Here is a 115476-nt window from a genome sequence, read left to right as displayed (position 1 = left end):
GCTCGTTAACATTAATTTTTCATTAGTCAGTCACTTGAATGATTATTTGTATGGTTTTTAAATTGCATTTTTGTTATTGTACGCTGCCCTGATACATTATGATATGATGGCACAGAAATACTTTTATAAATAACATTTAAAAATAAATAAGCCACATAATACCCATAATATAATTCTAAATATAGAGTTACAAGAAATCAAAACTGTTATCTAAATACCATTTGTAATAATAAGCAATACATATGTAAGGAGGAGCTGCAGGTCAGGCACTCAGAGCTTTGCATTCTGCTCCAGAGAGAGAGAGAGAGAATGCGCTGTGCCACTTGCTATCAGCTGCAAGATAAGGCCATAAAAATACCTCTGGGTGACAGGCAGGTGACACAGGAAGGGGAGATTAGTTGCTACTGAGTTAGAGGCACCTTGAAGCAGTTTTTTTTAAAAACACGAACAAACAGATTTTCCAGCTGCAGAAATTCCCTATCAGGCACCCCACACTAAAAAAAGAAAAGTCAAACAAATGCAGAGTGTGCTTTGCTCCTTGCAGACACTCTGTACCCATGGCAGTTTCTCCATAGGTCACCCAGTGAGCTTCATGGCTATGTGGGGATTTAAACCCTGGTCTCCCAGGTTGTAGTCCAACACTCTAACCACACCAGCGTAAATTACTCTGGCTTCCCACTGTTAGGATTGCTCCCTTAGCTCAGTAACTAACAAGGGCAAAAGACGAATAGGTATTTACAAGGATGCAATGCAACATTGCCTGTCTGAAGATGAAGGTGCAGAGGGTGTTTTTATACGGATAGGCAGGTTGTTTTAAGTATGGAAACCAAGTGCATTCTACTCATATGTGATTTGTGTACTTGCTGTCCCTGACATTGCTTGTCATTTAAGCGGTTAATAAGCACATACGCCTAATGTGTCTAATTTTACCCCCTCATTTTTTAAACTGTCCGTTATCAGCCTTCCAGCTGAACAATATTTTCTCCCACTCCACCGTTTGTATCCAACTGCTCACTAAAAAACAAAAGACGCCTGTCCCATAAGGGGAGGCATAAATACGTTCAAGGATAGCAAACAGAGGGAGAGGCCAAGAAGATTTGGCAAGTGCTTCCCCAAAATGGAAATGGACTGCCTTCAAGTCAATCCTGACTTATGGCTGCCCTATGAAGAGGGTTTTCATGGTAAATGGTATTCAGAGGGGGCTTACCATTGCCTTCCTCTGAGGCTGAGAGGCAGTGACTGGCCCAAGGGTGGCTGTGTGGGGATTCGAACCCTGGTCTCCCAGGTCGTAGTCCAACACTCTGACCATTATGCCACATTGGCTCCTCAAAGGAGCCATAAAAAGCAAGATAGGAGAGCCAGTGTGGTGTAGTGGTTAAGGTGTTGGACTATGACCTGGGAGACCAGGGTTCGAATCCCCACACAGCCATGAAGCTCCCTGGGTGACCTTGGGCCAGTCATTGCCTTCCAGCCTCAGGGGAAGGTAAACCACCTCTGCATACCACTTACCATGAAAACCCTATTCATAGGGTCGCCATAAGTCGGGATCGATTGGAGGCAGTACATTTACATTTTTTAGATGAAAGGGAGGGCTGAGCAGTGAAAGAAGTGACCTTAGCAAGAAAGCTAGTTTTAGCAGGAACACGGCACACAGAACAGCTGTGTACACACCATAACCTTAAAGCATATGACTTCCCCCTTCAAAGGATCCTGGGAACTGTGGATCATAACATAACTTATCACCTGGTTATCTCTGGTGCGACTCTAAAACATAACACCGGTCTAACAGCAGCAGCCTTCGGATAAAAAAAGGGGGGAGGGGGAAATCAGCATCAGCACAGCTAAAGTGCAGAAACAGGGTACAATGTGTACGTACCTCTCCCTGCTGTACCAAACTAGCTCTTAATCCCACTCACCACCCCGACATAGACAGAGAGAGAAAAAATGACAGACCTCAACAGCTCTCTTCCTTTCCTCTCCAAGTTTCTCACCCTGGAATGTCCCCACTTCCCCGCCTCTCACTCAAGGTCCTTCCACTCTCTTTCTGCCACATTCTCGCTGGGGTGTTGCAGTCTTTGCCCCCTTACGGCCCCCAGAAGGGGAGACACTCAAGGGATCCTCCCCCTTTGGTGTCTCCTCCTTGGGATGATCCTCCTGGACATCAACCCATCGCTGCGCAATACATCCAGCTTCTCTCTTCATATCCCGAAACACACCTTCAGGAAAGGAGAAGTCCAGGTGAACTGCCTGTACGTAACAGCAGCTGCTGAACACTGTCCCGTGCATCGACTTGCTGGTAATTAATGTAAAAAGAGCCATACAGAGTCGCTGCAGCTAGGAAGGGCAAGAAGCGAGACCATCTCACCTTTCTTTCTCTATAACCTGGCTGCTGGAACCTCTCTGGCTGCCAAACAGCTTCTGGGTCACTGCCCGCAGTGTGCCTGGCTTCATCTGTCCCCCATCCTGAAACACACCCTCAGGATGGATGGGGTCCAGCTAGCCGGCCTCTACTCAGTCACATTTTGTTGTTGTTATATGCCTTCAAGTTGATTACGACGTATGGCGACCCTATGAATCTTTTCTGGGTTTTCATGGTAAGAGGTATTCAGAGGTGGTTTCCCATTTCCTGCCTCTAAGCCTATGGCACCCAGTATTCCCAGGCGGTTGCCCATCCAAGTACTGACCAGGTCTGTCCCTGCTTAGCTTCCAAGATCAGATGAGATCGGGCATGTTCAGGGTAGTATGGCTGTAGGCCTTATGATTACAGCAGGTTCCAAATGCCTTTTGGAAAGCTCACAAGCAAAACATTCCCCTGTCAGTGGTGGCTGGCTCCATGTCAGTGGGGCAGTGGAATCTGCTCTTAGTCTGAACTAAAGCTGTCTTTGAAAGAGCTGTCCTTGAAAGTTTGGACTAAAACCCAGAGGGAATTCTAGTTGGCCACTGTGTGCTAGTTAGACAAGATGGGCTACTGGCCTGATTACAGTAGGCATTTCTTAAATTCTTATGATTACTTTTGTTGTTATATGCCTTCAAGTCGATTACGACTTATGGCGACCCTATGAATCTTTTTTTAAATATATACACTCATACTAACAATTAAAAATTATTTCATATATACATTCAACTTCAAACCCAGAACAGACACAGGCCGTCCCATCAAACCTAGCGGGAGAAAATTGCTAAGGGTCTTGGCAGACTGCTTAATGATTGTTCTGCCTGTTGTAGCAAAGGTAACGTGTTGTGCCACATGCTATACGATTTTTGGATAACAATTTGAGTTCCAAGAATCCGAATTGTAAGACAATAAAATACAGTCAGTCTCCGTCCCCTCCTCCTCTTTCAAGTCCCCTCCTCCCACCTGACACTTCCGGTCCATCAGTGTGGACATCTGGTTCTTCAGACACATTGTGGATCACCTGAATTGCGGATCTCCTGGGAAATCCCACAAGGATTAGGGGAAGGGCCCTCCTGATTCAATCCTGAGTGGCATCTCCAGGTAGGTCTGGGAAAAGACCCCTGCCTGAAAGCCTGGAGAGTTGCTCCCAGTCAGTGTGGACAGTACTGGGCTAGATGGACCAGTGGCCTGACTCAGTATAATATCAGGCCAGAACAATGGTCCATAAAGCTCAGTATACCCTCTATGGTCACATCTGCAGCATGGGTGGCATTCGATGCAGTTTCTACTCAGAGGAGACCTGTTGAAGTTAATGGACATGACTAACTTAGGTTCATTAATGTCAATGGGTCTACTTTGAGCAGGATACTCAGTATTAGTTGAATACCACCCGAAACATTTAAAGCACTCTTATATAAACAAGAAAGCTGGGAACTGTGGTCTGCAAAGGGTGCTGGTAGGAGACCCCTCACAGAGCTACGATTCCCAGCATGTGGGGGTTTTCTCCACCCTTCTTGCAAAGGGGTGAAACATTGAAAAAATGCCTTTGAAGCTCTTGGCTGGAGATCCCTATCCTGCCTTATTGGGGGGATCCTGGTGTTCTCCGGAAGGGTGGTGGAGACAGGATCATCCTGTTTGCCCAAGTTTGCATTGTAGGTGGGCTTTGTCTTTGAAAAGAGAAATATCTGTTTCCTGGGGTGATGGGATTATCTGCTGAGGAGTTTGACCTTTTGTTGTGCTAATTCTTACCCCTTCTGGTTCTGTTGCAACATCCCTGAGCAGAGGGCCGGAGCCAGGATTCGTGCCCATGTGCAGTGGGGGGTGGGGGTGATTCCCAGCATGCCTGGCTGGTCTCCCCAGGTTCCCAGTCCAGGGTCTGGGTACCAAGAGTGGGCTGCCATGTGTGATTATGATTTATTATGTTATTTCAGGTTATATTAATGTTTAAGATTTTTTTTAAAAATGTTTTGTATTGTCTGAAATGTGTAATTTGGTTTTTGTGATGTTTATTTTTGATGTTAATGTTTAAGATGGTTTCTTTTAAATGTTTTGTGTCGTAAACGTGTAATTTGGTTTGATTTTTTTTTCAACACTGTAAACTGCTTAGAGGCTTCTTTTCGAGTAGGAAGCAGTATACAAATTAAATAATAAAAAATTCCTTTGAAGCTCTTGGCTGGAGTGGAGATCACTATCATATCTTGTTGGGGGGATCCTCTTATTGGGGATTGGGTTTTCTCCTGAAGGGTGGCGGAGACAGGATCATCCTGTTTGCATTGTAGGTGGGCTCTCTCTTCGAAAAGAGAGAAAAATCTGTTTCCGGGGGGGGGGGGGGGCTCTAGCTACCGCAGGTAAAATCCTTGTAAGGATCCTCGCAAATCGCCTCCTACCTATCTCAGAAGACATCATCCCTGAATCCGAAAATCGTTTCCGCCCTTCCAGGGGCACAGTGGACATGATCTTCACTGCATGACAGCTTCAAGAAAAATGCAGGGAGCAAAACTGACCTCTGTATATGGCGTTTATTGATCTGACTAAGGCCTTTGATACTGTAAATTGAACTGTTATCTGGACCATCCTTCTGCAAATTGGATGCCCTGATAAATTTGTGAATATTTTGCAACTCCTCCATGATAACATGACGGCAACAATTTTGGATAACAATGGCTCTCAAAGTGATCCATTCAAAGTGGGATCAGGTGTCAAACAGGGATGCGTCATTGCTCCAACCTTATTTGCTATTTTCATCGCCATGATTCTACACTTTCTTGAGGGGAAACTTCCCACTGGCGTGGAAAGCTTTTTAATCTCAGTAGACCCTCCGTGGCACAGAGTGGTAAGCGGCGGTAATGCAGCCGAAAGCTCTGCTCACAGCCGGAGTTCGATTCCAACAGAAGGAGGAAGTCAAATCTCTGGTAAAAGGGGTCAAGGTCCACTCAGCCTCCCATCCATCCGTGGTCGGTAAAATAAGTACCTGGCATACGCTGGGGGGTAAAGAAAGGCCGGGGAAGGAACTGGCAATCCCACCCCATATATATGGTCTGCCTAGTGAACGTCGCAAGACATCACCCTAAGAGTCAGAAACGACTCGCACTGTAAGTGCAGGGACACCTTTACCTTTAGGCTGAAAACAAAAAGTAAGGTCATTACAACCTCTGTCGTAGAACTTCAATATGCCGATGATAATGTAGTCTCATTCAGAGGAAGATCTTCAAACTATCCTAAATGTCTTTGCGGAAGCATATGGAAAGATTGGCCTCTCACTTAATATCAAAAAAACCAAAGTGCTTCATCAGCCAGTGTGAACCAATCCCTCTCAATCCAGCTTAATGATGTGATGCTGGAGGATGTCGATCACTTTTCTTATCTTGGCAGCCATCTCTCTGTAAAAGCTGACATCAACGCTGAAATTCAGCATCGTCTGAGCTCTGCGAGTGCCGCATTCTCCCAAATGAAGCTTATAGTGTTCGAGGATCGGGACATTCGCAGGGAGACCAAAATGCTTATTTACAAAGCCACTGTACTACATGGACCATCTATAAACACCACTCCCAACTTCTTGAAAGCTTCCACCAACGCTGCCTCCGGAAAATTCTGCAAATTACTTGGAAAGATAGACGGACTAATGTTAGCGTATTGGAAGAAGCAAAGACCACCAGTGTTGAAACAATGATCCTCCAGCATCAACTTCACTGGACCGGCCATGTTGTTCGAATGCCTGATCACCGTCTTCCAAACGCCCAACTTAAGGATGGAAAACGGAATATCAGTGGACAGCAGAAGAGGTTTAAAGATGTTCTTAAAGCTAATCTAAAAAAACGTAACATGAGCATTGAGAACTGGGAAGCCTTGGCCCAGGAGTGTCCCAATTGGAAGCCAGCCATTATCAAAAGTGCTATGGACTTTGAAGAAGCACGAATACAGGGCAAAAGGAACAAACGAGCTAAGCAGAAGGCACGTCAAACAAATCCTCATCGCGACCATCTTCCATCTGGAAACCGATGTCCTCACTGTGGGAGGCCGTGTGGATCCAGAATTGGCCTCCACAGTCACTTACGGACCCACTGTTAAAGACCTTACCCTGGAAGACAATCTTACTCGGCCACGAGTGATCGTCAATGAATGATGACCAAGAGTGGGCTGCCATGTTTGATTATGATTTATTATGTTATTTTGGGTTATACTAAATGTTTAATATTTTTTTAAAAAATGTTTTGCATTGTCTTAAATGTGTATGTTTATTGTTAATGTTAATGTTTAAGATGGTTTCTTTTAAATGTTTTGTATTGTTTTAAATTTGTAATTTGATTTGATTTTTTTCCCAACACCGTAAACTGCGTAGAGGCTTCTTTTCAAGTAGGAAGCAGTATACAAATTAAATAACAAATAAATAAATAAATGTGACAAGCCCATACAGACAAGCCAGAGCCAATGATAGGCGGAGCCAACTCATTCCAGTTTACTCCCCATCCAACTCCCTGCTGAGTTCTACAAGGGCAACACTGAAGCTACACATGACATTTTCTGCATTCAGTGCACACTGAGATCTTGCTTTTTTCCCCCTACTGAATCTACGCATGGTCTGGAACATAGTAGCGTTGGAAGTCAGACCGCTGCCCCATCTAGGTCAGTACTGTCTACACTGACTGGCAGTGGCTGTCCAGGGAGTCTCTCCCAGCCCTGCCTGGAGATGCCAAGGGTTGAACCTGGGACCTTCTGCATGCAAAGCAGATGCTCTGCCACTGAGCTAGGGCCCTTCCCCATACCTGGACCTGCTGTGCATTTTATGCCTCTGAAAAGACGTTTTTCACAAACAAGGACAAGCATGAACCATTCAGTATTGAGAAAAACTACATTTTTGTGTTACCAATGGGTAAGTGTGTACGCAGCCGGAGGAGGAGGAGGAGGAGGAAGCTGACAGAGATATTGTGATAAGTATAAAGTGTGTTGCTTTTGCAGGGTGCTCAAATTGTGTAGATGTGTGACTTTGTGTAAATGATGGTTGTTGTTTGGGAGGGGTGAAACGTAGTTAGTGAAGCAAGGAAAACAAGCTAAAATAGACAGATGTCAGGAAACAGGTGCGACAGAGACAGTTGTGGTTAGGTTCCACTCTGTCTGCCAACAACGAAGAAGAACATACCAAAGGGGGAGGGAGATATACCATATATGGGTAATAATAAATATGAGTATGGGGGAGCTAAAATATGAGTAGTGGGAGATGTAAACAGAGGCGGGACTTCCTGTAACATGAATAGGCGGCACGGATAGGCTGTAAACCCTGAAGTACTCGACCAATGAGGAAACAGGGGAGGGAACGAAGCGTTGGGCTATGGGATAAAAGAACTGTACCAATGTCACTTGGGTGTGCCTACCTTGTGGACACCCAGTCTTGCAAGAACGTATAATAAACTTATATTACTGCTTCACTAATGATCTTGTGGTGGGTCTCTTAAGAACCGTTGTTTCTCACAAATGGGGGCTCGTCCGGGATCAAGTCTTTGAAGTGACTGCTAGTCCCAATTGCACTGTGGGAAGACGCGTCCCGTTGTCTTTTCAACGGTCCTAAGTGGTAAGGGGGACGATCCGGTTCTTCAACTGACAAAAGGTCCCAGGACCCAATTTAATAGATGAGATATTGTGAACCAGAGGAAGGTCCTGAGAGTTAAAGGTCTCTTGGGACGGTAGGCACGCGTGAAATTGACCAGGCAACTCCGTGCATGGATCAAGGTAAGAAAACACTGGAGATTGGTGTGAGTATTGTCTTGATGGTCAGATAACCAAGGTAGGAAGGGTTAGAGTCCCTTCTGAAGTCCTAGAGGGGTTAGAGTCCCTTTGGAAGTCCCAGGGGTTAGAGTCCCTTGGTACCTTGGTAACCAAGGTAGGAAGGGTTAGAGTCCCTTCGGAAGTCCCAGGGGTTAGAGTCCCTTGGTACCTTGGTAAGTATGGAGGGTTAGAGTCCCTTCTGAAGTCCCAGGGGTTAGAGTCCCTTGGGAGATACGTTGTTGGGGTTCGAGTCCCCTGAGAATAACGTACTACCTTGGTAAGTAAGAGGGGTTAGAGTCCCTTCTGAACCCAAGGTAAGAAGGGTTAGAGTCCCTTCTGGACTGTCTGGGGTTAGAGTCCCTTGGCAGATACGTGTCTGTGGCAGAGGCACTGTATTAGAAAGGGTGGAAGTCCCTTGAGGGGTTAGAGTCCCTTGGCAGATACGTGTCTGTGGCAGAGACAATGTATTATCTTGGTGGGAGTTTTGTGTGGGGATTTGTCAGACCTGAATGAGAGTGATTGAGACGTGTTTTCAACACGAAGTGAGTGTGGAGTCCGGATTCACAGTTCCGTATATTCCGTGAGGAATACGGCTGGAGAAGGACGAAGCGAAAAGAAATGAGTGAAAGGAAGGTCTGGTTTAAAAAGAATAACTGGAAAATAGAACAAAAATGGGAAATAAAAATACCAAAAAGAATAAGATTCAAGATAAGGAGATTATAAATATACCTCCTGAAAGTCCCTTGGGAATAATGTTAAGAAATTGGAAAAGATTTATCTTATACAAGAAACAAAAATAAGAAAAAGATGATTAAATATTGTTGTTTTGTGTGGCCAAGTCAACCCTTACAATCCCCGGCCATATTCTGGCCAAAGTTTGGGACTTTTGAGGCTTGACTTTGTCAACGGTTAAATTTATTTGTTAATGACAAGGAGCCATTTTCACAGGAAAAATCAGATTATGCAACATGTTGGAAGGGAGTAATAGGCGGGAACCTATCCCCCTTAAGAATCACAAGAAGTAAGAGTCAAGTCATGCCACAGACTAATAGATCAGAAGATAAAAAGCAAAAAGAAACAGAAGATGAAGAGGAAAATCAACCCTGGGATCCTTTAAAATGCCTCCCTCCTGTCTATCATAGCAGAACAATTGGATCAATTTGGGGGGGGTTACCCTATCATACTCCTTTGTTGTCTAATGAGTAAGGAGGATTTTTCCTCTAACAGAGGACCTGGGCCCCGTCTCATAAGTACCTTTGGGCTTTGGGGACGTTCACCCAAGATTAAAAATAATTGGGATAGGCAGTATTTGGTTGCATAAGTAACTACTCCCAGGAAAGAAGTGAACAAGGGCATGGAAGGAGAAAGGGGGAGTCATGACTATAGTAGTTACATATAAGAAGGAAAATGAGATATATATGTAAATGTAAAAATGAATTTGCCTGATTTAGTTAGGGGGTGGTGTCATGAGTGTTGTTAAATCAACCATGATTTTAAGGCAAATTGTTAGTTGAAAATCACTGATTGAGGAATTCTGTATATAGAATTGGCGCATGCGTATACTTTAATCATTTGATAGGATCATATTAATATTAGTTTATAATAAGTAGGGAGTGATATTTAAGAAGCTAAAAGGTATTCCTGCTGTTTTATACTAGTTGGTTTGGATTATTGCTGCTGCCACTCCTTTGGTGGAGACTTACCTTATTTCAACACTAAAATCAGAAGGGCGTTGAGATGGGGAGAATGTCACTTTGTTGTCAGCTTTTTATAGTTAATATGGGGAGACTCGTAGTTTGATAAGTTGTTCCACCATAGGCTGAAAGGAGCAAGTTTTTGCCAGAAACTGCCCACAAAGGAACAGTTTCTGTGTTAACACAGACGGATTCCTATTTATGGAACGGGAGGAAGTGGTTTCTCTAGTGCCTGTTTCTTTGTGACAACGCCATAAGATAAGGGACAATATAATCATAAAACCAGTGTGGGTCTTAAGTTTGATAATAATAAGTATTGAGTATTGGGGTCTTCTACAGAGGGAAAGTCATTGTGTCTGGCCCGATGGTTGTGGCAGGTGGCCAACTGCCGTGACCAGTGGACCTAGACTGATGTTACCCATTCAAATGGATTCTTATGCTTATATTGTTTTGCCAGGAAAAGGGGAGGTATATGTGAGGACATATAAATTTCATGGCAAAACAGTGTCTGGTTATTTATGTGAGAATTTCACTCTAAGGGAATTCTCCGCTTTGCTTAGGGATAAGGTAAAATGGAGTACTTGGATATTGGTTTCTGTCCACATATAGACTGCGCAATAAGAATATGTATATTTAAAGGGTATTTTAGGATAATATCAGAATCATTGTATTAAAATTATTTGTATTTTTATGTTAAGAATAGTACACATTCATTGCCTCAATATATGATAAACAACAGGTATTGGGCAAAAGAACATTTCAGTTTTGTTTTGGGTCATGACAAGGAGGGTGTACGTTCACTTCATGGCCCAGTGTTTCAGGGTTGATTGCAGTTTGACCCTTTTTTTGCGTGTTCGTATACTATGACTATTATACATTTTGTAACTGTTATAATATATGTAGTGGTTGGGAATTGTGGACTACCATATTTGGGGGTGTGGGAAACGCACCTTTGAGACCAAAGATCAGTTTCTGAAAAATTATATACTGGCACTATCTTCTTCTATATTCTCTCTAAGGGAAAAGGGGCCTCTGGCCCAAACCCCACCGTTGGAGTTTGCTGTTCATAAGACAAAGCCAGGAGACTGGATGTTCATAAAAAGTTGGAAAGAATCTAAGCTGCAGCCTGACTGGGGCGGTCCTACCTCGTGTTATTATAAAGGAAGGATTCCCTCCCGACATGTGGACAAGCACGGTGCAGAAAGACAAGCACTATGACTGCTTCTTCAGAAGAGAACCACAGACTTGAATTAGAGGACCAGAATTGGACAGATAAGGAAAGATTTGATAATAATAAATAATACTCTCTTTGGGATGGGAATCTCATTATCTGGAACAAATTGCGTGGAGTGTTGTTTCAGGATGGTGACGCTCCCATCACCAACCCCAAAAACTGAAAACACAGACTCAAAAATGCCCCAGGTAAAACAATTTAGTCCACCCTAGATTGACCCTCATAGGGTAAAAGTCATAGAAGTTCAGGATTTGACACAAACATTTGAAGTAGAAACAGGATATGGAGAAGTAAATGCTTGGGTAGAATGGATTAAATATACAGTGAAAAACTTAAACAAAAGCAATTGTTATGCTTGTGCGGCCGGAAGGCCAATAGCACAGATAACCTCCCTTCCCAATGGATGGGAAAGTCACCCCACCGAAATGAGTTGCTTAGTGGCTCTATACCAAAGCGAGGACGCTTGGAAGAATGAGACATGCCGGACACTCTCTCTCTTCTGTCCAGCCTTAAAACCCAAGGACATAAGAACTCCACCAACATTTTCCCAGGTCAGTAAGAATCACTCTTCTTGTCTCTCAAGACAGGATGATGGGTTGACTCGACCAGTGGGAATACTCGGTACTTGTGTCCAGATGTAACAGGAGATGTCTCAGGCAATTATTCTCGCTTAACTGTAGCCCGAGCAGACTTGTGGTGGTACTGTGGAGGAAGAACTACCCTCCCGAGAAATTGGAGGGGAGTATGTGCTATTGTACCATCATGTGCTATTGGCCATACCATTCACCCTTGCATTCGAACAGAAAAAGACTTTAAATAGGAGAACTAAAAGGGATATAATAGACTCCTCATTTGATGACAGAATTTATATAGATTCTGACGGAGTTCCACGAGGAGTATTTAACAAATTTAAAGCTAGGGATCAGATTGCAGCAGGTTTTGAATCAGCTCTATTCTGGTGGGCAACCATAAATAAAAATGTGGATTGGATTAGTTATATATTACAACCAACAGCGGTTCATTAATTATACTAGAGATGCTGTAAAAGGAATTGCATAACAATTAGATGCAACAAGTAGAATGGCCTGGGAAAACAGGATGATATTGGATATGATCTTAACCAAAAAGGGAGGAATATGTGTAATGCTTGGGGAAGTTGTTGTACATTTATCCCAAATAACACCGCCCCAGATGGAACCATCACCAAGGCATTACAGGGTCTTACTACTTTAGTAGAGGAACTAGCCGAAAACTCAGGAATAGATGACTCACTCACCGGGTGGTTGGATTCTTGGTTTGGAAAATGGAAAGGGATGGTAATCTCAATACTCACTTCTCTAATAGTAGTAGCAGGAGTATTAACTACAGTATGATGTTGTATCATATCATGTGTATGGGGTTTAGCACAAAGCTTAATAGAAACAACTGTATTCAAACAAGTGCCTTTAAAACCACCTCCTTATAATGAAAATATGTTGCTCTTAGGAGAACACGAAGAAGACCATCTATCTTTCCAGGAAATCACACAGAAATATGAGAACTGCATGAAAAAGCAACAGAACAGTATAAAATAAAAAGAGGAGGGATTGTGATAAGTATAAAGTGTGTTGCTTTTGCAGGGTGCTCAAATTGTGTAGATGTGTGACTTTGTGTAAATGATGGTTGTTGTTTGGGAGGGGTGAAACGTAGTTAGTGAAGCAAGGAAAACAAGCTAAAATAGACAGATGTCAGGAAACAGGTGCGACAGAGACAGTTGTGGTTAGGTTCCACTCTGTCTGCCAACAACGAAGAAGAACATACCAAAGGGGGAGGGAGATATACCATATATGGGTAATAATAAATATGAGTATGGGGGAGCTAAAATATGAGTAGTGGGAGATGTAAACAGAGGCGGGACTTCCTGTAACATGAATAGGCGGCACGGATAGGCTGTAAACCCTGAAGTACTCGACCAGTGAGGAAACAGGGAAGGGAATGCAGCGTCGGGCTATAGGATAAAAGAACTGTACCAATGTCACTGGACACCCGGTCTTGCAAGAACGTATAATAAAGTTATATTACTGCTTCACTAATGATCTCGTGGTGGGTCTCTTAAGAACCGTTGTTTCTCACAATATCCACACCATACATTTAAAGCTCTTGGAGGTCACTGATTCATAGGGTTGCCATAAGTTGTAATCGACTTGAAGGCACATAACAACAACACGTTGAAAGCACGTGGCTTCCAAGAATCCTGGGAACTGTAATCTGCCCTTCACAGAGCTATAATTCTCAGCACCCTAACAAACTACGGCTCCCAGGATTCTTTGCGTGGCAGTGCTTTAAATGTATGGTGTGGACGGGACCAAAGCCAGTACTTAAGAACTCATGAAAAACATTGCCAGGCTCTTAATGTAAAAGCTGGAGTTTATTAATTATTTTTCAATTTCACAGAATTTACATAGTGCCTGATTGACAAGAAATATTACAATTACCGATAAAAACACTTAAAACAAGTAATTAAAACCAAGTAAAATGGCAGTGAGCTAAAAAGAGATTAAAATACATTTTAAAATGGCATTAAATAACCAGGCAAATACAGTGAAGGCATCACGATATTTGGGAGTCTTGTATCTGATCCAGAGCTTGGAAAAGTTCCTTTTTTGAACTACAACTCCCATCAGCCCAAACCAGTGGCCAAAAGTAACTTCCAAGCTCTGATCTGATCCTTTTCCTAGAGATTCTGCACACGGCATGTACCCCGCAGCCCTCTGCCTTTGCTTGCCTCCTGTTCCTATAGAAAAATCATTTTTTTTCCTTTTTGAGAGGAGCCAAAACTCCCATCAGCAAGAGCTCTTCGGCCTGGCTCGCTAAGGGTTAAATAAATGAGCTCCACTTCCTAGAGAGGAAGAGGGAGATGAATGGGGAGCCTTAAACGAAGATGAACCGGTCCTTCAGGGCTGCGTCTCCTCCAGCTGCGGATGAATGGGGCAGGGGGGAGCCGAGAGGGGGAGATGCTCCTCAGGGCAATTCCCCTCCCTCTCCCAGAGGCTGGCTATTTAGAGGCGTACGTCCATGTAAACCCCCCCCACCGAATGACTGCAACATTTTGTTGCAGCTTGTGTGTGTACGGGGCTTTACATATTTGCCGTCCAGTTGCTGGTTTTGGTCAGAGCACACTGTTGCTCTCATTGTTTGAATTTCTACCCCACCCTTCTTCCCAGAAGGAGATCAGGCCGGCAAACAGGCGATGAAACACTAAAAGCATCTTTAAAACATCTTTAGAACAACAAAACATCTTTAAAAAAAAACTTAGAACCCAAACATCTCCAAAAAAAGTCCCAACACGGATGCAGACTGGGATAAGGCTGCTTATTTCAAAGCGGATGCGCAAAAGTGTTGGTGCTGTTGGAGCAGAGCTTTGCGCATACCATGGACTGCGAAAAAGACAAATAATTGTGTGTTGGAACAAATTAAACCAGAACTGTCACTAGAAGCTAAAATGATGAAACTGAGGTTATCATACTTTGGAAACATAATGAGAAGACATGATTCACTAGAAAAGACAATAATGCTGGGAAAAACAGAAGGGAGTAGAAAAAGAGGAAGGCCAAACAAGAGATGAACTGATTCCATAAAGGAAGCCACAAACCTGAACTTACAAGATCTGAACAGGACAGATGCTGTTGGAGGTCGCTGATTCATAGGGTCGCCATAAGTCGTAATCGACTTGAAGGCACATAACAACAAACGCAAAAGGACCCCATTGGCCTGCCTGCTTTACTGGAGGTTCTCTCTCTCCCCCAATATGAACTCCTCTGTGTGACCACCACCCCTTCTTGCCCCGCACATGGAAGCTTTCTGTCAGCTGCAGTTGGGAGCCCGGAAGTTTCGGCGGATAACTATTAAGTGCCCTCCGCCGTCGTCCGTTTTTTACCCCCTTCACCAAGGAACCTCCTTGCCTGTTGCTGTTGCGTGAGTTCCGCGTGGGCTTGGGTGGGGGGAGAGGGAGGCGGGGGGAGAGGGAGGCGGGGGGAGAGGGAGGCCCAAAACTCCAAGAAAAAAAAAAGGAAGAAGGGAGTGGACCCCCTCCTCGTACATCGAGCCCCCCATAACTTTCCCGACTGTGGAAATCTGCTTTCCACGACTACGCAGGTGACTTTTTCTCCCCCTCCTCCTCTGTGCAAAACTTTGGGGTCCCCACAGCGGCCTAGAGCGCCCCAAGATAAGTTGGAGAGGTTGCGAGATGGGTTGAAACCAGTTCTGATTTGGGCCAAAGTTTCCTCTTCCCCGAGGAGGGAATTCCGCTGGGGTAGTTAGTTCTGTCCACCTCTTGCCAAACCTCTTACAAGCCTCTTGCCAAGTTTGCGGGCTTTTGGTGATCGAACCTCTTGTGCAGGTTTCCTGGGAAAGCTCAGCAGCAGCCCTGTAAGAAACCTTATACATAGAATAAAATACAAGTCCTATACAGACGCTGAAAGATTCGCACTGGCTAACAGTCTGCATCTGGGTTGGAATTATAAGGATTTTTTTTTAAATGATGGTTCTGAGACGCTTTAAAGATGTTTTTAGTGTTTTATTGCTTGTTTGCCACCCTGGGCTCCTTCTGGGAGAAAGGATGGGACAGAAATTAATTGAATGAATGAATGAATAAAAAATATTACTGAGCTAAGTGCATGGTATTACACTTAGGGTACACTTATGACCAGGAGAGAGACCTCGGGGTTGTAGTGGACAGCACGATGAAAATGTCAACCCAGTGTGCGGCAGCTGTGAAAAAGGCAAATTCCATGCTAGCGATAATTAGGAAAGGTATTGAAAATAAAACAGCCGATATTATAATGCCGTTGTATAAATCTATGGTGCGGCCGCATTTGGAATACTGTGTACAGTTCTGGTCGCCTCATCTCAAAAAGGATATTCTAGAGTTGGAAAAGGTTCAGAAGAGGGCAACCAGAATGATCAAGGGGATGGAGCGACTCCCTTACAAGGAAAGGTTGCAGCATTTGGGGCTTTTTAGTTTAGAGAAAAGGCGGGTCAGAGGAGACATGATAGAAGTGTATAAAATTATGCATGGCATTGAGAAAGTGGATAGAGAAAAGTTCTTCTCCCTCTCCCATAATACTAGAACTCGTGGACATTCAAAGAAGCTGAATGTTGGAAGATTCAGGACAGACAAAAGGAAGTACTTTTTTACTCAGCGCATAGTTAAACTATGGAATTTGCTCCCACAAGATGCAGTAATGGCCACCAGCTTGGACGGCTTTAAAAGAAGATTAGACAAATTCATGGAGGACAGGGCTATCAATGGCTACTAGCCGTGATGGCTGTTCTCTGTCACCCTAGTCAGAGGCAGCATGCTTCTGAAAACCAGTTGCCGGAAGCCTCAGGAGGGGAGAGTGTTCTTGCACTCGGGTCCTGCTTGCGGGCTTCCCCCAGGCACCTGGTTGGGCACTGTGAGAACAGGATGCTGGACTAGATGGGCCACTGGCCTGATCCAGCAGGCTCTTCTTATGTTCTTAACCCTAACCGGCCTAGGATGGACTGGGTTACCTGAAAAACCACCTTGTCTCGTATATACTGGCCAGATCACTATGACCCAACTGGACAAACCCTCGGGACTGTCCCATAGTTATATTTTTGCAGTTTCTATGCAACCATAGTAGCACCAGTAATTTGAAGCACTGTCCCCACTGAAATCAGAGGGGCACCTCCAATTCTGATATCTCGTGGCCTGCTGAAAATGATGAAACAGAGGTTATCATACTTTGGACACATCATGAGAAGACATGATTCACTAGAAAATACCATAATGCTGTGGAAAACAGAAGGGAGTAGAAAAAGAGGAAGGCCAAACAAGTGACGGATTGATTCCATAAAGGAAGCCAAAGACCTGAACTTACAAGATCTGAACAGGGTGGTTCATGGCAGATGCTAATGGAGGTTGCTGATTTATTGGGTCGCCATAAGTCAAAATTGACTTGAAGGTACATAACAACAACAAAGCATTCTTAGAGAATCCATTTGATTCAGTGCTGATCATTTCTTCTGCATTTTACAAACTTATAATTTTATGAGGTTTTAGGCTTCAATCCCGTACACTTACCTGAGAGTACGTCCCACTGAACTCCACAGGACTTACTACCGAGTAAACATATATCGGAGTGTGCTGTTAATGATTGTGTTGAGTATTTCCATGATAGTTTTTTTAACTGTTTGGCAGTTTATGAATAATAATGTTTTTTATTACTAATATCATCCTTATTTTTACACTCACTTTTAATGTTTGTTTTTTGTAAATAACTTTGAGTTAAATATTACTACTAACAATAATAATAACAGAGCCCACTTTGTTGGATGCATGAAATATATTCTCCATTAGTAGATATACAGAGAAGATGCGGGTGGGAGAATCATCAAGAGGGGCTCAAAGGCTGTAAAACGTAGGAAGGAGAGTCTCACATTTGGCAGAAACTTCATAGATTGTGGAGAGAAGGTGGAGGTATTTTGGGGGGGCTGAGAGAGTGGTGTGCCTAATTAATGAAGGAAGAGGGGTAGTGGTGGAGATCTTGGAACCTACCCTTATATCAGAGCCAGTGTGGTATAATAGTTAGAGTGTTGGACTAAGGCCTGGGAAGCAAGAGTGTAAATCCCCACTCATTCCTATTTATCATTACATTTCTATCTCAACCTTTACTCCTAGGAGCTCAAAGTGGTGTACAGGGGTCTTCTCCCTCCCCATTTTATCCTCACAACAATCCTGTGAGGTAGGTTAGTCTGGGAGACAGTGACTGGCCTGAGGTCTCCCAGTGAGCTTCCATGGGGATTTGAACCTTGATCTCCCGGGTCACCATCCAACACTCTGACCATTACACCACAGCTCACTTCCTGACCTTAAGGCAGTCTCAGTCCCTCAGCATAACCTACCTCGCTGAGTCGTTGCAGGATGAAATGGGGAGAGGGAAGACCCATGTACATCACCTTGAGCCTTTGGAGGGACGGTGGAGTATAAATTAAATAATTAAATGCCAGGCCCAACTATTTGCCAGAGCTTGGAAAAGTTATTTTTCCGAACTACAACTCCCATCAGCCCATCCCAGTGGCCATGCTGGCTGGGGCTGATGGGAGTTGTAGTTTTAAAAAAGTAACTCTTCCAAGCTCTGCTATTTGCCCTTCTAGCCCCAGAATGGTCTCCTCTACAGCACTCCAGAGTCTCAGGCAAAGAAAGGGTCTCTTCTGGCCTGCCTCATCCTTTTTAACAGAAAATGCTGGGAACCAGACCTGTGACCTTCTCCATGTACAACACCTGCTACGTGGCCCCTCCTAGAAGTGCGAGACCACAAGAGGGTTTCGGCCTGTGGCCCTCACTGGCAATTAAGGTCTTACCCCTGTTGAATTCTGCCCGAGAGCCAATATGGAGGCAGCTGTTTGTCTTTTACATGTGACGCCTGCAGCAAAACGTCGTTTTTGTTTATTTTATTTATGAGGAAGTTCAGGAATGTGAATGTTGCCTTCCACTATCTCTTTGTTATGCCCACAACAGGCCAGCAAAGTGTGATGGACTGAGGGTGTGTGATTGGGTTCAGTGAGCTCTATGGGTGAGTGGGGATTTTAACCTGGGGGTTTCCCCTTTACCGTATGGTCTTTCGACATGGACGAAAGTGTAAAATATGTGGAAAGGATAAAGATCTTCTGACCATATGTCTCACCCCCACTCAGGTTGTGGAAGACTATCAGTGACAACTTCCAGAGAGTCTGTGATGAGAGAGGATATGACTGAAATGGAGCCAGCACAGGTATTTATTATTTATTGATTACATTTATACCCCGCCTTTCTTTCACCATGGAACTCAAGGAGGCATACATGTTCCAGGCAGTCTCCCATCCAGGCACTGACCAACCCCAAACCTGCTTAGCTTCAGCAAGGTTGTGACCTCATGTGCCTTCAGACCGTAGCCTGGGACAGGGGTAATCTTGGAGAGGGGTAATCTTGGAGAGGTGCAAAGGAATCATCTTTCGGTGCCTTTGTTATTGGCTGGGGGGGGCGGGGAAACCTTGCCTTTTTTGACGTCCAAGCTGCCTTTCAAGAAGGCTTATGAGCATTGGATCCTGTATGAAATTCTCAGAATTACTGCTTTCACATTGCGGGTGAAGCAAGTGAATTTTTCACCCACGCCCTTGGGATTCTTTGCGAGGAGAGGAACTTTTCTTTTTTCATTTCAGGCTCCGGTGTCCTTTGAGGAGGTGGCTGTGCATTTCACGAAAGGGGAGTGGGATCTCCTGGATCCGGGCCAAAGGGCTCTGTACAAGGAAGTCATGCTGGAGAATTATGGGAATGTGGCCTCCCTGGGTAAGGATCTCTCATTTGCTTTGTTCGTAGAGGTGGAAGAGAGCAGAATTTTTTACTCTTTGTCGTTGCCCTCATTTATTTATTTCAGTTTCTACCCTGCTCGTCATCAGTTGGTGATCTGAGCGTAGGGTTATGAAGAAGGTAAAAAACACAACTAAAAACAAGGATAAAAACATACGAAAACATCAGGCCAACACACAATTGATTTGCAGTCCATTCAGGAAGGCAGTGGCTGGCCCCTTTTTGCTAGGACACAATTGCTATCAGCTGTAGCTCCATCGTAGAACACCTGCTTTGCATGCAGAAGGTCTCTGGAGATGCAGGGGATTGAATCCCCTGCATCTCCAGGTATGGAGACCTACTGCTGCCAGTCAGTGTGGACAGTCCTGAGTTAGATGGACCAACTGCTTGACTCTGTATAAGGCAGCTCCCAATGTTTGAGGCCCAGCACAGTTTGTGCAACCAACAGACCAGTCCCAGAGAAGAAGCCATGGGAATTCTCCTCCTTGCAGAGAGCATAGAGAGTTAGTATCCAAGGTGGTAACAGCTGCTTGGGTGATGTATGCAAAATAATGGTGGCAATTGGGTATCCCTGCTATTAAAGAATAGTGTGAGGAGTCTGGAATTTTATTATTAATTATTATTAATTGTTGTTATTATGTGCCTTCAAGTCGTTTATGACTTATGGCGACCCTATGAATCAGTGACCTCCACGAGCATCTGTCATGAACCACCCTATTCAGATCTTGTAAGTTCAGGTCTGTGGCCTCCTTTATCGAATCCATCCATCTCTTGTTTGGCCTTCCTCTTTTTCTACTCCCTTCTGTTTTTCCCAGCATTATTATATTTTCTAGTGAATCATATCTTCCCATTATGTGTCCAAAGTATGATGGCCTCAGTTTCATCCTTTTAGCTTCTAGTGACAGTTCTGGTTTAATTTGTTCTAACACCCAATTATTTGTCTTTTTTGCAGTCCATGGTATGCACAAAGCTCTCCTCCAACTCCACATTTCAAATGAGTTGATTTTTCTCTTGTCCACCTTTTTCACTGTCCAACTTTCACGTTATTAATTATTAATTAATTATTAGTCACTTTTTCCACAAAGGTGAGCTCAAAACAACTAATACTTGCTTTTAATGTTTGTTTTCGAAAGAACAAGGATAAAACTTTCTGAAATGCACCAATAATGTATATAAAAGAGCAGATCTGCCTCATCCCCACCCCACTAAAAGAGAGGCAGAAAATTCACTTACAAAGGCTTGGATGAGTAAGGATGTTTTTGCCTGGCGCCTAAAAACAAACAATGATTGCACCAAGCATCCTTCCCTGGGAAGCGTATTCCATAAATGGGGAGCCACCACCGAGGAGGCCCGTTCTCATGTTGCCAACCTCTGCATCTTCCTCAGAGGGGGCACGCAGAGAAGGGCCTCAGATGATGAACGCTGGGTCCAGGTTGGCTTGTGTAACTTTGTTATAATGCCAAAAAGAACTTGTCTGAGAAATAAAAAAAGGACAACACAGACAAGACTTTTTTATGATGAAGCGTAAAGGATTCATGGTAACAGGAGTTATTTAATGTAACAGGATCAGAAAAGATAGATATTAAACATAATATAAATTATAGGTTCACAGAATATTGAATATAAATACCAGAAATTGCATGTGTGTATGCATATATATAATTATTATTATTGATAATATATTTGTTAGTCGCTTTCCTCACAAAAGTGACCCAAAGCTACTTACATTAAAACTAACTGGAGCAAAAACAATGTATAAAAGCTTAAAAGCACATCTTCACAGATTAAAAGGAGGGTCTTACAGATCCAGCTCCTCTGAAAGAGGCCACAAATAGCCTGAAACCCTTCCAATTAAGAACCAAAAGCCTGGGTGAAGAGAAAGTCTTTGCCTGGTGCTTAGAAATAAATGGACGACAACTGGGGCAGGGGATGGGGCTACTGAAAAGGCCTGTTAATATTTGCCAGCCTCCAGATTTAGAGATAAAAACATGTTAGACATCAAAGTTATGTTAGAAGGAAATATTTCTGAAATTAGCAGCAACAGGCCTGTTTTGCTTTCTCCCAAGAAGAAGAAGGAGAACCACCTCTGATGCCCAAACCTGAACTCATCTGCTGGCTAGAAGAGCTAAATATTCTGCCGTCCAGGGAAGAGAAGAAACCTGCAGGTAATTGCTACGATAGGAGGAAGGACTCTTTCCTGCCTGAGAATGAGAGTCTTGTCTGCAGTGGCGGCTGCAGTGGCCTGGTGGGGCGGAAAGCAGGGAGACCCACCAGTAAGTGAAGCAAGAGTCAATGATAGGCAGAGCCACTGCCTGACAGGCTATAAGTCAGAAGGCAGGCAGGCAGGCGGGCCGGGGTTGGTGGGGCAATGCCCTATTTGCCCTAGTGGACCAGCATCCAAGGGCTATCTAGTAGACAGTATCCTTGTGGATTTCTGTCAGGGATTCTCCTGGTTCCTCAGCCTCACTTCACATAAAACAGGCTACCTGGACACTTTCACTGCCACCAGTTTACATGGAATACTTCTTTAAACCCTCCTAGTAGCCTACATGGAAGGCTTTAGGTATGAGATGATACCACTACAGAGAGACGGTATTATTATTATTATTATTTATTTATTATTTATTAAATTTTTATACCGCCCCATAGCCGAAGCTCTCTGAGCGGTTCACAACATCAAAATATCAACATACAATTTAAAACCACACATTAATCAATTTAAAACATAACTCATTAAATTTCCAAATAAACCTATACTAAACTAAAATACGGAAATACTAAAAATACTAAAATGCTAAATGCTACAATACTGAAATGCTAAAATGCTAGAATGCCTGGGAGAAGAGGTAGGTCTTAACCTGGCGCCGAAAAGACAACAATGTACCTCATCAGGGAGATTGTTCCATAATTTGGGGGCCACCACTGAGAAGTATAAATCTTGAACTTTGTTGTAAGCTTATTAAAGGGATATTATTTACAAAAGGAGATAGGGTTGCTTATTTTGGGGTCTTTAAAGGTGCTTGCTGACAGGTTCTAAAGTCTTCAGAGACACCATTGCTGCCACTAGCCTTTGAGTGGCTCTCTCCACAGACTAGTCTCCAACCCAACCAATGACTTCCACAACCCAGTCCAGCAACTGGGGCCAAGCTGCCTCTGTGCCCCCAAAGCTCCTCTGGTTGCGCTCCTCGCTGTGGGACAGTTTAGCCAATGTTATGCCCCCTCCCTTTGCGTCACTTCCCTCTGGCAAGATCTTTCTTCAGGGCAGCCCCTCAGACTCAACTCAGTCACCGGCCCCCTTCTAATCTTCGCCAGACCACTCTTCATGACACCCTGGGTAAGGATATATAGGCCTCAGTCCTTCCCTCAGCTGTTTTTGCCAACCATCTCCTCACTCTAACCCTCACCAACTCCACTGCCCTCTCTAACTGCTACGTGTCAGTTGACTCCCCACAGCCTGGAACCTCCAGCCGGTCAGAAATAGTGTATCTTTTCCAGGCCCCATCTACTAGAGTCTTCATGAGATCGTGTCTCTCTCCCCTCAGAACCTATCACCAGGCCACCACTGCCAAGCAGGCTTACGACAGTGTACCAAAACAAGGCCTCATGGCATTCACAGAAGTCATATCATATTTTTAAAAATCTTTGGGCGAAACCCCTGGCCCAGAGGCTCCTCTGTAAACCTTCAGCTCTTGGAATCAGAGGATGAGTTGCAAGTTGGGAACAGGTTAAACTATTTATTTATTAATTTAATTTATATCCTGCCCTTCCTCCCAGAAGGAGCCCAGAGCAGCATCAGGAAGTAGAGAGCAGGAGTAAATGGCCAGCTCTGACCATGGTGGGATGTAAGCAGTAGGGCAAAGCTAGAGATCCTGTGGTCCTCCAGATATTGTGGGACTTCACCCCCATCAGCCTGGCAAAATGAGCAGGGATGATGGGAGTTGGGAATCTATTTTATTTATTTATTTCAATCTATCTCACACCTGTCATTTTCCATAAAGATGAACTCAAAATGACTTACACTTGTTTTCATTGTTTTTTTTGGTAAGAATAAGGATAAAACTTCCTGAAATACACCACTAATATATGTTAAAAAGCAGATCCAACTCAACCCCACCCCTCTAAAAGAGAGGCAGAAAATTAAGGTCCAAAGGCTTTGGCGGGTAAGAATGCTTTTGCCTGGTGCCTATGTGACAGGGGTGGCATGAAGTGTACCTCAGGGAAAGCATTCCGTAAATGGGGAGCTACTACTACGAAGGCTCATTCTCATGTTGCCACCCTCTGCATCTCCCTCAGAGGGGGCACATGGAGAAGGCCTCAGATGATGAGAGCAGGGTCCAGGTTGGCTCATGTAACTTTGTTACAATGGCAGAAAGAACTCATTATCTTTTTTTTTTTTTTCAATAATTTTTATTCAGATTTTCATAAAACATACAAGACGAAATCATAAAACATTCAAAGACAAAAAACAAAATCAAAAATAGTTAAACAAAAAGAAAAAAAGAAAAAAAACAAAAAACAAAAATAAAAAATAAAGAGTAAAATATTGACTTCCCATTTGTCAAAGATCAAATCAGTTATAAGTCTATAATATATAACAATCCTGTCTCTTAAGTCATATTATAAAATCACTTTCCTCCAGTAGTTATCTTACTTAATCATCAAATCTCATAAACATTACTTTATTCTTTCCACAAAAAGTCAAAGAGAGGTTTCAATTCTTTAAGAAATATATCTATCAATTTTTTTTTCCAGATAAGCATATCGATTAATCCATCTCATTACTAATTATGATAATCTTATTGTCATAACCATAGTCAAAATAAACATTTCAATTAATCCATCACATCAGAATCTGTTAGGTTCAGTAATTTCAGTAGCCATTGTTCTATTATCCCTATTAGTTCCATTTTCCATCTTCCATCTTCAGTAGTCTTGTTAAGTCCAGTAATTTCAGTATCCAATCTTCCATTATCAGTATTCCATAATAATCTTGCTGTCAAAGCCATAGTCATATAGTAAGAGTCTGATGGGAATTACCTCTATCCCAAATATTTCCATCTTCCATCTTCGATAGTCCTGTTAAATCCAGTAATTTCAGTGTCCAATCTTCCGATAGTCCTGTTAAATCCAGTAATTTCAGTGTCCAATCTTCCATTATCAGTATTCCATAATAATCTTGCTGTCATAACCATAGTCATACAATAAGAGTCTGATGGGAATTACCTCTATCCCAGATATTATCTTGCCAACCATTCTGAATAGGTTGCTGAAATACTGCTGTAAGATCATATCTCTGTTCTTTTTTTCAAAATGCACTGGCTCATCTCTTGAAAGTTTTTCCATTGTCACATGGCTGCAGTTAATTCCATCCATCACATCATTCCAGTCCAGAAGATTATCCATGCCATTGATAACTTTCTCTCTAGAATCTTCCTTAGTTTCTTCAGAGATAACATTAAATTCCAAACAATAGATTTTATTTCTAAAATCCATAAGCTTCAAATCTTTTTCCTGTTCCACGTTTGTTCCAGTCTCCAGGGTCTCCTCTCTCACAGGGACCCCTATTTCTTTAAGCTCCTGTGACATTTTGCTCAATTCAATTATTCCAGTCTCCAGGGTCTCCTCTCTCACAGGGACCCCTATTTCTTTAAGCTCCTGTGACATTTTGCTCAATTCAATTATTCCAGTCTCCAGGGTCTCCTCTCTCACAGGGACCCCTATTTCTTTAAGCTCCTGTGTCATTTTACTCAATTCAATTTTCGGCTCCTTACAACCCTGTCGCAGGTCTTTTTCCTGTTCCACGTTTGTTCCAGTCTCCAGAGTCTCCTCTCTCACAGGGACCCCTATCATTTTGCTCATTTCAATTTTCAGCTCCTTACAACCCTGTCGCAGGGTTCGTTTCGTTATCTCAATTTCATCCATTATTTTCTGAAACATAGATACTTCCAGGTTCTCAGCCACTTTCTTAATTGCCATTTTAAAAGAAAAATATAAAAGAACCACTTCTTATTTCAGCAACAATTGGGTTAATACTCCAAACTTGGTGACATCACAGCGTAAACAGAACAGACAGCCTTATCTCTCCATGCTTAAGTAAACAAAATGCAGTTCCCAGGATCGAAACAATTAATGGCGTTGTGAGAAAACAGATTCGTCAAAATAAAATGAACTAGGAAAAAAGTAATCTCAGACAATATAATATTCTTCAGAATAAAAATCAGGAATAGAAATCCCTCTTCCGTGTATATCTTTAGGGTGCAAATTCAGGACAGCTTTTTGCAACAAAAACAGAGATAAGCTATTAATTAGTGAATAGCAGAGAGAAGTTATGGCTCCCCGGTGAGATGTCAAAAACTGATCAATCTGGCAAATCTCTTTTAAACAGCAACAATTTAAGTCAAGTAAAAGAAAAATATAGAAAGAAGGGTGCTTGCCTGTTAGTGCGTTCTCTCTTTGAAGAAAAGATGAACGTTCGCTTTATCAGATAGAGCTTGATTGTTGAAAATCCGTCCCACCTTCGTCGGCTGGACCTCGTCCCACAAATTAATGAGATCTGGTCGTCCCAACAAAAATAGGCTTTGAGGTTAATCTCTTCGTTTCTCCCTACCCGGGAGAAGTTTAATCAGTCAAAAAAAAAAAAAAATCTGACTGATATATCTGAATAAGCTTCTTTTGAGGCAGGAGCCCGTCTCAAAAGCAGGCACAGGCTAAGACACCCTTCCCGGAAGTCAGAAAGAACTCATTATCTGAGAAGTAAGAAAGGGACAACACAGAGGCAAGACATCTTTACGGTGAAACGTAACAAGATCTGCTGTTGCAGGAATTATTAAATGTAACAGGATCAGAACAAATGCATATTAAAGGTAATATAATTGAAATACTGGAGATGTTTTTATTGATCATCTGTGCGATTGTGTGTATTTTGTTCAGTGTATTTGTTAGTTGCTTTCCTCACAAATATGATCCAATGTGGCTTACATTAAAAGCAGTTGAAACAAACACAACCAATAAAAGCCTAAAGACACAACTATACAGATTAAAAGATGGGTCTTACAGTTCCCTCTCAACTAAAAGAGGACACAAATACTTGAAGCCCTTCAAATTAAGGGTCAAAAGACTGAGTAAAAAGGAATCTTTTCCTGGTGCCTAAAAACAGGTGGCGCCAAGTGTGCCTCCCTGGCGACAGCATTCCACAAATGGGGGGGGGCTTCAGGGGGCACCTGAAAAGGCCCGTTCTCATGTTGCTACCCTCCAGAGACAGAGAGAGAGACACGTTGGAGGTTACACTCACTTACAACTAAGCCAAGCACCAATGGGATCCTGACTGGCATATCGGTCTGAACTGGGCAATGGATGTTGTGGGCACTCAGGTGCAAGACCTAACAGACTTCTTCCTTTTCCAGGAGCAGGGTGCTGGAGACAAAAACTGGGTGATTGTAGAAAGAAATGTTTTTGTTATTAGAAATTAATTGCTCTGCTTTTGCTTTCTCCCAAGAAGACGCAAAAGCATCAGACGACGATGAAGAAGAAAACGAAGGAGGAGATGAAGCAGTAGCATCAGACGAAGGAGGAGGAGAAAATGAAGAAGCATCATCAGACGGAGAAGATGAAGCTTCTACAGATGAAGAAGATGAAGAAGAAGCGTCATCAGATGAAGGAGGAGGAGAAGATGATGATGAAGAAGAAGAAGAATCAGACGAAGGAGGAGGAGGAGATGACGAAGAAGGAGAAGATGACGACGAAGAAGATGACGATGACGAAGAAGGAGAAGATGACGAAGAAGAAGATGACGATGACGAAGAAGGAGAAGATGACGAAGAAGAAGATGACGATGACGAAGGAGAAGATGACGATGAAGAAGAAGATGACAATGACGAAGGAGAAGATGATGAAGAAGAAGAATCAGCAGACGAGGGAGGAGGAGACAATGAAGGAGGAGAAGACGAAGGAGAAGCAGACAAAAAAGAAGCAACAGCAGATAAAGCAGAAGCAGCAGAAGAACCACCTCTGGTGCCCAAACCTGAACTAATCTGCTGGCCAGAAGAATTAAATATTCTGCCCTCCAGGGAAGAGAGTACACCTTCAGGTATTTGCTATGATAGGAGGAGGACATTTTCTTGTCTGAGAATTAGAAATCTGTAGTGGTGGTTGGTTCCCATTGGCCTGGTGGGGCAGAATGCAGAGAGCCCCACCAGTAGGTGAAGTAAGAGCCAATGATAGGCAGAGCCACTCCATGGCAGGTTGTAAGTAAGAAGGCAGGCAGGTGGGGGCAGACTGGGGTTGGTGAAGCCGTGTCCCATTTGCCCTAGTGATCTATCCTTCAATGGTTATCAGGTAGTCAGTGTCCTCATGGATTTCCAAAAGTCTTTTGACAAAACCGCTGTCCCAGAGGCTCCTCTGTAAGCCTAGAACTCTTGGGATAAGAGAATGAATCCTCTTGCGAATTGGTAACTGGTTAACTATCAGGACGTAGAGAGCAGGAGTAAATGGCCAGCTCTCCCAATGGTGGGAAGTAAACAGTAGAAGAAGGGCGGAGTTCCAGTGGTCCTCCAGATGTAGCGGGACTTGAGCCCCAGTCAGCCTGGCCAAATCATCAGGGATGGTGCAAGTTGGGAGTGTAGCAACGTGGGCAGTTTTTCACCCCTGCAGTAAGGTTCCACAAGGACAGATGCTTTTGAACAGGTTGTTACTATGGTGTCCTTTGTTTTTTATAGACTTCTCCTACAACCCTCAGCTCTGGCCTCTCTCTCCTTCCAGAGCTGTGGCTTGTTTTTGCAGAATCTGACTGAATTGTTGGGCTTCTTGTTCCAGTGGGTGACAGAGCCACTAACTGCCAACAGTTCCAGCTAACCAATATTCAATCTTGAGTGGCTAGTTTAAAACACACCCTATCAGTTGAGCTTATTTAATGTATGGCAAGGTCTGCCTTTCCATTGAATATCTGGATGGAGTCTGGAGACGGAACTCCTTCCCTTCTCCACAGCAATTGTTCTGGCTTGTTCCTTCATTAGAGGTTCCATTTTTCACTTGAGTGCTCTTTTCTTTTTTATTTCAGGAAGTGAGGAGCCAGACATTAAAACTGAAGTAAGAGTTCTTAACTGTCCCTTGGACCCCCCACAAATCTGCTCTAGAGGGCTGGTGAAAGCTGCAGAACAGAGGGGACATTCCATTGCGCAGGCAGAAATCCTTGTGGCAACAGGACAACTTCAATGGATACAGCCTAAATTGTTGGCAGAAAGAGCCAAGCATCCTGAGGTGGGGGAGAGTGTAAGTTACAAATATCTAATCTGTGCTGAATCCTTCATTTGTAAATTAGGTGTTCGGAACCCACACACAGCTGCAGTAAGTCCACAATGTGTGGAAAGAGCTCAGTCAGAGCTCACTGTTTATCTCCCATCAAAGAATGCCAAGTGGGAAGAAGGCAGTTAAATGCTTCCAGTGTGGAAAGTGCTTTAGTGAGTGCACTGCCTTCAGTTCTCATCAAAGGGTGTATGTAGCTGAAAATGGACTGCCTTCAAGTCGATCCTGACTTATGGCGACCCTACAAATAGGGTTTTCATGGTAAGCGGTATTCAGAGGGGGTTTACCATTGCCTTCCTCTGAGGCTGAGAGGCAGTGACTGACCCAAGGTCACCCAGTGAGCTCCATGGCTGTGTGAAGATTCGAATCCTGGTCTCCCAGGTCATAGTCCAGCACTTTAACTGCATAACTACTCAGGCTGTAACAAGTGAATCATCTGTTACATGTTAGAGTATGCACACAAGTTTGAAGCCAAATAAATGCTTGGGGTGTGGAGTTTCAGCCAGAACAAAATCTTTTCTTATACACCAACACTCTCACAGGGGAAGAAACCATATAACTACTCAAGGTGAGAGTCCAAAGAGAGGGAAAACCATTGAAATGCTTGTAGTGCAAGAAGATCTTACATTATAATGCAAACCTTACTGCACATCAAATAATTCATTTGTCGAGACGGAGAGGGTATTTTTGATCCTTGAAGCTCTATTCACACCAGAGAAGAAATGGGAAACATGTCTGAAGTATAGAAGTGTTTTCAATGGGAACAGAGTTCACAGCAAAGAATGGTCATGAGGTATGAGCCATATATATGAATTCGCAGAAATGAAGCAGCTTCATTAGTCAAGAAAAGCAAAATCAACAAAAATTCCTTAACTGCTGACAAGTTTATTCTGGCTTTGCTTTACAAAAAGCCTCTGGGGTCATCATGCTGCTGGCTGCGTTATTGGTTTCTCTTACACTTGGGCCCTTTAGTACTGTTTATCTGAAATCAGCTGAAGGTAGAATTAAAATGGTGATTCTACATGGCATCTGATGTCGCTGTATATTACACAGCAATGCCAGCCTCCATGGCTCAGATTCATATATGTTTACTCTGGAGTAAGTCTGGTTCCTCAAATATCCCCTGCAACTTTAATTAGAAACTTCCACCTTGAAGCGGTCATGCTATTTCACAATAAAAGAAATTTGGAATTAGTGGAAAGTTGTAATTAAAGCCTCCCCAGGAGTAGAATTGACTAATTACACGGTAATTACAGAGAAATCCTGAGCTGCTCTGAACTGGGAGTAATTAGCAGGAGAGTAAGCTATTTCTTCCAGAATAGGGTGATGCTCCTTAAAGGAACAGGTACCCTCAAAAGCTTTAATGATGCTCCACATGCTGCATTTCAAGGGCACATGGAATCCCCACTAATCAGGTCTGGGGACACAGAAGTCATTAGAATGTAATGGGTTGGCAGCAACAGCAGCAGCCAGATTCTCCGTGTAAAAAAGTGACGAAAATATGGAAATGGCAGACTAGACAGCTAGTCTGGAAGCAGCCATGATTAATGTTCACATTTGTAGCCCACCATTCTTCCAAGGTGTTCAAGGTGGCATCCATAAATGAGGGTTGCCCCACTTTAGGCTGACAACAGCCCTGTGAGGTAGATTGGCTAAAGCCTAGCAATTTAGCCACTGTACTATACTGCATCTCACCCATAAACAAGTTGTCTCTTGCATTGCTTTTTTCTGGCTCCTGGTGTTGTCCTGCTCACTCAACCTGTGTACCACGTTAGCATTGGTTTGTCAGGGTTAGATCAGTCCATCCATTAAACTTACATTCATGGGGAAGGGCCGTAGCTCAGTGGGAGAGCATCTGCCTTGCATGCAGAAGGTGCCAGGTTCAGTCCTTGGCATCCCCAGGTATGACTGGCAGAGACTCCCTGTCCGAAAACCTGGAGAGCCGCTGCCAGTCCGTGTAGACAATATAGAGCAAGATGGACCAATGGTCTGACTCGTACAAGGTAGTCTCCTATGTTCCTCTTCCTGTTTGCAGAGTCGAGTCAGTGTGTCAAAGCACAATCCGAGGACGATGTCTAGCCTTTTCCGTTCCTTATTTATTTTGCAGATTGGCAGCGTAGGATCTCTCTGCGATGGCGTGAAGATGAATTCTGTGGAAGCCCTGCTGCGCACTCCTTTTTCAACACTGAGCTCGGCTGATCAGTGCCGTATTAAAGAGCTTGGGCCTGACCGTCCCGATCTACGCATTGTGCAAGCGAAGTTGGAGAATGGAAGGGAGATGATACAGAAGTTTAGCAGAGTCTGGTACGACAGAAAGATCTGGCTCTGCGGGAGCACTTCAAAAGCTGCGTTTTTCTGCTTCCCCTGTTTGCTGTTTGGGGGTGACGTGACCTGGACACAGACAGGAGTGCGGGACTTGGAGCATCTCTCTGAAAGACTAAAGGCGCATGAGGGATGTGAAAGACATGTGGCAAATTGCCTGAAACTGGCAATGTTGGGCAGAGTCAACGTCACTGTAAACAAGGACAGCGGCTGCCGTACTCGCATCAGAAAGCACAACCAGGAAGTGAAGAGCAACAGGTACATACTGTCAAAAATAATTGATTGTCTGCGGCTCTGTGGTGCATTTCAAGTGGCACTTTGTGGTGACAGCGACACTGAGTGTTCAGCGAATCCAGGAGTGCTCCGAGGTCTGTTGGAACTAGTCGCTTCAGTTGATCCTGCCATGAAGCTCCACATGCAGAGTGCCACAGTGCTTGGAGGCTTTTCAAAGTTTATTCAGGGCGACCTGCTTGACTGCATGCTCATGGTAACCAGGGATTGCATTAAGCAGGAGTTGAAAAGCACACAGTTTGTGGCCATTGAGGTTGATATGTCAACAGAGTGTCAAATTGCACTGATTTGCCGCTACATCAGTCAGGAAGGTGTGAAAGTGAGACGCTTCTGCGGATTCATGCAGTTGACAGATTCTCAGGCCGACACGATCGCCGCGGCTTTGTCTCAGCTTCTGGATGAAGTTTTCCCTGCCGAGACCGACAAGCAGAAACTCATTGCTCAGAGTTACGACGGAGCCAGCATGGTGCATGGAGAGGAGGGTGGAGTCCACAAGAAGATCCAGGATGTGTATCCAAATGCCAAATATGTTCATAGTTATGCCCAGCAACTGCATTCAGTAATGCAGCAGGCAGCATCCCAAATCAAGGAGGTGAAGGTGTTCTTTGCCAACCTTTCCTTATTCCCGGCATTCTTTGCATGCTCAGCAAAAAGGACTGACGTCTTGGAGGCAGTGGTGAAAAGGCGACTCCCGAAATCACCTCGGACACACTGGAATGATAGTGTCTGGACAGTGAAGACGGTGTTTGAGAAGAGACGGGAGCTCACTGAATGCTTTAAGAAAATACGATCCTGGGACTTTGACCACCGTGCTGTCTGCAAGGCCAGGGGATTTATTGTGCTGCTGGAAGAAGACAGGGAATTCCTCTACTTTGTCTCTCTCTTCCATAGAATAATGCCTCATGTGGATATTCTTTGCAGTGAAATCCAGAGAAGTCCCTTGGACTCTGAAGCCGTTTGGGGAGCTATCACTGATTTTGCAAGAGGCATCAAGGAAATCAGAGATTCTATTAATGGTTTATTTTCTGAGTTACCAGAGCAATCTCAGCTGCCTAGCAGCAAAAGCAAGGAAACCCTGAATCGGCTTGCAGAAGAGGTTTGTGAAATCCTAGTTTCACATGCCATGGAAAGATTTGAATTCACTGAACACCTGGTAAGCGCAACGTTGTTACCAGTGAGCTCGTTTAAAGCGCGTACGTTGCAGTTCCCAGATGAAGCTCTTCGGGAAGCTGTCGAGGCCTATCCGATTCTGCGGAAGGACAAGCTGAAGGCAGAGCTTTCAGTCTTGTACAGGAGGCAAATGCCCCTTCGCACCCAAGATGATCTGACGCTACTGCACACGCTTCTGGACAGGGATATGGAGGAATCTTTTTCAGAAACGGTGAAGTTGCTGAGAATTACAACCACTACTCTGACGACTCCCGGAGAAACATCGTCCTCCACTTTAAGGAGAGTAGAAACTTTCCGGAGAAACAGTGTGCCCAAAGACTGGCTCAGCGCATTAGGAATGCTCTTCATCGAACAGCAGCTGGTTAAAAACATCCCAGATTTTAATCAGAGGACAATTGAACTCTTTTCAAACCGGAAAGAGCATCAGGCTAACTTCGCCTACATGCAGTAGGTGAGAAGGAAAAAGGACAAAGACCAGGAAGGGAGAAGGTGGAGAAGCCATTGGTCAAAATCCCAGAAGATCTGAGGAGATTGACGCTCATGTGATGGAGAGGGTGTGCAGCTTTGAGATTTGGATATGTGCCCAAGATGCCACTCTCTCCCTGACCCTTTCTAACAATGGTACAAAGCCAGGAATATAGGGAGGCCTGGAAGGGAGACCACACCTTTTCCCCAGCAAAGTATTACATTCAATGAAATATTAAGGGATTCCCCTACAGTGCTGTAGTGTTTTTGCTGTCACTGCAACGGCAGAGGATGGGGACATAGCCAGAACTGGCTGGCTTGAGCTCCACCTTCTGTTGAGAGCCCTGCTCTTAACCCCACCAGCCCAAATGGGCATCAGGCACCACTGCTTGAATATTATTACTTATTTTTTTGATTGATCAACATTATTATTTACCGTATTTGATCCTTATACAAAATGTCTCAAAAGTGTCTATCTTGTGAATACTCATGTCCCAATAAACATGTTCATCTTTTAAGGTTAGCCTCAAAGCGGAAGAATCCCGTGGAAAGCTGATGTGATGCACTCTTAGGCGCCAAGATACAAAAATGCCTTGGGACTTTGATGACACGGTTGGAGTCAAAGGGCAGTATCCAACAAAGTAGTTGTTCTAGTCAGTGCAAGGACTTCTGGCTGCACAAGAGAATTTCCCCTCCCTTTCCTCTCCCCGCAAATCCCCTAAATCTGTTCCAGGGCTCCCCCAATCCACTTGAGCAGGTTTGGGGAGGGTGCAGGGAGAGGAGAGGGAGGGGAAGTTCCATTGTGCAAATGGAAATCCTTGCGCTAGCTGAAGTGTTTCACTGGATACTGCCCATGCATTTTGTCCGCTCCTTGTAGTATCTACTCCACAATAGCCCCTTTGGTTGCGCAGATATAGCTTTATCCACACAGTGGGCGATATCCAACATTAGCCATACTCAGAGAAGACCCAGTGAAATCAATAGACATGAATATATTTTAAGTCCATTTATTTCAGTGGGTTTTCTCTGAGTATGACTTAACTGGATATTCCCCACTATGATTAACTGGCATCAGATGAATAAAAAGGAAACAATAAATGGCCACACTTCAGTTCATCTTTGGCTGATAAAATTAGGTCTTAAAATAAATCAGAGAAGCCATATCCAAGATCAGCTGTGTTAATATTTTACTGTGGCAAAAGGTTCAATTTACTGCAAACAGGCACAAAGGAAGGTGTCTTTGGAGCATGGATGGACCATCCAGATGTTGGACTCCATCTCCCATCTCCTATGATGGGAGTCATAGTCCAGCAACACCTGGAGGGCCACAGTTTCCCCATCTCTGCTAGCTCAGTGTTGTCTGTTGTCACATCTGCACCATGGGCGGCCTTCAAATCTGCTTCTCAGAGGAGACTCATTGACGTTAATGGACATGACTAGCTTAAGTATATTAATTTCAAAGGGTCTACTGTGAGTGGGACTTAGTTGAATACCAACCTATACATTTAAAGCAATATCATCCCACTTCAAACAGTCATGTCTTCTCCCAAGGAAACCTGGGAACTGTGGTCTGCAAAGGGTGCTGGGAGGTGTTACGAGACCCCTCACAGAGCTACGATTCCCAGCAGGTGGGGTTTTTTCCACCCTTGTTGTGGGGTAAAACATTGAAAAAATTCCTTTGAAGCTCTTAGCTGGGGGTCACTATCATACCTTGTTGGGGATTGGGTTTTCTCCTGAAGGGTGGTAGAGACAGGATCATCCTGTTTGCATTGTAGGTGGGCTCTCTCTTTGAAGAGAGAGAAAAATCTGTTTCCGGGGGGGGGGGAAATGAGGGCCCATGTATAATGGAGGGTGGGGGTGATTCCCAGCATGGTCTCTCCAAGTTCCCAGTCCAGGGTCTGGGTACCAAGAGTGGGATGCCATGTTTGATTATGATTTATTATGTTATTTTAGGTTATATTAAATGTTTAAGATTTTTTAAAAAAATGTTTTGCATTGTCTTAAATGTGTATGTTTATTGTTAATGTTTAAGATGGTTTCTTTTAAATGCTTTGTATTGTTTTAAATTTGTAATTTAGTTTGATTTTTTTCAACACTGTAAACCGCTTAGAGGCTTTTCAAGTATGAAGCAGTATACAAATTAAATAATAAATAAATAAATGTGACAAACCCACACAGATGGTGGAGCCAGAACCAGTGACAGGTGGAGCCAACTCATTCCAGTTTACTCCCCATCCTCCTCCCTGCTGAGTTCTACACGGGCAACACTGAAGTTACATATGACGTTATATTATTTATTTATTTAATTATATTTAATTATACAAGCTCTCAGGGCGGTGTACAAAAGATAAAAACAGGTTAAAACACAAATAAACATGAAAACAATACAGTATAAAAAGATATAAACAAGATGGGACAAAAACAAATTAAAATAAAATTTAAAATTTTAAAATGCCTGGGCAAAGAGGTAGGTCTTTACCTGGCGCCAAAAAGATGACAAAGAAGGCACCAGGCGTATCTCGTCAGGGAGGGCGTTCCATAACTCGGGGGCCACCACCGAGAAGGCCCTAGCTCTAGTTATTACTCTCCGGGCCTCCATATGCTTTGGAACCCGGAGAAGGGCCTTCGACATCAGGCGCAGTGAACGGGCTGGTACATAGCGGGAGAGGCGTTCCACCAGGTATTGTGGTCCAATGCCATTAAGGGCTTTATAGGTAAGAACCAACACTTTGAATCTGGCCCGGAAACATATTGGTAGCCAGTGCAGCTGGGCCAGGACAGGAGTTATATGATCGTATTTTTTAGTCCCAGTAAGAACTCTGGCCGCAGCATTCTGCACTAGCTGAAGTTTCCGAACCGTCTTCAGAGGTAACCCTACGTAGAGTGCATTACAGTAGTCCAATCTAGAGGTTACCAGAGCATGGATAACTGTGGCAAGGTTCTCCGTGTCCAGATAGGGTTGTAGTTGGGCTACCAGCCGAAGCTGGTAGAATGCATTCCGTGCCACCGAGGCTATCTGAGCCTCCAGTGACAGGAGCGGATCTAATAAGACCCCCAAACTACGGACCTGCTCCTTTAGGGGGAGTGTAACCCCATCTAGGGCAGGTCGAACGTCAACCATCTGGGCAGAGAGCTCCCCCACCAACAGCATCTCAGTCTTGTCAGGATTGAGTCTCAGTTTATTAGCTCTCATCCAGTCCATTATCGCGGCCAGGCAGTGGTTTAGTACATCAACAGCCTCACCTGAAGAAGATGAAAAGGAGAAGTAGAGCTGCGTATCATCAGCATATTGCTGGAAACGCACTCCAAATCTCCTTATGACCTCACCCAGCAGCTTCATATAGATATTGAAAAGCATGGGGGACAGAACCGAACCCTGTGGGACCCCATATTGGAGTACCCAGGGATTCGAGTAATGCTCCCCAAGCACCAACTTCTGGAGACGATTCTCGAGGCAGGAGCACAGCCACTGCCAAGCAGTGCCTCCAACTCCTAAATCTGCAAGTCGCCCCAGAAGGATACCATGGTCGATAGTATCAAAAGCCGCAGAGAGGTCCAGGAGAACCAACAGAGTTACACTCCCTCTGTCTCCCGACATAGGTCATCATACAGGGCGACCAAGGCTGTTTCTGTACCAAACCCCTGCCGAAAGCCCGATTGAAATGGATCCAGATAATCAGTTTCATCCAGGAGAGCCTGGAGCTGGCGAGCGACCACACGCTCTAAAACCTTGCCCAGGAATGGGACATTTGCTACCGGTCTATAGTTATCTAGGTTTTCAGGGTCCAAGGAGGGTTTTTTTAGGAGCGGTTTCACCACCGCCTGTTTCAGACAGAGTGGCACCACTCCCTCTCGTAAAGAGGCATTGATCACCTCCTTCCATTCTTGCTAGCTTTTATTAGCCACGAGGGGCAAGGATCCGGAGCAGACGTGGTCGCCCGCACCTGTCCAAGCACCTTGTCCACATCCTCGAGCTGTACCAACTGAAATTCATCCAATAAAACAGGACAGGACTGTGCTCTGGACACCTCATTAGGATCAACTGCTACAATATTGGAGTCAAGGTCCCGGCGGATGTTCATGATCTTATCTTGGAAGTGTCTCGCAAACTCATTACAGCGAGCTGTTGATGATATTACTGCGTTCTGAGGACCAGAATGTAAAAGTCCCCGAACAACTTTATAAAGCTCCTTTATTCTGCATGCAATCCACACTGTTTTTTCCTACTTAATCCACACACAAGCAGGACCTATTGCATAGTGCCAGTGTGGTGTAGCGGTCAGAGTGTTGTATTGGGACCTGTGAGACCATGGTTCAAATCCCAGCTTGGCCGTGAAGCTCACTGGATGACGTTGGGCCAGTTATTATCTCTCATCGCAACCTACCTTACAGGGTTGTTGAGGATAAAATTTGGAGGAGGAGAGCCATGTTTTGATGCCACCTTGAGCTCCTTGGAGGAAAGGTGGGATATAAATGTAGAGATAAAGAAATAAACAAATACGTTAGGCCACTGAAAAGTGCTTTTTCACAAACAAGGACAAGCATGACCAATTCAGTTACATAAGAAGAGCCTGCTGGATCAGGCCAGTGGCCCATCTAGTCCAGCATCGTGTTCTTTTCTTTTTTTTTTACAATAATTTTTATTCAAATTTTCACAAAACAAAAAAAATAAAAAAATAACAATAAAAATAAAAATAAAAAATTTGACTTCCGATTTGTCACAGATCAGCTATAAGTATATAATATACATCAAACCTGTCCATTAATACATACAAAATCACTGTTCTCCATAGTCTATCTTAATTAATCGTCAAATCCCATTATCATTTCATTTTGATCTTTCAACAAAAAGTCTAAGAGAGGCTTCCATTCCTTAAGAAATGTATCTGTCGATTTTTCTCTAAGTAAACATGTCAATTTATCCATCTCTACTAAGTCCATTAATTTCAATAGCCATTCTTCCGTTGTTGGTGTTGATTCCATTTTCCACTTTTGTGCATATAATAATCTTGCTGCCGTAATCATATATAATATTATTCTTCCATATTTCTTTTCTATTTGTTTATCCATAAAACCCAATAAAAAAAATTCTGGTTTTGACTGAATATTTATCTTTAGGATTTTTTGCATCATCCTACCTATCTGTGCCCAAAATAATTTTGCCTGTTTACACAACCACCACATATGATAAAATGATCCTTCTTGTTGTTTACATTTCCAACAAGCATTAGAAACATTACTATACATTTTTGACAACTTTTCTGGAGTCATGTACCAACGATACATCATTTTATAGAAATTTTCTTTAAGATTATAGCATAATGTAAATCTCAAGCCTTTTTTCCACATATTTTCCCATTGATCCATTTGTATATTATAACCAAAAAATTTTGCCCACTTTACCATACACTCTTTTACTTGTTCTTCTTCCATATCCATTTTCAGCAAGAGTTTATACATTTTCGCAATTATATTTTCATCATTTGTACACAAACCTATTTCAAAATCAGATTTATTTATTTCAAACCCATACATTTTCTTATCCATTTTATATCTTTCTAACAATTGTAAATAGGCAAACCATTGAGAACTATATCCTTCCTTTATCAGTTGTTCTCTCTCTTTCATTATATATTCTCCATGTACATTTTCTAATAGTTCTTGATATGTTAACCATTTCTCTTTTCCAGCCATTTCTCTTCTATAAAACGCTTCTTGACTTGAGACACATAATGGTATTTTCAAATAAAACCTTGGTTTATATCTATTCCATATTTTCAACAGAGGACGTCTTATAAAATGATTATTAAAATCCACATTAACTTTTACTTTATCATACCATAGATATCCATGCCATCCCCACTTCAGGTTATGGCCCTCCAAATCCAATAGCCTTTTATTCCTCAATAAAAACCATTCCTTTATCCAGACTAAACAACAGGCAGCATAATAAAGTCTCAAATTCGGTAATCCCAGTCCTCTTTCTTTGGCGTCTTGTAATAATTTAAATTTAACTATTGGTTTTTTTCCCTGCCAAACAAATTTAGAAATATCTTTTTGCCATTGTTTAAAAGGTAAATCAGAGGATATTACAGGTATTGTTTGAAACAAAAACATCATTCTCGGCAGTACATTCATTTTTATCACGGATATTCTTCCCATTAATGACAATTGTAATTTATCCCATTTTAACAAGTCTTTCTTAATCTCTGTCCATAGTTTTTCATAATTATTATGAAACAACTTTGAATTTTTATTTGTCATAATAATACCTAAATATTTCAACTTTTCCTCTATTTTAAAATCTGTCTTGTCCATCAACTCTTTTTGTTCCCTTGAAGATAAATTTTTCACCAACATCTTTGTTTTTTTATTGTTGATCTTAAATCCTGCTAACAGTCCAAATTCTTTTAATTTGTCCATCAATGCATTAATTCCTTCCAAAGGGTTTTCTAATACAATTATCAAATCATCAGCAAATGCTCTCAATTTATATTCCTCTTTTTTTACCTTTATTCCCGAAATCCTTTTATCTTGCCTTATATCTGTAAGCAGCACTTCCAAGACCAAAATAAATAAAAGGGGAGATAATGGACATCCCTGTCTTGTACCCTTTTGTATTTCACATGAGTCCGTTAACCCCCCATTAACCATTATCTGTGCCTTCTGAGATGTATAAATAGATCTAATCCATTTATATTCCAAGTTAGATATTTGTAATCCATCTTTAAGCATGTATTTTAAAAAGTACCTGATGCTCCCTTTAATCCATCATCTTCCTTTCCCTCCTCTGCATGTTCCTGTTGTCTTTGTTTCCCAGGAATTATATCCATTTCTTTGAGTTTGTCTTCTTCCATGTCTTTTGAAGCTTTTCTCAAGAAGTCCCTTGCTTTTTAAACAGTATTCAATCAATATTTTTGTTGTCTGAATGTAAAAATCACTCCTTCTGGAACATCCCACCTAAATTGAATTTTACATTTTTTAAGTTTTTCTGTAAAGAAAGCATATTCTTTTCTCTTGCGTAAAAGTCTAATAGGGATTTCTTTCATCACCAGTATTTCCTTGCCATCAATTTTAAAGATATTATTGAAATGTTGTTGTAGTACCATATCTCTGGTCCTCTTTTTTACAAAATGCACAAGCACATCTCTTGGAATTTTTTTCATTGTTGCATATCTTGAATTGATTCTATAAACTTTATCTATTTCAAATTCCATCAGATCTTCATTCCAATCCAAAAATTTTACCAGAGCATTAACCATTTTATCTCTGATATCTTCACCTGTTTCTTCAGGAATTGCACGAAATCTCAAACAATATTCTTTATCTCTCAATTCCATCACAGCGATATGATCCAAATTTTTTTCCAATTCCATATTTAATATATCTGTTCTGTTCTCCAAGATTTGCACCTTTCCTTTAACGTTTTTTACCTCCTGTGTTATTTGCCCAATTGTGCCTTTAATCTCATCCACTTCTGTTTTGATATGTTCTTTTATATCTTTCAATTCCATCTTCATTTTGCCAAATTCATCTTTGATTTCTTGTCTATCCTGTTTCATCTCTTGTTTGAGATCTTGTTTAAGATCACTAATCCCATCCATTATTTTCTGGAACATGTCTGGGGAGACAGCCCCTTCCTGTGCATCAGCTGAACCTCTTCGCTCCAGGGCTTTAGTTGCTTTCCTAGTTGTCATTCTTGAAAAAAAAACCTTTAGTTTCTGCTATTAACCAATGTTCCCAAACCTAGAGGCAGTCTGTTTCTTTTTTTTCCCCAACAACAAAAGAGTTAATATTCCAGGCCTGTTAGTATGATCTAGCCAGCACAGTTCTTATCTCCTGCACGTCCAGGAATGCAAAACAAGTTTGGTTTACAGCACCCAACCGTCAGTAATATACACGAACAGCAGATTCGTCCAAAGAGAATAGTCCAAAAAAAAAAAGAAAAAAAAATAGTCCCAGATATATTTCCTTCAAATAATCAAATCATCTTATCGGATAAATTGCCTCTCATCCGTTTTAATCTTTATAATTCCAAATTCAAGCCAGCTTTTTGTCATTAAACTATAAATTAAGTTCTTTAAATTTTCTTTCTTCTTTAATTTTATATAAAAGGAAAAAAGTGTGACTCACCCAGGTTTCTCAATTGCTGATTCGTAAACAAGTCTCTTTTACTGTAGTAATTTAAACCAAATGATAAGATTTAGACAGAAGGAGGCTTGCTCGTTATAGAACGTTTTTAAGGGGAAAAAAACATATCACTTTTTTTCAGCACAGCTTGCTGGAAGTCCTGACTTCATCTTCCGCTGCTAGATAAGCCTTCTTATCTCAGGGGATTCCTGATCAATTCCAGCTATCTACAGCTCAACAAAGTTCCGTGGATAATCTCTTCGGTTCACCTTTGCCTTGGAGAACATTTACGCCAGTCAAAAATTCCTCTTGACTGGTTTTTAACTGAAAAAAGCTTCCTCTGAGACAGAGCTCACTCAGAGGCACCACCAGCAGAGCACTCCTTCCAGGAAGTCCCAGCATCGTGTTCTCACAGTGCCCAACCAGGTGCCTGGGGGAAGCCCGCAAGCAGGACCCGAGTGCAAGAACACTCTCCCCTCCTGAGGCTTCCGGCAACTGATTTTCAGAAGCAGGCTGCCTCTGACTAGGGTGGCAGAGCACAGCCATCATGGCTAGTAGCCATTGATAGCCCTGTCCTCCATAAATTTATCTAATCTTCTTTTAAAGCCATCCAAGCTGGTGGCCATTGCTGTGTCTGGTGGGAGCAAATTCCATAGTTTAACTATGCGCTGAGTAAAGAAGTACTTCCTTTTGTCTGTCCTGAATCTTCCAACATTCAGCTTCTTTGAATGTCCACGAGTTCTAGTATTATGGGAGAGGGAGAAGAACTTTTCTCTATCCACTTTCTCAATGCCGTGCATAATTTTATACACTTCTATCATGTCTCCTCTGACCCACCTTTTCTCTAAACTAAAAAGCCCCAAATGCTGCAACCTTTCCTCGTAAGTTCTGAGAAAAACTACATTTTGTGCTCCCAGTGGGTGTGCGCACAGCCTAAAGTGGAGCAGGAAGCTGAGAGTGGACTGGTTGCAAGTGAACAGGCAGGCAGGGGAGGACAGACTGAGGTTGATTGGACAGCACCCAACCATCCCTAGTGGACCAGCCAATGCTGGATCAGCTCTGAAGCACACCTCATCCAGCATACTCTATCCTACAGTGAGCCACCACATTGAAATAATGGGTCTTCCCATAATAGGTTTCTACTATTAGGTTTTCTAATAACAAGAGCATGTATAACCTGCCCTTCTGGTGTAAATACACCACGCAGGGCCGCTTGCGACAATTAAAAGCGACAATTTCATTCGGGCAGTACATCACCCTTGCAAAAGTTGTGGTCGCATCCACGCCATCCATTTAAACGGCTTCCTCTCCCCCCCCAAAATCCTAGGAACTGTAGTTTATTTTTCACAGAATTATAATTCCCAGCACCCTTAACAAATTACTGTTCCCAGGATTTGGGGGTGGGGATGTTCTTTAAATGTATGGTGTGGAGTGACGAAGGCCAGCATGAAAAACATGGCAAGGATCATAAACGTTTGCTGAAATTAATATCTTAATTTAAAAGAAATGTTTATATGGCTTGATTGACAAAGAACCATTAACAATTATCAATGAAACAGTTAAAACGAGTAATTAAAATTTTGAAACGGCAGTAAGCTAAAAAAGAGATTAAAACGCATTTTTAAAAAGGGGTATGAAATAACTGGACAAATAAAGTGAGGGCAACACGATATTGGCAGTCTTGTATCCAGTCATTCTTCACGTAGCATGCAGCCGCAGTCCTCTGCCTTCGCTTGCCTCCTGTTCCTATAGAAAAATCCTTCCACGCACATTATGAGTCCGGTGAGAGGTGCCTAAACTCACATCAGCAAGAGCTCTTCTGCTTGGCTCGCTAAGAGTTAAATAGAATGAGCTCCACTTCCTAGAGAGGCAGAGTGAGCTTTAACCAACGAAGAGGTAGCGGTCCTTCCTGGCTGCGTCTCCTCCAGCTGCGGAAGAATTGGGCGGAGGGAGCCGAGAGCAGGAGATGCTCCTCCAGGGCAATTCCCCTCCCGCCCCCAGAGGCTTGCATATACTGCAAGCCGTCGTGACTAGTAGCCTTTAAAAAAAATACCGTTATTTCTAAAGGGGGGGGGATTACAAGCTTCCCATCCACGAAATTCTGCCACACCCGAGTAGTCGCTGAGAATGTACTGCAACATTTTGTTGCACGCGTGTCTTTTGTGGTTTATGCGTTCGTTATCCAGCTGCTGATTTTGGTCGGAGAGCTTGATGATTTCAAAGCAGGTGTGCAGAAGGACCCCACTCCCTTGGGCCTGCCTGCTTTATTGGAGGTTCTCTTTCCCCCAATATGAACTCGTCTGAATTTCCACCCCCACTTCTTGCCCCGCACATGGAAGCTTTCTGTCAGCTGCAGCTGGGAGCCCGGAAGTTTCCGCAGAGGACCATTAAGCGCCGGCCGCCCTCGCCCGCCTTCTCCCCATCCCCGAGGAGCCTCCCAGGTGGGTGAGTTCCGCGTGGGCTTGGGAGTGAGGGGGCGGCCCAAAACTCAAGAAAGAAAGAAAGAAATCCTCTCCTCTTACTTCCAACTCCCCATAACTTCTCCGACTGGGAAAAAATGCCTTCCACGACTACGCAGATGACTTTTTCTCCTTCCTTCTCTGTGCAAAGTTAAGAGGTACCCACGGCGGGTCGGAGTGGTTCAAACGATGAACGCATCCTTTATTTATCATTTATTTATTAAGTTTTTATCCCGCCCTTCCTTCCGGAAGGAACCCAGAGCGGAAAACAAAAATGTATTTAAAATATCTTCAAAACAAAACATCTTTAAATCTAAAAACAATCCCAGCACAGATGCAGCCTGGGATAAGGTCTCTACTTAAAAGGCTTGTTGAAAGAGGAAGGTCCTTTGAGGTTGGAGAAGTTTTAAAAATGGCTTGAATTTTTTATTTCTCCTGTAGCGTATAGTATCTTAGGAAGAGTTCCACAGGTGCGGATGTATTCACCTGGTACAATATATATATATATTAAAAAACCAGATTTTCTTACCACCTTAAAGAGTTACAGATTTATTGTGATAGAAGTGTTCATGGACTACAGGATGTGGGTATTACATCCTCGGTTGGTAGATACAGAGAGATTGGGGGTGGGGCGGGGGAATAATGATCAAAAGTGGGGCCAAAAAGGTGTGCAATGCAGGAAGGAGAGTCCTGTGTTTGACAGAAACTTAACCAATCACTGAGGGGAGATTGAGGTATTTAAAAGCTGGGGGAGAAGAACAGATGCCAGAACCAGATTAATTTTTTTTAGTTTGCAGTTGGACACAAAAATGTGGAGTGTCTTTTTGTGTGTGTGTGTGTGCAGTTGGAATAATGTGCACGTTGAAAAATGGGGGAGAAATTAGACACCTTAGGTGTATGTGTTTATTGGGCTGCAATCCAATACATGCCTACTCAGGTAAGCTCCATTGGGTTCAATGGGACTTACTCCCAGATAAGTATGCATTGGATTGCAGTCTTAAGCACTTAAATGACAGGCAGTGTCAGGGACAGCATGTATACAAATTATGTAAGGGTAGAATGTGAATGGCCCAGAGACTGGAAGCGTTCAATATACATCCCTATTCCAAAGAAAGGGGATCCTAGGGAACGCAGTAATTATCGAACTATTCTCTTAATATCCCATGCAAGTAAAGTAATGCTCAAGATTCTACAACAAAGGCTCTTACCATATATTGAGTGAGAGATGCCAGACGTCCAAGCTGGATTTAGAATGGGAAGAGGCACCAGGGATCATATCACAAACATATGTTGGGTAATGGAACGGACCAAGGAATTTCAGAAGGAAATCACCCTGTGCTTTATAGATTACAGCAAAGCCTTTCATTGTGTAGATTACAAAAAACTGGAATGCTTTAAAAGAAATGGTGCCACAGCATCTGATTGTCCTGATACACACACTATACTCTGGACAAGAGGCTACTGTAAGGACAGAATATGGAGAAACCTATTGGTTCCCCATTGGAAGGGTGTGAGATGGGTGTATTTTATCACCCTATTTGTTTAATTTATACACAGAACATTTCATATGGAAAGCAGGATTGGACCAAGATGAAGGAGGTGTGAAAATTGGAAGGAGAAATATCAATAATTTAAGATATGCAGATGATACCATACTCTTAGCAGAAACCGGTAATGATTTGAAACGAATGCTGATGAAAGTTAAACAGGAAAGCACAAAAGCAGGACTACAGCTGAACGTCAAGAAGACTAAAGTAATAACAGAAGAGTTATGTAACTTAAAAGTTGACAATGAGGACATTGAACTTGTCAAGGATTATCAATACCTTGGCACAGTCATTAATCAAAATGGAGACAATAGTCAAGAAATCAGAAGGCTAGGACTAGCGAGGGCAGCTTTGAGAGAACTAGAAAAGGTCCTCAAATGCAAAGATGTATCACTGAACACCGAAGTCAGGATCATTCAGACCATGGTATTTCCAATCTTTATGTATGGATGTGAAAGTTGGTCAGTGAAGAAAGCTGATAAGAGAAAAATCAACTCGTTTGAAATGTGGTGTTGGAGGAGAGCTTTGTGCATACCATGGGCTGTGAAAAAGACAAATAATTGGGTGTTAGAACAAATTAAACCAGAACTATCACTAGAAGCTAAAAGGATGAAACTGAGGTTATCATACTTTGGACACCTAATGAGAAGACATGATTCACTAGAAAAGATAATAATGCTTGGAAAAACAGAAGGCAGTAGAAAAAGAGGAAGGCCGGACAAGAGATGGATTGATCCCATAAAGGAAGCCACAGACCTGAACTTACAAGATCTGAACAGGGTGGTTCATGACAGATGCTCTTGGAGGTCACTGATTCATAGGGTCGCCATAAGTCGTAATTGACAGAATCAGAGCTTGGAAAGTTACTTTTTTGAGCTACAACTCCCATCAGCCCAATCCAGTGGCCATGCTGCCTGGGGCTGAGGGAGTTGTAGTTGAAAAAAGTAACTTTTCCAAGCTCTGGACAGAATGCGATCAATTTACATTATTAGACTGCCCAAACCAGTGCCAGAAAGTGCGTTTTATGTTAATGATATATGCCAGTGGTTCCTAAACTGTTTTTCCCATGGACAATTTGAAAATTGATCTTGGTGGAACACTTAATTATTGTTTTACCTGTGGTGGCCATTGTAATGCGCTGCATGCTACAGGATGTATATTGGTTTATTTTTTATTGTTTCTTTTATTTTGTATATTGAATTTGAGCTCTACAGAATTCAAATTGTAGTACAACAAAACACAAGTAATAAACGCAGCAATAAAAAAGTATATTTAATGTGGGCATCCTGTGGAGCACCTGAATGAAACTCACGGACCACAGTCTGGGAACCACTGATGTATGCTAATAACTTGTGGGCCCTTCAGCCCCATGGGGCCCTACTTCCATGCTTACTGTGTATACCTATAAATCAGCCCCTGTGCTCACTATGTTCAACCATCACTGGAGAGTTTCGGGCTTTAACTAAGGTTTTCAGTACATCTCCAAATTTTGTGGTTCCCCCATACCTCCTGACCGTCTCACTCTTATGTATATATGGAGCTGTTTTGACTATATAAAGATTAGCACTTGGAGAATAAGGTTTCCATCCAAATGCTAGTCCTACCTGAGTAGACTAAATGAAATTAATAGAATCATAGAATAGTCAAGTTGGAAGGGGCCTATAAGGTCATCAAATCCAACCCCCTGCTCAATGCAGGAATCCAGATCAAAGCATTCCTGACAGATGGCTGTCCAGCTGCCTCTTGAATGCCTTCAGTGTTGGAGAGCCCACTACCTGTCTAGGTCATTGGTTCCATTGTCGTATGGCTTTAACAGTTACGGAGTTTTTCCTGATGTTCAGTCGAAATCTGGCTTCCTGCAACTTGAGCCCATTATTCTGTGTCCTGCACTCTGGGACGATCGAGAAGAGATCCCAGCCCTCCTCTATGTGATAACCTTTCATGTACTTGAAGAGTGTTGTCATATCTCCCCTCAGTCTTCTCTTCTCCGGGCTAAACATGCCCAGTTCTTTCAGTCTCTCCTCATAGGGCTTTGTTTCCAGTCCCCTGATCATCCTTGTAGAATGACTTAATAGAATGACTAATTTAGGTTCATTAATTTCAGTGGGTCTGCTCTGAGCAGACCTTAGGTGTGTACAACACTACTAGCATGTAGGATTCTGTTTTGCGTACCTTTTCTCCAAGAAGTTCAATTATGTGTGTGTTGCCCTCCTTGTCATCCTCATGACAACCCTGTGAGGTATGTCAAAATGAAAGCATGTGATTGACTCGGTGAGCTTCATGGATAAATGGGAATTTTAATCTGGGTCTCACCCTTACTGTATTGCAGGGTTGTGGAACCTTTTTCGCTGGAGGGCCACATTCCCTTCTGGGCAACTTTCCAGGGGCCATATGTCAGAGACAAAAGTAGCTGGAGCAACAAACATAATTTTTACCTGTTGTATAGCAAACTAGTTTCTATATACTCTCACACCCCATTCTCCATCCAGAGAACCAAGAGGGATTATCAGAGTTGAAGGTCACGTTCCAGCCGGGCAAAATCACTCAGGGTACAAAGCTGAGCCAGTGAGTGGTGTGACCTGGATAGAGTTCCGAGGGCTGCTTAGAGAGGCCTGGAGGGCCGCATTTGGCCCCCGGGACTGAAGTTCCACACTCCCACCATATTGTTTTTCCACATGTGGGAACCAATGTGTAAAATATGTGATGAGGCTAAAGATTTTCTTACCGTACATCTCAAACCCCACAGGTTGTGCAAGACCATTGGTGACACCTTCCAGAGAGTCTCCTTTTTATTATAAGAGAAGAAATGGCTGAAATGGAGCCAGCTCAGGTAGGTGAGGGGTAACCCTGGGGAGGTGCAAAGAAAGCATATTTCGGTGCCTTCTTTCTTGTGGGGCTGGGGGGGGGATGGACATTACCTTGTTTCATGTCCAAACAGACTTGTAAGAAGTCTATGAGCTTTGGATCCTGTACAAAACCCCCCAAATTCCTGCACTCCCATTGAATTTTCACCCAGGGGAATTTTTCACCCATTCCTTTCAGATTTTTTTATGAGGAGAGGTGCTTTTCTTTTTTCATTTCAGGCTCTAGTATCCTTTGAGGAGGTGGCTGTGCATTTCATGAAAGAGGAGTGGGATCTCCTGGATCCGGGCCAAAGGACTCTGTACAAGGAAGTCATGCTGGAGAATTATGGGAATGTGGCCTCCCTAGGTAAGGGTCTCTCTTTCGTTTGGTTCGTAGACGTGGAAGAGATGAGAATTTCTTACTATTTGTCGTTGTGCTCATTTATTTCAGTGTCTCTCCCACCTGTCATTTAATCTAGCCATCTTAAAGGAACTATCACAGGTTGCACCCAGTTACGGCTAAACTGGTAGGATCCTGACTGGCATATCGGTCTGAACTGGACAACAGACGTGGGCTCTCAAGCGTGGGAATTAAAAGACTTTTTCCTTTTGCCGCAGGCAGGGTGTTGGAGACAAAAACAGGGCTATTTTAGAAGGAAATGTTTCTGTAATTAGCAGCAACAGGTCTACTTTTGCTTTCTCCCAAGAAGGAGAAGAAGAACCAGCTCTGATGCCCAAACCTGACCTCATCTGCTGGCTAGAAGAGCTAAATATTCTGCCCTTCATGGAAGGAAACACAACTGCGGGTAATTGCTGAGATAGGAGGAAGGACTCTTTCTTGGCTGAGAATTGGAGGTTATCTGCAGTGGTGGCTCGTTCCCGTTGGCCTGGTGGGGCGGAACACAGGGAGACCCCAGTAGGTGAAGCAAGAGCCAGTGAGAGGCAGAGCCGCTCCCTGACAGGTTGTAAGTAAGAAGGCAGGCAGGTGGGGGCAGGCTAGGGTTGGTGGGGCAGTGTCACCCTAAAGGACCAGCCTCCAGCGCTTATCTGGTAGACAGTATTCTCATGAACTTCCAAAAAGCTTTTGACCAAACCACTGGCCCAGAGGCTCCTCTGTAAGCCTTGTACTCTTGGGATAAGAGGATGAGGCCTCTTGCAAGTTGGCAACTGGTTAGTCATTGGAAAGTAGAGAGCAGGAGTAAACGGCCAGCTCTCTCAATGGCGGGAATTAAGGAGTAGAGGAAGGGTGGAGATCCCGTGGTCCTCCAGATGTTGTGGGACTTGAGTCCCAGTCAGCCTGGGCAAATGATCAGCGATGATGGGAGCTGGGAGTCCAGCAAAATCTGGAGGGCTGCAGCTTCTCACCTCTGCAGTAAGGTTCCCCAAGGATAGGAACTTTTGAACAGGAGTTGTTACGATGGTGTATTTGGTATTTTTATAGACTTCTCCTACAACCCTCAGCTCCGGGCCTCACGCTGTCCCCTTCTAGAACTGTGGCTTGTTTTTGCAGAATGTGACTGAATTGTTGGGCTTCTGGCTCCAGTGGGTGATGGAGCCATCATTTATTTTATTTATTTATTTATTTAATTACATTTCTAAACCGCCCTATAGCTAACAGCTCCCAACAGTTCCAGCTAACCAATATTCAATATTGAGTGGCTAGTTTAAAACACACCCTATCAGTTGAGCTTATTTAATGTATGGCAAGGTCTGCCTTCCCATTGAATATCTGCATGGAGTCTGGAGATGGAACTCCTTTGCTTCCCTTCTCTGCAGCAGTGAATCTGGTTTGTTCCTTCATTACAGGCTCCATTTCTTACTTAAGTCCTCTTTTCTTTTTTTCTTCTAGGAAGTGAGGAGCAGGAGACTGAAACTGAAGTAAGAATTCTTGGCTGCCCCTTGTGCCCCCCGCAAATCTGCTCCGGAGGGTTGGCAAAAGTCCCTGAGCAGATCTGGAGGGCCCGTAGGGGAAGGAGAGGAAGGAGACGTTCCATCATGCAAGCAAAAAACCTCACGCCAGCCGGGCTTCGTTGGATACAGCCTAAATTGTTGACAGAAAGTGCCAAGCATCCAGAGCCAGAAGAGGGTGTAAGTCAGAAGTATTTAATTTGTGCAGAAGCCTTCATTTGTAAGTTAGGTGTTCAGATACTTCCAAAAGAATCCACACGGAGAAGCAGTAACTGTGCAGTGGGTGGGAAAAGTTCCACTCAGAGCTCAGCACATTGGGAAGAAGCCACTTTAAATGTTTCAAGGGTGGAAAGGGCTTCAGTGAGTGCACTGTCTCCAGTTCACGTCAAAAAATGCATGCAACTAAGAAGCCATGTAGCTGCTCAGACTATAGCAAGAATTTTGATTCCCAATCCACTCTTCTTACTTATTAGAGAATGTACACAAGTGAAAAGCCAATAGGACTTCTCTGGATACAGCCTAACTTGTCAGCAGAAAGAGCCAAACGCCCTGAACCGGAAGAAAGCGTAAGTTAGAAATGTCTAAAACCTGCATGGGTGCATAGTTCCAGGGTGCTCCTGGAACCATCATTTTCACTCAAAGCCCAGATAGCCTCAGTGGCTAGAAGAGCCTATGTCTGACTTTGGCTAGTGCACCACTAGCTACAGCCATTTCTGAACAGAGATAGCGTTGTTGAGCATTACTCATGCTCTGATAACCTCCAAGCTAGACAGTTGTAAAGTACTGTATGTTGGGCTGCTCTTGAACACAGTCCAGAAATTGCAAGTAGTGCAGAATGCTGCAGCAAGAAAGCTGGTAGGGACAGCAGGCCATGAGCATATTCAGGGCCGGCCCCAGACATGCCGGGGCCCTTGGGCACCAGCTTGCCCTGGGCCCTGGCACGCATGTGCACACGCATACATACACACGTGCGTGCGCCCAGGGCCAGCCCCAGACACGCTGGAGCCCTTGGGCAAAAGCCTGCCCCAGGCCCCAGCACTCCCCTTCTGCGACTCGCACACTGCGAGAGCTTCGGGACTCCGCCATTCCCTTCCTTAACTTACCTTGTTCTGCGGTTGCGCACACAGCGGTGCCCTGAAGAAAGATGGCGGCTGAGGTTTCCCTAAGGAGCTGAAGCCTCTGTCGCCATCTTGGTTCATGGCCGGGATGCAAGCGCACGGCGGCAGAGGCTTCAGTGTCTTAGGAAAACCTCAGCCGCCATCTTTCTTAAGGGCACCGCTGCGTGCGCAACAGCAGAACAAGGTAAGTTAAGCAAGGGAATGGCGGAGCTCCGAAGCTCTCAGCCTGCGATCCGTGGCAGGATCGCGGAAGGGGAGCAGAGGGGCCCTCCAGGGGCTCCTGTAGCCTCAGGGGTCCTCGGGCCAGTGCCCCACCTGGCCGCCCCTTGGAACTAGCCCTGAGCATATTACCCCTATCTTAAAACAGCTAGACTGGTGCCAATTGTTTTCCGGGCCCAAATCAAGGTGCTTGCTTAGAAGTTTAAAACCCTAAACCAGCAGTGTGGAACCTCCAGCCTGTGGGCCTATGTGATATGAGATGTGCGGCAGGTAAAGACACGGCTGAGAAGGAGCCATCAGAAGCTTTAAGTGTGCTCCTGATTGTTCCTTGGTAGTCAGGTTGATCGGTACTGACAGCAAGCCCCTTTGAAGCTGTCCATTTGCGCCCGTTGTTTGGATTCAACTCGTGCCTGTAAATGGACATTTTTCCTCTGCAGACCATCTTTGCAAACAGCTTTACCAGAGTTCAGAAGAAAAATGTCCATTCGCAGGTGCCGTTTGAATCCAAACCACGTCTACAAACGAACAAAGCGAGGCTCACTATCGGTGTCAATCATTGCTGACAGTGCACCTTCAAATGATCTTGCTGTCCGTGCTGATCAGCTGGTCAGCACTGCCAGAAAGCCCTTGTTGAAGTTGGTGTCTTTCATTTGCAAAATATGGTCAGTATGTAAAAATGCAGTCAGATAGGATACATAGTTAGTTGTCACTTTTTAATTTATTTGCAGATCCATAGCGTAGGATCTTCCTGCAGCAGTGTGAAGATGAATTCTGTAGAAGCCCTGCTGCGCACTCCTTTTTCTTTTTTTTTTACAATAATTTTTATTCAAATTTTCATAAAACATAGAAAACAAAATCATAAAACATTCAAAGACAAAAAACAAAACAAAACAAAAATAATTAAACAAAAAAAATAAAATATTGACTTCCCATTTGTCACAGATCAAATCAGTTATAGGTCTACAATATATAACAATCCTGTCTCTTAAATCATATTATAAAATCACTTTCCTCCAGTAGTTATCTTAATTAATCCTCAAATCTCATAAACATTACTTTATTCTTTCCACAAAAAGTCAAAGAGAGGTTTCAATTCTTTAAGAAATATATCTATCAATTTTTCTCCAAATAAACATGTCGATTAATCCATCTCGTTAATAATTATAATAATCTTATTGTCATAACCATAATCCAAATAAACATTTCGATTAATCCATCTCATCAAAATCTGTTAGGTTCAATAATTTCAATAGCCATTATTCCATTATCCCTATTAGTTCCATCTTCCATCTCCAATAGTCCTGTTAAGTCCAGTAATTTCAGTGTCCAATCTTCCATTATCAGTATTCCATAATAATCTTGCTGTCGTAGCCATAGTCATATAATAAGAGTCTGATGGGAATTTCCTCTATCCCAAATATTTTCTTGCCATCCATTCTGAATAAGTTGCTGAAATGCTGTTGTAAAGTCATATCTCTGTTCTTCTTTTTTACAAAATGCACTGGCTCATCTCTTGAGAATTTTTCCATTGTCACATGGCTGCAGTTAATTCCATAGATTTTCTCTATATCAAACTCCATCACGTCATTCCAGTCCAAAAGATTATCCAAGCCATTGATAACTTTATCTCTAATATCTTCATTAATTTCTTCAGAGATAACGTTAAATTCCAAACAGTAGATTTTATTTCTAAAATCCATAAACTCCAGATCTTTTTCCAATTCCACATTTGTTCCAATCTCCAGGGCTTGTATCTTCCCTTTATTTTTTCTTTTCTCATCTCTGATCTCATTCTCCTCTCTCACAGGATCCCCTACTTCTTTAAGCTCCTGCGTCATTTTGCTCAGTTCAGTTTTCAGCTCCTTACTACCCTGTCGCAGGGTTTGTTTCGTTATCTCAATCTCATCCATTATTTTCTGAAACATAGTTACTTCCAGATTCTCAGCCACTTTCTTGATTGCCATTTTTAAAACCACGAAAACAAAGCAAAACAAAAATAAAGAAGAACCACTTCTTATTTCAGCAACAATTGGGTTAATATTCCAGGCTTGATGACATCACAGTATAAACAGAGCAGCCTGCCTTATCTCTCTATGTTCAAGAATGCAAAACAAATTTAGTTCCCAGCATCAAAACAGTTAGTGGCGTCGTGAAGAAGCAGATTTGTCAAAATAAAATAGACCAAAAAGAGAATAGTCCCAGACAATATAATATTCCTCGGAATAGAAATCAGGAATAGAAATCCCTCTTCTATTTATATCTTTAGAATGCACTTCCAGGACAGCTTTTTGCGACAGAAACAGAGATAGGCTGTTAATTTCATGAATAACAGAGAAGAGTTATAGCTCACCCAGAAGTTGTCCAAAGCCGATCAATCTGACAAATCTCCTTTTGCTGCAACAATTTAGACCAAGTAAAAAAAATAATAGAAAGAAGGGTGCTTGCCTGTTAGTCCGTTCTCTCTTTAAAGAAAAGATAAACGTATCGCTTAAATAGATAGAGCTTGTTCGGAAGTCCGTCCGGCATTGTTAGCTGGACCTTATCTCATAAATTAATGAAATCCAGTCCTCCCAACAAAAACAGGCTTTTGAGGTTGATCTCTACGTTTCTCCCTGCCCGGGAGAAATTTCATCAGTCAAAAAAAAAAGTTCTGACTGATTTATATCTGAATAAGCTTCTTTTGAGGCGGGAGCCCGTCCCAAAAGCAGGCACAAGCGAAGTCACCCTTCCCGGAAGTCTCTGCGCACTCCTTTTTCAAGGCTGAGCTTGGCTGACCAATGCCGTATTAAAGAGCTCGGGCCTGACCGTCCCGATCTATGCATTGCACAAACTGTGGCGGAGAAAGGAAGGGAGATTACACGACGGTTTAGCAGAGTCTGGTATGACAGAAGGAAGTGGCTATGTGGGAGCACCTTAAAAAATGCATTTTTATGCTTTCCCTGTTTGCTTCTTGGGGGTGACGTTATCTGGACACGGATTGGAGTGGCAGACTTGAAGCATCTCTCTGAAAGGGCTAAGAAGCATGAGGGGCGTGCGAGACACATGGAGAATTGCCTGAAGCTCGCAATGTTGGGCAGTGTCAACATTGCTAAACCGATGGACACCAGCTACCACGCACACATCAGAAAGCATAACCGGGAAGTGGAGAACAACAGGTACATACTTTCAAAAATAATTGATTGTATAAAGTTCTGTGGTGCATTTGAATTGCCACTTTGTGGTGACAATGACACTGACTGTTCAGCAAATCCAGAAGTGCTCTGAGGCCTGGTGAACCTAGTCGCTTCAGTCGATTCTGCCATGAGGCTCCACCTGCAGAGTGCCGCAGTGTTTAGAGATCTTTCAAAGACAGTTCAGAGTGACCTGCTTGACTGTATGCTCTTAGTGGCCAGGGATTACATTAAGCAGGAGTTGAAAAGCGTGCAGTTTGTGGCTATTGAGGTTGATGACATCACAGATGTGTCAACGTGCTGTCAAACCGCACTGATTTTCCGCTACTTTGGTGAGGACGGCTTGAAGGTGGGACACTTCTATGGGTTCACGCTGTTGACAGATTCTCATGCCGATGCAATTGCCGTGGCTTTGTGTCAGCATCTGGATGAAGTATTACCTGAAGAGACTGATAAGCAGAAACTCATTGCTCAGATTTATGATGGATCAAGCATGATGTATGGAGAGGATGGTGGAGTCCAGAAGAGAATCCGGGATGTGTACCCACATGCCCATTATGTTCATAGTTACGCCCACCAACTGAATTTAATAATGCAGCAGGCAGCATCCAAAATCAAGGAGGTGAGGGCATTCTTTGCAGACCTTTCTGGTTTCCCAGAGTTCTTTGCATGTTCAGCAAAAAGGACTGAAGTCCTGGAGGCAGTGGTGAAAAAGCGACTCCTGGGATCATCTCAGACACACTGGAACATCAACATGTGGACAGTGAATGTTGTGTTTGAGAAGAGGGAGGAACTCATTGAATGCTTTAAGGAAATACGATCCTGGGATTCTGATGATAGTGCTGTCCATGAGGCCAGGGGGTTCATTCAACTGCTGGAAGAAGATGGGGAGTTCCTCTACTTTTTGTCGCTTTTCCATAGGCTAATGCCTCATGTGGATAATCTCTGCAGTGAAATCCAGATAAGAGCTATGGACTCTGCAGCCATTTGGAGAGCTATCGCTGATTTTGCTGGAAGCATCAAGGAAGTCAGAGATTCTATTAATGGCTTGTTTCCAGAGTTACCTGAGCAATCTCGGCTGCCCAGCGGCAAAAGCAAGGAAACCCTGGATCAGCTTGCGGAAGAGGTTTGTGACATCATAACTTCCTATGCCGTAGAACGATTTGAATTGACCAAACACCTTGTAAGTGCCACATTGGTTCAAAAGAGTTTGTTTGTAGCTCGAAAGTCACGGTTTCCAGTGGAAGCCCTGAAGGAAGCAACAGAAGCCTACCTGATGCTGAAAAAAGACAGACTGAAGATGGAGCTTTCTATCTTGTACAAGAGGAAAATGCTCCTCCAAATCCAGGATGTTTCAACACTGTTGTCCGCACTTTTAGACAAGGGCCTGTCAACCTGTTTTTCAGAAACGGTGAAGTTGTTGAGAATTACAGCGACCACTCTGACTCCTGCAGAAACCGAGCGAGCATCCTCCACTCTGAAGAAATTAAAAGCTTTTCAGAAAAATACTGTGTCGGAAGACAGGCTCAGCGCATTAGCCATGCTCTCCGTCGAACAGCAGCTGATTAAAGACATCCCGGACTTTAATCATAGGACAATTGAACTCTTTTCGAGCCGGAAAGAGCATCAGGCTAACTTTGCCTATATGCAGTAGGTGAAAAAGAAGAAGGATAAAGACCAGGAAGGGAGAAAGCCGTCGGTCAGCATCCCAGAAGATCTGAGAAGCGAGCAGGATCTGTCTTTCTGTGCGCTCACGTCATGCGTCAGTGTGATTTGGACATGTACCCGTGGTGTCACTCTCTCCCTAACCCTGCCCTTCGTCACCCTGGAATGAGGCTGGGAGCATACGGAGGCCTGGCAAGGAACCCTTTTTCCCAGGAAAGACTTCAGCACCGCAGGACAGTTCCTTCACTGAACTGTGTTGTTGGGAGCCCTCTTCTCTACCCTGCCAGCCACAGTGGGCAGCGCTTGTATATTATTATTTATTATATTTGTTCATTGCTTTTTACAAAACATCTCGAAGTGACTTGCCTATTTACATAAAATGTCTCAAAGCGACTTACCTGTGACTGCTCATCCTCCAGTGAACTTGTTGATCTTTAAGGCTGGCCTCAAAACAGAATGAAAGACTGGTATGATGCAATGAATGTGAGAAAAGGTATGTCCAAATTGTTTTAATCTGATAGAGCCGTCTTAAGCTCCAAGGCAGAAAACACCTTGGGGCTTTGGTTCCTCTATTGAATTTTAGGAGGAAGGGCAGGATAGAAATTTAATAAATATTATTATTTATCATTTATTAAATTTGTATCCCGCCCTTCCTCCCAGAAGGAGCCCATGGCAGCAAACAAAAATGCGAAAACACTCTAAAACATCATAAAAATAGACATTAAAAGATATTAAAACAAAACATCTTTAAAAACACATTAAAACAAAGCATCTTTAAAAAGAAGCATCTTTAAGTCCTTGTCTGTGTTGGAATTGTTTTTTAATATGTTTTTAACGCTTTGTTTAAAAAAAGATGTATTTTTTGTTTTGTTTTTAAAGATGATTTGTTTTAATATGTTTTTGGGGATGTTTTGTTTTAATATATTTTAAAGTCTGTTTTTATGATGTTCTAGAGTGTTTTAGTGCTTTTGTTTGCCTCCCTGGGCTCCTAGTGGGACGAAGGGTGGGATATAAATTTAATAAATAAAAGATAAATAAAAGCTTTAAAAACAATTCCAACACAGACTGGGATAAAGTCTCTACTTAAAAGGCTTGTTGAAAGAGGAAGGTCTTCAGTAGGCATCAAAAAGATAACAGAGATGTTGCCTGTCTAATATGTAAGGGAAGGGAATTCCAAAGGGCCACTACACTAAAGGTCCACTTCCTATGTTGTGAAGAACGGACCTCCTGATAAGATGATATTGCAGGAGGCCCTCACCTGCAAAGCGTAGTGATCAGCTGGGTATATAAGGGGTAAGATGACCTTTCAGGTATCCTGATCCCAAATAATATATTTTCTTCTTGTGGTAGTCCATTTGGTTGCATAAAGATAGCTTTGTCCACTCATTTTTTAACATGAAAAACAGAGAATCTTATGGCACTTTAAATACTAGCAAATTTGTTATGGTATAGGGTTTTTGCACTAAAGCCCACTTTGTTAGATACATGAAGTGAAATCTTAGTTGGCAGGTGTATCTAGAGGAGATAATTGTAAAGAGGGAATTGAATGGAGTGAATTGCAAAAAATACACAGTGATAATTAGAGCTTAAAGGTATATTAAATAGGCATACAAATATCCTGACGATAGTATGCTTTTCCTCTGGAATATGTTTTTAAAGGCATCAGATAATTACAATGGAGAATAAAAATGAGAAATTTTCAGAGTGCAGTAAAAACTGTGGTGGATAAAATCAGATCTTAATATACATCAGAGAAACACTATCGGAGATCAGCTAAATGTTGTCATGAAAGATTCAGTCTGCTGCAAACAGGCGCAAAGGAGAGGTGACGTTAGACTCTTAAATTTTACAGAGCCCAAAAAATTCACTGGAGTCTTCATTCAGTGGCTAAGAAAGTGAGACAATATTTGCTGCTTCTTGTTGTCAACTGGAATGGTGGCAATATACTATTTTGTAGGGAATCTTCAAAACTATAATTTTTATGAAAATTTCTTTCTCATTCCATTGTTCACTACTGTTTATTTCTGGTAGTTTTCAAATAAGGAGCGGGGGATTTGCCCCTTCAGATCTTGTTGGATTCCAGTTCCCATCAGCCCCAGCAAGCATGGTCAATAGTCAAGGATGATGGGTGTTGTAGTCTTAACTGCATCTCTCATCATCCCTGTTTGCCCACTGGTCCACCAACCCTGTTTTAAGTAAGGAACCTTTTTTAAAAAAAACACCCTATTGATACCTTTAACTCCATGACATTCTGAAGAGTCCACCTCTATACCTAAGGGCTGGAAAATGTCCAATGTAAAACCAATTTTTAAAAAAGGAATCAAGGAAGTTATAGGTAAACTAGTGGAAATCATTATTAAGGATAGAATAACCAAGTATAATGATGGAAGAATGAGTCTTGCTGAAGCAGAAGCAGCATGGCTTCTGCAATCATAGAATAGTAGAGTTGGAAGGGGCCTATACGGCCATTGAGTCCATCCCCAATGCAGGAATCCAAGTTGAAGCATAGCCTTCCAGCTGCCTCTTGAATGCCTCCAGAGTTGGAGAGCCCACCACCTCCATCGGTAACTGGTTCCTTTGTCGTACCACTCTTAACAGCTGGGAGGTTTTTCCTGATGTTCAGTTGAAATCTGGCTTCCTGTAACTTGAGCCCATTATTTTATTTATTTATTTATTATTTAATTTGTATCCCGCTGCTCCTCCCAGCAGGAGCCCAGGGCGGCAAACAAAGCACTAAAAACACTTTAAAACATCATAAAAACAGATCTTAAAATACATTAAGACGAAACAGCATTAAAAACATTTAAAAAAAAACTTTTTAAAGGGGTTAAAAACATTAAAAACATATTAAGCAGTTCTAACACACACTGGGATATGTCTCAACCTAAACAGCTTGTTGAAAGAGGAAAGTTCCAAGTCCTCCACTCTGGGATGATTGAGAAGAGATCCTGGCCCTCCTCCGTGACAACCTTTCAAGTAAAGGTTCTAAAGAATGGCAGCTGCTATCTTGCTAACCTTTCAGAGCTGTTTGAGAGTGTCAATAAGCCCATGGAAGTGATCTGGCTGACATTGTGTGCTTGGACTTTCAAAAAGCTTTTGATGAAGCACCTCATTAAAGTCCCTGAGTAGACTTAGCAGCGATGGGGTAAGAGAACAGGCCATTTCTGGATCAAGTAACTGGTTAAGTAACAGGAAAGAGAGAGTAGGAATAAATGGATAGCTTTCCCAATGGAGGATTGTAGAAAACCGTCGCCCTGAGGATTGGTATTGGGGCCGTGGTTTTTTATTTAAGTTTTTCAGAAATGATCGGGGGTTACTAGCAAGTAGAGAGGTAGCTAACGTTTGTTGATGATACCAAGTTGTTCAGGTTGGTTAAAATGAAAAGATTCCAAGGCGCTCCCCACACTAGCAGCAAAACTGCTAAGCCAGCAGCAAAATGGTAAATGTACCTTAATGTAAACAAATGTAATGTGATGAACGTTGGGGCAAACATTCCTGATTTTACAAATGCATGCATAGGACCTGAATTGGCATTGACTGACCAGGACTGAGACTGTGGAGTCTTAGCGAATAGCGGCAGCTGTGAAAAAAGGAGAATCCCATGCTACGGTTCATTAGGAAAGGGACTGAAAGTAAAAGAGCCAATACAGGCCGTTATACAAATCTACGGCGCGTCTGCATTTTGAATACTGTGTACAGTTCTGGTTGCCTCACCTCAAAAAGGGCATTGTAGAGCTGGAAAAGTTTCAGAAAAGGGCAACCAGAATTATCAAGGGGGTAAAGCGACTCCCTTGTGAGGAAAGGTTGCAGCATTCGGGGCTTTTCAGTTTAGAGAAAAGATGAATAAGAGGCAACACGATAGAAGTGTATAAGGTTATGCATGGCATAGACAAAGTGGATAGAGTGAAGCTTTTCTCCCCCATAACACAAGAACCTTGTGGACATTCAGTGAAGCTGAATGTTGGAAGATTCAGGACAGGCAAAAGAAAGGACTACTCACAGCGTGTGGTTAAACTAATGGAATTTGCTCCCACAGGAGGCAGTGAGGGCCACTGACCTGCCTTCTTATTTGTAAAGCACTAGGCATGCTGAGTCACCCTGACCCCGTGTTAGGTTTTTAAATTTTTTTTACCGTGGGTGGTCAGGATATAATTTTTTTCTCAAAGATGATTTGACCATGGTTCTTTCCCCCTCCCCAAGGGGAAATATGCACCAATTCCTCGAGCAAGACACACACTGTACATGCTGAGGTCTTTTTTTCCAGGAGAAGGTTCCTTGCTAGAGAAAAGCACTGTACACATGATCAGTAGTGTTTTTCCCATTGGTCCTTTTTACAAGAAAAAAAGCCGCTTCTGTCTGGAGGAAGGCACTCTGCCCATGCTCAAGGGCCTTTTGCCCATAGGTCTTTTTCCCCAGAAAGTGTGAAAACGTGGTTCTGGTGGTGGTGGGAAAAGCACTCCGCACATGCTTTCCCATTGCTGTTTGTTGTTGTTTACCGTGACAGAAGGAGGTGGGGGAAGCATTGTCCTCTAGAGAAAGGCACTCTGCACAAGCTTTAAAAAATAAAAACCTAATCTGGCAAGGACACTCCGCATCTTTGCGCGCTGGGTGGCAGCGGCTGGCAGGGGGCTCTGAAGTCGCCAAAGGTGGGCTGGCCCGGCCCGCCTGCTCCCGTCTGGCTCTGCAGGGAGAAAAGGAGGGCCGGCGGGCGGAAGGGGTTGAGCTTCTTAGCCAAGTATCCGGGGCTGCAGCTGAAGCCTTGGAGGGAAAAGCGGGACGTGGGGAGACCCCCGAGAGGTGCCTTCTTCCGCTGGCAGCATCAAGGCTGGACGGGAGAAGATTCCCCTTTGCCCAGCAGCGGCAGCTCAGCCTGAGCCAACTTTGCAAGGAAGGAGGCGACTCTGGGTTACTGCACCCCCGCCCGCCGTCCTCTCCGCCCCAGACATAAACGGAGCATCATCAGCAGAAGAGATACCGGGTACCCCTCTCCAAAAAACGCTGCAGTCATTGCTGGATTCCTCGCCAGCAATCTAATCTTGCAGCCTTTTCCAACCTTCGGGCCCCTTGAAGTTGCTGCACTACAACTCCCATCAGTCCCAGCCAGCGTGGCCAATGGCCAGGAATGATGGGAATTGTAGTCCAGCAACACCTCTGGACCCAAAGGTTGGGAAAGGCGGATTATTTTAATCCTGTATTTATCTACTCAGAAATAAACCTCGTTGAGTTCACTGAGACTTGCTTCCGCATTACTGTGCATATAGGATCATAACATTCATCTGCCTATCCTCGCTCTTCCCTACCCCCCTTCTTTCTCTAAATTAGGTATGGGGAATCTTTCGCCCTGGAGGTGTTGCTGAATCACAACTTCCATCGTCGCTGACCGTTGGCCACGCTTGCTGGGGCTGATGGGAGTTGTAGTTCACCAACATCTGGAGGGTCACACAGATTCCCCCACACCTGCTCAAAACGCTTTATCTTTTTGCTTTCTGTTCATCAGATCTTTCGTTCCAGCTTCATAGATACCTGTGTATTCCTGTGGCGCGAAGACACATGAGGCCATGATGGATGTCTGCAGAGGAGGGGGGGCAAGGAAGAAATTGCCCCCCCTCCATGAACCATAATCTCCAGATTCCCAGCTTTCATAAAAAAACAAAAGTAAGTTTCTAGCATTTGTAGAACCTGAGATATGAGGGGAAATGTTACAGGCATTATTCTGTATTTGTGTGTGTGTGTGCATAAGGAACTAGCTTTCTGTGTTTGACTTTGCCCCTTCTCCCTTGAAAAAATCCCAGTGGGCCCCTATGGGGGCCATCTCCTTGCAGAAGCTCAGCAAGGTCTGGGTCAGGTGAGGGTCCCACCTGGGAACGATGACAGAAGAATACTGGTAATTTACCTTTTGACAATCATCAGAGAGCTTTGGCTATGGGGCGGTATATAAATGTAATAAATAAATATAACTAAATATATAAATAAGTAATCACCAGACAGACTGACAATTACTCTATATTGGGAAAAAATAAATCCCCCACTGGGTGATAAAATCATGGGGAAATGTTTCAAAGGTGGAGCTTTGCCAGAATAAGAAAGGGACGCCAATTGGATAATTTTTTCATTGAGAGCTGGGCTCTCGGTAATAAAATAAAGGAGAAGGTGGACCCACAGATACCGCTTCAAATACCGTATTAACAAACTTATGTCATTTCTTTACCTTCTCTCTGTTACGTTGTTGTTCTTTATTGGAATTGTAAAGAAGTTATAAACGCCTATGATTTGATCTTAATTTGATTATTACATTGATTTGTGTGATAAAAAACTGATAAATTTTGTTTTTCAATAAGGCAATATACCCTTTTTGTCAAAAAATATAGTATTATTACTGTTCTGTTAGTTTTTCTTTTGACTTTTTACGTATGATTGCTTTTTTATACTTGTGCATAATAATTTTTAACGTTTTTGTGTGTGGGTTTTACAGAATTTCAAATAAAATTACTTAAAGAAAAAAGAAGAATACTGGGGTTCAACTGTAAGAAAATTAATGAAAATAAATCTTACCCCACTTGGGGAAGGAGGGGGAATGATCAAGAAGAATGGAGATGGATGGAACACAGCCGAGTCACGTAAGGCACAGGGGTGGGGGCTGTATGCAGGGGGGAGGCATTGGCTTGGGGTTCACACCCTAAAAGATCCCTGATGCCAAACCTAGATCCCTTATTTTAGGGAGCTTTGGGGCGCTGTATCTCTCTCCACTTCAGCTCCCAGTCTGTGTATAATGGAAATTAGAATAGGTCACCTCAGGGGTGGGAAACATCTCTGGACCTCGGGATGTTGGTTAACTCCAGCTCCCAGCGGTCAGCATGGCCAATGACCAGGTATGGTAGGATTTGGAGTCCAACAATATCAAGTGGAAAGGGTAATGCTGCTGGGCTCAGGTCCTGCTACAAAAAACAATGATGTTTAGATTTGCATATTATTCCACACATGTTTTGTGCGATTACATGCATTTCTTGTGTTTTATTGATGTGAAGTTGGATATTGTTTGTTAATATTATTGTCTGTATATAAATATTCTGTTGGCCATTTGGGCTTTAAAATTGTCCTTGTTTAGTTTTATATATATATGGTACAGACATACATTTTATGTATTGAGCACCTTGACTTCATTTTTAGCAAGGGGTTGGATCAGGACTAGATGGCCGCCCCCTCCCTCAGCTTCCTTCCAATTCTAAAATTTTGACTTTGCACTGTTTACCTTGTTGCATGTTATCCAGAGTGTTTTGCTTTTAAGTGGGAAGGCGATTCATCAACGTTTTCCATAAAACAAATAAATAAATGGATGTTTGACTATGTGAACATGGATTTAAATTGTAGATGAAATAACACATTTTCTCTCTCCCCACCCCCCACTCCCAGGATTAGGCAATTCAAGAGCAGCTGAACTGTATGGAACAAGTTGTTGATGAAAAACTGCCAATAGACATTAGGGATCCTTCGCTTCAGGTTTGTCAGGGATGCAATAAGGGAGCTTTCACATGGTGTACAGACCTCCCTCCCCCAAGGTATTCAGGAGCCCGCACAAGGACCCATCACTGTCTCAGAACAAACCTCCTTCCCTCAGGATGAGGTCTCCGGATCTCAAGGTGAATGCGAGTCTCGCTTAATCCCATCCCAGCCAGGGATGCAATGAGGAGGGAAGATGTTGATGAGGGGGAGGGGACAAGGGAACACCTTACGTCCCAGGGCTCTTTCCCTCAGTCGTTCATGTCGTTGCAAGCCGCCCATCTTGGCTGAAAACGGGAGCATAAATATGATAAACAGTGGGTTGCATTCAGTAGAGCGCTAAGGAGATTGGTCTGTCAGCAGACACATTATCTGCTTGCCTGAAGGAACTATCTTCCCTCTCCTCTTCCCACACACTGTTCTAGGGGTTCTTCTGATCCTCCAGGGCAGATTTTGGGGAGGGGGTGTGCGGTGTAAGGAAAGGAGGGAAAGCCCCATTGTGCTAGCACAAATCCTTGCACTGACTGTCACTAGTGCAACAATTTAGTTGAGTATGGCCCATGATTCACTAGAAAAGACAATAATGCTGGGAAGAACAGAAGGGAGTAGAAAAAGAGGAAGGCCAAACAAGGGATTTATTTATTTATTTATTATTTGATTTATATCCCACCCTTCCTCCCAGCAGGAGCCCAGGGCTGCAAACAAAAGCCCTAAAAACACGTTAAAACATCATAAAAGCAGACTTTAAAATACATTAAAACAACATATCTTTAAAAACATTTTTAAAAAGCTTTCAAGACATCTTAAAAAAGGTTAAAAACATATTGTTGTTTAAAAAAATTAAAAACATTTTAAAAAGCAATTCCAACACAAGACACAGACTGGGATAAGGTCTCAACTTAAAAGGCTTGTAGAAAGAAGAAAGACGAGGCTCAGTGGCGTAGAGTACCTGCTTTGCGTGCAGAAGCTCCCAGGTTCATTCTCTGGATAGAGGTGGGAGAGACTCCCGTCTCAAACCCTGGAGAGCCGCTGACAGTCAGTGCAGACTATACTGAGGTAGATAGACCAAAGCGTCTGTATTTGGAATGAGAGAAAGAGGTCACCACCTTGTCCTTTGCCTCAACCAGCGAAATGGCTTGATCTGGCCCTACCTGTCTTTATCGTCTCCATGTTTCGACAGGTCAATGCTTGGTGGGTGAGAAGAAATATGAGGAGCAGCCAACTCCCATCACGCAACAGCTCCCAAATTCGGTAACAAGTATTTTGGTTCTCCATCAGCCTTTGTTACCCATCGTGGTAACACCAGGCACACTGGTGAGAGCCCCTATGAACGCATGGAATATGGAAAGAGCTTTGGTTGCAACGAAGCCTTTAGTGTACGCCAAAGAGCGTAAACGGGCGACGAGGAGAAGAGCCCTCCTGGACCAGCCCAAAGGTCCAATACCCTTCTTTTCACAATGGCCAACTAAAGGCCGCAACCACAACAACGTGAAGATGAATTCTGTGGATGCGCTGCTGCAAACTACCTTTCTGCGACTGAGCTTGGCTGACCAGTGCCGTATAAAAGAACTTGGGCCTGACTGTCCCAATGTGTACATTGAGCAAACTGCAAAAGACAGAGGCAAGAATTGCACACGGAGATTTAAGAGAGGCTGGTACGACAGAAAGAAGTGGCTATGTGGGAGCGCCTCGAAAAATGCGCTGTTCTGCTTCCCCTGTTTGCTGTTTGGGGGTAACAAAACGTGGACAATTACTGGAGTGGGCGATTTGAAGCATCTTACTGAAAAGACAAAGAAGCATGAGGAATGCCAGACACACATGGAGAATTGCCTGAAGCTGGCAGTGTTGGGCAGCGGCAACAACACTAGAAAAATGGACGCAGGCTGCCGTGCACAGGTCAGAAAGCATAACCGGGAAGTGGAGAACAACAGGTACATACTTTCAAAAATAATTGATTGTATAAGGTTCTGTGGTGCCTTTAAATTGGCGCTTTGTGAGACCGAGTGTTCAGCAAATCCAGGAATGTTTGGAGGCCTGGTGAACCTAGTCGCTTCAGTCGATTCTGCCATGAAACTGCACCTGGAGAGTGCCACGGTGTTTGGAGATCTTTCAAAGACAATTCAGAGTGACCTGCTTGACTGTATGCTCTTAGTGGCCAGGGATTACATTAAGCAGGAGTTGAAAAGTACGCAGTTTGTGGCCATTGAGGTTAATATGTCAACGCCCTGTCAGATTGCACTGATATTCCACTACATCAGCAATGAAGGTTCTACAGTGGAACACTTCTATGGGTTCACACAGCTGACGGATTCCCGTCCTGAGACGATTGCCACGGTTTTGCATCAGTATCTAGATGAAGTTTTCCCTGAGGAGATTGACAAGCAGAAGCTCATCGCTCAGAGTTACGATGGAGCAATCATGATGTATGGAGAGGATGGAGGAGTCCAGAAGAGGATCCGGGATGTGTACCCACACGCCCATTATGTTCATAGCTATGCTCACCAATTGAATTTAACAATGCAGCAAGCAGCATCCCAAATCAAGGAGGTGAAGGCATTCTTTGCAGACCTCTCCAGTTTCTCTGCCTTCTTTGCACGCTCAGTAAAAAGGGCTAAAGTATTAGAGGAAGTGGTGGGAAAGCGACTCCCGAGATCATCTCAGACACACTGGAACATCAATGTGTGGACGGTGAATGTTGTGTTTGAGAAGAGGGAGGAACTCATTGAATGCTTTAACAAAATACGATCCTGGGGTTTTGATCACAGGGCCATCCACAAAGCCCGCAGATTCATTCAACTCCTGGAAGAAGACGGGGAGTTCCTCTACTTCTTGTCTCTGTTTCATAGACTAATGCCTCATGTGGATGTTCTTTGCAGTGAAATCCAGAGAAGTCCTTTGGACTCTGCAGCCATTTGGAGAGCTATCACTGATTTTGCTAGAGGCATCAAGGAAGCCAGAGATTCCGTTGATGCCTTGGTTTCTGCGTTACCTGAGCAATCTCGGCTGCCTAGCAGCAAAAGCAAGGAAAGCCTGGATCAGCTTGCAGGAGACGTTTGTGACATTCTAGTTTCGCACGCCATAGAAAGATTTGAATTCACCAAACATTTAGTAAGTGCCACTTTGGTACATGGGAGTTTGTTTGAAGCGCATAAGTCTCGGTTCCCAGAGGAAGCTCTGCATGAAGCAGTCGATGCCTACCCAATGCTACAGAAATACAGACTGAATACAGAGCTGTCGATCTTGTACCAGAGGCAAGAATTCCAGTCGATCAATGATGCTTTGATGCTACTGCGCACACTTCAAGACAAGGATCTGGTGGCATGTTTTTCCGAGACGGTGAAGTTGTTGAAAATTACGGCAACCGTTCTGATGACTCCTGCAGAAACCGAGCGAGCGTCCTTCACTCTGAAGAAAATAAAAGCTTTCCAGAGAAACACCGTGCCCAAAGACATGGCTAACCTCAACGCATTAGCCATGCTCTCCATCGAACAGCAGGAACTGATTGAGGTGACAAGGGCTTCAAGGAAAAGGTGATTTTTGAGGAGGAATTTGAAGGAAGTTAAGAAAGAGCCCTGTTGGGTTAGACCAAAACCCCATCTAGTCCAGCATCCTGTTCTCAAAGTGGCCAACCCATAGGAAGCCCACAAGCAGGATATGAGTGCAAAAGTGATCACCGTAACTAGTAGTGAGTTGCATGGGCCTTACTCCTGCATAATTATTCATGGGAGCTCCTCCCTAATTAGTTGGTGTTTAGATCTTAGCTTAGCATGTCCTGAGGTGATAGAGTTGGCTCCTTTTTGTAAATATTATGTTCCATGCAGGGGTGTAGTTGTCCAGGGTCATGGGGTCATAGACCCTTTTGGAAGCAGGGTCCCAGCAAGGTCCCTATGTATAAGCCAATCAACATGCAAAGGGAGCGTGGTAGCCACTGAGAAAACTCCTTGTCCATTCATGCTGATTGGAGCCAATCAGAGTGAAAGGAGGTGAGTCAGCCACTGAGAAGATTCTTCTCAGTAGCTAACACACAGACTCCCCTTTCATGCTGATTGGCTCCTAGGGAAGTCTGCTGTGGTGGAGTGTGGACTCTGAGATGACATGGAGACCAAGAGAGATGAGGGAAAGTAGAAAAGGGTGTGGCTATGAAGGGGCATGGCGCTTCTGAATTTGCCACAACACTACTGGTTCCATGCTTCCCAATTTTACAAACAGTGAAGAGTTCAAGGGAAGAGAATCCCTATTAGGTGTAGTGTCCTTTGAATGACAGAGCACTTTGAATGAGGGTGATATTCAGTGGTAGTCCCACTCAGAGTAGACCTATTGGATATGACTAACATAGTTTCACTAATTTCAGTGGGTCTCTTCTGAGTTTATTATTTATTTATTAAATTTATGCCCCGCCTTATGGGCAAAAGGCCCTCACGGCGGCTTGCAAAAAACACGAACATAACAATCCATCAATAAAACATAATACGTCAATAAAATAATACAATTCTCAAAATTAAATAACAAATAACATTTGCGGTAACTAGATATAAAATAAAGTTAAGACTTAGTTGGATGCAACCCTAGAAAGATATGGCTTTGGAAAAAAAAGTGTTTTATTTACAAATATATAATTAGACTAGGGTTGCCAGGCTCAGGGCCTGAGAATGATTCTGTATAATTCAGCCAAGTGCAGGTTTTCTTGCAACACTTTAATGGGAAAAACCACAAGGTGAAATTCTCCCTTCCCCCTGCACAACTTTTAAAGATACAGAAGACCTCTTGGTTGCCAGGCCCGGCCTCCAAGAGGTCTTCTGTATCTTTAAAAGTTGTGCAGGGGGAAGGGAGAATCCCACCTTGTGGTTTTTCCCATTACAGTGTTGCAAGAACACCTGCACTTGGCTGACTTTCTCTTCTCCTAAAGATATGGGATCAGTCTCAGGCCCTGAGCCTGGCAACCCTAAGTTAGACCATTAGCAAAGAGGCACAGCTACAAGACTGCTACCTCACATCGGAATCCCAGAGACAGGCTCTGCACCCCACTCAGTTTTCTCTGTCATACACACTCTCCCAGGTATCTCTAGGAAGCCTGCAAACAGCACTCTCTCCACTTGTGGTTCCTAGCCATTGGCATTCAGAGGTATATTCTCCCCTTGCTGCACTTTCATTGAACCAGCAAATCTGCCACTTAATAGTAAAGTTGGCCTGGGCAAGGATGATCCCATTATGGGTGGCAAAACATATGTCTTACTGAGGCCAGTTCTGCTATAAGAGGCAGAACTGCAGCAGCAGCAGCAGCTCTTCCTAGCATGTGACCTCCCCACCCCAGGGGTTCAGGAAGTGTTAAGAACCTCTGCCATGCCTCTCTGGGATGATGGTTCATTAATTAAGGAGCTCCCACTCGTACACCCCTTCATTTCAGATATCCAAGAATTCTTATCTATGTATAAGAATCTGGAGGTCTCCACAGTGGGGGATTTTTTTTCAGCCCAAGCGCCACATTCTCTTATGGGCAGTCTTTGGGGAGGGGGGATGCCAGTAGAGGGTGGGGCCAGAGAGAAAAGTGGGTAGAGCACGATGTGTGTCTGCACAGCACAAATAAGATTTCAACGTAACACTCATACCCCGTGCACATCTCTCCATCCCATCAAGCAAGATTATTACAGTTCCAGGACACATTCCAGCTAGGGAAAAGCACTGGAGGAGGGCCTGGAGTGGTGCTGTTAAGGTGTGTATCCTGACGGATAGGAGGTGTGGGCCGGGAAGGAGAGTTTCCCATCTCTGATTTACTGTGTTTTTTTTAAGTAGAGTTTTTCCACGCTGCAAAAAATTGAGTGCCTCATTTTCTCCTTGTCACTAACCTTATTTTTCTCTAACGTTTGGTCAGTGTATAGCGACAAAGTGTTCCTCAGCACCCTCAGGTACTGCTTCCAGGCTTTCTAGTGGCAACTGGTTTGCTACTGTGAGAATGGAATGTGGGACTAAGATAGGCCTTTGATCTGATTGAGCAGCCAAGCTCTTCATATGTTAAGACTGAAGTGACAGCTGGATGACCTTTTGGTTATCCTTCCACAACTAGATTCCAAGGAGACAACTAGGAACTATTTCTGAATAAACCGGAGTATTTGAGGCCATAAGTTTCTGCTTTTTAGATTATTATCTGGCGCCTTAAGAAGGGCAAGTTTGTATCATTTCAAGCTGCTTACCCAATTTCACTCTGCATATGTTAGCAGACAAAACTATCTTACCTGGTTTTGGGAGCTGGAACAGTATTCTCCTTTAGTGTCTTAAAAACTAGAAACTTCCAATTGCTAGTTTATATTAGAATCTCAAACTTTTTAATTTTTTTTGGAATTAACTTACATCTAAGTTTCATTTGTAATACTGTCCTTTGCTTTAGCATTATTATTTTTAAACTAATGTAATGCAATCATTCATATTTTAGGAAACAATTTAGATCACTTCTCGCTGATCTTGTAAAGTGCATGATCAACAGTGCAATCCTGTATATGTCAACTCAAAAGTAAGATACATCGAGTTCAGGTAAAAGCAAAGTTCTTTTCACCTCTGCTTATTTCAGTTTCTTTCCTTGGTGGATTCTTTTATGAGACAAAAAGTGTGCCTTATGATTGAAATTATTTCCACATCTCAAACATTTACACTATTTCTCACCTGTGTGAGTACTTTGATGTCTCGTAAGTCTCATTTTTTCACAAAAGCTCAGGCTAGTCTGAATACTTACATGTTTTATCCATTGTATGGATTCTTTTATGTGAAGTAAAGCTCTCTGTGATCTAGCTGAAACTTTTCACATTCCAAGCAGTTATGTGGTTTCTCCCCTCTGTGGGTTCTCTTAGACCTGTCTTTTACCCAGACCTCATGAAAAAGTCATGAAAGGAAGGGGTGGGTTCTGTGTGTGCGTTCTTGCACTCTCCTCTGTGTGCGGGATGTGTTCTGTCTGGATACGAGGGTACTTTCTGACTGTTTGTATGGGCTGCTTTCTGTGTTTGTGCATGAGAGAAGATCTACTCAGTAGTTAATGTCTGGGCCATTGGTATATTTGTGTGAGGTACAAGGTATGCTTGCTCTCTCATTCCATTGCTCTACTTTCCCCTCCTTTCTATTCCCCTCAGGACATTCTCACCTGAGCAGGCAGCACCTCTACTGGGAGCCAATCAGATCCCATTTATGGCAATGCATTTGTAAATTGCCCCAAATGTATGGGTTGATCTTGATGTCAGGCAATGCATTTGGGGTATCTAATATGGCCATCTACCAAAGATAGTAGCTGTGGGCTTCCATACAAAAAGCACCACCAACTGATCAGGTGAGGCAGTGGGGGCACGCTGCTTTGTATGCCATGTTTGGGACCACTGATCTATCATCTGTAGGTAATTATTTCTCACTATGTATTAACAACGTAGGCCCCAAGTATCTCCTTCCCCACAGACCCTCTTAGGTGTTAAGATCAGCAGAGGGAGCCCTCTTAGTAGTTCCACCTCTCTCAGAAGTTCAAGGTGACAGCTTGAGAGAGGGCCTTCTCTGTAGCAGCCCCTAAGTTGTGGAATTCCCTCCCCACATAGGTGCTTGTGGCAGTTTCATTATGTAGCTTCCACCGTATGCTGAAGATGCAGCTCTGCACCCTGGCCTTTAACGCCTGAGATACATATTTTCAAGACCCACCCTAGTCTTGTGACTAATTTGTTTTAAACTGTTTTTAATGTTGCATTTTTAAATGGCTGTAACCCACCATGCTACTATGAATAATAATTTTTAAAGAAAAAGTTCCTTTATTTACTTAAGTCAGCTCACTAATACGGCTCCTAGCTTGGCATTCATTTATGTGGTGCATCTTATAAGTGGTTATCCAATGTGAACTAAATTTTAAATAGATAGAATCTCAGTCCATTTCAAGCACTTCTACCAAAGTTCCACTATGTGAATCCTTTTATGAGAAATAAGATTTGACTTCTTACTGAAGCTCTTACCACATTCCAGGCATTTGTGTGGTTTGTCCCCTGTGTGGATTCTTTGATGGGCGGTAAGGTTGGAACTATGACTGAAGCTCTTTCCACATTCCAGGCATTTATATGGTTTCTCCCCTGTATGAGTACGTTGATGAGTAGCAAGGTGAGAACTGTGATGGAAGCTCTTTTCACACTCCAAACACTCATGTGGTTTCTGCCCAGAATGATTTATTTGATGGTTTGTAAGGTTTGCTTTGCAACTGAAGCTTTTTCCACAGTCCAAGCATTGATATGGTTTCTCACCTGTGTGAATTCTTTGATGGTAAGTGAGGTGTATTTTCTTACCGAAGCTGTTTCCACATTCCAAGCATTTATATGGCTTCTCCCCTGTGTGAATTTTTTGATGGCAATGGAGATATGAGCTTCTGCAAAAGCTCTTTCCACACTCCAAACACCGATATGGTTTCTCCCCTGTGTGGATTCTTTGATGAGAAATGAGATTTGACTTCTGGCTAAAACTCTTTCCGCATTCCAAGCATTTATACGGCTTCTCCCCTGTGTGAATCTTTTGATGAGAAGTAAGGTTAGAACCCTGACTGAATCTCTTTCCACACTCCGGGCACTGATATGGCCTCTCCCCTGTGTGGATCCTTTGATGAGTAATAAGGCGAGAACTATGATGGAACTCTTGCCGCATTCCAAACACTTAAATGGTTTTTGTCCTGTATGAGTTATTTGATGGTCCATGGAGTTTGTGCTGAAATTGAAACTCTTTCCACACTCCAAGCATTGATATCTTTCCCCTGTTTGGATTCTTGGATGGGCAGTAATGGCAGAGTCTGTTCTACATTCCAGGTATCTATATAGTTTCTCTTCTGTGTGAATTGTTTGATGAGAACTGAGATCTTTTTCCAGACTGAAGTTCTTTCCAAACTCCATGCATTCATTTGGTTTCTCCTTAGTGTGAGTTCTTTGATGTTCACTGGGGTTTGTGCTCTTACTGAAGCTCTTTTCACATTCTAAACATTTATATAGTTTGTTCCCTGTAAGAGTTATTTGATGACTCATGAAGCTTGTGTTCAAACTGAAGCTTTTTCCACGCTCAAAGCATTTATATGGTTTGTCCCCTGCATGGATTTTGCAGTGAGCTTTAAAATTTGATTTAGAATTGAAACTTCTCTGAGACACACTGCATTTATTTGTTTCATTTCCCCTATCTATATTTTCTTGGACTGCAATTCCATAGCAGTCACTGTGGAATTCATTCTTTTTCAGACTTGCTTCATTTTCAGTTCTCTGCTGTTCCCTCTTTTTACAGATGTCTGTTTCCAGTGACACAGCACATAGTTCTCTGTTTTCCTCAGCTTCCCATTCATCACCTTCTGCAATAAAGACAGGAAACTATTAAGAGTGTAATGTAGGAATAGAACTTCAAATAACTGAACAATTTCAATTAACGCTTGTGATAAAAGAACTGAACAAACTCAGGTGGGAGGCAGATCTTAGCACACATTTAACAGCCTCTGTTGACTGGCATTACCTGACAGCTACAGTAGTTCCCAATTTTTTCCCTATGGAGCACTTGAAAATTGCTAAGTGGTGGACCACTTAATGATTTTTCTGCCTGTTGTAGTGCACTGTGCTAGGTGCTGTGTAATTTTTAATTGCATTTTTATTGGTTTTTAATTTTGTATATATTGTATCTTGTATCACAATTTGTATTTCACAGAATTCAAATTGTAATACAATAAAATACAAGAAATAAACATAGGAAGCTACCTTACACTGAATCAGACCATTAGTCCATCTAATTCAGTACTGTCTGCCCTGACGGGCAGCAGCTGTCCAGGGTTTCAGGCAACAGACAGTCCCAGCCCTACCTACTGATGCTTTGGAATGAACCTGGGTCCTTCTACATGCAACTCAGATGTTCTGCAATTGGACTATTGCCCTTCACAGAAGCATTTAACAATACAGTTAAAGATCAGCAGGTTGTCTTCAACTCATTCCCACTGAAATTAAAAAATCTAAGTTAGTCATGTCCATTAACTTCAGTAGGTCTACTCTGAGTAGGACTAGCACCAAATACCGCCCATAAGGAATATTTAATGCAACGTCTCCTGTCGTCAAATACAAATCCACAGACATGCTGCAGACTACCTGAATTAAGCTCACATACCACTGGAACCCCTGCTGTAGACCATTGGATCTGGACCACAGAGACCTAGTTTCAGCTCCCAGCTCAGACATAACCTGAGAGAAGTTAAATTTAAAAGGAACCCCAAACCCAGCACTGGGAGAAATAAGGTGGCCCGTTCTAGAGGCTGATGGATTTTTCTGTTAGCATGATTGATGGTAATACAGGCATACCCCGCTTTAACATATGCAATGGGACCGGAGAGTATACTTTAAGCGAAAATAACCTTTAAGTGAAGCAGTTGTCTTCACTTGTTCTGCACGCAATCACCACTAGATGGCAGTGCCGTCATGCCAATAAAGTACGTTATTGCGAAGTGCGTGAACGTTAAGCGGGGTATGGGGACGAATGGAGCATGTACGTTATAGCGAGGCAACGTTAAGCGGGGTATGCCTGTATTAATGCCCATGTTGATCCCTGTTGATGGCCTTATAGGGCCCTTCCAACTCTACTATTCTATGATTCTGTTTTACAAATGGCCTGCATGGTTTAACAGCTTGTGATGACTGTGTGGTGTCTGAAAGGATGTTGGATGGGGTCCATGGAGACCTGGGTTGACCTCCCAATTGAGACAAGAAGTTCATTTTATAGTCTTGGCCCATCATTCTCTCTCAGCTTAGCCTATCTCATAGGGTTGTTGTCACAGTAAATGGAAAAACCATGTGCATGCTGTCTTGAACCTTTTAGAACAATGGCAGAATATTAAATAGGAAAAGTAGAGGCCTTGTTATTCAGTGGCGGAGCATGTCATTTGCATGAAACACATTCCAAGTTCAATCCCCAACTTTTCTAGTTAAAAGGATCTTGTTGGGCCAATCTGAGATGTACTTAGATGTGCTGGGCATATCTTAGTGAGATGCTGCAAGTCAAAGCAGACAATCCTGGGGAGTTTCACATATTTGTATTTCTCTGATTTTAGGTTTGGACAGGAAAGGGTGAATGGAGCCAGCACTAATGTTGGAGGCTCCCTTAATAGACCTGACAAAGTTGGGGATGTGCAAAAACTGGTAAAATTATACATAATTCCTAAATAAATATTATCCACTAGGGAAACATGGAATCTTACTTAGAGAGGTGACAATCGCACAGTTCTCCTCCATGACTTCCCTATGCAGAGCTCTCTGGTCAGGATCCAGCAGGGCCCACTCCTCTGTGGTGAAATGCACAGCAACCTCCTCAAAGGACATGCGACCCTAAAAGAAAAGGAAACATTTGCCTTTTTATGGATAACATAAACATTATCTGCTACCAAAATCCAGAAAACTCATCAAGAAAAGGTGGCTGGATATTATTCTGCAGAATTTAAATCTTCTTGAGTGGATTTCACAGTCTTCCTGATGAGCAGCTTTGACAGAAGGAAAGAGTAGAGAGATTTGTTTGTTCCCATGGAGGTAAGCAGGGGGTAGAGACATCCAGAGTGAGCCTGTCCCTGTCTGGCTCCCCAATGATCTGTCCCCATACCTGATCTGGTGCTGCTGCAGCTGCTTCCCCTCCACCACAAAGAAGAGACAACTGAGTAGGTCTTGCTGGCATCACTCCATTGCCTGTGAGAGACAAATGTGGTGGGCAGCCAGTAGTACATGCTTGTGTCAGAGGGTGAGTGACACACGTCTTAAGTACAGTAGGGCCCCACTCATACGGCGGGTTACGTTCTGGACCCCCGCCGTAAAGCGAAAACTGCTGTAAAGTGGAACTCATTGAATAGAATGGTGCGCAACACCCAAAAAACGCCGTAAAAGCGGAACAAGCGCTGTATGAGTAGGGCTTTAGTCTAATTGCGTCTAATTGACACCGCCGCATTAGCGAAGCACCGTAAAACGGGGCCCTACTGTACACATCAGTGAACATCAGGAAAAACTTCCTAACGGTGATAGCAGTACAACAAGAGAACCAATTACGTAGGGAGGTGGTGGGCTCTCCAATACTGGTGGCTTTCAAGAGGAGCTGGACAGCCACCTGTTGGATATGCTTTAACTTGGATTCCTGCACTGAGGAGGGAGCTGGACTTGATGGCCTATTCATAGAACCTATTCTCTGATTCTGTTTTACAAAATTGTCATCCAATGTACATATTTTTAATATTCATTGACATTTTTATTGTAGTTCTGTGCCCCCAGTTTGAGTTCTTGGCCAGAAATCCAAGTACTCATTTTAGTCCTCAAGTGTTAAAAATAAAATCACTGTTGGAGGAGGCTGGAGACAAACATCTCCCCACCCAAAATACTCAGGAGGACATAAAAGCATCCCATAAATATCTTGCATAATCAGTACAGAGAAATCAACTTAATTCTTACCTAGTAAGGAACCCTCTCTGTCATCCCTCTGCACTTTATCCCTTTGCAGGGGACTCCCACTGGTGTCCAGTGGAACTTTCTCTGCGTCAGGGAAATCAGTGGTTATTTTTGCAAAGAGACCCTTTATCTGAAACAGCAATGAAGATCCAAGGTAAGGAATAAGGGGGGGAAGGATTAAGAACGGCATCACAGAGACAAAGAACTTGGGGATTTGGGACATCCCTCCTTGTATGACTTCCAGAAATGCCTTGACAGTTATACAAAGTGTTATGATACCTTTCCTCACTTGCTTGGCCTTTTGGGGCTTCCAAGATGAAATGCTCTCACCTGCTGCTCTTCCTGCTTCTTCTCCTCTGCCTGGCTCAGGAGGAAACCTTCAGCCAGGGCCACTGCTTGGGAAGTGGTCTCCGCTCCACATTCCCTCACCCAGTTTTCCATCTCTGAGGGAAGGACCATCAGAAACTGCTCAAGGACCACCAGGTTCAGGATCTGATTTTTTGTGTGTCGCTCAGGCTTCAGCCACTCATGGCAAAGATGTTGGAGTTTGCTACAAACCTCTCGGGGTCCAGCAGCATCCTGGTAGCATAATTGCCTGAAATGCTGGCACTGTATCTCTGTGCTAAGGGTGTCCTCATGCAGGATCTTCTGCACTGTTCTTTCCCAGAATTCCCCACTGCTCCCAGCCTGGATGCTATGCAGGCCTCTTCCTGTTTCAAGGCCAGCTGAGTCTTCCATCTTTGATCTGTGCTCCAAAGAAGCCTCTGACTGGGCCCAAGAGACTCCTCTCTCTTCTGCCAAAGACTGTTCTAACTGGAGGTACTACCAAGTTCTGCAAAGCCAAGACATTGTTCTGTGAGTCATGCTTTCAGGACAGGAAGATTTTCCCTGAGCGAACGCGGATGAATCCAGCCAGCAACCAGGTCTTCTCCCACAAAGAAAGGGGAGTGAATGAGAGGACTCTTGATGAACGAGAGATTTGTAGAGAGGTTCCTTCATATGAAGGCTATGGATTAAAACAGGGATGGGGAACCTTTGGCCCTCTAGATATTTGCTGAACTACAATTCCCATCACCCTCAGCAAGCACAGCCAATGGACAGGGATGATGCCAGATATACTTCAGCAACATCTGGAGACCAAAGGTTCTCCACACCTGGATTAAAACCTTCAGTCTGATTGAGGGTCAGATGGTGCAACATCTCTCCCAGTGGTTTGTCTCCCAGAACTCATAGGAATGTAAGAACAACATCCCTGCTAAATCAGACCAAAACCCATCTAGTCTAGGTTCCTGTTTCTCAGAGTGGCCAACCAGGTGCCTATGGGAAGCCTGCAAGCAGGACCTGAGTGCAAGAGCACTCTCCCCTCTTGTGATTCCCGGTACTTGATATTCAGAGACACACTGCCTCAGATACTGGAGTTCTAACATAGCCATCACAGAAAGTAGCTGTTGACGGCCTTATCCTCCATGAATCTGTCAAATCTTTTAAAGCCATCCAAGATGGTGGCCATCACTACATCTTTTGGGAGCGAATTCCGTAGTTTCATCAGTCAAAAGTTCCCAGCCACAGGCCTTCTCCATGCCCCTTTCTGCTGCTGCCATTTCCTTCTTCAGCCTCACTTACGCTAAACTGCTTAGAAATTCATTTACATCAGCTAAAGAATGTAAGTTGATTAATTCTCAGGCTTGCAGACAGCTTATTTAGCTATCAAGCTCACTTATGTATAAAGCCACACTTTTAGCTAAAACATAAATGCTTAATTGATTAATTTTAATTAATGTCAGAACAAGGTAACTTCTCTATAGTGACTGATAGCCGGTGTACTTCCTCTACACATGGAGGCTCCACTCCTCTCTCAAGCAAGAGCTGCCTTGCTGAGGGCAGATCAAAGATTCACATGGGGCAGCGTCCTGTCCCCTGCACTGCCCAGCTTTTCCTTCTGAGGAGCCCACAAGCTTTGTGCCCAGCAGGAACTGGAAGTCACCAGTTGTGCTCTGATTAGTCCTTTTACATTTTTGGCACCCATTTTCGAACGCTTTCATGCCTTACTTAAAAGTCTCCCCCTCTGATCAGGGCTGGTACACATGCAAAAATGCACCAGGAGAGACATTTTGGCATTAAGGGAGAGATCTGTGCCCGATTAATGGGACCCTCTCCCCTTCCCAAGCAGTAGATCTTGCCCTCTTGTCTCCCCATTTGATTGGCTGCTCTTCCCTCCCAGCCACCCTCCCCTCTGCAGCCCTGGGACTCCGCTTCACTCAAAACCACAGCGCGGAGCTCACCTGATCCCAGAAGGGAAACACGGACGGAGCCCTTGCAAAAGAGAACGGCCGCTTCCCCCCCCCCACACACACACACCCCTCAAGAGAGAAGGCGGGGCAGGAAGCGGCTTTCGGGCTTGCAGTTGCTATGGAGAACACTACCCCCCCTTCGCACCCACCCCCAAGTCCCTTCCTCTCTAGGAATCTAGTTCTGCAAGCAGCAGAGCCGTTTATGTGGGACTCTCAAAGGAGGAGCCAAGCGGGAAAGATGCACGGTGCAAGTGAGATGCTCTTCCCTCCGCCCCACAACGGGGACCCACAGGTTGGCCTTTGTTTAGTTTTTTCTCACCGCGATCTGCTTATTGCTGCAGTGGCACCCCATCTCCACTGTGTCCGTTTCACCACCCTCCTGCAACTCCCCTGCCACCCTTCTCCCACCAGTCCTCTTGTCTCCCCATTTGATTGGCTGCTCTTCCCTCCCAGCCACCGTCCCCTCTGCAGCCCTGGGACTCCGCTTCACTCAAAACCACAGCGCGGAGCTCACCTGATCCCAGAAGGGAAACACGGACGCAGCCCTTGCAAAAGCCGGAGCACGATGGTGCTGTAAAGGAAGCGGCAGAACCCACCCCGCCCTGGGCGGTGGAGGGAGAACAGCTGCACTGCGTGTGTGAGAGATGCCTCAGTTTCCCTTCTCCCGCTGCCCTGAACTGAAATGGGGTTCCTTCTAGGGTCTTTGTGGAATTGACCCAGGCTCTTTTTAGCTTTCTCAACTCCTCACATGTGGTGTTGGAGGAGAGTTTTGCACATACCATGGACTGTGAAAAAGACAAATAATTGGGTCATAGAACAAATTAAACCAGAACTATCATTAGAAGCTAAAATGATGAAACTGGTGTTATCATACTTTGGACATATAATGAGAAGACATGATTCACTGGAAACAATAATGCTGGGAAAAACAGAAGGGAGTAGAAAAAGAAGGCCAAACAAGAGATGGATTGATCCCATAAAGGAAGCCATAGACCTGAACTTACAAGATCTGAACAGGGTGGTTTACGACAGATGCTCTTGGAGGTCACTGATTCATAGGGTCGCCATAAGTCATAATGGACTTGAAGGTACACAACAAATCCCCCACAAATCCTCCCCAACACACTTTTGCTCACAACCTGAAAGAACCAAATAGCTCCCTTATACTGGGTATTCAGTATTGTCTACACTGACTGGAGACACCAGGGATTGAACCCTGGACCTTCTGCATGCAAAGGAAGCCACAGACCTGAACTTACAAGATCTGAACAGGGTGGTTTACGACAGATGCTCTTGGAGGTCACTGATTCATAGGGTCGCCGTAAGTCGTGATTGACTTGAAGGCGCATAGCAACAACACCTCACAAGGCAGGAGCCTTGTGGAGAAATCAGCTGGATTCGGGGCTGCAACCTCAGAGCAGGGCGGCCACAGCAAACTTCATTTCTTTTGGAGGAATTCTAGTTATTGTTATCACCTCCGGTTAACTGTGTATAGTGGTGTCAAGGTATGCTGTTTTGCAGTGCTAGCTCGACAGAAAAGACAGTTCTGCCCAGAGGTGTCTAGGTGGGGCATGACCCCATCAGTCTCAGTCTGCCCTCAGCCAGTCCCCGCTGCCTGCTTTCCTGCTGCCTGTCAGCTTCTTCCTCAGTTGAGCTTGCAAAACTAAGCCAGGGAGGAAGCTGGGGACAAAACATGGGTGAGTTGGCTCTGCCTTTCATTGGCTCTGGTTCCACCTAAATAAGCAGTGGCCCATCTAGTCCAGCATACTGTTCTCAGAGTTGCCAACAAGTTGCCCATGGAAAACCTGCAAACAGGACCTGAATGCAAAGAGTACTCTCCTCTCCTGCGGTTTCCAGCAATTGGTATGTGGAAGCATACAGTCACTGATAGCCTTTCCCCCCATGCTTTTAATCCTCTTTTAAAGCCATCCAAGTTGATGGCCATCACTGCCTCTTGTGGGAGCAAATTCCATAGTTTAACTATGTGTTGTTTGAAGAAGTATTTTATTTTGTCTGTCCTGAATCTTCCAACATTCAGCTTCATTGGATGTCCACGAGTTCTAGTGTTATGAGATAGGGAGAAAAACTTCTCTCTGTCCACTTTCTCCCTGCATGCATCATTTTATACACTTCTATCATGTCACCTCTGACTTGCCTTTTCTCTAAACTAAAAAGCCCCAAATGCTGCAACTTTTCCTTATAGGGGAGTTGCTCCATCACCTTAATCATATTAGTTGCCCTTTTCTGACCCTTTTCCAGCTCTACGCTATCCTCGTTTAGGTGAGGTGACCAGAAATGTACACAGTATTCTAAATAAAGCTGCACCACAGATTTATATAATGGCATTATGATATTGGCAGTTCTATTTTCAGTACCTTTCCTAATGATCCCTAGCATGGAATTCGCCTTGTTCACAGCTGCTGCACACTGAGTCGACATCTTCATCAAGCTTTCCACTACAACCCCAAGCTCTCACTCCTGGTCAGTCACTGCCAATTCAGACCCCATGAGCATATATGTGAAATTTACAATTTTTGCTCCAATATGCGTAACTTTAAACTTGTGTACATTGAATTTCATTTGCCATTTTACCACTCATTCACTTAGTTTGGAGAGGTCCTTTAGGAGCTCTTCGCAATCCCTTTTTGTTTTAACAACCTTGAACAATTTAATATCATCAGCAAACTTGGCCATACAAGATGACTACCTCCAGCCAACAATGGGAGCCGAGTGCTCCCACACAGAAGCTGAACTATCTGCTCAAGCAAGGCAGGGTGAGGTGGGGCAGTGAGATAGCGGGAGTCTTGCAGGAACTATGACACAGTGCCCAAGTATTCCACATTCAGTACCACCAATCAGTTACTTACAGACTATAATTTCTATGTATTTTTAAACAGAAAACAAAATTTTAAATCAGTTAAATTTCTTTGTTATCTTAGCTCAGCACATCAATAGGACTCCTTGCCTGGCATTTAGTTCCACAGTGCATCTCATAAGTGAGTCCTCATTACATATTGTACAATGTCTATGGCTTCCACTGAGTGTGTTCTTTGATGAGATGTATCTTCCGAGTAAAGCTCATTCCACTCCACATTCACTCACTGACATGGTTTCTCCCCTATATGAAGTTTTTGGTGGGAAGTTAAAGTTTTCTTGTCACTGAAGTTCTTTCCACAATCCAAACACTGATATGGTTTCTCTCCTGTGTGAATTCTTTGATGAGAAGTGAGATACCTGTTCAGACGGAAGCACTTTCCACACTCAGAGCATTTATATGGTTTCTCCCCTGTGTGAATAGTTTGGTGAGAAGTGAGATGACTCTTCTGAGTGAAACTCTTTCCACACTCCAAGCACTGATATGGTTTCTCCCCAGTGTGAAGTGTTTGATGGGAAGTAAGGTGAGAAATACTAATGAAGCTCTTTCCACACTCCAGGCATTGATACGGTGTCTCCCCTGTGTGAAATTTTTGATGGTTAGTAAGAGTCACATTATGTCTGAAGGTCTTTCCACACTGCAAGCACTGAAATGGTTTCTCCTCTGTGTGGCTGCTTTGATGAGAAGTCAGATACCTCTTCTGTCTAAAGGTCTTTCCGCATTCCAAGCATTTATATGGTTTCTCCCCTGTGTGAATTCTTTGATGAGGAGTGAGATTCACCTTTCGGGTGAAGCTCTTTCCACACTCCAGGCATTTATATGGTTTCTCCCCTGTGTGCATTCTTTGATGATTAGTGAGAACCCACTTGTGAGCGAAACTCTTTCCGCACTCCAAGCATTGATACGGTCTCTCTCGTATATGGTTCCTTTGATGGGTAGTAAGGCTAGAACTATGACGAAAGTCCTTTCCACATGCTGCAATGAAAATAGAAAAGAGCATTACCTGGAATAAAAGATAAAATGTATTCGAACTCACCTTTATGATATCACTATTTCCAAATCAGAATTTATTTATTTAAACATCAGAGAAGTATTAGTACAGATATGAGAGTGTCTGAAAAACTTATGTCAAGAAGTAATAGACATATTTTATATTATGTTGTATCCAGTGCTAGTCCTATTTAAAGTAGACCAATTGAAATTAATGAACCTAAGTTAGTCATATACATCAACTTGAATGGCTCTACGCTGAGTAGGATTAGCACCGAATACCACCCAAAGGTAATGAATTTAAAACAAGATGGCAAAGGAGGTTCAGAGCTATATAGTACTAATTTACCTATGTATCAATTTATAAAAGAAAATTATTATAAGATGCTTTATTGCTGGTACCAAAGTCCAGACCATATAGCGAAAAGCTATCCTAACCATTTTGACAGATAATTCTTTCACATTTCTGATGGCAAGGGGCTGAACCCCTGCTTGCTTCACTTACCAACCTCACTTACAGGGCTACACTGATGCTGGAGGTGCAAAGGAGAAGAGCAGGGGATTGCAAAGCCCTTTGCTATCCTTGTTCCCTTCTCTTTGCACCCCCATATCAAGAGCTGTTCTCCTTTGGACTTCGCGAACTACTTCCAGTCCCCCAGCCCTTGCCAACCTCTTAGAACAGAGGTCACCAAGTTTTTTGGGCCCAGGGATACACTGGGAATTTTGAGAAGTACCAGGGGCACCACGCTGCAGGGGTGTGGCTTGACACAGAATGGCTGCCATGAGGGGCCGTGGTGCGACCAAAATTGGGGATACTACTATTTCTATATAACACAGCATCAGCACAGACCGGGGTTCAAATCCCCACTTAACCATTCAGTTCACTGGGTGAGTTTGAGCCAGTTACAGACTCTCAGCCTAGCCTACCTCACAGGGTTGTTGTGAGGACATCATGGGAAGGAGAACCATGTATGCCGCCTTGAGCTGCTTGAGCAAAAGTTGGGATCACCTCCAGAATCACCAATTGTGCCGCCTGATGAGATCAGCCTCTCAAGACCTTCTCTCGGTCCCACCGGTGAGAACAGCTAGGCTGGTGCGGACCAGAGAGAGGGCATTCTCTGTTGTGGCCCCCACCCTACTGGCATAATTGTAATCTTTGAGTCTTCTATATGTCTACTCAGAAGTAAGCTCCACTGAGTTCAGGAGCTCTTACTAAGTGAGCATAGGATTGCAGCCTAAAAGGGCTCCTCCCCAAAGGGTGTTACTTGGTGGTAAGCCCCACTTAATACAGTAGGAATTACTTCTGTATAAGCATGCATAAGATCCTCCGTGGCGCAGAGTGGTAAGCGGCGGTAATGCAGCCGAAAGCTCTGCTCACGGCCGGAGTTCGATTCCAACGGAAGGAGGAAGTCAAATCTCCGGTAAAAGGGGTCGAGGTCCACTCAGCCTTCCATTCATCCGTGGTCGGTAAAATGAGTACCCGGCCTATGCTGTGGGGGTAAAGAAAGGCCAGGGAAGGAATTGGCAATCCCACCCCATATATACGGTCTGCCTAGTAAACGTCGCAAGACTGACTCGCACTACAAGTGCGGGGACACCTTTACCTTTTTACTCAGATTTTCTCTGCAGGAAATGTTTCTCCTGGTTTGCTGGCTTCAGCGGTCGTGTTGCTGTTTGCTAAGAAACACACTGAAAGAAGCCAGCTTATCCATAGCTGAACCAATCTGGCTGACACAGCCACACCCCTCCAGAGCTTGGTTTGCTTTAAATGCTACATTATTTGGGTCTTACTCACTATGAAAGAGCAGCTCCACCTGCTGCAATAAGAGAAGAGAAGCAAGCCCCTCTTATGAAGCTGCGTATACAGCGATAGTAGAGCCCAGAAGCATTTCCTCCCCCTGGTCCATTTGTGTGTGACTCACTAATGCACATCATATCGTAGCCTGCAAAAGGAGGGCAGGGGTGAGGGAAGGAATCGGATCGACTGAAAGCGCCAGCAGAGGAATGAAGGGGACAGGATCATGCACAGGTTCAGGGGAGCAGTTGCATTGCATTCTGGTTGCTGCTACCAAGACTGAAAGTGGGAGAGGAAAAAGAAAAACGCAAGCAAGCCAGACTTAGCTAAACAAAGGGGAAGAGGGGACAGAGAGGGAATTCAAATGTCCTGCAGTCAAGCAAGGCTAGGGTTGCCAGATTCAGGGCCTGAGACTGATCCTGTATCTCTAGGAGAAGAGAAAGTCAGCCAAGTGCAGGTGCTCTTGCAACCCTGTAATGGGAAAAAACACAAGGTGGAATTCTCCCTTCCCCCTGCACACCTTTTAAAGATACAGAAGACCTCTTGGTTGCCAGGCCTGGCCTCCAGGAAGGTGGACAGCAGCAGTGCCAGCCGGTTGGGGGATGTGGATCCCAGAAGCAGGGGCCCCAAGGCTGGCAGGCCAAAGAGCCAGCGGAGCAGGGTGGTGGCCGCTGTAGCCTATTCTGGCTGTTCCTCTGAGGCTTGCCTGGGCTGCCCATCCACCACCTCTTACCACTCTCTAGTTTGCAGCACCACCTGTGTGTGGCCAAGCAAACTGCAGCATTACACTTACATTTTTATGTATAGACGCGGATAAGTATGTATGGTATTTTCTTATTGGGAATATTCCCCTAGCGATATGTATTTAAAGTTTGATTTTAATGGTGTTTTCTTACAAATATTTTATATTGTTTTATGTAAACGGTTTTTGTTGATTAAGCAATATATTAAATCTTGTTAAATGAAATAAAAAGATAAGGATTGTGGATTTTTGTTAAATGAAAAGGTGTGATATAAAGCTTTTAACCAATTAAAATATGGAAGTCTCTGCTAGAAAGGAAAGAAAGGGACTTGAATCGGGACTTGGATTCCTGCATTGAACAGGGGGTTGGACTCGATGGCCTTATAGGTCCCTTTCAACTCTATGATTTGGTGATTCTATTCTATGATTCTATGAATGACCAAAAAATGCTAAAAACATTTATTTATTTATTTATTTATATTTATTATTTGATTTATATCCCACCCTTCCTCCCAGCAGGAGCCCAGGGCAGCAAACAAAAGTACTAAAAACACTTTAAAACATCATAAAAACAGACTTTGAAATATATTAAAACAAAACATATTTAAAAACATTTTTTTTTAAGTTTTCAAGGCATCTTTTTAAAAAAGGTTAAAAACATATTAACAAGCAATTCCAACACAGATTCAGACTGGGAAATAGGGTCTCAAATTAAAAGGCTTGTTGAAAGAGGCGCTGAAAAGATAACAGATACAGCACCTGTCTAATATTAAAGGGGAGAGAATTCCACAGGCTAGGTGCCACCACATTAAATGTCTGTTTCCTATGTTGTGTGGAACGGACCTCCTGATAAGCCATCTCTGCTATCTTTTCGGCACCTATTGAAGACCTTTCTCTTTCAACAAGCCTTTTAAGTTGAGACCTATCCCAGTCTGTGTCTGTGTTAGAATTACTTGTTAATTTTTTAAATAATGTTTTTAACCCTTTTCTAAAAGATGTTTTTAAAGTTTTTTTAAGAAAATGTCTTTAACGTTGCTTTGTTTTAATGTATTTTAAGCTCTGTGTTTATGATGTTTTAAAGTGTTTTTACCATTTCTGTTTGCCGCCCTGGGCAGCTGCTGGGAGGAAGGGCGGGATATAAATTAAATAATAAATATATAAATAAATAAGATGGTATCTGCAGGAGCCCTCACCCACACAGCGCAGTGATCAACTGGGTATATAAGGGGTAAGACGGTCTTCCAGGTATCCTGGTCCCAAGCTGTATAGGGCTTTATAAACCAAAACCAGAACCTTGAACTTGGCCCAGTAGCAAATGGACAGTCTTTTTATTATCATTATTATTATTGTTGTTGTTGTTGTTGTTGTTATTGTTATTATTGTTGTTATTATTGTTATTATTATTATTATTATTAAATTAAATTTATATCCTACCCCTCCCAGTAGGAGCCCAGGGAGGCATGCAATATAGAATATAATATAGAATTTTAACACAAATTTAAGCTAGGGCAGGATAGGGAATGTGAACAGTCATCTCAGATGACAGGAGCTGAAGTCCAGCAACATCTGGAGGACTACAGGTTCTCCACCCCTGAAGAAGGGAAAGGTGGAGACTTACAGAGAGAGGCGACAATCTCACAGTTCTCCTCCATGACTTCCTTATGCAGAGCTCTCTGGTCAGGATCCAGCAGAACCCATTCATCTTCCATGAAATACACAGCCACATCCTCAAAGGACACTAGACCCTAAAATAAAAGGACATATTTTCCTCTTTACAGATAATATTTATGTTATCTACTAGCAAAATCCAGAAGGGTAGTCAAGGAAAAGTGGCTGGGTATTATTGTGCAGAAATTAAACCTGTAAGATACTACTTCCTAAGCGGCTTTCACAACCTTCTTTGTGGGCAGTTTTGACAGAAGCAAAAAGGAAAGAGGTTTGTTTTGGCCCAGGGAGGGAGCAGGAGAAAGGGGCACTCAAGTTGCTCCCAGCCTCTTTCCCTAGTGATCCCCCCTACCTGATGCGGTGCCACGGCGGCTGCTTCTCCTCCATTGCAAGGAAAAGATGGCTGAGTAGGTCTTGACGGTATCATTCCATCGCCTGTGAAAGACAAAGATGGTGGGAAGCCAGTAGCACATGCTTGTCTCAGAGGTTAAGAGGTACATGTTGACAATGCATAGTGTTTCATCCACTTCATACATTTTGATGTTTAGAGCCATATTATATTTCATCTCCCTTTTGGGGTCTCTTCCATATATAAAGTCTTCCAAGTGTTGAAAATAAAACATGATAGAACTGTGGAAAAAGACTGGAGGGAAGTGTGCCCCCCCCAAACAATGTGTCAGGAGAACCTAAAAGCATCCCATAGATTTCTTGCACAATCAACAGAGGGAGACCAAATTCAAGTCGCTGCCCCATTAACCCTTACCAAGTAAGGTGGCACCTCCATCAGTCTCCTGCACAGTCCACCTTTGCAGTGCACTCTCTCTGTGTTCTGATGAAGCCTTCTTTGCCTCAGGGAAATTAGTGACCGCTTCTGCAAACAGACCCTTTACCAAAGAAGAGGGAATCAGGAAAACGATTAGAAAAGGGATGATGGAGGCAAAGGCCTTTGGAGTTTCTGACATTTTTCAGAAAAGATTAGAAAATTATCACAACTTTTGGGATATGCTCCCTCACATTCTTATCTGCTAAAAATTAGCAGAATGAAACTCTGTCACCTGCTGCTCTTCCTGATTCTTCTCCACTGCCTGGCTCAGGAGGAAACCTTCGGCCAGGGCCACTGCCTGGGAACTGGTCTCCGCTCCACATTCCCTCACCCAGCTCGCCATCTCCGGGGGAAGGACAGCCAGGAACTGCTCCAGGATTACCAGGTCCAGGATCTGATTTTTCGTGTATTGCTCTGGCTTCAGCCACCGATGGCAGAGATGGTGGAGTCTGCCGAAAGCCTCTCGGGGGCCCTCAGCCTCTTGGTAGCAGAAATACCTGAAATGCTGACGGTGTACATCTGAGCTGAGGGTGCCCTCCTCACTCAGGATCTTCTGCACAGTTCTTCCCCAGAATTCTCCAGTGCTCTCCTTGCTGAAGGCATCAGGGCCTCTTCCTTCTCCACGGCTAGCTGAGTCTTGCTTGTCCATCTTTGATTTGTGCTCAGAGGAAGTCCCAAGACCTCCCTCAACTTTTTGTCTCAAGGCAAAGGCTGCCCTGACTGGAGGAGCTCCCAAGCCCTGCAAAACCAAGACATTGTCTTGTTATGAGATTTGATTTAATACATTGTCAGGCTGGAAAAAAATTCCCAAAGCAAATATGGATGAGTCTGGCTAGAGAGCATCCCTTCTCCTGGAAGGAAAAGCAGGTGAATGTGACAATACTAGAAACTGAAGAGAGATTCCTTCACATGAGGACCAGGGATTAAAATCGTCAGTTCTGTTGACATTCAGAAGCTGCAGCACTCCATCTGCCCCTTACAACTCCTCCCCCTTGGTCCACGCTCCCTCTCTCGGTCTTCCTCCTCTCTTCGCCCAGTGTCACCAGCCACAACTGCACAAGTGTGCTCACTTTTAGTCACTGTGCCTTGCCTTTGATTCAAAGGGTTCCAGTTCACCACCACAGAGTTGCATGTCTAAAGGTGTATCCAGGCGGATCCACCAGGACCCTGTGCCTGATTAAGGGGAGGGGGGCAAATTCTAATAGAAGTACGGTTGATGAATCCCTTTCACTGCGAACTCTCATCTTTGCAGGCCGACTTTAAATCCCCTCTGCCCACCCAACCTGCATATCAAAGGGGCCTTCTGGTTTGGCAGAGAGGAGGAAAGGGAAAAGGGGTGGCTGTTCTCGGATGGCTCAGCTGCACAACTCACCTCCCAATGGGGTAAATGGGATGAGGGTCCTACTTGCTTTTCTCCCACGCTACGCCTTCCCAACAGGCTAACGACCCCCCCTTCCCCCCTATCAAACCACTGGCAGGCATTGGAATCTGGGCATCTCTCCCCCCCCCGGGTCTCCTAGCCCCCTCCTCACTATCCTGCCTTGCAGTTCCTCCTCTGCACCCTGCCCTGCAGCCCTGCGACTCCCCTTCGCCCAAATGCGCAAAGGAGGGGAGCTCACCAGATCCCAGAAGGGGCCCTGATGCAGACCTTGATGGAGGCAGATGCCACTTTTCCTCCAAGGGAAGAACCAGGCAGGAAGGAGGTGTTCTTGCTCTGCAGGACCTTCCCTCTCAATTGCTTTCCTCTCTAGGAATCAAGCTCGTCTCATTTTAACCCTTAGAAGGTCAAGCAGCTGGATTATCTCTCCGTTTAGGAGCCAAAGAGGAAACAAGCGCTGAGCACAGATTTTCATTCTTTCCCGCGTCTCTGGTTTCTAGTGAATGAAGCTTTGTTTACTGTCCCGCCCTTCGGGGGGGAGGATGGGATTGGTTTCTGAGATTCTTTGGCGAGGAGACGGTGGGAAAAGATTGCAGGGGAGGAGTGAAACCAGATAATGATGATGAAGGGTGTGAAAGAGGACCGGAACCTCCAGACTCCCATTTCCGAATCTGCATGCTCCTCCGTGCATACCAATCCAAACTAAGCGGTACCCAAACTCCACTGCAGGATCTTCACGCAGCCCTTCATCTCTCCACTTTCTATGGGGCGAGGAAGGGATGCCCTTGTTCAGAGGAAACGGCTTTAAATGGGGCAGGTGGAAATAGCCTAGGTTGCTTTTTGAGAGGGGCTGGTTAGTTTCCTTTCTGCTTTCCTGAACTGCAGGTGATTCCATCCTGTGTCCTTGTGAAATTATTATTGTTATTGTTATTATTTACCCACCCTTTACCCAGTGCAGGTTTCAACGGTTTTAAATTACAGCATTAAATTAAAAACAACCTATATTGACTCAGCCATGTTTAGCTTTCTAACTTCACTTTAAAAAAGGATATTGCTGAGTAGGAAAAGGTTCAGCCATTAATGTTTCATTGGGGATGGGGGAAGGAGTTGGAAGAAGGTGGTGGGCAAAGGGAAGGACCTTGTCCCTCCTCCACTGCAAACAACCCAAAGGGACCCTATTTTTTGATTGATTGATTTCTTACCCACCCTTCACCCTAAGGTCCCAGGGGTGTAGTGGCAAATTCAGAAGTGCAGGATCCCTTCTTGGTAGTCAAAGCTACGCCCCTCTCTAAGATTATGCAACCTTCTAAAATTATAATCTGGCCAGGCTTGAATGCTGCTTTCTGCTCCGCTATCACTGTCACTATTTGGCTGTCCTTTCTAACTGTCAGAGATATTGCTTGTGTTACTGAATTCAGTGACTACACATTTATCTCCTGCTGCTACTAAACTGCTTGATAATGTAGCTGGGATGCTATCCTCAGGATTCACTGTCTCTTCTTCTGCATTTGTAGAATCCTCCCTCTTGGCTTTTTGAAGTAGGAACTAAAAAGGCTTGCTTGCAATTGACACTCATTGGGACTTTTCTCAGTGGCTAACACACTCCCCTTTCATGCTGAAAGGGACACATGGGGACACTGCTGGGACCTGACTCACAAAAAAGCAAGGGTTCTAAGACACACATCCCAGGACCCCAGATGACTATACCCATTTACGACAAAATGCAATATAGATTGGTGGAAGGGAGTTCCCTTCCAGGCAACAGCCAGGAGCCTGCAATTTGGTGGAGGGTCATAGGAAGCAGGATCGGTCCCACTGGCCTGTCACTTTCAGATCCTCCCATTCCCCCCCCCGAGTCCCTTTCTTGGCTTCCTTTAAGCTCTCGGCCCTTCTTGGTCCTCTTTCACCCACCTCCCACCTCAAAGCTGTCAGCCAGACCTTTTCTCTCGTTGCTTCAGCTTCCATTGCACTAAACTATCAAGAAACTGGTTTAAATTATGGCTTGGTTACAAGAATTGTAGCGGATGAATTATCTGACTTATTAGCCATTTATTAAGCAGCTGAGATATCATATGAAGCTTACCTGATTAAAAAATTAAACTTATAAAGGCAAAGCAAGATCTATTTACCAAAGCGAGATTTCTTTGCAGCATCTAAGATCAGACAGGGTGTTTCAGCATGTAGAGGTTCTACTTCTACACCTAACAGCTGCCTTGATGAAGCAAGGGGCCCCACAAGCCTTGTCCCCCCCACACCTGTGATTCTGTTCCTTTAGGGTCCTTTTCTCCTTTTTTATTCCTTTGGGGAGATGGGGTATATTTGCTCTGGAGGTCACCCCCTTCTTTCCTCTCCCCAAATTTAATTCCTCTCTATGTGAATGGTAAAATAATAAATGAAGGACTCAAACACCCTTAACCTTTGGAAGTTGATCCTGTTCCTAGCTTTCCTAATTTCTAAGATTTTCTGTGAACTCTCCAACGTCGCTTTGGGTTTACTTCTCTTCCTTGCTCGCACATTAATGGATCACTGGCAAATGTTAATTGCATACGGTATGGTTAAAGTGTTGGACTATGACCTGGGAGACCAGGGTTCGATTCCTCACACAGCCATGATGCTCAGTGGGTGACCATGGGCCAGTAACTGCCTCTCAGCCTCAGAGGAAAGCAATGGTAAACCCCTTCTGAACACTGCTTACCACTAAAATCCTATTCATAGGGTCGCTATATGTCGGGATCAACTTGAAGGCAGCCCATTTCATTTTTTGAGAGCCAGTGTGGCATAGTGGTTAATGTGCTGGACTACGACCTGGGAGACCAGAGTTCAAATCGCCACATAGCCATGAAGCTCATTGGGTGACCTTGGGCCAGTCACGTCCTCTTAGCCTCAGAGGAAGGCAATGGTAAACCCTCTCCGAATACTGCTTACCATGAAAACCCTATTCATAGGGGTGCCATAAATCGGTCCATTTCCATTCCCACCTCCATTAACTTGTGTGGTAGGGAACCCCAGTTATAAACTGTCTGAGTCCACATAGATGCGCAACTCTCTCAGCCTGCAATCCTACGCATTTACCGACCTGGGAGTAGTCTGCACTGAAGAAAGTGGGACTTCAGAGTAAACTATTGCATATGTTTTGGTTGCATATGGAGCAGGACTGATGAATGAATAGCCCAGCCATCCCCAGCCCAGTGTCCTCCAGATGCTGCCTGGGGTTGATGGCAGTTGTACCCCAAATGCTTGGAGGGCACCAGGCTGTTGAAGGCTGGAAGAGCAGGAGGTTGGCCGAAGAACAGCCCTGCTGGAAGGGACTCGGGATTCCTGACCCTGAAAGACCTGAGAGACTTGGGAGGCAGCTGACCAAGAGAGGAGGAGGAGCTCTGGTGAGGTAAGCAGCTCATCTGCATACTTTCTTTCCCATCAGGCTCGGCGGCACTCTCTGCGAGGGCGAAGGGACTTGGGATTTAAATAAACAAAAACAAAAAACTAAACTACAATCCTTTCAACTAATTCCTGGCACTGACAACAGAAACATCAAGACTGACAACAGAAACAGGAAACAACAAACATAAAATGGAGGGGGATCAAGCAGTTGTTGTCACATGCAACGTGTGTGTGCTATGTTCATCTTCTTAACGGAAACTAGACACAATTACACTCGCAGCAAGTGCAGATTGGTGGCGCTGCTAGAAGAAAAGGTTAGGGGGCTGCAGCAACGCATAGACACCCTGCGACTTATCAGACTCTCTTGGCAGAAGAGCCTCAACAAACTCACCTGCATCAAGAGACACTGACTGCAATGGAAGACTCCACACCCCAGAAGAAAGAAGCTGATGCAACCACCGCTCGTGGCAAAAAGAGGAGGGTGCTGGTGGTTGGAGACTCATTGCTCAGGGGGGTAGAGGCACCGGTATGCCAGCTGGACAAAATGAATCGGGAAGTCTGTTGTCTCCCTGGGGCATGCATCCGGGAAGTCTGTTGTCTCCCTGGGGCACGCATCCGGGAGTATCCGGGACATCGCTGACAACCTGCCGAGGCTCATTGGGAAACAAGATAGGTACCCCTTTCTCCTCATCCATGTGGGCACGAACGACACGGCCAGAAAAACCTTGGAACAGATCACTTCAGACTATGAGGCTCTGGGTAGGAAGGTCAAGGATTTGGGGGCGCAGGTGATCTTCTCGTCAGTTCTTCCCGTGAAGGATAGAGGACTACAAAGGGAAAGGAAGATACTGCAGGTCGACGACTGGTTACGCAGATGGTGTCGACGGGAGAGGTTTGGATTCTGGGATCATGGTCTAAGCTTCTTGGAGGGGGGACTGTTGGCAAGAGATGGGCTGCACCTCACGAGGACTGGGAAGAATCTCTTTGGCAGAAGTATGGCAAAACTCATCAAGAGGGCTTTAAACTAAAGCCTCTGGGGGATGGAGATGATAGCTTAACTACCAATCCAAAGACAGCGGGTTGTAAACGCAACGATTTGAAGGGTACAGCAGACACTGGGAGAGAGAAAGGGATGCACGGCAAACCTCACGGTATATTAACGGAGGAATCCAATCAGGACAAAAGAGACTTCTGGTGTCTATATACCAACGTGCGGAGCTTGGGAAACAAGCAAGGGGAGCTTGAAGTCTTAGTGCATCAAGGCAAATATGACATCATAGGGATAACAGAAACTTGGTGGGATGACTCCCATGATTGGAATATAGCCATTCAAGGATATAAACTCTACAGAAAGAATAGAAGCAACAGAAAAGGAGGGGGAGTAGCGTTATACGTCAAAGACAAATACACCTCTATGGAAATCCAAGAGAGCGAACAAAGGGGTCTGGTAGAGACCATTTGGGTAAAAATAAATGGAGAAACAAATAAAACCGACATGGTAGTAGGTGCCTACTACAGACCCCCTGGCCAAGCAGAGGTGGTAGACGAGGCCTTTCTCAAGCAAATCTCTGAAATCTCAAGGAGGCAAGAAGTAGTAGTGATGGGGGACTTCAACTACCCGGATATCTGCTGGGAGACAAACTCTGCGAAGCACAAAGCCTCCAACAAATTCCTGATGGGCCTTGCTGATAATTTCCTCTTTCAAAAAGTAGAAGAAGGAACAAGGGGATCGGCAATCCTGGACCTGATCTTAACTAACACGGACGAATTGGTCACAGGAATTAAAGCGGTCGATACCTTGGGGGAAAGTGACCACATAATGCTGGAATTCGGGATTCTGGGGAAAGCCAAAGAAGAATATAGTCAAACATGGACCTTGGATTTCAGGAAAGCCGATTTTAGCAAGCTCAGGGAAATGATGGGTAGGATCCCGTGGCTAGTTAGACTAAAGAAAAAAGGAGCCCAAGAAGCGTGGGAGTTCATGAAGAACGTATTACAAAAAGTGCAATCGCAAACGATTCCAAAGAGGAAGAAAAATGGAAGACATCAGAAAAAGCCAATGTGGCTACACGAAAGACTGGTGGAGGAGATAAAAGTAAAAAAGAGCATGTATAAAGAATGGAAGGAAGGACGCATCACCAAGGAAGAGTACCGACGAGCGGCTCGGGCTTGCAGGAATAGCATAAGGAAAGCTAAAACCCAGAACGAGCTGAGGCTGGCGAGGGAAGCGAGGAACAACAAAAAGGGGTTTTTCAGATATGTTCGAAGCAAGAGAAAGACCAAGGAAACAGTGGGACTGCTGCTCAATGAGGATGGCAAAATGTTGACAGATAACGAGGAAAAAGCAGAACTGCTCAACGCCTATTTTGCCTCCGTTTTCTCCCCAAAAGGGAACAGTGTGCAACCTTGCATGGGTAGCAATCTCAGTAAGGGGTCGGGATTGCAGTTCAAGATTGATAAGGAGATAGTCAGGAAATACCTAGTTAACCTAAACGAGTTCAAATCTCCAGGGCCTGATGAACTGCATCCCAGAGTATTGAAGGAACTTGCGGATGTACTCTCAGAACCTCTGTGACGCCCTTCCCTGGCTCTCCCTGTCAGGTTCCTACCTGCGCGTGGCTACTGCCTGTCACTAGGCACCACCAGTCACGTCCTAATACTAGTATTCCCAGAGACTCTGAATACTGGTATTGTTATTCTCTTCACCGCTGCCACCATTTGTTACAGTTTCCCTTCAGCCTTGGTCATTACCTTACCCTCCCTTCTGGTCTGTGAAACCCCAGCCAAGGATCAGGCCTTTGGTAAACCAAATTAAGTATTTATTAAAGATAACAAAGCTAACAAGATTAACAAGATTTCTTCTTAAGGCACATAAGCATATGGTTTTACTCAATACTAATCCGAACTCCACCCCCCTCCTTCTCCACTCTCTCCTGGCAAACAACTCTCTCAAACCCCACCAAGCAACCCACTCTTTCTCTTCTCCCCCCAGATTCCACTCTCACTCTTCCTTTTATACGTTCAGCCATTTTAAACACTCAGCCAATCATCTAGCATTCTACTGCCCATTCACTCCCCCTCCTCTTTCACTCCACTTACCATGTATCTTCTAAACAACCAAAACTTACCATATATACATTAATATAGGAACATCACATTTGCCAAGAAAAAATCCTGTCAAACTAATCTCATCTCTTTTTTTGATCAGGTCACTAGCTTAGTAGATGGTGGAAATGCTGTAGATGTCATCTATCTAGATTTCAGCAAGGCGTTTGACAAAGTCCCCCACGACCTTTTGATTAGCAAACTAGTCAAATGCGGACTACATGGAAATACTGTCAGGTGGATTCACAACTGGTTGGAAAACCGTACTCAAAGAGTAGTCGTCGGTGGCTCTGCTTCGGACTGGAAGGTGGTCTCGAGTGGAGTGCCACAGGGTTCTGTCCTGAGGCCGATACTCTTCAACATTTTTATCAATGACTTAGATGATGGAGTGGAGGGAAGCCTTATGAAGTTTGCGGATGATACAAAACTGGGAGGGATAGCTAACACAATGGAAGACAGGAATAAAATCCAAAGGGACCTGGATAGACTAGAAAATTGGGCTGAAATTAATAAAATGACATTCAATAAAGACAAATGCAAGATTCTGCATTTAGGCCACAAAAACAAAATGCATGGGTACAGGATGGGAAATACCCGGCTTAGCAGTAGTGCGTGTGAGAAGGGCCTTGGAATTGTAGTGGACCGCAAGTTGAACATGAACCAGCAGTGTGATGCTGCGGCAAAAAAGGCAAACACGGTTTTGGGCTGCATAAACAGAGCTATAGTTTCCAGGTCGAGGGAAGTAATAGTCCCACTATATTCTGCATTGGTCAGGCCTCATCTGGAATACTGCGTTCAGTTCTGGGCGCCTCATTTTAAGAAAGATATAGACAAGTTAGAGCGGGTTCAGAAGAGGGTGACGAGGATGATAGCCGGTATGGAGAACAAGTCTTATGAGGAAAGGTTGAAGGAACTTGGCATGTTCAGTCTGGTGAAGAGAAGGCTGAGGGGTGACATGATTGCACTCTTTAAGTACCTGAAGGGCTGTCACATAGAGGAGGGTACAGATTTGTTCTCTGCTGCCCCAGAGGGTAGGACTAGGTCTAATGGTTTTAAGTTGCAGGAGCGTAGATTCAGATTGGACATTAGAAGGAACTTCTTGACAGTAAGGGCAGTTCAGCAATGGAACCGACTGCCTAGGGAGGTGGTGGGATCCCCTTTGCTGGATGTCTTCAAGCAGAGTCTGGACAGCTATCTGCGGGAGATGCTCTAGCTGTGGATTTCCTGCTGTGAGCAGGGGGTTGGACTCGATGGCATACAAGGCCCCTTCCAACTCTATGATTCTATGGATTAGGCCAAGCGCCCAACATAACCCAGCATCCCTTCCTCATTGTGGCCAGCCAGATGCCCTAATGGGAAGTCTGCAAGTAGGACCCAAGTGCTACGCTGCCTTCAACAGTGGAAGTAGAAGACAGATATTGTGGCCAGTAGCCATTGTTGTTGTTATGTGCCTTCAAGTCGATTGCGAGTTATGGCGACCCTATGAATCAGTGACCTCAAAGAGCGTCTGTCGTGAACCAGCCTGTTCAGATCTTGTAAGTTCAGGTCTATGGCTTCCTTTATGGAATCAATCCATCTCTTGTTTGGTCTTCCTCTTTTTCTACTCTCTTCTGTTTTCCCCAGCATTATTGTCTTTTCTAGTGAATCATGTCTCATTATGTGTCCAAAGTATGATAACCTCAGTTTCATCATTTTAGCTTCTAGTGATAGTTCTGGTTTAATTTGTTCTAACACCCAATTATTTTTCTTTTTTGCAGTCCATGGTATCCGCAAAGCTCTCCTCCAGCACCACATTTCAAATGAGTTGATTTTTCTCTTATCTGCTTTTTTCACTGTCCAACTTTCACATCCATACATAGAGATCGGGAATACCATGGTCTGAATGATCCTGACTTTTTCAGTGATACAACTTTGCATTTTATGACCTTTTCTAGTTCTCTCATAGCTGCCCCCCCTTGTCCTAACCTTCTTCTGATTGTCTATTGTCTCCATCTATCGTGGCCAGTAGCCATAGTGGCAGTACATAAATACTGCAGGAGGAAAAGCAGATCTTTTGGTGGGTCAGGAAAGGTTTTGCAGAACTGAGCTGAGAAGGGAGAGTCCAAAGAGGGGAGGGAGGTGACTGGAAGAAGAGGAAAGGCCTGTCCAGGTAGAGCAAGGACGGAGTCCCTGTGGCCTTCCAGATATTGTTGGATTCCCAACTCCCATCAGCCCCAGCCAGCATGGCCAATGATCAGAGATGATGGGAGCTGCAGTTCCATAGCATCTGGAAGGCCACCGGTACCCCATCCCTGAAGAAGACGGACAGAGGGGAGGCAAGGAGAAAAGTAAATCAAGATATGAAGGGTCCGCCACAGACGTCTTCACACCATGCATAACCAATATGGTATTCACAACCACAAACCATGGCGGTGGACACTGACTCCAATGACTTTAAAATGGGTCTAAGACATTCCAGGAGGAGGAAGGGTAGATCAACAAGTATTTGTCATGACGGCGAATGAAGCCTCCATTGCCAGAGGCAGTGTACCTCTGAATGCCTATTGTAGGGCGTTGTTTTCATGCCCGGCTTCTGGGTTTCCAAGAAGCACCTGAGTTGACCTCCTGTTGGGGATGGGATGCTAGACCAGATGGACCTCCTGGATCTCACCCAGCACTGCTCCTCTCTTATGAGTTGTGGCAGCTGGATTGGTCCTATCAGCCCACGGTGTGGCTGAGCCCTGTGAGCTTTTGACCTTGTTTCTACCACCCCAGAAGTATTTCCCCTTTCTGTGATTTTGTGTTTTGTAGGAGCACGGATGGAGGTTTTAGGATTCTGTCCCGCATGTTAAAGAACACAGGACAGGATGGCATAGAATCATAGAATAGTAGAGTTGGAAGGGGCCTATAAAGCCATCAAGTCCAACCCCCTGCTCAATGCAGGAATCCAAATCAAAGCATTCCCAACAGATGGCTGTCCAGCTGCCTCTTGAATGCCTCCAGTGTCGGAGAGCCCACTTCCTCTCTAGGTCATTGGTTCCATTGCCGTATGGCTCTAACAGTTAGGAAGTTTTTCCTGATGTTCAGTCGAAATCTGGCTTCCTGCAACTTGAGCCCATTATTCTGTGTCCTGCACTCTGGGATGATCGAGAAGAGATTCTGGCCTTCCTCTGTGTGACAACCTTTCTTGTACTTGAAGAGTGCTATCATATCTCCCCTCAGTCTTCTCTTCTCCAGGCTAAACATGCCCAGTTCTTTCAGTCTCTCTTCATAGTGTCTCAAATTATGACTGAGCATTTTGAACGCATGGCAGTGGACATTATAGGTCCTCTACCAATATCTAAATCTGGCAAAAAAATTATCTTAACTTACATAGATTATGCAACCAGATATGGAGAAACTATACCTTTATCCAGCATCACTGCCAGTAACCTAGCCAAAGCTTTGCTGGGAATTTTTTCTCAGCTAGAATTCCCAAAGACTTTGCTCTCAGATCAAGGCCCAGGGTTTGTGGCCAAATCGATCAAGAAGCTGTGGGAAGTGGCTGAAGTGGAACACCTGATTTCTGTAGCAGGCTGCCATGAAACCAACAGAGTTTGTGAAAGACTGAATCAAACCATTACCAGACTATTGAAGGCATATGTCATATGGCACCGTGGAGATTGGGATGTGGGCATTCCTTATGTTATGCATGCATACAATGATGCAAATCAAGAGAGCACTGGGTACACCCCCAATTTTCCGCTTTTTGGGAGGGAGGTATGTGGGCCCTTATCTTTGTTGAAGGTGGAGTGGGAAGGTAAGATAAGTTCCTCTCCAGTTCCAGTAGCTGCTTACTTACAGAGACTAAGGTACTCTTTAAAAAGTGCCTGGGAGGTGGCTCAGGAAAATCTAAGGGGAGCCGAATCAAGGCAAAAAGCCATATATGATGCGAAGACTAAGGTCCATCATTTTCCTGTTGGAACTGAAGTACTTGTCCTGAAAGCTGTGCCAGGCAATAAATTAACCTCACAATGGGAGGGTCCTTTGGTTGCAAAGCTCAATAGCACTAATTGTTTGTTGGCTTATCCCCATTCCACAAAGAAGCCCCGTGTTTATCATGTAAATATGATGAAACAATACAAGTCTAGGGGTAATCTCATGTTAAACTATGCTGCAATGGAAGGAGGAGGAGGTTTTGTAGATTTACTGACTGAGAGTCAGGAGCAGGGGGTTTGTGGATCAAGCCCTCATCCCTGGGTCTTTAACCCCTGAACAGCAGGCTCAATTGTTTCAAGTCTTGAACGAAATCAAGGATGTATTTTCAGGCAAACCTGGCAGAACCCAGCTTGCTACTTTCTCAATTAATACAGGTGATCATCTACCCATTCAGTCTCAGACTTACCAGGATACTGGACAGCACGCTGCAAGGGTAGAGCAAGAGATTCAATCCATGCTGGAACTGGGAGTAATAGAACCTAGTAGCCCCTGGTCTTCACCTATTGTGTTGGTGTCCAAAAAGGAGGAGGGGGAGGTCAAGTTCTGTGTGGATTACAGAAAGCTGAATTCCATTACCCAGAATGACCCTTACCCTATGCCTTGCATGGAACATCTAATCGAGCAGCTGGGAAGTGCCAAATATATTACAACTCTGGATCTGACCAAGGGGTACTGGCAGGTGCCCATGGATCAGGATGCTGCTCTTAAATCTGCTTTTGTGACCCACATGGGATTATTCCAATTTAAAGTGTTACCTTTTGGAGTTAAGGGTGGGGCCATGGCCTTTCAAAGGCTAATTAACACAATGTTTAATGGGCTAAGTAATTTTGCTTGTGCCTATATAGATGACATAGCAATCTTTAGCCCTGACTGGGATTCTCATGTCCAACACTTGTCAACTGTGTTTAAAAGGATTAAAGATGGTGGGCTTACTCAAAGCTCAGAAATGCCACTTTGGCTTGGGGCAGGTCATTTATCTGGGTCTTTATGTAGGTGGGGGAGAAGTTAGACCCCTGGAGGGAAAGATAGAAGCCATTCAGAAGTGACCTGTGCCTCGGACTAAGAAACAAGTCCAGGCCTTCTTAGGTCTGGCTGGCTATTATAGGAAGTTTGTGCCTCAGTTTAGTAATGTGGCCGCTCCTTTAACTGACTTTTGCAAAAAGTGTCAACCTGACAGAGTTCAGTGGTCTGGCCAGTGTCAGAAAGCTTTTGAAACTTTGAAAACTTTGTTGGTTCAATATCCTATTTTGAGAGCACCTAACTGATGCTCCATTCATAGTCCAAACAGATGCATCAGAATCTGGAATTGCTTGTGCCTTGATGCAAGGAAGGTAATTTGCATCCTGTTGCTTTCCTTAGCAGGAAACTGCTCCAAAGAGAAAGGGTTTCAGCCACGATTGAAAAGGGATGTTTAGCCATAGTGTGGGCATTACACAAACTTCGCCCATATTTATGGGGAAGGCACTTTCAGCTACAGACAGACTATTCTCCCTTTTGTTGGTTTTCCAGAATGAAGAACTCTAACCAGAAACTTTTACATTGGAGTTTAGCCTTGCAGGATTTTGATTTTTCCATTCAACATATCCAGGGCAAAAAGAATATCGTTGCAGATGGTCTGTCCTGTGCTTTTACTTCTGATGACTGATGGTTTTGTACTTGTGTATGTAAACAGCTATGTAACTGTATTTTTATGCAGGATACTGCTTTTGTAGCTATTCTAGGAGTCTCACCAAGATGGAATTGTGAGTGATGCTCACAGATTCCATTTTCCCAAAAAGGGGGGGGGGCGTGTCAAGAATAGCTAACTTTGGTCAAACTAAAATGGTTCAACCAGAGAGAATTCTGGGAGCCTTGTGGATCCCTGGGACACCCTGCTGAGGAAGATCCATGGCTCAGTGCCAGACAGGCAATTTGCAAAAGTCAAGAAGACGCAACTGAACCATATGTTATCTCTTATCTGCTTCCTGAGATCAAAAGGCAGGAAGAGGGGGTATTGCACAACAGGACCCCTGGGTGGGACTGTCTAGCCCCCGTATCTTCAAAGATGGTCACGGAAGGGGCACTTAGGATGGCTAATTGCCCCCCCTCCCTGTTGACCACTAAACTCCATAAAAATGAGGGATGATCCTTCAGTTGTTTGTTCCCTATTACCATCTACCTTGACTCGTCTAAGGATTTCAGTGAAAGCTGTTGGGAACCAGGCTACTATACTGTGAGTAGGAAATCTTAGGCTAGAAAGCTTTTGTTATGTTCTTTGGTCTGTATTGAATCTCTCACCTTTGTTATTCCAATGTATCTCTCCTAGCCCGGCTGGGGGTGAGTAGCTTTAAGGAAACAAATGCTGCTCTTCTTTTGTATATACTTTTCTTTTCTTCTAAATAAACTACCCTGTTATAAATGGTGTGTATTGCTTGGATCTAATGATTCTAAAATCTAGTCCTTGATCGCTGCATGCTACTGACTACTGTTGATTAGGTGAATTAATACCCTAGAGCATAGGGTATAACAATAGATCTGCTCCAGGATCTCAGTTAGCACTCTGAGGTCCCCTTCCTCGGAGTAGAAAACTAAGAAAGAGGGGTGTTGGCAGTTTCTACCGGAAAATTATTCAAGAAAGAGGGAAATTTGCCTGGGAAGCAGCAACCCACAGGAGTTGGGACTGTTCTCAGAAGCAAAGAACCCCCCTTGGGGTGCTGAGGGCAAGGGACCCCAGGGGCACAATCTTTGACAGCTCCCATCTTAAACTAGCCCAAAGGCAAGATCATAAGAACATAAAAAGAGCGTGCTGGATCAGGCCAGTGGCCCATCTAGTCCAGCATCCTGCTCTCAGAGTTGCCAACAAGTTGTCCATGGAAAACCTGCAAACAGGACCTGAATGCAAAGAGTACTCTCCTCTCCTGCGGTTTCCAGCAACTGGTATTTGGAATCAGTCACCGATAGCCTTTCCCCCCATGATTTTGTCTAATCCTCTTTTAAAGACATCCAAGTTGATGGCCATCACTGCCTCATGTGGGAGCAAATTCATGTGTGAAGAAGTATTTTGTCTGTCCTGAATCTTCCAACATTCAGCTTCATTGGATGTCCACGAGTTCTAGTGTTATGAGATAGGGAGAAAAACTTCTCTCTGTCCACTTTCTCCCTGCATGCATCATATTATACACTTCTATCATGTCACCTCTGACTTGCCCTTTCTCTAAACTAAAAAACCCCAAATGCTGCAACTTTTCCTTATAGGGGAGTTGCTCCATCACCTTAATCATATTGGTTGCCCTTTTCTGACCCTTTTCTAGCTCTACACTAATGTACACAGTATTCTAAATAGAGCCGCACCACAGATTTATATAATGGCATTATGATATTGGCAGTTCTATTTTCAGTACCTTTCCTAATGATCCCTAGCATGGAATTCACCTTGTTCACAGCTGCTGCACACTGAGTCAACATCTTCATCAAGCTATCCACTACAACCCCAAGCTCTCACTCCTGGTCAGTCACTGCCAATTCAGACCCCATGAGTATATATTTGAAATTAAAAAATTTTGTTCCAATATGCGTAACTTTAACCTTGTGTACACTGAATTTCATTTGCCATTTTACCACTCATTCACTTAGTTTGGGGAGGTCCTTTACGAGCTCTTCGCAATCCAGTTTTTGTTTTAACAACCTTGAACAATTTAATATCATCAGCAAACTTGGCCATACAAGATGACTACCTCCAGCCAACAATGGGGGCCGAGTGCTCCCACACAGAAGCTGAACTATCTGCTCAAGCAAGGCAGGGTGAGGTGGGGCAGTGAGATAGCGGGAGTCTTGCAGGAACTATGACACAGTGCCCAAGTATTCCACATTCAGTACCACCAATCAGTTACTTACAGACTATAATTTCTATGTATTTTTAAACAGAAAACAAAATTTTAAAACAGTTAATTTTTTTTTGTTATCTTAGCTCAGCACATTAATAGGACTCCTTGCCTGACATTTAGTTCCACAGTGCATCTCGTAAGTGAGTCCTCATTACATATTGTACAACGTCTATGGCTTCCACTGAGTGTGTTCTTTGATGAGATGTATCTTCCAAGTAAAGCTCATTCCACACTCCACATTCACTCACTGACATGGTTTCGTTTTTGGTGGGAAGTTAAAGTTTTCTTGTCACTGAAGTTCTTTCCACAATCCAAACAGTGATATGGTTTCTCTCCTGTGTGAATTCTTTGATGATAAGTGAGATATCTGTTCAGACGGAAGCACTTTCCACACTCAGAGCATTTATATGGTTTCTCCCCTGTGTGAATAGTTTGGTGAGAAGTGAGATGACTCTTCTGAGTGAAACTCTTTCCACACTCCAAGCATTGATATGCTGTCCCCCCTGTGTGAATTTTTTGATGCTTGGTAAGAGTCACATTATGTTTGAAGGTCTTTCCACACTGCAAGCACTGAAATGGTTTCTCCTCTGTGTGGCTGCTTTGATGAAAAGTCAGATATCTCTTCTGTCCAAAGGTCTTTCCGCATTCCAAGCATTTATATGGTTTCTCCCCTGTGTGAATTCTTTGATGAGGAGTGAGATTCACCTTTCGGGTGAAGCTCTTTCCACACTCCAGGCATTTATATGGTTTCTCCCCTGTGTGCATTCTTTGATGATTAGTGAGAACCCACTTGTGAGCGAAACTCTTTCCGCACTCCAAGCATTTATATGGTCTCTCTCGTATATGGTTCCTTTGATGGGTAGTAAGGCTAGAACTATGACGAAAGTCCTTTCCACATGCTGCAATGAAAATAGAAAAGAGCATTACCTGGAATAAAAGATAAAATGTATTCGAACTCACCTTTATGATATCACTATTTCCAAATCAGAATTTATTTATTTAAACATCAGAGAAGTATTAGTACAGATATGAGAGTGTCTGAAGAACTTATGTCAAGAAGTAATAGACATATTTTATATTATGTTGTATCCAGTGCTAGTCCTATTTAAAGTAGACCAATTGAAATTAATGAACCTAAGTTAGTCATATACATCAACTTGAATGGCTCTACACTGAGTAGGATTAGCACCGAATACCACCCAAAGGTAATGAATTTAAAACAAGATGGCAAAGGAGGTTCAGAGCTATATAGTACTAATTTACCTATGTATCAATTTATAAAAGAAAATTATTATAAGATGCCTTATTGCTGGTACCAAAGTCCAGACCATATAGCGAAAAGCTATCCTAACCATTTTGACAGATAATTCTTTCACATTTCTGATGGCAAGGGGCTGAACCCCTGCTTGCTTCACTTACCAACCTCACTTACAGGACTACACTGATGCTGGAGGTGCAAAGGAGAAGAGCAGGGGATTGCAAAGCCCTTTGCTATCCTTGTTCCCTTCTCTTTGCACCCCCATATCAAGAGCTGTTCTCCTTTGGACTTCGCGAACTACTTCCAGTCCCCCAGCCCTTGCCAACCTCTTAGAACAGAGGTCACCAAGTTTTTTGGGCCCAGGGATACACTGGGAATTTTGAGAAGTACCAGGGGCACCAGGCTGCAGGGGTGTGGCTTGACACAGACACATGGCTGCCATGAGGGGCCGTGATGCGACCAAAATTGGGGATACTACTATTTCTATATAACACAGCATCAGCACAGACCGGGGTTCAAATCCCCACTTAACCATTCAGTTCACTGGGTGAGTTTGAGCCAGTTACAGACTCTCAGCCTAGCCTACCTCACAGGGTTGTTGTGAGGACATCATGGGAAGGAGAACCATGTATGCCGCCTTGAGCTGCTTGAGCAAAAGTTGGGATATGAATGGAGGAGGAGGAGTACAGCCCTTAGGCTGCAATCCAACACACTTCTTTAGTTGAGAGTAAGACCTACTCAATTGAACAGCTTCTCAACTGAATGCAGACAACATCAATCCTCCCTCCACCAGTCCCTAATGTTTAATCTTTCTAATTTAATTTCTCCACATTTTTTTCTGAGAACTGGCATAACTGTAATCTTTGAGTCTTCTATATGTCTACTCAGAAGTAAGCTCCACTGAGTTCAGGAGCTCTTACTAAGTGAGCATAGGATTGCAGCCTAAAAGGGCTCCTCCCCAAAGGGCGTTACTTGGAGGTAAGCCCCACTTAATACAGTAGGAATTACTTCTGTATAAGCATGCATAGATTTACTCTGCAAGAAATGTTTCTCCTGGTTTGCTGGCTTCAGCGGTCGTGTTGCTGTTTGCTAAGAAACACACTGAAAGAAGCCAGCTTATCCATAGCTGAACCAATCTGGCTGACACAGCCACACCCCTCCAGAGCTTGGTTTGCTTTAAATGCTACATTATTTGGGTCTTACTCACTATGAAAGAGCAGCTCCACCTGCTGCAATAAGAGAAGAGAAGCAAGCCCCTCTTATGAAGCTGCGTATACAGCGATAGTAGAGCCCAGAAGCATTTCCTCCCCCTGGTCCATTTGTGTGTGACTCACTAATGCACATCATATCGTAGCCTGCAAAAGGAGGGCAGGGGTGAGGGAAGGAATCGGATCGACTGAAAGCGCCAGCAGAGGAATGAAGGGGACAGGATCATGCACAGGTTCAGGGGAGCAGTTGCATTGCATTCTGGTTGCTGCTACCAAGACTGAAAGTGGGAGAGGAAAAAGAAAAACGCAAGCAAGCCAGACTTAGCTAAACAAAGGGGAAGAGGGGACAGAGAGGGAATTCAAATGTCCTGCAGTCAAGCAAGGCTGACAACACTCTCCCAGCAAGATTCACCTTCTGCTGCTTGCACACACACATACACACACACCTTCACCCAAGTGCATTTCTCTCTCTCTTTTCCAGAACATACACACACCTCTCCCGCCCTCCCCCCCCTGCACAAGCCTGTCCAGGCTAGCAGACTGGCATAGAAGCAATCAGGGAAGCCTTCCCAATCATTTTTCCAGTGCTAAGAGAAAAAGCCCTTTAGGGCTTGGCAGGAGCCCACCAGCCTTTTCAGCAGCACACAGGCAGGAAACGAAGAGATTGGAGAAATCATCCCCATTGCCTCTCCAACTTTCACATGCCAGCCTGGGAAAAAAACCCTTTGAAGCATTGCAAGTGGCCCCTCTGCAGCACAGTGACGGAGAAGAATCCCCGTCTTTTATCCTCTTGTGGTAGCAGATTACCAGATCAGCTGGCTGCTGGCTCTGGCCATCTTCCTCCTTACCTTGTTACTTCTCCTGCTGGGCCATATATTTACCCTAATCAGCAGAGGCAGCAGATCCCCAAGCTTGCTGGGGAGCAGGAAGGTGGACAGCAGCAGTGCCAGCCGGTTGGGGGATGTGGATCCCAGAAGCAGGAGCCCCAAGGCTGGCAGGCCAAGGAGCCAGCGGAGCAGGGTGGTGGCTGCTGTAGCCTATTCTGGCTGTTCCTCTGCGGCTTGCCTGGGTTGCCCATCCACCACCTCTTATCACTCTCTAGTTTGCAGCACCACCTGTGTGTGGCCAAGCAAACTGCAGCATTACACTTACATTTTTATGTATAGAGGAGGATATGTATGTATGGTATTTTCTTATTGGGAATATTCCCCTAACAATATGTTTTTAAAGTTTGGTTTTAATGGTATTTTCTTACAAATATTTTGTATTGTTTTATGCAAACAGTTCTTGTTGATTAAGCAATATATTAAATCTTGTTAAATAAAATGAAAAGATAAAAAGATAAGGATTGTGGATTTTTGTTAAATGAATAGGTGCGATATAAAGCTTTTAACCAATTAAAATATGTGAGTCTCTGCTAGAAAGGAAAGAAAGGGACTTAAATTGGGGATGCTTTGATTTGGATTCCTGCACTGAGCAGGGGGTTGGACTCGATGGTCTTATAGGTCCCTTCCAACTCTACTTTTCTATGATTCTATTATATGTCTCTATGAATGACCAAAAAATGCTAAAAACATATATTATTTATTTATTATTTGATTTATATCCTGCCCTTCCTCCCAGCAGGAGCCCAGGGTGGCAAACAAAGCACTATAAACACTTTAAAACATCATAAAACAGACTTTAAAATACATTAAAACAAAAGATCTTTAAAAACAATTTTTAAAAAGCTTTCAAGGCATCTTAAAAAAAGGTTAAAATATTGTTTTTTCAAAAAAAAAAAGGTTTAAAAACATGTTAAAAAGCAATTCCAACACAGACGCAGACTGGAATAAGGTCTCAACTTAAAAGGCTTGTTGAAAGAGGAAGGTCTTCAATAGGTGCTGAAAAGATAACAGATGGTGCCTGTCTAATATTCAAGGGGACAGAATTCCACAGGGTAGGTGCCGCCACACTAAAGGTCCATTTCTTATGCTGTACAGAACGGACCTCCTGATAAGATGGTATCCGCAGGAGGCCCTCACCTGCAGAATGCAGGGATCGACTGGGTATATAAGGGATAAGACGGTCTTTCAGGTATCCTGGTCCCGAGCTATATAGGGCTTTATAAACCAAAACCAGAACCTTGAACTTGGCCCAGTAGCAAATGGACAGTCTTTTTATTATTATTATTATTATTATTATTATTGTTGTTGTTGTTGTTATTGTTGTTATTGTTATTATTATTATTAAATTAAATTTATATCCTACCCCTCCCAGTAGGAGCCCAGGGAGGCATGCAATATAGAATATAATATAGAATTTTAACACAAATATAAGCTAGGGCAGGATAGGGAATGTGAACAGTCATCTCAGATGACAGGAGATGAAGTCCAGCAACATCTGGAGGACTACAGGTTCTCCACCCCTGAAGAAGGGAAAGGTGGAGACTTACAGAGAGAGGCGACAATCTCACAGTTCTCCTCCATGACTTCCTTATGCAGAGCTCTCTGGGCAGGATCCAGCAGAACCCATTCATCTTCCATGAAATACACAGCCACATCCTCAAAGGACACTAGACCCTAAAATAAAAGGACATATTTTCCTCTTTACAGATAATATTTTTGTTATCTACTAGCAAAATCCAGAAGGGTAGTCAAGGAAAAGTGGCTGGGTATTATTGTGCAGAAATTAAACCTGTAAGATACTACTTCCTAAGTGGCTTTCACAACCTTCTTTGTGGGCAGTTTTGACAGAAGCAAAAAGGAAAGAGGTTTGTTTTGGCCCAGGGAGGGAGCAGGAGAAAGGGGCACTCAAGTTGCTCCCAGCCTCTTTCCCTAGTGATCCCCCCTACCTGATGCGGTGCCACGGCGGCTGCTTCTCCTCCATTGCAAGGAAAAGATGGCTGAGTAGGTCTTGACGGTATCATTCCATCGCCTGTGAAAGACAAAGATGGTGGGAAGCCAGTAGCACATGCTTGTCTCAGAGGTTAAGAGGTACATGTTGACAATGCATAGTGTTTCATCCACTTCATACATTTTGATGTTTAGAGCCATATTATATTTCATCTCCCTTTTGGGGTCTCTTCCATATATAAAGTCTTCCAAGTGTTGAAAATAAAACATGATAGAACTGTGGAAAAAGACTGGAGGGAAGTGTGCCCCCCCCCCAAACAATGTGTCAGGAGAACCTAAAAGCATCCCATAGATTTCTTGCACAATCAACAGAGGGAGACCAAATTCAAGTCGCTGCCCCATTAACCCTTACCAAGTAAGGTGGCACCTCCATCAGTCTCCTGCACAGTCCACCTTTGCAGTGCACTCTCTCTGGGTTCTGATGAAGCCTTCTTTGCCTCAGGGAAATTAGTGACCGCTTCTGCAAACAGACCCTTTACCAAAAAAGAGGGAATCAGGAAAACGATTAGAAAAGGGATGATGGAGGCAAAGGCCTTTGGAGTTTCTGACATTTTTCAGAAAAGATTAGAAAATTATCACAACTTTTGGGATATGCTCCCTCACATTCTTATCTGCTAAAAATTAGCAGAATGAAACTCTGTCACCTGCTGCTCTTCCTGATTCTTCTCCACTGCCTGGCTCAGGAGGAAACCTTCGGCCAGGGCCACTGCCTGGGAACTGGTCTCCGCTCCACATTCCCTCACCCAGCTCGCCATCTCCGGGGGAAGGACAGCCAGGAACTGCTCCAGGATTACCAGGTCCAGGATCTGATTTTTCGTGTATTGCTCTGGCTTCAGCCACCGATGGCAGAGATGGTGGAGTCTGCCGAAAGCCTCTCGGGGGCCCTCAGCCTCTTGGTAGCAGAAATACCTGAAATGCTGACGGTGTACATCTGAGCTGAGGGTGCCCTCCCTCAGCTCAGGAAGCTGAGGAAGCTGGGGAAGAAGCACAGTTCTTCCCCAGAATTCTCCAGTGCTCTCCTTGCTGAAGGCATCAGGGCCTCTTCCTTCTCCACGGCTAGCTGAGTCTTGCTTGTCCATCTTTGATTTGTGCTCAGAGGAAGTCCCAAGACCTCCCTCAACTTTTTGTCTCAAGGCAAAGGCTGCCCTGACTGGAGGAGCTCCCAAGCCCTGCAAAACCAAGACATTGTTATGAGATTTGATTTAATACATTGTCGGGCTGGAAATGGGATGAGGGTCCTACTTGGTTTTCTCCCACGCTACGCCTTCCCAACAGGCTAACGACCCCCCCCCCTTCCCCCTATCAAACCACTGGCAGGCATTGGAATCTGGGCATCTCTCCCCCCCCCGTCTCCTAGCCCCCTCCTCACTATCCTGCCTTGCAGTTCCTCCTCTGCACCCTGCCCTGCAGCCCTGCGACTCCCCTTCGCCCAAATGCGCAAAGGAGGGGAGCTCACCAGATCCCAGAAGGGGCCCTGATGCAGACCTTGATGGAGGCAGATGCCACTTTTCCTCCACTGAGAACCAGGCAGGGAAGTGTTCTTGCTCTGGAGGACCTTCCCTCTCAATTGTTTTCCTCTCTAGGAATCAAGCTCGTCTCATTTTAACCCTTAGAAGGTCAAGCAGCTGGATTATCTCTCCGTTTAGGAGCCAAAGAGGAAACAAGCGCTGAGCGCAGATTTTCATTCTTTCCCGCGTCTCTGGTTTCTAGAGACTGCAGCTTTGCCGAGGAGAAGGTGAGAACAGTTTTCAGGGGAGGAGTGAAACGAGATGATGATGATGATGAAGGGTGTGAAAGAGGACCGGAACCTCCAGACTCCCATTTCCGAATCTGCAGGCTTCTCCTTGCACACCAATGCAAACTAAGTGGTACCCAAACTCCATTGCAGGATCTTCGTGCAACCCTTCATCTCTCCACTTTGATTGGGCGAGGGAGGGATGCCCTTGTTCAGAGGAAACGGCCTTGAAAGGGGCACGTGGGAATAGCCTAGCTTGCTTTTTGAGAGGGGCTGATTAGTTTCCCTTCTGCTTCCCTAAACTGCAGGGGATTCCATCCTGTGTCCTTGTGAAATATTATAACTATTATTATTATTATTATTTACCCACCCTTTACCCAAAGGTCCCAGTGCAGGTTTCAACAGTTTTAAAACACAGCATTAAAACAATTAAAAACAACCTATATTGACTCAGCCATGTTTAGCTTTCTAAAAAGGTAAAGGTGTCTCCGCACTTACAGTGCGAGTCGTTTCCGACTCTTAGGGTGATGTCTTGCAACGTTTACAAGGCAGACCGTATATATGGGGTGGGATTGCCAGTTCCGTCCCCGGCCTTTCTTTACCCCCCAGCATATGCCGGGTACTCATTTTACCGACCACGGATGGATGGAAGGCTGAGTGGACCTCGACCCCTTTTACCGGAGATTCAACTTCCTCCTTCCGTTGGAATCGAACTCCGGCCGTGAACAGAGCATTCGGCTGCGTTACCGCCACTTACCACTCTGAGCCAGGGATATTGCCAAGTAGGAAAAGGTTCAGAAAAGAGCAACCAGAATGATCAAGGGGATGAAGCAACTCCCCTATGAGGAAAGGTTGCGGCATTTGGGCCATTTTACTTTAAAGAAAAGGCAAGTCAGAGGTGATGTGACAGAAGTGTATAAAATTATGCATGGCATGGAGAAAGTAGAGAGAGAAAACATTTTCCCCCTCTCTCATAACACTAGAACTCATGGACATTCAAAGAAGCTGAAAGTTGGAAGATTCAGGACAGACAAAAGAAAGGACTTCTTCACACAGTGCACAGTTAAACTATGGAATTTGCTCCCATGGTAGGCAGTGATGGCCACCAACTTGGATGGCTTTAAAAGAAGATTAGACAAATTCATGGAGGAAAAGGCTACTACCCACCTGTCTGTCTTCTACATCCACTGTTGGAGGCAGTATAACTGGCCTCAATGCCAGTTGCCGGGAATCACAAGCATGGAGAGTGCAGATGCACTCATGTCCTGCCTATGGGCTTCCCATAGGCATCTGGTTAGCTGCTGTGGGGACAGGATGTTGGACTAGATGGGCCGTTGTTTTGATCCAGCAGTGCTCTTCTTATGTTCTTAAAGTCATAAGATAGAGAGTGGAGAAAAAGCCTCTCAGCTGATTCCCTGCTGATGACTGGGGAAGACGAAAGCAACCACAGCAACTTCCCCTAAAATATCTTGAGCCTTTTCCATTTTTGATGTGTGTGAGAGAGATGCAGAATATGTGTATTATTTGTCATAGTTTTGCTAATAGCAGATGTATCCAGCACTCCAGTGTGTATTTATTTCTTCTTAACCCTTTCCGAAAAACTAATAAAGCATTTATGAGAGATTTGTAGCCCAGAAATATTTAAATGAGAAAATCCTTCCAACACCACACTTGCCTGACACTTCTTCAGTGATGTCCTGGAAGGCCCAAACCTCCTGGCCCCACTTCTCCATTGATCTACTGTAGGAGGGCTGGAGTGAAATAATATTTTCCTCCTCCTGCCTGAACCTACTAATCTACCTCTTTTGCTGTTCTTATTATATCATAATCTTTACTTGTGGGACTGCCTTGCCCCATATGTGCCCACTCAAATGCTTTGATGTGCAGAACTGGCACTGTTACAGGTGCCACATAATATTTATTCCGCGTTTGTAAGAAATTGTAGTTTTAGTGTGGCACTACCTACACTTTGGAACTCCCTGCCTATTGACATCAGGTAGGCACCTTTGCTGTATTCTTTTTGGCACCTTCTTAAAACATTTCTGTTTAGGCAAGCCTGTCCAGACACATAGATGTTGATGTGTTTTAATCTATTTTTAGTTTACTGATGTTTTAATAGTTTTTAAAATGTTTTTGATTACTTGTTTTTAACTGTTTCTATTGATAATGTTAATGTTTCTTGTAAACCGCTTAGAGGCATTTTTTTTTTTTTTAACAATCAAGCAGTATATACATTTTCTTTAAAAGTTCTGGAGTCATTGGGATCGACAAACCTCTCCAGTAGCACCACAAAGAGCCATGAATGTTTGATTGGGGATGGAGGAAGGAGTTGGAAGAAGGTGGTAGGCAAAAGGAAAGACCTTGTCCCTCCTCCACTGCAAACAACCCAAAGGGACCCTATTTTTTGATTGATTGATTTCTTACCCGCCCTTCACCCTAAGGTCCCAGGGGTGTAGTGGCAAATTCAGAAGTGCAGGATCCCTTCTTGGTAGTCAAAGCTATGCCCCTCTTTAAGATTATGCAACCTTCTAAAATTATAATCTGGCCAGGCTTGAATGCTGCTTTCTGCTCCGCTATCACTGTCACCATTTGGCTGTCCTTTCTAACTGTCAGAGATATTGCTTGTGTTACTGAATTCAGTGACTACACATTTATCTCCTGCTGCTACTAAACTGCTTGATAATGTAGCTGGGATGCTATCCTCAGGATTCACTGTCTCTTCTTCTGCATTTGTAGAATCCTCCCTCTTGGCTTTTTGAAGTAGGAACTAAAAAGGCTTGCTTGCAATTGACACTCATTGGGACTTTTCTCAGTGGCTAACACACTCCCCTTTCATGCTGAAAGGGACACATGGGGACACTGCTGGGACCTGACTCACAAAAAAGCAAGGGTTCTAAGACACACACCCCAGGACCCCAGATGACTATACCCATTTACGACAATTTAAAATGCAATATAGATTGGTGGAAGGGAGTTCCCTTCCCTTCCAGGCAACAGCCAGGAGCCTGCAATTTGGTGGAGGGTCATAGGAAGCAGGATCGGTCCCACTGGCCTGTCACTTTCAGATCCTCCCATTCCCCCCCCCGAGTCCCTTTCTTGGCTTCCTTTAAGCTCTCGGCCCTTCTTGGTCCTCTTTCACCCACCTCCCACCTCAAATTCGTCAGCCACACCTCCTTTTCTCTCGTTGCTTCAGCCTGGAGCCACGAGCTAGAGGGAGCTCCAGCTGACGAAGCATCAAGGCGAGTTAAGCAGCAGAGCGAGTTCGGCAGCAGGGCGAGGAGGCCAGGGCCCCCCACTCTGCCCTTCTGTTCCCTGACCTCAACTAAACCACAGTCTCCAACCTATTGACGTAATAAACCTCAAACAAAACTATGCAGGTAAGAAGCCAGCAGGCGTGTGGGGGCTTTCCAGTGTTTTGCACAGCCTGCAGCATGTACGACTATCTGCCTGTTGGACAGCAGTCGTGGGTGTGCTCTCGGTGCAATGAGCTCCTGGCTCTCCAGGAACGACTTCATTTCCTTGAGGCCAAGGTGGCAGACCTGGAAAAGCTGAGAGAGGCAGAGAGGTGTGTGGAGGAGGCCTCAAGGGACGTTATAGCTGTGTCCCACTCCAGCGATGATAGCTCTCCTGCTATCATGGAGAACGATGGTCTCGGGGAAAGAGAGCATCCAGCTGAGGAAGAGGGAAACGATCCCTTAGAAGGGACCCATTCCTTGGGGGATGAGCAGCTATCCTCTTGTGCCGAGGATATATCTCCAGGGGGTGGAGGGATCCTTGTAGTGGGTGATTCAATCATTAGGAACATAGACAGCGGGGTGTGTGATGGGCGTGTAGACCGCAAGGTGTTTTGCCTGTCTGGTGCGAAGGTTGCGGATATCGCCCGTCATTTAGATAGTTTGGTAGACAGTGCTGGGGAGGAGTCAGTGGTCGTGGTGCACGTTGGCACCAACAACATGGGGAAATGCAGCCGTGAGGTCCTGGAAGCAAAATTTAGGTTGCTAGGTAGGATGCTGTAAGCCAGGACCTCCAAGGTGGCTTTCTCTGAAATGCTACCGGTTCCACGCGCAGGACCAGCCAGACAGGCCCAGCTTTGCAGTCTCAATGCGTGGATGAGACGATGGTGTCGGGTGGAAGGGTTTAGATTTGTTAGGCACTGGGGAACATTTTGGGACAAGCCGGGCCTGTACAAAAGGGACGGGCTCCACTTGAACCAGAATGGAACCAGACTGCTGGCACTTAAAATTAAAAAGGTAGCAGAGCAGCTTTTAAACTGACTGAGGGGGGAAACCCGACAGGAGCTGAGAAAGGTCCGGTTCGGAATAAACCTCCCCCCTGGGATAAAAACCAAAGAAATGATGAAATTTTAAAAGGGGTAGGCCTAGAAGTAGGCATTGTGAGAGCAGGGGCACAGGATATCAATTCAGAAGGGCAAAATTACCACAGGCCAAACCACAAGTGCCAAAGACACTTGAAGAGAGACACTGCTTACAAGTGCCTGTACGCTAATGCTAGGAGCCTCCGGACCAAGATGGGAGAACTGGAGTGCTTGGTCTTAGAGGAGAGCATTGATATAGTGAGCATAACGGAGACCTGGTGGAATGGAGAAAACCAGTGGGATACGGTTATCCCTGGATATAAACTATATCGGAAGGACAGGGAAGGACATACTGGTGCCGGAGTCGCTCTATACGTGAAAGAAGGCATTGAATCCAGCAAGCTCGAAACCCCAAAAGAGGCAGACTCCTCCACAGAATCGTTGTGGGTGGTGATACCATGCCCCAGGAGGGACTTAATACTGGGAACGATCTATCGTCCCCCTGATCAAAATGCTCAGGGAGACCTTGAGATGAGATATGAAATTGAGGAAGCGTCCAAACTAGGAAATGTGGTAGTAATGGGTGACTTCAACTACCCGGACATAGACGGGCGGCATATGTGTTCCAGTGAAGCAAAGTTTCTAGATATTCTAAATGACTATTCCCTAGACCAGTTGGTCATGGAACCGACCAGAGGGACGGCAACCCTGGACTTAATCCTCAGTGGGGACCGGGACCTGGTGCGAGATGTAAGTGTTGTTGAACCGATTGGGAGCAGTGACCACAGTGCTATTAAATTAAACATACATGTAAATGGCCAATTGCCAAGAAAATCCAACACGGTCACATTTGACTTCAAAAGAGGAAACTTCACAAAAATGAGGGGATTGGTAAAAAGAAAGCTGAAAAACAAAGTCCAGAGGGTCACATCACTCGAAAATGCTTGGAAGTTGTTTAAAAACACTATATTAGAAGCTCAACTGGAGTGCATACCGCAGATCAGAAAAGGTACCGCCAGGGCCAAGAAGATGCCAGCATGGTTAACGAGCAAAGTCAAGGAAGCTCTTAGAGGCAAAAAGTGTTCCTTCAGAAAATGGAAGTCTTGTCCGAATGAAGAAAATAAAAAAGAACACAAACTCTGGCAAAAGAAATGCAAGAAGACAGTAAGGGATGCTAAAAAAGAATTTGAGAAGCACATTGCTAAGAACATAAAAACCAACAACAAA

General features: G+C 44.1%; 5 protein-coding genes and 1 pseudogene across 10 annotated transcripts; 3 read left to right on the top strand and 3 right to left on the bottom strand.

The window, feature by feature from the left end:
- Positions 1-2635: 2635 nt before the first annotated feature.
- LOC133382477 (5S ribosomal RNA) lies at positions 2636-2754 on the bottom strand (annotated as a pseudogene).
- Positions 2755-14965: 12211 nt separating this feature from the next.
- On the top strand, positions 14966-35247 carry LOC133381407 (uncharacterized). The gene is made up of 8 exons (XM_061620493.1): positions 14966-15037; positions 15755-15874; positions 18782-18858; positions 19286-19412; positions 21500-21598; positions 26929-27519; positions 28489-28700; positions 30841-35247. The coding sequence occupies exons 2-8, from the start codon at positions 15805-15807 to the stop codon at positions 32965-32967; spliced, it is 3303 nt and encodes a 1100-aa protein (XP_061476477.1). The 5' UTR covers positions 14966-15037; positions 15755-15804; the 3' UTR covers positions 32968-35247.
- Positions 35248-42907: 7660 nt separating this feature from the next.
- Positions 42908-63315, top strand: LOC133381462 (zinc finger protein 557-like). 5 transcript variants are annotated; one of them, XM_061620615.1, is made up of 8 exons: positions 42908-43728; positions 47864-47947; positions 48201-48327; positions 48668-48766; positions 49810-50048; positions 50342-50434; positions 61538-61695; positions 62513-63315. In XM_061620615.1, the coding sequence occupies exons 2-7, from the start codon at positions 47924-47926 to the stop codon at positions 61592-61594; spliced, it is 639 nt and encodes a 212-aa protein (XP_061476599.1). In that variant the 5' UTR covers positions 42908-43728; positions 47864-47923; the 3' UTR covers positions 61595-61695; positions 62513-63315. The 5 variants fall into 5 exon arrangements, with proteins under 5 accessions (XP_061476599.1, XP_061476596.1, XP_061476597.1 ...); XM_061620612.1 differs by lacking the exons at positions 61538-61695; positions 62513-63315 and adding an exon at positions 51934-52218 and having other exon boundaries at positions 42908-43552; XM_061620613.1 differs by lacking the exons at positions 61538-61695; positions 62513-63315 and adding an exon at positions 51934-52218 and having other exon boundaries at positions 42908-43556.
- LOC133381445 (uncharacterized) lies at positions 52863-61626 on the top strand. 2 transcript variants are annotated; one of them, XM_061620572.1, is made up of 3 exons: positions 52863-54360; positions 55297-56533; positions 61552-61626. In XM_061620572.1, the coding sequence occupies exons 1-2, from the start codon at positions 54248-54250 to the stop codon at positions 56027-56029; spliced, it is 846 nt and encodes a 281-aa protein (XP_061476556.1). In that variant the 5' UTR covers positions 52863-54247; the 3' UTR covers positions 56030-56533; positions 61552-61626. The 2 variants fall into 2 exon arrangements, with proteins under 2 accessions (XP_061476556.1, XP_061476555.1); XM_061620571.1 differs by lacking the exon at positions 52863-54360 and having other exon boundaries at positions 54466-56533.
- An 8124-nt stretch (positions 63316-71439) lies between the features above and the next one.
- Positions 71440-76712, bottom strand: LOC133378926 (zinc finger protein 883-like). The gene is made up of 4 exons (XM_061613540.1): positions 76404-76712; positions 75978-76104; positions 72257-72613; positions 71440-72173 (listed from the first exon to the last, which is right to left on the bottom strand). The coding sequence occupies exons 1-4, from the start codon at positions 76710-76712 to the stop codon at positions 71440-71442; spliced, it is 1527 nt and encodes a 508-aa protein (XP_061469524.1).
- Positions 76713-80812: 4100 nt separating this feature from the next.
- LOC133378925 (zinc finger protein 219-like) lies at positions 80813-110060 on the bottom strand. Its single transcript, XM_061613539.1, has 12 exons — positions 109656-110060; positions 108844-109368; positions 108552-108672; positions 108139-108221; positions 107740-107866; positions 103088-103738; positions 88775-88911; positions 87388-87894; positions 87096-87216; positions 86685-86767; positions 86286-86412; positions 80813-82115 (listed from the first exon to the last, which is right to left on the bottom strand). Exons 2-12 carry the CDS (start codon positions 109276-109278, stop codon positions 81364-81366), a joined length of 3144 nt encoding a protein of 1047 aa, XP_061469523.1. The 5' UTR covers positions 109279-109368; positions 109656-110060; the 3' UTR covers positions 80813-81363.
- Between the last annotated feature and the right edge of the window lie 5416 nt (positions 110061-115476).

The sequence above is a fragment of the Rhineura floridana genome, chromosome 3 (genome assembly GCF_030035675.1).
Source record: "Rhineura floridana isolate rRhiFlo1 chromosome 3, rRhiFlo1.hap2, whole genome shotgun sequence".
NCBI classification, from domain to species: domain Eukaryota; kingdom Metazoa; phylum Chordata; class Lepidosauria; order Squamata; family Rhineuridae; genus Rhineura; species Rhineura floridana.
The sequence above is the reverse complement of the archived record's forward strand: the minus strand, read 5'-3'. Positions and strand labels throughout refer to the sequence as shown.

Bases quoted from the DNA above. Each gene is read 5' to 3' on its own strand.
- LOC133381407 (XM_061620493.1), top strand. From the start codon at position 15,805: ATGAAAATGTCAACCCAGTGTGCGGCAGCTGTGAAAAAGGCAAATTCC. The intron at 15,875-18,781 runs GTATTGAAAATA...ACCCCCACTCAG, and splicing joins GCTAGCGATAATTAGGAAAG to GTTGTGGAAGACTATCAGTG. The intron at 19,413-21,499 runs GTAAGGATCTCT...CTTTCTCCCAAG, and splicing joins TGGGAATGTGGCCTCCCTGG to AAGAAGAAGGAGAACCACCT.
- LOC133381462 (XM_061620612.1), top strand. From the start codon at position 47,924: ATGGCTGAAATGGAGCCAGCTCAG. The intron at 48,328-48,667 runs GTAAGGGTCTCT...CTTTCTCCCAAG, and splicing joins TGGGAATGTGGCCTCCCTAG to AAGGAGAAGAAGAACCAGCT. The intron at 50,435-51,933 runs GTAAGTTAGAAA...ATTTATTTGCAG, and splicing joins GCCCTGAACCGGAAGAAAGC to ATCCATAGCGTAGGATCTTC.
- LOC133381445 (XM_061620571.1), top strand. From the start codon at position 54,506: ATGAGGCTCCACCTGCAGAGTGCCGCAGTGTTTAGAGATCTTTCAAAG.
- LOC133378926 (XM_061613540.1), bottom strand. From the start codon at position 76,712: ATGGAAGACTCAGCTGGCCTTGAAACAGGAAGAGGCCTGCATAGCATC. The intron at 76,105-76,403 runs GTGAGGGAATGT...TTGCTGTTTCAG, and splicing joins CCTCAGAGATGGAAAACTGG to ATAAAGGGTCTCTTTGCAAA. The intron at 72,174-72,256 runs GTTTCAATTTCA...GAATGCGGCAAG, and splicing joins ATGCTTGGAGTGTGGAAAGA to AGTTCCATCATAGTTCTCGC.
- LOC133378925 (XM_061613539.1), bottom strand. From the start codon at position 109,278: ATGGACAAGCAAGACTCAGCTAGCCGTGGAGAAGGAAGAGGCCCTGAT. The intron at 87,895-88,774 runs GTGAGCTCCCCT...TTGGTTTTGCAG, and splicing joins AGGGCCCCTTCTGGGATCTG to GGCTTGGGAGCTCCTCCAGT. The intron at 86,413-86,684 runs GTAGGGGGGATC...CTTTTATTTTAG, and splicing joins CCGCCGTGGCACCGCATCAG to GGTCTAGTGTCCTTTGAGGA.